Source organism: Schistocerca serialis, chromosome 7 (assembly GCF_023864345.2).
Source record: "Schistocerca serialis cubense isolate TAMUIC-IGC-003099 chromosome 7, iqSchSeri2.2, whole genome shotgun sequence".
NCBI classification, from domain to species: domain Eukaryota; kingdom Metazoa; phylum Arthropoda; class Insecta; order Orthoptera; family Acrididae; genus Schistocerca; species Schistocerca serialis.
Window position 1 is genome coordinate 595,218,021 of NC_064644.1, and position 141,403 is coordinate 595,359,423.

A 141,403-nucleotide genomic window follows, 5' to 3' on the forward strand; every position below is an offset into this window, starting at 1 on the left:
TTAATTGGTTCGTTGGCTAGTTGTTGGAGTTAAAGGGACCAAGCTGCTAGGTCATCAGACCCTTCATACTACAAGTATTGAACCAGGCATAAATCTCAGAAGAAAAGGCAAATCCTGGGAAACCCGACAGTAAGCAAGATACAATAAGACTGAGATAAAATCAAGAAGAAGAAGGAGGAGGAGGCGAGTGAGGGGGGTAAGGTAGGCAAGCTGCTTTGCCCAGAATGCAGTTGGAGGTCCCTGGAGCACAGTATGCAGTGGGAGAGACACCCTCTGCATCTCACCTTAACCTCAAGAAAATGAGCAGCACAGACAAGACCATAAAATTTTTGGAAAGATAAAACATTAAAAATGGCAAATATAATAGATAAGGAGAATAAAAAAGTGGGAAGGGTAGGGCCCAGGCCAGATCACTGAGCAAGAGCCACCATGGGATCCCTGAACCAGAGCAGCTGAGAGGTGCCTCTCCAAACCTACAGGCAGTTAATAAGGCCAAAGTGCCCCAACTCACAGAGATGAGCAGAAACCACCTTCATAGGTGAAATGTAAAACCAGATCAGCCACTTTGGCATTATCTGCTAGCACCAGAGGGAGCATGTCAGGAAGGTTAAAAGATCGCTGCAAAGCAGCCAAATTTGGGCAGTCTAGTACAATGTGGGCCACTGTCAGGCGGGCATTACACCAGCAGTAAGGTGGGTCCTCACACCAGAGAATGTGGCTGTGGATCAGCCAAATGTGGACAATGTGTAGCTGACAAAATACAGTGGATTCCCTGTGAGAAGTGTGAACGGAAGACTGCCACATGGTTATGATCTCCTTTATTGCCCTAAGTTTGTTTGGGGAGTACAGGGTGAACCATTCTGAGTTCCAGACATCCAATGGAGTCAACCAAAGGTCCGGTTCTGGGAGCCCCATTTCCAAAATTGGCATCCTGGTAGCCAACTTTGCCAAGTGGTCAACATTTACATTCCCCATGATCCCAACATGTCCAGGGTCCTAACAAAGATGAATGGCTGTCCAGCTTGATGGAAGTCAGAAGATCCTGGATAGTTGTGACTAATGTGTGACAAGGGTAGCACTGGTCTATAGGCTGCTCAGGGAGTTGCTACAGATTACAAGCATCTTGCCGGAGCAAGAGAATGGCTAAGGGCATTTGATGGTTACCAGTTCAGTGGTGAGGACACAGAATCCATTTGGCAAGAAGCATAGTTCGCTGCACCTTGCATGTGTGTATGCAAACCCAGCTTATCAATTGACCATTGAACTGTCAGCATATACTGCTCCTGAACCTGGAAAAGCATCGTGGACCAGAAACAGGTGGTGAGACACCATGGGGTCAACTGAATCTTGTGGTCTAAAGGATAAATTACAACAGATATGAGGTCAGAGTATACTGCAATTGTGACACAGTTCTAGGTCTGTGTTGCAGGAGGTGGATCTCCCTATTAGGATAAAGGACACAATAGTTTGGATTCTTAGGGTAACTGTGGACATGTATAGCATAACTGAGTAACTGTTGTTGGCACCTGATCTGTAGTTCAGAGACCCCAGCCTCTGCAAAAAGGCTGTTCACAGGGATAGTTCAAAATGCTCCTGTTGCAAGCTGGACCCCTCAGTGGTGCATCAGGTCCAGTGACCACTATGCTGAAGGCAGTGCCAAACCATATTCCAGACTACTGTAATCGATAATCAACATGGGACAGCATCAGAGTTTTGTAAAGGTGCAGAAGGGTAGTGCAGACTGCACCACAGCTGGTGTTACTGAGGCAGTGAAATGTACTAAGGTGCAGCCAGCACCTTTGCTTAAGGTGATGAAGATGGGGAAGCCACATCAGCCAGGCAGCAAAGACAAGCCCCAAATAGCTGTAAGTCTCCGACACATTCAGTAATTGGTCACTGAGGTAAAGTTCCGGTTGTGGATGAACAGTACAATGGTCACAGACATGCATGATGTGAGTCTTGGCAGTGGAAAACTAAAAGCCATGGGTGAGGGCCCATGACTGCATCTTTTGAATGGTGCCCTGCAGTTGGCATTAGGCAACACCCACACTAGATGAACAATAGTAAAAGCAAAAATCTTCCAAATAGGAAGAGGATGACACTGAAGATTCCATAGCTGTTGCTACACTGTTGATGAGCACTAAAAAGATAGGCACTTTTGCAAAAACAGACATAATGTCTGATGGGGTACCGCAATCTCTGGTTATACAATGTTACTTATAATCCATCTTGACTGCAAAAATGTTTATTCACATGACCAGTTTCAGGTCCTCTAGAACCATCTTCAGATCTGAAAAGATAATGATACTAATTTACTATTTCACAAATGCAAAACTTTTTTCATCCTATCCGATCAACATCAAATGTACCAGAACATACCTGTAATTTCGGTTACAGGAGTAACCCATCCACAAACAGCACCTTCACATACTGCATCACATAAAACTGGTAGGCAGAATGCATATCATTTATATTAATTATAAAAAAAATTGAGATGAGTATGTTCACAAAAAATAGACAACTGTGCATATCTTTTTGAATGCTCTTTGTATTTTGACCAATGTTCAGTGATACAAATGTGTATGTCACACCTCCAGTGCTTGTTGTAGTTGGCCGAAGAAATCAGCTGCAGTGTAATCTTGGATATTGTAGGATACAACTTATACATCACCACTTTATTGTCATCTTTCATTCTCTTGCATACTTTACAAATTTGATAACTGTTAAGACTTTCTTACTTATGTTCTTAAAGTAATAGAATTTCACCAAATGCTTTAGTCACTTCCTCATCCCAAAATGTTCGTAACCATTGTGAATAAACTGAATAAGATCTAATTCAACTGCGCGAGTGTACACAACCTTCACTTGATCTTATTTTCTTCACTCTCCAGACTAGTGCCCCTCTCAGAACAGTCCATTTAGATGTGTTACCATCCAAAGCTAATCCCTGTTTGGGTGTTAACCATTTGTCAAGTATGGGTCATCCATTATATCTTGTTTAATACTTTAGAAGAGGTTCTGCAATTTGTTATTGGTTTAGCTCAATGCTAAGAAATTTATATTAAAAGTAGCTCCAGGACCTTTTGTCTGTGCCATATCATTCATTCCTCATGAAAGATGTGATAATGCACCAGGAACCACATTTGCTGAACTTTTTATGTAAATAATCTCAGTATGATACTCCTGCAAGAATTGTGCCCAATGAATCAATCTATGTGCAGCAACCAGCTTTCCATGAGGGATGCTAGTGCCTGTTGATCTGTGTATATGATAATTTTAGATCCCCAGATCTGAGTTTGAAACTTTTGTATACTTGACACTATAGCTAATAACACTCTTTCTGTGGCTGTATAGTTCAATTCGTGTTTGCTTAAAGCTCTACTGGTATAGATAATGTGTTGCACTCCCCTATACCACAGTTCCATTCATTTTGAAATACTCCACAAGCTGTTCCATACCCTGATGAACCATTACTTAGTGTAAATGGTTTATCAATACACACATGTTTTAAATGGGTACACTCACCAATGCTAACTTAATGTTGTTTAAGGCTTCCAATTCTTCCTGTCACTCAATCCATTTTTATTTTTGTTTCAAAAGCTTTCATAGACATGGATCAATCATAGATTGACCACAGACATAGCGGCAGTAGAACCCCATTAACCCTAAAAATGACTTCAATTGCTTTGTATTCTTATGTTCTGGAAAATCTTTAATTGCCTTAATTCATTCTGGATCTGGTATGACCTCATTTATTCCTACCAGTTGTCCTAAATATTTTACCTCCTCTCTACCAATGTATGACACTGAAAGCTTGATTATAATACCTTTTGCATAAAGCCTTTCCATAGATTTTTGTTAATAAGTCACTACGTTCTTCGCAATTTTTGGATACTAAAGTACATTATTACCATAAATGATTAAGTGGGCAACATCTAAAGCTCAACTAAATACAGATGTTCAATCCCAATGGCAACACTTTAAAGTGACATGACTTACTCTCACATAAAAAATTCTGTGAATTTCCATGATGCCTCATCCCATTGCACTTGCCAGTATACGGCAGTCACATCCATTGAGATAAAGTATTAAGTTTGTTCAAACTTAGCTAATACTTCATTTATACAAATAGGTCTGTCTGTCTCACATTCTATGTGCTTATTTAACATGCGAGCATCAAACACTCCCCCCAGAGGGCTCAGAACTCTTTCGTGAGTACATGCTTGGCTTTGACGAGACCCAGCCTTTGCAGCACTGCCCTTTTCCCCTTCTGCCCTTCCACTGAACGGTCTTTTTGGTATAGACTCTACTTAGACCACCAGGACCCTAGTTTTCCATTTCACTTGTAGTGCTGTCTACACCTTCTCATTAACAATTTCATGATCCCAGTTGTTGGGACTTACATGCTATCACTTCTCCAAATTTTTCAGAAGTGCAGATCATGCAGTGAAGGTCACACAGTGTGGTGTCTATTCCTCCTTTGTGCATTTCAATCTTAGCACCTTTCCTTTTCACTAAGGTATTACATTCGAAACCCAGCATGGTGGCCATCCCATTGTGTGGGTATCATCAAGTATCTGCACAACTGTAGCCCCCTGACCATGTGGGGATCGCACAATTTGCGCCTGAGCTGAAACCTCCCCATGTATGCCAAGGAGTATGTGCCCTCTGTGACTGGGGCATGGAGATTCCATGCAGTGGATTACTGACCAGGTAACCATTGCTGACCCCACGAAAAGAGCCCCCTTTTGGGGACAGGTGACACCATGGCAGATGATTTGCATATGAAGCAGATGCAGCTTTCCACTGCTGGTGGTCATACGGCCCCAGAAATTTCTTCAGAAGGAGAGAACTTGTTCAAGACAGAGAAATATGACCCCAAAATGGGAGGAACGTTGGGCTAAGCTACAAGCAGAGAAATACTCCACCAACACCTGGTTTGTACAAGAACAGATGGGGAATCTTTTTTGCACAAAGCCTTTATTCTTTAAAAAGATTCTTTAGAAAGGCTATGGAGAACAAGTGCTGTCTACATCTTCTCATTAATAATTTCATGATCCCTGTTGTCTACAAAATGAAGAGTGTGCAAAACTTTTCAAATGCCCTTTCTATGTGAAACTTTATCCTATTAAGCATGCAAATATGGAAATAGTAAAACAATGTCTAAAAGAATACTCCATAAATATAGGAAAACCTCATAGATTACTCACAGATATTGGGCCACAGTCTATCAGTCAGGTGTTTAATGAATTTTAGCATGGGAAAATATAAAACACATTGAAGTAACACCCTCAACATAACCCGTGTGAAAGTGTAATGAAGGAAACTCCATGTCTTTGTAGAACATCTTGCTCTACAAAACATGCATCTTCGACTCATCTGATTCCATATTCAGGTAGTGATGAATGAACTGCCACACATGACAATACGGTTATCATCAGTGGAGGTAATTGTTAAGCCATTTACAAGAGAATCATTACTGAAAGTGTTTAGTTGGGCTCAAAGCACAGTATTAATGGTAGAAGAACTACAGCAATTAGTAATGAGAAGCATAAAAGATAGTACAAAACAAAGAGGGGAGCAATGCAGTACTCATGCACATGTATCTGAATTTCAGACTGATGACTTAGCTTTAAATCTTGACCATCATGTAAGTTCAAATAATAAAGAAAAGATGAGTAAATTTTTGCTAAAAATGTACGACCATATACAATTAGCGGTATTCCACACCCAAAAGCATTATTCTTGGTAGAACCAACTACCGGAAAGGGAAAAGAACTATATAATGAAGATATGATAAAATGATTTAAATCCAAAGAGTAACCAGAGGAGATAACGAATATAATGTTATCTTAAAGTGCTACTTATTCGAGAAAAATGTTCAATGAAACATCTAGCCAGATTGAAGATACAGCTGGACATGGCATTTGGTCTTATCTCGCATTGTTATGTACTTCTGCAAAGACTAGTTAATAGCATTGTTCTAATCTTCACTTACATGAAATTGATACAATAAATATATTAAGAATTAATTGTGACATGAGAATTTTGTACCTTTTATGAGTAATAAAGAAGTGGTTGGATTTATATATGATTTTATATGGGAGGTTTAGAATAGGGATCAGGGTTCAGTTTACACATACTGAACGAGACACAGGCCTTAACACTAAGTGGTATTAATTACTCTTTATAGTTATGCCATAGCAGAGTGTTGGATTCACTTTTCATGATCACTTCAGCAGAAGTCAGGGCAAGTCCGTTCTGTAGAGCATGCAACCATTCTGAATCCTCCGCATCCTGATGATGCACCTGGTAGGAAGAGTGTCCTGGGATAGGGAGTTGGAAGGGATTCAGTCTTTGGGGTCTATAATTTTTTTCTTCCTTGGGTCCAACTTCTCAGCTTCTGAGGACTGGTTCTAATTCCTTCTTTACAGATACACACATTTATGAGGACAAAACCCTTCCTTTTCTCCGATTCAATAGTTGACTGTAAATTGTCATCACTACTTGACTATAAAGTCTATTTTCATAGGTTATTTGAGTAGGTGAAGGATGTGGTGTGCCTTGTTGGTAGAGAGAAAGGAAGTTTATGTGTAAGTTACTACATAGAAGGGAACTTATACCAGGTTTGAATGGACCTAGAAAAAAATGATTACTCCAACTAGATTTATATTGAGGAAAGAAGGAGGTAAGGATGTACATTGCATCAAAAAGGGAGTAAAAAAAAGGAAAGAGCATTCATCCCTATAAATAAAACAATGGAAAATCCAGGATGGAATGTAACAATATTATGAAAATGTTAGCTGCTACTCAGCATCTCTGGTATATGGTGAGTAGTAACTATCCTTTTCATAATATTGTTACATCTCTAGAAATGCCACCTTCAGAAATACCACCTTCAGAAGGTAGCAGGGGTAAAATACAGGGAGCGAATGGCTATTTACAATTTGTACAGAAACCAGATGGCAGTTATAAGAGTTGAGGGATACGAAAGGGAAGCAGTGGTTGGGAAGGGAGTGAGACAGGGTTGTAGCCTCTCCCCGATGTTATTCAATCTGTATATTGAGCAAGCAGTGAAGGAAACAAAAGAAAAATTCAGAGTAGGTATTAAAATCTGTGGAGAAGAAATAAAAACTCTGAGGTTTGCTGATGACATTGTAATTCTGTCAGAGACAGCAAAGGACTTGGAAGAGCAGTTGAATGGAATGGACAGTGTCTTGAAAGGAGGATATAAGATGAACATCAACAAAAGCATAACGAGGATAATGGAATGTAGTCGAATTAAGTCGGGTGATGCTGAGGGAATTACATTAGGAAATGAGACACTTAAAGTAGTAAAAGAGTTTTGCTATTTGGGGAGGAAAATAACTGATGACGGTCGAAGTAGAGAGGATATAAAATGTAGACTGGCAATGGCAAGGAAAGCATTTCTGAAGAAGAGAAATTTGTTAACATCGAGTATAGATTTAAGTGTCAGGAAGTCGTTTCTGAAAGTATTTGTGTGGAGCGTAGCCACGTATGGAAGTGAAACATGGACGATAAATAATTTGGACAAGAAGAGAATAGAAGCTTTCAAAATGTGGTGCTACAGAAGAATGCTGAAGATTAGATGGGTAGATCACATAACTAATGAGGAGGTATTGAATAGGATTGGGGAGAAGAGAAATTTGTGGCACAACTTGACCAGAAGAAGGGATTGGTTGGTAGGACATGTTCTGAGGCATCAAGGGATCACCAATTTAGTATTGGAGGGCAGCGTGGAGGGTAAAAATCGTATAGGGAGATCAAGAGATGAATACACTAAGCAGATTCAGAAGAATGTAGGTTGCAGTAGTTACTGGGAGATGAAGAAGCTTGCACAGGATAGAGTAGCATGGAGAGCTGCATCAAACCAGTCTCAGGACTGAAGACCACAACAACAACTCTAGAAATATTGAGAATGAATAGTGAAGTTTCCTCCACACCATGTAAAAAACAGAATAATTAGTAATTTTGTGTGACTTATCTGTTTCAAACTTAATGATTAAGTACCTTTGTGTTCTGGAAATTGATCCTTAGGACAAGGTCTTATCTAATAGGGAATATACAAGGATAAATATGACAGCAAAGGCACCTTAGACACAAAGACCTTCCACTGTTGTACGTGCAAAAATGTGAAAGTCTGTAAGTCTAACCATATATTTATGTGAAATGTGGTATTCTCAGAGGTGTTTGAAATGTTTTTGTAGTTAGATCAAGAATTAAGCTCTCTTTAAACGTATTCCTTAAATTTTTGCAGAAGAGGGCCTGATCACAGCACAAAGAAGAAGACAGACTGGAACTGAATAGCAGGGCCAGCTGTGGATTCTGAAATATATATTATAGGCAATTGTATATTCAATAAAGTTGTGTCGGGCAATGATACATGGATTTCAGGGAGTAAAATAACTTTGACAGCCTGATGTGTGAACCGGATACAAATGTATCCAGTCTGCAGACAATCTAAGACGTAAACCAAGTGAAAACAGCGCAGTGTGTTATAATGACTCTAATATATCTTGGTTTTGTTCTTGGAATTTTGAATTCTTTTGGTGTAGTATACAGTTTTTGTTTTTTGAAGAAAAGGTGAGGAATGTTGCAGTATTACTTGTAGTATATCTTTAAATCTTGATTAGAATTATTCTTCTCCATTATGTAAAACTCTCTTGTCCTGGTACAAGCTATCTTGAACCCAAGCAACCATCCTTTTACTCATGTTCCATTATAACTGTCCCTGAGCCACTGTACACAAAAACTGTGTTCATAGAGCTATCATAACATTTTTAGAAAATAATTAAATTTCCCTTCAGCTGTATGCCTTCGGTAATTTTTTCCAGTTTTCCACCCAATGAAAGTCTCTCTAAAATGATGAGTATGCTTTCATTCTGCCATTTGCATCACAGTCCCGGACAATCTCTTTATTATGAGACTTGTATCTATTTAATGCAAGACAGATGAACATAGAAAAAAAATTACCAATTTCTGCTGCACTACATCCTATTTTTGTTGGGAATGTTACAGTGAGACATCAGTAACTGTAGGTATCTTCAATCACTACCATTAAAAATGAAATCAAAATTGAAATTCCCACATGCAATGATTTTCTAGTTATTTCTCTGAGGCTTATTAACACTCTCCCTGATTGTTTAATGAAGGATAAAACATCTCCTGTCAGGGACTTGAAGATTGTCAGAACTGCTGTCTTGTACATTTCCATGTCTGTTGCTGCAGTGCAACAATCAAAGAACTGTTCAATTGAATATTCATTTAGGTTTGTGGCCTGTGATACTATTTAAATTTGTATGTATACAAGTAATATCTTTTCTTATATTTTTCCTAGAGTCATCTGACAGTAACTTGTATCCATTCAGTTTCTGTGATTTTAATGCTATTCTGTAATGAATACCATACCTGTAGAATGGACTGAATTGTGGACCAAAACATAGGTCATTAATCCCTCCCTCCTAGTAGTGTTAAATCAATCAAATCCTTGTAAAAGGAACAACAGAGATGGCCAAAACATGCATCAGTATTTTAATTTGGGATGCAAAAAATACAAGGGGAGGTTAAAACCAGCAATAAATGAAAGAAAGTACCATAAGCTGAAGGGAAGTATGCCTGACAAAAACAGCCATAGGTACTCCGGAGTAAGTCAAACAGCGAGAGAGACCCCTTCATCATCTGACTGGCAGGCTCCCTATCATTTTAAAAGACTGGTTACATACATCAATAAAATGATAGGAATAAATAAGGTAATACCTTTAGATTAAAACAATGAGGAATGAAGAAGAATACTGAATTAAAACATGGGGTGGAACGAATCCACCAGCCAGGGGGCCTTCGGGGCTGAGACTGGAGTGGAAAGAGACCAGCTATCCCAACTTAAGGATGGCAATGCTGTATTGTCTGATGTAAAAGGCCATATACACACATCAAAAAAGTTTTGCTTCACCCCAGTTCCAAGAACTCCTGAAGATAGACATTGACTGTGGATATTGTATCACAGACACAGTCCCTTTGACTGCTCAGAGATGTCACTAAACCTGCCCAAAGATGTAAACAACCATGTACGAGCAGCACCTAACAGACAGAGGGGGTCTGACAGTTGATCAGTTCCAGTCATTCCACCAGTCATTCCAGGCTCGTGTTGATGGTAGTTCAGCCATGCCTATACAGTCAATACTGTGGTTCGATCATGTCCGCATTGTTACTTTGTGCCAGGAAGGGCTCTCAACAACGGAAGTGTACAGGTATCTTGGAGTGAACCAAAGCGATGTTGCTCGACATGGAGCAGATACAGAGAGACAGGAACTGTAGATGATGTGCCTCACTCAGGCCACCCAAGGGCTATAACTGCAGTGGATGACCGCTACCTACACATTATGGTTCGGAGGAACCCTGACAGCAACGCCATCATGTTGAATAATGCTTTTCGTGCAGCCACAGGACGTTGTGTTATGACTCAAACTGTGCACATTAGGCTGCATGTATTCACTGGAGACATCCATGGTGAGATCCATCTTTGCAACTATGATACCATGTGGTGCGGTACAGAAGGCCCAACAACATACCGAATGGACTGCTCAGGATTGGCATCACGTTCTCTCCACCAATGAGTGCTGCATATGCCTTCAACCAGACAATTGTCGGAGACGTGTTTAGAGGCAACCTGGTCAGGCTGAATGCCGTAGACACACTGTCCGGTGAGCACAGCAAGGTGGAGGTTCCCTCTGTTTTGGGGTGGCATTATGTGGTGCCAACATATGCCACTGGTGGACATGGAAGGTGCCGTAACGACTGTGCAATACGTGAATGCCATCCTCCGACCAATAGTGCAACCATAATGGCAGCATATTGGTAAGGCATTCATCTTCATGGATGATAGTTTGTGCCCCCATCGTGCACATCTTGTGAATGACTTCCTTCAGGATAATGAAATCCCTCGACTAGAGTGGCCAGAATGTTCTCCAGGCATGAACACTATCGAACATGCCTGGAATTGAAAAGGGCTGTTTATGGACAACGTGACCCACCAACCACTCTGAGGGATCTACACCAAATCGCCATTGAGGAGTAGGACAATCTGGACCAACAGAGCCTTGATGAACTTGTGGATAGTATGACATGACGCATAAAGGCATGCGTCAATGCAAGAGGATGGGCTACTGGGTATTAGAGGTACTGGTGTGTACAGCAATCTAGACCATCATCTCTGAAGGTCTCACTGTATGGTGGTACAACATGCAATGTGTGGTTTTCATGAGCAATAAAAAGGGTTGAAATGATGTTTATGTTGATCTCTATTCCAATTTTCTGTACAGGTTACGAAACCCTCGGAACCGAGGTGATGCAAAACTTTTTTTGATATGTGTGATAGGATATAGTGTAAAACTAGTTTTGCTGGTTGGGCAGCATTGATGGTACTAAGTGTTGAGTGTTTGCCTTGTTGCAATGAAAGTGGTGCACTCTATTACAGTTTGTGCCATTGATGAAGGAGCACTACTGCTGCAGTAAGGTGGAGTGATTTGTTTAAAAATGATGACTTATTTGGACTCTCAAGACTGATGAATGTTTATCAGAATTTCAGTGTGGATTTTTGGAGGGCCAGTCTACCAGTAACAACTGAATATGCATGGAATCTATCAGCATAATTCTCACGTGCAACCAATATCTCATTGCTGTTATGTCTGACCTACAAAAAGCATCTGGCACCATGTGATGGTTTCATATTTTTATATTCTTCATATTTGCAACACTAGAGGTGGCCTCCTGATTTTTATCTGTAATTTTTTACCTCATCAGTCTTTCTGTGTGCAAGTAGTTGCTTTGCCCCCCCCCCCCCCTCTCTCTCTCTCTCTCTCTCTCTCTCTCTCTCTCTCTCTCTCTAGCAGAGTAGGGGTCGGGGATGTAAAGTGCTGCTGGGAGTGTTCAAGGATTGGGTGAAGACTGCGGCAGCTAGGTGTAGTTGGGAGGTTAGAGGGATGGCTCGGGGAATGGAGGAGGACAGGGCAGTTGTGGAAAAGGAGACAAGTAAAAAGACTGGTTGCATTGGTGGAATAGAGGACTGTTTAGTGCTGTAATGGGAACAGGGAAGGCACCACATGACTAACAAAGGTTGAGGCCAGGAGGGTTATGGGAACGTAGGATATACTGCAGCAAGAGTTCCATCTGCACAGTTCAGAAAACCTGGTGTTGGTGGGAGGGATCCGTATGGCAAACGTTGTGAAGCAGTCACTGAAATGAAGGACATTGTATGGGGTGGTGTGTTCAGCAACAGGATGGTCCACTTGTGTCTTGGCCACAGTTTGTGGGTGGCCATTCATGTAGTCAAACAGTTTGTTGGTTGTCATGCCCACGTAGAATGCAGCCCAATGGTTGCATCTTAGTGTGTAGGTCACATGACTAGTTTCACAGGTAGCTGTGCCTTTGATGGAATAGGTGATGCTTGTGACAAGCTGAGCAGCAAGTCGTATACTCCTAGCTCACTCGTTTGTTACATAGTTTAATTCTTAATTTCTTTGCGTGTTTTTGGTACTTGCATTGTTTAATTCATAAATTTTGGGCGTATTATAGTATTTGAGAGTTGTAGCATCGCGTTTTAGTACCTGAATAGTGTAAATTTGCGTAGTCGTTTGTCTTCTGTTTTTGTTTTGAACGGCCAGTGTCGGTTGGTCACAGTCAGTGTGCTCCCTGCCGCCGTTGGATAAGCAGCTGAGCAGCAAGTCGTATACTCCTAGCTCACTCGTTTGTTACATAGTTTAATTCTTAATTTATTTGCGTATTTTTGGTACTTGCATTGTTTAATTCATAAATTTCGGGCGTATTATAGTATTTGAGAGTTGTAGCATCGCGTTTTAGTACCTGAATAGTGTAAATTCGCGTAGTCGTTTGTCTTCTGTTTTTGTTTTGAACGGCCAGTGTCGGTTGGTCAGTCAGTGTGCTCCCTGCCGCCGTTGGATAAGCAGCTGCAGCAGCAAGTCGTATACTCCTTGCTCACTCATTTGTTACATAGTTTAATTCTTAATTTCTTTGCGTGTTTTTGGTACTTGCATTGTTTAATTCATAAATTTCGGGCGTATTATAGTATTTGAGAGTGTAGCATCGCGTTTTAGTACCTGAATAGTGTAATTTCGCTTAGTCTCCTTCCGCCGCCGAGCAGTGTCAGCAGTGTGCAAGTAGTAGCATTACTGCATTTACTAGGCAATCTTGTATTTTAATAACCGTTTAAATTTTGTCGATTTGTTTGCGCTCTCTGTAGATTAGTTCAGACGTTCTTTGCAAAACAGTTTTTAGCATGGATAGGGACTGCAACTGTTGTGTTCGGATGCAGGCTGAGTTGGCATCCCTTCGCTCCTAGCTTCAGGCTGTGTTGGCTTCGGTCACACAGCTTGAGGCTGTTGCCAATGGGCATCACTGTGGGGGTCCGGATGGGGGTTTGTTGGGGACAGCCAACTCGTCCCGTGCATCCCCTGATCGGACTACGACTGTGGTTGCCCGGGATACTGCCCGCATTGAGGCTGATCCCTCACCTGTGGTAGAGTGGGAGGTTGTTTCAAGGTGTGGCAGGGGGCGAAAGACATTCCAGAGGGCTGAACGGAAAGCCTCTCCAGTTTGTCTGACGAACCAGTTTCAGGCTCTGTCTCAGGCTGATACTGATCTTCGACCTGACATGGCTGCTTGTCCTGTTCCAGAGGTTGCCCCTCAGTCTGCAAGATCCGGGCAGTTGCAGAGGGTGGGCTTACTGGTAGTTGGGAGCTCCAATGTCAGGCGCGTAATGGGGCCCCTTAGGGAAATGGCAGCAAGAGAGGGGAAGAAAACCAATGTGCACTCCGTGTGCATACCGGGGGGAGTCATTCCAGATGTGGAAAGGGTCCTTCCGGATGCCATGAAGGGTACAGGGTGCACCCATCTGCAGGTGGTCGCTCATGTCGGCACCAATGATGTGTGTCGCTATGGATCGGAGGAAATCCTCTCTGGCTTCCGGCGGCTATCTGATTTGGTGAAGACTGCCAGTCTCGCTAGTGGGATGAAAGCAGAGCTCACCATCTGCAGCATCGTCGACAGGACTGACTGCGGACCTTTGGGACAGAGCCGAGTGGAGGGTCTGAATCAGAGGCTGAGACGGTTCTGCGACCGTGTGGGCTGCAGATTCCTCGACTTGCGCCATAGGGTGGTGGGGTTTCGGGTTCCGCTGGATAGGTCAAGAGTCCACTACACGCAACAAGCGGCTACACGGGTAGCAGGGGTTGTGTGGCGTGGGCTGGGCGGTTTTTTAGGTTAGATGGCCTTGGGCAAGTACAGAAAGGGCAACAGCCTCAACGGGTGCGGGGCAAAGTCAGGACATGCGGGGACCAAGCAGCAATCGGTATTGTAATTGTCAACTGTCGAAGCTGCGTTGGTAAAGTACCGGAACTTCAAGCACTGATAGAAAGCACCGAAGCTGAAATCGTTATAGGTACAGAAAGCTGGCTTAAGCCAGAGACAAATTCTGCTGAAATTTTTACAAAGGTACAGATGGTGTTTAGAAAGGATAGATTGCATGCAACCGGTGGTGGAGTGTTCGTCGCTGTTAGTAGTAGTTTATCCTGTAGTGAAGTAGAAGTGGATAGTTCCTGTGAATTATTATGGGTGGAGGTTACACTAAACAACCGAACTAGGTTAATAATTGGCTCCTTTTACCGACCTCCTGACTCAGCAGCATTAGTGGCAGAACAACTGAGAGAAAATTTGGAATACATTTCACATAAATTTTCTCAGCATGTTATAGTCTTAGGTGGAGATTTCAATTTACCAGATATAGACTGGGACACTCAGATGTTTAGGACGGGTGGTAGGGACAGAGCATCGAGTGACATTATACTGAGTGCACTATCTGAAAATTACCTCGAGCAATTAAACAGAGAACCGACTCGTGGAGATAACATCTTGGACCTACTGATAACAAACAGACCCGAACTTTTTGACTCTGTATGTACAGAACAGGGAATCAGTGATCATAAGGCCTTTGCAGCATCCCTGAATATGGAAGTTAATAGGAATATAAAAAAAGGGAGGAAGGTTTATCTGTTTAGCAAGAGTAATAGAAGGCAGATTTCAGACTACCTAACAGATCAAAATGAAAATTTCTGTTCCGACACTGACAATGTTGAGTGTTTATGGAAAAAGTTCAAGGCAATCGTAAAATGCGTTTTAGACAGGTACGTGCCGAGTAAAACTGTGAGGGACGGGAAAAACTCACCGTGGTACAACAACAAAGTTAGGAAACTACTGCGAAAGCAAAGAGAGCTCCACTCAAAGTTTAAACGCAGCCAAAACCTCTCAGACAAACAGAAGCTAAGCGATGTCAACGTTAGCATAAGGAGGGCTATGTGTGAAGCGTTCATTGAATTCTAAAGTAAAATTCTATGTACCGACTTGACAGAAAATCCTAGGAAGTTCTGGTCTTACGTTAAATCAGTAAGTGGCTCGAAACAGCATATCCAGACACTACGGGATGATGATGGCATTGAAACAGAGGATGACACGCTTAAAGCTGAAATACTAAACACCTTTTTCCAAAGCTGTTTCACAGAGGAAGACCGCACTGCAGTTCCTTCTCTAAATCCTCACACAAACGAAAAAATGGCTGACATCGAAATAAGTGTCCAAGGAATAGAAAAGCAACTGGAATCACTCAATAGAGGAAAGTCCACTGGACCTGACGGGATACCAATTCGATTCTACACAGAGTACGCGAAAGAACTTGCCCCCCTTCTAACAGCCGTGTACCGCAAGTCTCTAGAGGAACGGAGGGTTCCAAATGATTGGAAAAGAGCACAGATAGTCCCAGTCTTCAAGAAGGGTCATCGAGCAGATGCGCAAAACTATAGACCTATATCTATGACGTCGATCTCTTGTAGAATTTTAGAACATTTTTTTGGCCGAGTATCATGTCATTTCTGGAAACCCAGAATCTACTATGTAGGAATCATCATGGATTCCGGAAACAGTGATCGTGTGAGACCCAACTCGCTTTATTTGTTCATGAGACCCAGAAAATATTAGATACAGGGTCCCAGGTAGATGCTATTTTTCTTGACTTCCGGAAGGTGTTCGATACAGTTCCGCACTGTCGCCTGATAAACAAAGTAAGAGCCTACGGAATATCAGACCAGCTGTGTGGCTGGATTGAAGAGTTCTTAGCAAACAGAACACAGCATGTTGTTATCAATGGAGAGACGTCTACAGACGTTAAAGTAACCTCTGGCGTGCCACAGGGGAGTGTTATGGGACCATTGCTTTTCACAATATATATAAATGACCTAGTAGATAGTGTCGGAAGTTCCATGCGGCTTTTCGTGGATGATGCTGTAGTATACAGAGAAGTTGCAGCATTAGAAAATTGTAGCGAAATGCAGGAAGATCTGCAGCGGATAGGCACTTGGTGCAGGGAGTGGCAACTGACCCTTAACATAGACAAATGTAATGTATTGCGAATACATAGAAAGAAGGATCCTTTATTGTATGATTATATGATAGCGGAACAAACACTGGTAGCAGTTACTTCTGTAAAATATCTGGGAGTATGCGTGCGGAACGATTTGAAGTGGAATGATCATATAAAATTAATTGTTGGTAAGGCGGGTACCAGGTTGAGATTCATTGGGAGAGTGCTTAGAAAATGCAGTCCATCAACAAAGGAGGTGGCTTACAAAACACTCGTTCGACCTATACTTGAGTATTGCTCATCAGTGTGGGATCCGTACCAGATCGGTCTGACGGAGGAGATAGAGAAGATCCAAAGAAGAGCGGCGCGTTTCGTCACAGGGTTATTTGGTAACCGTGATAGCGTTACGGAGATGTTTAATAAACTCAAGTGGCAGACTCTGCAAGAGAGGCGCTCTGCATCGCGATGTAGCTTGCTTGCCAGGTTTCGAGAGGGTGCGTTTCTGGATGAGGTATCGAATATATTGCTTCCCCCTACTTATACCTCCCGAGGAGATCACGAATGTAAAATTAGAGAGATTAGAGCGCGCACGGAGGCTTTCAGACAGTCGTTCTTCCCGCGAACCATACGCGACTGGAACAGGAAAGGGAGGTAATGACAGTGGCACGTAAAGTGCCCTCCGCCACACACCGTTGGGTGGCTTGCGGAGTATCAATGTAGATGTAGATGTAGATGTAGAGTAGGTGGTGGAGGGAGGATGTATGGGACAGGTCTGGCATTTAGGTGTATTACACAGATATGAGCTATAAGGCAAGGGGCTGGGAGCAGGGGTTGTAGAGGGATGGATGAGGATATTGTGTAGATTCAGTGTGTGGCGGAATACCATTGTTGGAGCAGTGGGAAGGATAGTGGGTAGGACATTTATCATTTCAGGGCACAATGAGAGGTGGTAGAAACACTGGTGGAGAATGTAATTCAGTTGCTCCAGTCCTGGGTGGTACTGAGTCATGAGGGGAATACTCCTCTGGGTTGGACTGGAGCATTGGAAGGTGTTGGGTAACTGGAAAGATAACGCATGGGAGATCTGTTTTGTATAAGGTTGGGAGGGTAATTATGGTCTGTAAAGGCCTCAGTGAGATCCTTGGTATATTTGGAGAGGGACAGCTCGTCACTACAGATGTGATGGCAATGGGTGGCTAAGCTATATGGGAGGGACATCATGGTATGGAATAGGTATCAGCTCTCGAAGTGGAGGTATTGCTGTTGTTTGGTAGGCTTGATATGGACAGAGGTACTGATATAGATATATTTGAGGTGGAGGTCAACATTGAGGAAGGTGGCTTGATGGGTTGTGCAGGAGCAGCTGAAACAAATGGGGGAGAAGGTGTTGAGGTTCTGGAGAAACGTGGATAGGGTGTCCTCAAAGTCGATCCAGGTCATGAAGATGTCATCAACGAATATCAATGAGGTGAGTGGTTTGGGATTCTGGGTGTTGAGGAAAGATTCCTGTAGATGGGATGTTAGTGCAAAGGGAGGTGGTATCAATAGTGATGATAAGGGTACTGTGTGGTAAAGGGACAGGAACTGCGGAGAGCCAGTAGAGGAAATGGCTGGTATCTTTTATATAGAGCAGGTTCTGGGTAATAGGTTGAAGGTGTTGATCTACTAGAACAGAGGTTCTCTCAATGGTGGCACAGTAACCAGCCACAATGGGGCATCCTGGGTGGTTGAGTTGATGGACTTTAGGAAACATTTAGAAGATAGGAAAGCGGGGAGTTCTAGGGGTGAGCAGAGAGATGGACTCCCGGCAGAGTTTCTGGGATGGGCCTAAGGATTTGAGGAGTGACTGGAGATCCTACTGGATTTCTGAAATAGAGTCACTGTGGCAAGGCTTGTAGGTGGAAGTATCTGACAGCTGGCAGAGTCCTTCTGCCAGTTCAAAACAACAATGGTGGAGCCTTTGTCTGCAGGTGCGGAACGATTTGAAGTGGAATGATCATATAAAATTAATTGCTGGTAAGGCGGGTACCAGGTTGAGATTCATTGGGAGAGTCCTTAGAAAATGTAGTCCATCAACAAAGGAGGTGGCTTACAAAACACTCGTTCGACCTATACTTGAGTATTGTTCATCAGTGTGGGATCTGTACCAGATCAGGTTGACAGAGGAGATAGAGAAGATCCAAAGAAGAGCAGCGCGTTTCGTCACAGGGTTATTTGGTAAGCATGATAGCGTTACGGAGATGTTTAGCAAACTCAAGTGGCAGTCTCTGCAAGAGAGGCGCTCTGCATCGCGGTGTAGCTTGCTGTCCAGGTTTCGAAATGGTGCGTTTCTGGATGAGGTATTGAATATACTGCTTCCCCCTACTTATACCTCCCGAAGAGATCACGAATTTAAAATTAGAGAGATTCAAGCGCGCACGGAGGCTTTCCGGCAGTCGTTCTTCCCGCGAACCGTATGTGACTGGAACAGGAAAGGGACGTAATGACAGTGGCACGTAAAGTGCCCTCCGCCACACATTGTTGCGTGGCTTGTGGAGTACAAATGTAGATATAGATGTAGATGTAGGTAGGATTACAAGGTTGGGATCTGTTTTACATGGTGGGTCTTTCTTGAAATGTAAGGTTAGTTTGCATGTTGAGGGATATGGGAAGTGATGGTAAGGCAAGGTTGAAGGTTAAGAAATTCTGAAAAGTTAACAGGTGGTGATTTGGGTGCAGAGTGAGTGGATCATGGTTGGATGGAGGAGCGAACTGAGTTAGGGAAGGGTCAACATTGGTCTTTGATCGAGTCTGATTGGTAGGGCTGGTGGCAAAAAAGTGTTTCCACTACAGGGACCAGGAGAAGGAGAGGTCTTTAACAAGTCCTGCACGATTGAATTTGGGAGTGGGGCAAAAGAAGAGGTCTTTGGAAAGGACTGATATTTCTGTGGGGCTAAGGTTTCTGGAAGGAAGGTTCATGACCGTGTTATGGGTCTGTTTAAGTTCTGGATTCGGTGTGGTGGTGGGAGAGAGTTTTGAAGGGTGTGGTAAAAGTAGTAGGTCTATGAGACAGCACGTGTCATTTGTAAGGGGACATGGGGGAGGTTTGGAGGTCATTGTAGAGATAGTGGACCGAGGTTCTCCAAGGCGGGAGTAGGAAATGAGCAGGGTGAGTTTTTTGAGGTAGTGTTGTGCATGTTGCTCTAGTTCCTGGAGGGCACTTGTTTCAATGTGTGTTATGAGATCCAGGAATTTGGGATTGCATAGCAGCAGAATTTTATGGATGTAAAGAAGTATTGCAAGTTCCTTTTCGGCTAGTAACAGGTTAAGCCGTGCTGGTCGCAGCTTATGTGTTGGTTTAAACCTTGTCTGTTACTTTGTGTTCGGTTTCGCACGGCTATGCCGTGGTTCTTGCTCTTTCTATGTGTGGCAACAGCGGTGTGTATCGATATTCGCACCTTGTACTATCTTTGGCCTGGTGCTTATAGTTTCTGGCTACCAGTTCCTGTTCACATTGTGTCGTTGGTTTTCATGGTTGGCTGTAGGGGGTATTCCCATGAACAACAGCGAGTGTTCGATTTGGCGAAAGCTTGGCCACCATTTGGTGGAGTTTAACTGTATTTTGGTTATTTGAGGTCCAAGTCCACCAGCAGAATTTTCTGCTTTGTAGCCGTTAGCGTTCCGGTTACCTGCCCTGGCTGCTGACGTAAAATTCAAGCAGTGTCCTTTCCTCACCGTGTTGTTGCTGTCCAACATGTGTGTGTAGTTTTGACAGCTTATGCATACTTGGTTGTGGGCGGCTACACCTTTTACATTTTGGCATTGGAGTTCCTTGTGTACTGGTCAGGTGGAAAGCAAGTCGTCTTGTCGGGCAGGGGGGAGGGGGGGGGGGGGCATTGACTGTCTCTTGGTTGGGTTGCAGGCAGATTGGATATAGTTGGGCTGACTACCTGTCTCCCCTTCTTCTTCTTCTTAAGTTGCCAATCCTAAGATTGATTTGCAGCAGCTCTCCATTCAGTGCGATTGTCGGCCAGCCTCTTCAATTCCGTGAAACTTCCGCATCCTAGGTCCTGCATTATCTGGCTTATGTACTTTCTTCTAGGTCTGCCTCTTGCCCTTTTGCCCTCCACAAGGCCTTCCGTTATAGTGTGGAGAAGACTTTCATGTCTCAGAATGTGTCCCATCCATATATCTCTCCTCTTCTTGACCGTCTTCCAAAGAACTGGAACTTCCTCCGCTCTCTGCAGGACTTCTTCATTTGTCATCCTGGCCGTCCATGGAATTTTTAACATCCTTCGCAGACACCACATTTCGAATCCTTCAATCCTTCTTCTTTCGTCCTCTCCAAGTGTCCAGGTTTCGCTGCCGTAGAGAAGCACACTCCCAACAAAGGTCTTTATTAACCGCTTCCTTAACGACAGACGTATCATATTTGATGTGAGGAGTCCTTTCCTTTTATAGAATGCAATCTTTGCCTGATTTATTCTACTTATTACATCTTTCCTACTACGACCATCTGATGTTATTCTGCTTCCCAAGTAGACAAAGTCTTGTATTTCTTTCAGCTTCTCTCCATTCAGCCTTATATTCGTAATTGCTTGATTATTTTGTTTGCTTGCAACTAAGATTTTTGTTTTTGACTTATTAATTTTCATGTTGTACCGTGTAGCAACAGTGTTTTCCATTTCCTCCAACACTACTTGTAATTCTTCCTCATTTTCCGCTAGGACAGCAATGTCATCCGCAAAACGCAGCATATCAACTATTTTTCCCTGGATCCTGATTCCATTAGCTTGTCCTAACTTTTCTCTGACCTCGTCCATTGCTTTCTGTACGTACATATTAAAGAGGACAGGGGAGAGTGCACATCCCTGTCTCACACCCTGTTTAATTTTTGCTTGTTGTTGATGTTCCCCACATCTCACTATTGCCAGCTCTTCTTTGTATATGTTCCATATCGTTCTCCTGTCCTTGTACTTAGCTCCAGTTTCCCTCAATATCTGGAATAGTTTTTTCCATTCAACCTTATCAAAGGCTTTTTCGAGGTCAATAAATGCTACGTAGGTGTCCTTTCCTTTTTCCATTCTTTTTTCTATTCCCCTAAGCACACGTTAATATTTGAAGTGCAGACCGACCTCTGGAAACTTCTGAGTGCCGCTGGCTGTACTGCCTTTTCTTATTGGTGTTTGACTGTGTATTTTAATGGCTCATAGCTGATGGTTTGAATTTGTATGCTTTTAGTTGGATTTTAAATAATAGGCCTTCAGCCATTTTAAAATTGAAAGTTCCTTACTTGTCAAGTCTTGAATTGTTTGGGTCTTCAGCATCATTTAATATTTTTCTTATTTTTATTTTTTTGGATAAAGCTTTGTACCTTCTACCGTTTGAAAATTTATTGCAGCTGTGTTTTTTTTTTTTTTTTTTTTTTTTTTTTTTTTTTTTTTTTTTTTTTTTTTTTTTTTTTTTAAAATCATGGGCCTTCAGCCATCTTAAAATTAAAATTCATTACTTGCTATGTCTTAGATTGTTTGGGCTTCAGCCTCATTATAAAAAAAATTATTTAAGGATATAGTCTTGGGCTTTCTGCCTTGTAAAAATTTATTGTAGTTGTGTTTTAAATAATGAGCCTTCAGCCGTTTTAAAAATTAAAGAGTTTGTGTCGCTAAGCCATAAGATTGTGTGACATTCAGTCGACAGTTAAGCTCAGAAATTTGCGCTGTAATGTTGGGGCAACTAAATAAAGTTACGTGTGTTCAAGTGTAACTGATAGCCGCTCATTTTTGGCCCCTTTCCACAATTCCAACTACCTGTTCTGACCTGCGGATTTAACCAGGCTTTTGACAGGTGCTATAGTTTTGACGCAGTTGATGGATGCACTATTTCAAGATGTAAAGTTTAGAGTTGTTTACTGTTATTTAGGTGACTTAGTAATATACAGTAGCCATACAATGGAAACTCCAGGTAGGAATATCAACAATGTAGGAAAAGATAGATTGCTACTTCCCATAAAGATAGCATGCTAAGCTGCAGACAGGCACAACTAAAAGACAGTTAGATATAAACTTTCGGCCACAGCCTTCATTGGAAAAAGATAAATACACACCATTCATTCATGCAAGCAAGCATACCTCACACACATGACCACCAACTCTGGCAGCTTGGGCCAGAATGCAACTATCATGCGGGATGCAAGCAGCAATCTGGAGGGGGCACGAAGGAAAACGGCCATAGGGTGTATACATGGACAAGGAAAAAAAATTCCCAGATTTCACAGTTAAAAATACACTTTCTCCCGGGTGACAGTATATTTTCCCTATCAATCCTTTGAATGGCTATGGCTTTATACACAGGCGTAAAATTTCCCAGCACTTTAGAAAAAGAAACTTCGATGTGCTTTTGTGAGCCGTTCGTAGCTCACGTCACGTGATCTCGCCAGCCGATAACAGTGGATATTCAGAGCATAGGACACGTGATGTAGTCAGCCAACAGCAACATCACTGTTAAGTAGCATGAACACACAAACAGGGAAAGTTAATAGTTTGAATTAATATACATAGTGTTGCTACAAGAAAAGAAAAGCTTTCACATATAATATTGTTCTCAAGCTGCAAGAGAAGCTAAGCTTTCGCATATACTGTTGATCTTTTTTGTGCATGTTACACTATAAGATATATCACACAAATGAGCCAGTAAAATTTTTAGTAATGACATAAATGTCTGATCTTTAGGGTTCGAAATTCTTCTAAAAGAGTTGATTTTTAAATGAGAGTCAAACACTCTGTGACTTAATAAATTCATGGTACATTCTTACACATAGTTCAACTTACATAAAAGGATATTTACTTTGAAAGTAACGCTTTTCAAACCACTATTCGCAATATTTTCCCGCGACCTGTTAGAAATAGGTTCGTTTCAGCAGTTGCCAGAAAGCGCATATAACAGGCGACACCGCGCTTGGGTAGCTATCATGACGTATGAAGCCCATATGTATGTACGTATAAAACATTGAAAGATCATACATTATGTCATAAAAGAAACAAAACATCAGAGGATACTGCAAAAGTATCGGAATTTCGTGAACCATTTTAAAACGTGCACATTCAAAGTGCATACTTGAAGTGGACATTCATATGTCCTGATTCTCAATGAAGTAGACCTCGAGCTGATATTGAGCTTTTCAATGTTGTTTTGGGGATGTAAATTTTCTTGGAGCACCAGTGCTCTATTATATCATGTTTGTTTCTTTATTATGGCATAATGCCATATGTGATAAAAAATGAAAATGTGCACTTGAAATGCAGCAAACAGTTGAAACTAGCCAGTACTGTGGAATTAAACATTTCGTTTCAAATACATTGACTGCCTCTGCGCATCAGGTTAACAAAATTCAAGTTTCTTTATCAAACAGACAAAAATAACTTCATTGTTCTGCAAGGCGATTAATGCTTGACTGTCAGAAAGGTGGAAATAAAATAAAATCTGAAACTAATGACATATTTTAATCTTCCGTAATTATGCAAATGTTTTTTAATTCACTTGATAGCTCCCGGCCACAGATATCCATTTTGTTTTCATTTGATGTGAGAGTAAACGATGGGGAAACAGCAAAATCACTAAATGTAGACACGGGGCATGTGGAGACTACCCACTAACTCAGACTGCTCTGCGCATCAGCCGTGGATCTACAACATTTGTGAACCGGGTCAATACTAAAAAAAAAAATCGAATTTTCAAAATATGTTCATCTTGTAGCACACATCTTTCTGAAAAGTCTGAAACATAAAACATATGTATTTGAAGAAATGTAAGACATATTATTTGGTCTTAAGTATGCCAAAGTGCAGTGCCATGCCTCTTCATAAAGCATTTTTCTACCGCACTTCCAAACTATATTCAGGAGAGTGGAAATTGAAATGTCCTGTAGTGCCTCTCCTTCTCCCAGTCGGCCAGTTTGACAGCCCGCCCCTCTTTAAAAAAATCTCGCACTTAATAGCGGATGGGATTATTTGTAATCAAGAGAACAAGAACTCTTTAGAAAATTGAACTCTTTATTGCGTATTAGTTAATAACTTGCCATTTTGTGTGGCATAAAATTAAATATAGGATATATAAAACCAATACTGACAAGAGATAAGAAATTACACATTTCTTCAAATCTTAGTTCCTAGCATTTCTTTCTCTCTAATCCCTCTACAGCTTTACATGGCATGCTTTCCTTTCTGCGAAAGAATCTATTATCTCATCAAAGTTCATCAAACGTTTTGCTACATGAAAAATCGAAATGCCGTTATCAAATACTGAAAAAGCTGTTAATACAAATAATACCCAAGACTGATATGGTTTCTCAATCTGATTTCGTCTATTTTGTCACTATCTACTAGATAAAACAAAATGGGCCTTTCTAATATGGTAGCAATTTTGTAACACGCCAAATAAACGAGACTGTTTTGGCACAAATGGCCATTTTTATAATACGACAGAATATAATCCATGAAGTACCAGTAACAAATGCCTATTAGGCCAACTACAAGCAAAAAGCTTTATGTTAGGAAATAGTTTCACATTTCATTCATACGCACCAGCTTCTCAAGCATGAGATCGAAAAGTAGTATTACGAAATTTTTATATAAATTTGGAATCGTCTTATTCTTCTTTGTGTGATGTCCCCGTTTCTTCTCCTTCCTCGTTCTAACAATCTTGTCATCATCACCAATTCTGCAGCTATTGCTGCCATTGTCAAAATTTGTTCGCCTCTTAACTTCACTAAGCCTGCCAGAATCACAGGTTTAGTTATCCCGCGATTATTTTACGGTTAGGCGTTATTACGTGTTCGAGCAACACGTTTTCCGCGTTACTTCCGGAGTAGAAGTTAAGCGGCTGCTAGCCGGGGACTATACTACTGGTCCTTACTAGTGCAGCGATCTGGCCAAAAATTTTCTGTCAAAATTTCATTTTCTTGGATACACCAAGAAGATAATACGTAATCTTTCTCACCTGTTATTCCTGTCAGTCATTTATTTCCACTCTGGTAGTCTGAATCTATGGATTTCACTAGTAATTATAACAATACTGATCATTCGCAAACCCAATCAACCACATAATCAGACAGCAATTGGCATTCATCCGTTCGGCTTTACTCCCTCAGCCCGTCCCCTTTTGTCCTTATTTCTAGATGCGATGAGGATTCTCCTGACAAACATCACGTACACTACTATGCATGCATTCAAAAGTCAACTTATGATTCATTCAGAAATTAACTTAAAATGTGTTCAAAACTGTTCAAAAATCAACAGGGAAGCATTTCAAAATCATATGAATAATCAATAGACAAAATTGTGCTGGATGCTAGGCGCTTTGTGGAACAAGTTTTTTTCCTCAAGAATATGAATTTGGTACCCCCTTTTCCTGGTAGCATCTAGCTGTGACTGCTCGCACAGCCAACAGCCACATTCCTGTAGCCAGAAGTGGGAGAATCCACTACTCAAATGCGACTCAACTGCGAATGTGCACGAGTCCGCTCGTAACTGCTAAAACGAATCTAATATAAAACCTTCTGACACATTTTGATGTAGGCAGACGCTTGCATGAGCACTGTGTGTCGTCGTATATGGCGCGATTCCTTTGCAGTTTAAGTTATTTTAGTTTTTTCTCTCGTTTATGTTTTATTGTTGAAGTATTATTCTGCAGTAGCAGGATACATTAATATCCTTTATTAGAGCATTGGTTCTTACCAGTCAAAATTACAAAAAATTTAACTGAAAACTAAAACAATGAAAAATTCCTGGAATTCTAAAAATATCCCGGGTTTTTCCCGGTTTTCTCCCGGATGAAAAAATTCCCAGGTTTTTCCCGGATTTCCCGGGTCATATACACCCTGAGGGGAAGGGGAGCGGATAGCATTGTACTGGCAGGGGAACTGAGGAGTACTGTCTGGCTGAGTGGTGGTGGTGGTGGTGGTTGTTGGGATGTTTAAGGGGGACTAAACAGCGAAGGTCATCAGTCCCCCGTTCCAAAAACAGGCGAGACATAAATTCGCGAAGCAGGTAAAACCCCAAGGGGAAGGAGACTCCCCCCCAGACACTGAAAGAACACAAATGCGGCAACGAACACTACAGACAAGAAGAGTACAGATGAACACCAGACAGAAAGAAACAAACAGAAACAGAAGAAAAGAAGATGGCCGGAGACTGGTTGACCGACCACGAGAACAAAAAAGGGAAAGAGTCAACCATCTGACTACACACTAAAATCTGCAACCAAATATGAGAGACTCGAGGACAAGAGACACACAAAGGGAAAGAGGCAGGACCTCCCTAAATGGAACCATAAAAAGGACTACCACGGATAAAATTTAAAACGTCATCAGCCATGGAGGCATCGTCACATAAAACCAAAGGCAAAGTGCCCGGGAGATTAAAAGACTGCCGGAGGGTGCGCAGTCGGGGACACTCCAACAAAATGTGGGCGACCGTCAGCCGGGACCCACACCGACACAGGGGGGGATCCTCCTGACGCAAAAGATGGCCGTGCGTCAGGTAGGTATGGCCGATGCGGAGCTGACACAGGATGACAGAGTCCCTGCGAGAAGCCCGCAGGGAGGAGCGCCACACATCGGTCGTTTCCTTGACAGCCCGGAGTTTATTCGGAGATGTCATGCCACGCCACTCAGCAGTCCACATCCCAAGCACGTTACGGCGCAACGCCAGCTGCTGATCGTGAGCCGTGAGGCCGATCTCCAAAGCTGGTGCGTCGATCGCCCCTTTGGCCAGCCTGTCAACACATTCGTTCCCCGGGATGCCAACGTGACCTGGCGTCCAAACAAAGACCACCGAACGACCAGAATGGGTAATGGCAGAAACAGACTCCTGAATAGAGGACACCAGAGGAGAAGAGGTATAGCAGTGGTCGATGGCCTGGAGGCTGCTCAGGGAGTCACAGCAGATGACGTAACTGAGTAGGAACGCATATGCTCAAGAGCGCGCAATATGGACACCAGCTCTGCAGTAAAAATACTGCAGCCAGCCGGCAAGGAGCGCTGTTCAACAGGGGCAGCGTGAGCAAAAGCGTAGGCAGTGCGACCATCAACCAGGGAACCATCAGTGTAGACAGTCTCACAGCCAGAAAATGAGGCGAGGAGCGCAAGAAAACGGCGACGGAGGGCCATTGGCGGAACCGAGACCTTGGGTCCCTGTCACAAGTCCAGACGGACGGACGGCTGGGGCAAACACCAGGGAGGCGTAGGTGCACGGACTCGGAAGGGAGGCAGAAGAGGGAATGACCCCAGTTCTGACAGCAGGGACTGGACGCGGACAGCTATGGAAAGCCCAGACCTAGGTCGCCGTTCGGGCAGATGGAGGACCATGGCAGGGAAAAGCAGGCGACGATTGGGATGGCCCGGCGAGCAATGCACATGGACAGCATAGTCGGCGAGCAGTCGATGGCGGCGAATCCGCAGCGGGGGAGCCCCGGCCTCCACCAGTAGACTATCCACGGGGCTCGTACGAAAAGCGCCAGTTGCAAGCCGAACCCCACAGTGGTGTATGGGGTCTAACAACGTCAATACGGAGGGTGATGCAGACCCATAGGCCAGGCTCCCATAATCAAGCCTGGACTGCACAACGGCTCTGGATAATCGCAACAGCGTGCAGCGATCCGCAACCCAAGATGTGTGGCTCAGGCAGCAGAGGGCGTTGTGGTGCCGCCAGCACTTTTGCTTCAGCTGAGTAATATGAGGAACCCATGTGAGCCAGGCATCAAAGACGAGTCCTAAGAAGCGGCAAGTGTCCACCACTTCAAGCAGGTGGCCGTTGAGGTAAAGTTCAGGATGAGGGTGGACCGTCCGACGCCTGCAGAAGTGCATAACTCGAGTCTTGGCTGCAGAGAACTGAAAACCATGAGTCAGAGCCCATGATGCTGCCTTGCGAATGGCTACTTGCAGCCTGCATTCGGCGACTGCCGTAGTCGTGGAGCTAAATGAGATGCAGAAGTCGTCGGCATACAAAGAAGGAGACACCGACGACCCCACGGCTGCAGCCAGACCATTAATGGCCACTAGAAATAAGGAAACGCTCAACACCGAGCCCTGCAGGACCCCATTTTCCTGTATATAAGATGAACTAGAGGCGGCACCCACTTGCACCCGGAAAGAGCGGCGCAGTAAAAAGGTCTGAAGAAAAGTCGGGAGCTGACCACGAAGACCCCACTCATGCAGCGTAGCAAGGATGTGATGCCTCCATGTGGTGTTATACGCCTTCCGCAGATCAAAAAAGACAGCAACGAGATGCTGACGTCGGGTAAAGGCCGTACGGATAGCAGATTCCAGCCGGACCAAATTGTCCGCTGCAGACCGGCCCCGACGGAAGCCAACCTGGGATGGAGCGAGGAGACTGCGCGACTTAAGGACCCAACACAAACGCCGCTCCACCATACGTTCGAGCAATTTGCACAAAACGTTGGTGAGGGTAATGGGACGATAGCTGTCTACCGCCAGTGGATCCGCACCGGGTTTCAAGATGGGGACAATTAGACCCTCTCGCCATTGCGACGGGAACACGCCCTCGCTCCAAATGCGGTTAAAGATGGTGAGGATGTGTCTCTGGCAGACACTGGAGAGATGCTTCAGCATCTGTGCGTGGATGTAGTCTGGTCCTGGTGCTGTATCAGGGCAATCGACAAGGGCAGCGAGGAATTCCCTCTCGCTGAAAGGAGCATTGTATTTTTCAGAACGACGCGTGTGGAATGATAACGGCGTCTGCTCGGCTCGCTCCTTTAGAGAGCGAAAGGCGGGGGGATAAGTTGCAGTCGCAGAGCTCTTAGCAAAGTGCGCAGCAAGGTGTTCAGCAATGGCGGCAGCGTCCGTGCAGACAGTGCCGTCCAAGGAGATCCCAGGGACACCCATAGGGGTCTGGTATCCGTAAATCCGCCAGATACGGGACCACACGAGCGAGGGGGAGTCACGGGAGCCCAAGGAGGAGACATACCTCTCCCAGCACTCCTGCTTACGCCGTGCAATAAGACGACGGGCCAAGGCACTGAGCCTCTTAAAGGCGATGAGGGTCTCGAGAGACGGGTGCCGCCTATGACGCTGGAGAGCCCGCCGACGGTCGCGAATAGCCTCAGCAATCACCGGCGACCACCAGGGTACAGCCTTCCTCCGAGGGAGTTCAGAAGATCGGGGGATGGCAGCCGCAGCCGCCGAAATGATGGACGTGGTTAAGACACGGACCACTTCGTCAATGTCACCTTGTCACTTAATGGTTGCAGCGGAAGTAAAAGCCGGCTAGTCAGCCCTGTGGAGAGCCCAGCGGGGTAGGCGCCCAGAAGAATGACACTGGGGCAGTGACAAATAGATGGGAAAATGGTCACTACCACACAGGTCAGGATGCACTCTCCAGTGGAGGGATGGGACAAGTCCGGGGCTGCAAAGAGAGAGATCGATGGCCAAGAACGAGCCATGGGCCACACTGAAATGCGTGGGAGCACTGGTGTTCAAGAGGCTAAGGTCGAGCTGCGACAACAAATGCTCCACGGCACGACCGCGGTCATCGACGACAGTCCCACCCCATAGAGGGTTGTGGGCATTGAAATCGCCCAGCAACAAGAAAGGTGGGGACAATTGGGTTATCAGTGCAGCCAGGACAGGCAGCGCGACATCACCATCCGGTGGAAGGTAAAGACTGCAGACGGTAATAACCCGCGGCGTCCACACCCTAACAGCGACAGCCTCTAAAGCTGTTTGTAGAGGGACAGACTCGCTGTGAAGAGAGTTAAGAACATAGATGCAGACGTCACCAGACACCCTTTCATAAGCTGCTCGGTTCTTATAATAACCCCGATAGCCACGGAGGGCGGGGGTTCGCATTGCTGGAAACCAAGTTTCCTGCAGAGCAATGCAAAGGAAAGGATGAAGGCTGATAAGTTGGCGGAGCTCAAGTAGATGGTGGAAGAAACCGCTGCAGTTCCACTGGAGGATGGTATTGGCCATGGATGGGAAAGGTGTGAAGGGACTGGGGAGGCAGATTATGCCTCCGGGGCCCCTGCTGCTACTGAGTCACCACCTGTACAACAGCTATCCATTGCGTCCGAGGGACTGGCGAGATCCAGGTCCTCAGCAGACGCCAGAATCTCCACCTCATCCTCAGACGCAGAGCTTGTAGGAAGCGGTGGGATGGGTGCCACCGCCATGTCGTTTGCCTTGGGGGCTTTCTTCTTCTTCTGCTTCTCTCGCTGTGCCTTCGATGGTTCAGGCTGGGAGGGCGTCACTGGGTTAGTCTCAGGGACAGACGACGACCGTGTGTCCCGACGACCAGGGACCGGCGGTTGTTTGAGCCACTTGCGGCTGTCGGCTTTGGTACCGGTCAGAACTTGCGAAGGGAGGTTCCCAAGGGACCCCTTCCTGGAGAGAGGAGCCAAAGAAGCCTTACGCTTCTCCGGCTGGGAAGGGGGAACTGATGTCCCCGATGGTTGAGGGGGGGGGGGGGGGGGGCATTGCTCCTCAGATAGATGGAGCAGGAACAACAGGGAGTGGAGTGCCCCCCACCATCAAGGGGGCAGGTGTGGGTCTCTGGCTCTGAGAACTAACGGTGTGTGGCGCAGCTACAGGAACTGTAACAGGAGCGACAGTGGCGGCATAAGTGGACGTCATTCGTACTGGATGCAGTCATTCAAACTTACGCTGAGCCTCGGTGTAGGTCAGCCTATCCAGGGTCTTGTATTCCATTATTTTCCGCTCCTTCTGTAGAATCTTACAGTCCGGCGAGCAAGGGGGATGGTGCTCCCCGCAGTTGACACAGATGGGAGGCGGGGCACATGGATTATCAGGATGGGATGGACGACCACAATCACAACAAATGAGGCTGGAAGCATAGCGAGAAGACATATGGCCGAACTTCCAACACTTGAAGCACCGCATCGGGGGAGGGATATAGGGCTTGACATCACAACGGTATACCATCACCTTGACCTTCTCAGGTAATGTGTCACCCTCGAAGGCCAAGATGAAGGCACCGGTGGCAACTTGGTGATCCCTTGGACCCCGGTGGACGCGCCGGACGAAATGGACCCCTCGTCGCTCTAAGTTGGGGCGCAGGTCGTCATCGGACTGTAAAAGGAGATCCCTGTGAAAAATAATTCCCTGGACCATATTTAAGCTTTTATGTGGGGTGATAGTAACAGAAACATCCCCCAGCTTCGTACAAGCGAGCAAGGCTCGTGACTGGGCACAGGATGCTGTTTTTATTAAGACTGACCCTGACCGCATTTTGGACAAGCCCTCCACCTCCCCGAACTTGTCCTCTAGATGTTCGACAAAGAACTGAGGCTTCACAGACACAAACGATTCCCCGTCAGCTCTGGTACGGACGAGATACCGGGGCGAATATCTTTCGCTCTCATTCATAGCCTTTCGTTCCTCCCATGGGGTGGTCAGGGAGGGGAACGATTTGGGGTCATACACATTAGCCTTAAAGTGAGCTTTGGAATGCTTAGAGACTGCTGACGGCTGGCCGCCAGCGAGAGATGATGTACCACGCTTCATTGCGGGTCATCCCCCCTGATGCCACCTACTCCGACCAAGGGCCCTCCCCACGGGCGCCACCCAGCCACAGCAAAGGCCACCTGGCAGGATGGCCATTGCCAGGAGTCCCGATGCCCCAGGGAGATGGACATCTACTCCTTGGCATACGTGGGGAGTTAACGGCGCAGGCATCAGTAGAGCATTCCCTGTGGTGTCAGGGGGCTACAACCAAGAGGGTACATGGCAGCCCCACCACAACGGACTGGCTACCGTGCTGGATTTTAGGTGACACGTCGTCCATGGTTTTCATCTGTGCAGAAACTGGCACTGCTCATCACATGGCGGAAAGTGCAGGCAGGAACGGATCCATGCCCAAGAGATGGAGAGCAGGCAGGACTTCAATGCAAAGACGAATAAGCTGGCGAAAGTTCTCAACGCAACATGGACACAACGCACCAAGTAAGGCGCCCTTCCCCAATCGGCTCGCTCTTTGGAACAATTTAGAATGATGGAGGTCAAACCCAAGATGGGACCATCACATAAGGCCGAAACATTTGAGACCCCTTTTACTCGCCTCTTACGACAGGCAGGAATACCGCGGGCCTATTCTTACCCCCGAACCCGCAGGGGGTACTGGTTGAGTGTGCATGGACTAAAATGCCAACAGGCATAGCATCACGAGGTTGTGAGGCAGGGAGGTGGGGAAAATGGAGAAAAAAAGAAGAGGAGCAGGCAAAGATGAGTGGGTGCGTTGGCAGAGGGTGGCAAAGAAAGAGTGTAGGAGATGAGAATGGGGAGGAGGTAATAGGACAGTACGTTACCATAATTTGAGACCAGGATAGTTATGGGAGCAGAGAATGTGTTGCAAGGATAATTCCCCTTTGCACAGTTCAGAAAAGCTGGGTGTGGAGAGGAGTATCTGGGTGGCTTGTGTAGCGAAGCAGCCACTGAAATCCAGTGTGTTGTGTTCAGCCGCATGTTGTGCCACAGAATGGTCTACTTTGCTCTTGGCCACAGTTTGGTGGTGGCTGTGTATCCTGTTGGACAGCTGGTTGGTAGTCTATCAATACAAAAAGCTGTGCAGGTCACTCGGCCTCTTATGGGGTTGGATAAACGTGTGACAGGCTGGAATAGGAAGTGCTGAGAGAGTGGATTGAACAGGTCTTGCATCTGGGTCTTGTACAGGGATATGGTCCTTGTGGCAAGGGTTGGGTTGTTTTAGGGAAGGAGATCAGACAGCGAGGTCATCGGTCTCATCGAATTAGGGAAGGACGAGGAAGGAAGTCGGCCATGTCCTTTCAAAGGAACCATCCCGGCATTTGCCTGGATGATTTAGGGAAATCACAGAAAACCTAAATCAGGATGGCCGGACGCGGGATTGAACCGTCGTCCTCCCGAATGCGAGTCCAGTGTGCTAGCCACTGCGCCACCTCGCTCGGTCATTGTGGCAACAGGCTGGGACTGGTAGTGGCATAGGGAAGGACTAGGATATTGTGGATGATGGGTGGGTGACTTAACACTACTTTAGGAGAGATGGGAAGGATCTCATGTAGGATGTCCATCATTTCAGTGCAGGATGAGAGAAAATCAAAACACGGGCGAAGTATGTGGTTTGGTTCTATCAGTCCAGGATGGTAAAGCATGACGAAGGGGCCACTCCTTTATGACTTGTTTTTTGTGATTGTGGGGTGATTGAGGGGTGAGTAAAAATAGCACAGGAGATCTGTTTGCAGATTAGGTCTGGGGCATAGTGCCTGTCTGCGAAGGCCTTGGTGAGACCTTCAGTATAATAGGCAAGGGAGTTCCTGTCATTGTTGATACACCCATCTCTGGGTGGCCAGGCTGTATGGGAGAGACTTTTGGTGTGAAAGGGATGACAGCTGTCAAAATGCTGGTACTGTTGGTGATTGGTGGGTTTGATGTGGGCAGAGGTGTGGATGGAGCCATCAGAGAGGTGTTGGTCAATGTCTAGGAAAGTGGCACACTGGGTTGAGGAGGACCACGTGAAGTGGATGGGAGAGACATCATTGAGGTTTTGAAGGAATAAAGATAGTGTGTCTTGGCCCTGAGTCCATATCATGAAGATATCATCAGTGAACATGAACCAGGCTAGGGGTTAGGCATTTTAGGAGACTGGGAAGTTCTCCTCTAGATGGCCCATAAGCAGATTGGCATACATGGGTGCCCATGGCTGTGCCACAGCTTTGTTTGTATACCAGTCTGTGCACATTCTGCCAGACAGCACTCTTCTCTTCCCCCCCCCCCCCTTTACACTGCTATCCCTTCCCATTCCCCACCCCCTACAGAATGCTGCCTCCAACCCACATGATATTTGCATTCTGACCCAAGCTGATGGCGTGGGTGGCCACGCGTGTTGTGTGCGTGAGGTGTGCTTGCTTGTGTGAATGAATGGTGTGTATTTCTCTTTTCCCAATGAAGGCTGTGGCTGAAAACTTATGTGTAAGTGTCTTTTAAATGTGCCTGTCTGCAACTTAGTGTGTTATCTTTACAGTAACTAGCATTATATCTTTTCCTACATTGTTAATATACAGCTGTTCTATTGAAGAACATCTGTTGCACCTTAATGAAGTATTTGAATGGTTACAAAAAGCAGGCCTCACAATAAATTCCCAAAAAGTTGTCCTTGCCTGTACTTCAATTAAATTTTTAGGATATATAGTCTATGGAGAAAGAATCTGCATTGATCTTGATAGAATAGATACTATTAATCAGTTCCCAAGACCACACAATGTTAAACAAGTTTCCAAATTCATAAGCACGGCAAATTATTCAAGAAAATTTATTGAAAGGTTTGCTGAAAACGTGAAATTGCTCAGTCAGTTATGCTGTAAAGGATGTAGATTCAGTTGGGGTCATTCTCAGGAAGTTGTGTTTCATGTACTAAAACAAGCATTGCAGTCAGTGCCGGTGCTAGTCATCCTAATTTAATTTCAATGATGAGTTTATTCTACAAACTGACAGTAGTCCAAGGAATAGTAGTGATTCTATTGAAAGAAAAAGTGGGCAATAGGAAGGCAAGTGACTACGCTTCTAGGGGATTGAATGAGCTGGAGAAGAAATATTCCATTTATGAATTAGAAACTCTTGTTGTATTGTCTATAATGGAAAAGTTCAGATATTATCTCGAACACAGAAGGTTTATTTTAGAAACTGTTGATCAGCTGCCTGTTGGCTAGGCCCTGCAAAACTGGGTGCATTGCTAGACAAGCAACAAGGATTCTGAATTTCAAGTTCGATGTATGTACTATTAACGGCTCTCAAAATGTGCCAGTGAATGTATTAAGCTGCATGTTCAGTATCACTTCCACCCTTTCCCAGATCACTACTTTGTTCCAGGACCTTAGAGAGTTCCAAGACCATCACCAACGCATTTACAAATTAAGCAAACGCTTCAGTAATGCACTTGTTCCATTGTTACTTCATTATTTGATGAAGCCTCCTATGGGAGGCCACTTGGGTGTCTACAAGAGTCATGAAAAAAATCTGACAACTTGTATGGAACAGAATGGATAGTGAAATTTGCAAGAGGGTGGCAAATTGTGGGGTTTGGCAGAATAGCAAACTTGCTCAGAGTAACAGGATATGGTACTTGGCTTTTAAATCTTTCGACAGACCATTCCAATGTATGTATACTGATTTTGTAGGCCCACTGCCAAGACCAAAAGAAGGCAACAAATGTATTGTAGTTCATGTTGATGTGCTTGCTATGTTTGTACAATTGCTGCCCATGTGGGGAGCAACAGCGTAAACAGTAATCCAGAACTTGAGAAGAATTTTTGGGTCCTTTGAACCCTCAGGTCTATAGTGAAGGATAATGGAAGTGCATTACCTGCGAATACCATGAAGGAATTTTGCTTAGGGATGGAAGCACAGCATGTAATAACACCATCATACTACCCCAATCCCTCCTACGTCAAACGGATTAAGCAGAATCTAAGATCATCCCTCATTGCTTGTCACACACAGTGAGGACCAGGATGGCTGGTACTGTTTGCTTTCCTTGTTACCAAGGCTTTTAACATTACTTGCCCTGAGACTCATAAATCGACACTGGCCAAGTTACTTCTCGGGTATCAGGTGGCCACTCCACTTTGCAATTAATGGTCAGTAGAGACATCCTGCCTGAAGACAAGTGGAGATTTGCCAAGAAAAACATTCGAGAGGCTCACAGAAAGGAAGCGATGTTATATAATAAAGTGCGCTAGCCAAGTTCTTACCGAATCGCAGACGAGGTCAACATTAAGAACTTTCAGGGGGTCAGCAGAGCCTCTGAAGAAGTTACTAGAAAATTGCTACCTAGATATAAAGGTGCCCTTCTAATAATAAAATTTCTTACTTCCATTACAGTGCTGTTCACTGACTTACAAACAGATACAGAACTAAGAACTATTTACATAATGAATTAGTTCTGATGCTAAGTTATATAGCTGCCTCATATATTCAAACTGAAACAAGGTCCAGACAAAACATAATGCACTTCACTACCCCAGGAACATTTCCTGTGGCTTCGCCCTTTTGTGAGTTTATAAAGCTCTCACACTGCCTTGGGGTAGGCTCTGACTTCAATACATCACTGTGGGATTCAACATGCAACCAGCATATTCAGATGAGTACCACAGACAGCTTCCTGACAAAGGTGGGGAATTCTCTCCTTACGGATTTATCAGTTCCAACTATTAATTACTCTGTCCATTTACGTAGACTCAAAAACCCTCCAAACCACCATGTTCTCTTCCCAGGTAGGATACGGCCTCCCCCAAAACACGTCTGGTCTCGTGTCCCATTATCAACCTGTCTACAATTCATCCCCTCTGAAGTGCAGGTGACCTTTGTAAACGCTCTGCATTGATCATTCTCGAAAACACTCCCTTGCAGAGTTCCTTGCCCCAGCTTGATGTAGATCTATTTTTTCAAGCCAAGAGATATAACAGACCCATCTATTCTTCAAAGACTGCTTTTTGTTGGTGATCGAATTACAGAATTCAAAAATGATTTATACTGCTGGATCATGGGCTGATGGCCAAATGGTCAATGCCTTCATATGTACAGGTGGCAGTTATCAACACTCCCTGCCACAAGAGTCTATCGTCTTTACTGCAGAACTGGTAGTCATTATGCAAGCTATTAAATACATCCTGCTCACAAGAGTGTTCTGTAATTTCCAGTGAAACACTTAACTATTTACAAGCCTTAACTCGCTACCACCTTTAAACTTTCCCAGCGTATCAGATTTTCAGAGTATCAAATTCATGACTTTTTCCATTGCTTTTTTTAGTTTTATTCACCACCTCTCAAAAATATGCATGGTACAATCAAAAATGTTTTTTTATGAGCCTGAAAGATGGTTGAAATGAAAACTGAATGTAATAATTCTTATATCACATAAAGTATGCCATCATGAATAATCTAACTATGTATGACATGTCGTATATCATTCATCAAATGCTATAAAGACATTACACTCTCACATAGGATGGGGTATAACTCTTTTTAAATATATTTATCATTACATCAACTAAAATACAAATTGTTTCAAAATAGTAATGTAGACAAAAGTTACCATTTTTCTTAAGACAGTGTAATAATTTTAAAGGCAAAAAATTTATGTCACAGTGAAAGATTCAGTGTTTAAGTTTCTTACCTACAACTTGAAATTTTGACATCTAAAACTTCAGTTTCTTCTTTTGTCTCTTCAGTAATCATACTATTTTTTGGAGCTCTTTTATTTTTTGAACTGGTCGTCTTTTAAAATTGGCTATTTAATTTTCATCATATTTCTTCTTTTTGAAGGCTTCTACTCCTTGTGATGAAGCATTCTTCACAGCTGCTAATACCAATTTTGTAACATTCTCATTCAGTTGTTTCCCACAGTTAAGTAAACCGCCTAACGATTGTAATGCACCGTAAACACTTCTTTCAGCAACATTTGCATCTTCTTCTATATTTTCAACTAAAACTTGTTTGTCAGCAGAAAAGCCTCTTTCAACTGCAGTATTTCCATGGAATATGCATAACAGTTTCTGCACAAACTTGATCAAGTCCTGGTTCACACTTTGCTGTAAATTCATCAGAGAAGGATCAAATTTGTCCTCCTTAGGATTGAACTGTTTCATCCTTTTTTTTTCAGAATATTCACAAAATTTAAAGCTGTTGGTCATCATCAGCTGTTGTTGGAGTCATATGCTTTTTTGACACAAATTTTTTTTTAGTGCAAATGTCACTCAAGAATTTCTCAAAGTGGAGCTCTGCATAACATAAACATGAGCCACTTTTGATTGTCTTTAATTACAATGGATTCTTCTCAGCAATTTTTGGATACAGACTCTGCAAAACCCCTATGCATTCAATTCTGAAAATAAGGATATTCTTATCCATGTAATTCTTGCCAGCAGCGGTCCAATATCAACATAACAACTTGTTTTGTAATTATATGCTTTGGTAACACCAATAACAACTAATCTGTTAAAATTTGTCATTTCCATAACAGTTTTCTTTATGGACTGATAAGCAACGCTATAGTTTAAAATGAACAAAAAGAGGCTGAAGAGAGAGTCATTTGACTGATAGTTAAAATTTCATACATTTCAACTGATAACGCTTTATGAAATTCAAGTTTTGCATAAATGAATTTATCTTGTAAGTGATTTAACTTTTTCAAAGTTCCTACTTTCAAGTGGTCTTATGTACTCCAGCAACATACTTCTTCAAATGTGGAATAAGTTCAAGTGCTCTTCTCTTCATGACTTCCAATATTTCCAACCTCTATTGTAGAACAAAATTTGAGAGGAAACGTGAAAAATTCAATATATTTGAGAAGGTTGCCTCAATCCTTCACCTAGTATCAAATCACCCTAAGAAATTCATGACAATCCAAAAATTTTTATTACGACCAGTTTTCAAAGCTCCATTCACTACATGAAGTGAGCAAGTGCCACAATAAAACATTTGTGCTTGCTTGTCTTCTTCATTGATTAGAAATGCTTGCAAATCATCTTTAAGTTCACATTTGGTCCAGCCAATGAAATTTTAATTAAATTCTTAAGTGACAAATTCAAACTATTCAGATCCTCCACAAAACTTTAACGTAAATCAGATGTGGCAAAATTCAAAAACATAGATGTTAGATTTCTTGCAGGTACAGACTGATTTTGTCCATCCAAGAAACGAACTACCAAATCCATCTGTCCCTTTGGGACAACTTTGTTTGAACTCTCAACATATGACAACTTTGCTAGCTAGAAGATATGGAAATGATGGTTAAGTCCATCAGCAGTTATATATGACAACTTATCCTTGCATAACTGAAACTTTGTTTTGCAATCATGCTGTCGGGAAACAATTTGGAATATGTCTGTTGTTTTTCCAGAATTTTTTATTGAAAAATGAGTATCTGTATGGAATGTAGCCATGTACGGAAGTGAAACATGGATGATAAATAGCAAGAGAAAAGAGGCTTTTGAAATGTGGTGCTGTAGAAGAATGTTGAAGATTAGATGGGGAGATCGTGTAACTAATGAGGAGGTATTGAATGGGAATGGGAGAAGAGGAGTTTGTGGCACAACTTTACTAAAAGAAGAGATCGGTTGGTAGGACATGTTCTGAGGCATCAAAGGACCACCAATTTAGTATTGGAGGGCAGTGTGGAGGGTAAAAATCATATAGCGAGACCAAGAGATGAATACACTAAGCAGATTCAGAAGGATGTAGGTTGCAGTAATTACTCGGAGATGATGAAGGTTGCACAGTACACAGTAGCCCAGAAGGCTGCATCAAACCAGTCTCTGGACTGAAGACCACAACAATAAAATCTTTTTTTTCTTTCAGATATTGACGTCTGAAGTGTCAAAGGTGTACACATTTTGAAAAATGGATAAATAAAGCAAGCATGCGGTCATCAAGTACCTGCTGAAAAAGGACATAAGTGCACAGGAGGCTAATAATGACATGATGGAAAGATTACGTGAGGCTTCTCCTTACTATTTTACTATGAAAAAGTGAGTGGTGCAATTCAAGCTGAGCAACTAATCTGTGCAAGAAGCACCATGCAGTGGAAGATGGGTAACATCCAGTACATAGGAAAACATCACTGCAATCCAGAATATCATCAGTGGGCACATCTCACGAATGCATTGGAAACATCGTACGAGGTGTACTTGACATGCACAAGATCTCATATTGATAGGTTCGAAGACTGCTGACAGCAGAAAACAAATGCCAGACACACAAAACGTCAAAACTTAACCCTTCTTCAGGCAGATCCTCTGACATTTCTTAAATGTTTTGCGACAATGGATGAAGCATGGGTTCACCACTTTCAACCTGAATCTAAAGTTCAATCATAACAGTGGAAACACCCCTCCTCACTCACCCCCAAGAAGTTCAAGTCAGTCACACTAGCCGAAAAGATGGTCTCTGTGGATGTCTTGAGGAGTGTTATCCTGATTGAATACATCAAAAAAAGGTGAAACAGTGAACAAAGCATATTATGCTGCTCAGCTAATGCGTTTGAAAGAGGCCACCAAAGTGAGATGCGTCAGATGTTGACAAAATGAGTACTCTTTCATCAGGGCAATGTGACTTTGCACATATCTGCCAATCCGTCATTGCAATGTCTGCTATCACGCCCTGTGGCTTCGAACTGCTTTGGCACACACCTTATTCAATCAGTTTGGTCCCCCCTGACTCATCTCTACCCTGGGCTCGAGAGATAACTAGCTGGAACCAATATTTGATCATATGATAACACCATGGCTGTGGTGGAGGCCTTTTCTGCTATGCAGGAAGAAATTTTCTGCAAGGAGGGTATAATGGGCCTACAGCACCAGTGGAAAAAGTGTGTGGCCCTAACAGGGTACTACATTGATATATAGCCACAAACATTTGGACTACTGACAACTGTATTTGTTAGTTATCTTGTATATTTTTCCTACTTTTCGTTAAAGGGCACGATAAAATATTTCTTGCACCACACTGAGGCTATTTTGGGGTGTTTATTGTGACTGGGATACCTTCAAGTGTCTTATATGAGAGCAAGGCCTGTGATTGGGAGGGAGTGACAGATTGATTAACAATGATCCCTTTCTCATTAATTTATTGAGGTGACTTCGCTATACTTATCTTCATTTTGATCTACACAGAACAATGATTTTGTAATTGTAAATGGAAAGCACATTATCGTGTATGTTCCACAGTATTAATTCATTTCATTGACTGGTTTTTGACTTGCAAGGCCATCTTAAGACTTAACTGACTAGAGTAGTACAATATTTGTGAATAACACTGATGGTAGTTAAAGTCTGATGATGGCCTTTTAAGCTGATAACTAGTTAATTAAATAAATTAATACTGTAGAACCACTCAATATTGTGCTTTAAATTGACAATAACGAAGTTGTTCTATCTTGAAGCAACAAAAGAATCAGTTAACACAAGAATGGTTGTGTATACAAGAAGGATTCATCTGTCCAGGAGCAGACCAGGTATTGGGAAGTATATTTTCTCTCCTTGCTAATTAGATTGATAGGAATAGGAAATTTTCTTGTAAATGGTAATATGAAAAATAATGTGAAAGTGGCGTTTTTAGCAACAGTGCAAAATTGACTATTTTTTACAAAATCTGGCATATTCTCCATTACCATGGAAAATGTTGTAAAAATACTAATATTGGTAAATGATAGTTATTCATGATGAAAGTGGATGTTGACCTTTTTTTCTCAACAATGGGAATTGCGTATAATCTTAAATTGACATTTCATTTCCTGCTTCAAAAACTGTGGTTCGAGATGTGACAAACAAAAATGCTCAACTTCCAATGAACTACATTCCAGTAACAGTTTTCCTTGCAAACACAGCACTCTCAGACATTTTTGCAAAACTTACTATACAAAAAATGACAGGTTCTTGAGAGAGTTTTAAAGTGGTGCATGAATTAACCACCATATTTTTGTAGTATGCAAGTTTGAATACGGAAAACGCCAAATAGAGCACTTTATTTCTGAAAATATGTAAATCAATACGGTGACTAATTACCTTCTGAAATAACCTAGACCATGGTCTATGCAACAGATCATGCTGTCATCACAAACTACATTCACAAAATAGTAAAAATAATATTTAAATAAATATTCTTAGTGTTCTGATTTATCATCTGAGACTTTTATCCATCCTGGACTTTCCACTGTTTGAACAAATAAGTTCTGGAATGTAGAATTATTATTTGTTGCTATCGGCCAGTAACCTTGCTTACAGCATTCTTAAAAATCTTCGAGAAAGTAATGTACTCAAGAGTGGTTAGCCATCTCAATAGTAATGGGATACTTAGTAAATCACAGTTCGGATTTCAAAAATTATGTTCCACTGAGACAGCAATATACAATTTCACTGTCCACATAATAGAGTCTTTAAATAGTAAAATATCACCAACAGGAATTTTCTGTGACTTGTCCAAAGCATTTGATTGTGTGAACCATGACATTATGTTACAGAAATTACAATTCTATGGTATAAATGGAACAGCATATGAGTGGTTTAAGTCATACCTACAGAACAGGAAGCAAAAAGTTTCCTTATATGGGTCAAGTGCCACTTCATCTAACTAGTGTGAAATTACATTAGGTGTTCCACAGGGTTCAATCATGGGTCCCCTTCTGTTCTTGATATATGTAAACGACCTCCCTTCCTATCTGAAACAGGAAGCTGAACTGACAGTTTGCTGATGATACAAGCATCATTATTAATCCAGTAAAAGAAATTCAAATTGAAAATGATACAAATAAGGTCTTTGGAAAAGTCAGTACCATATTTACTCGAATCTAAACCACAATTTTTTTCCGGTTTTTGTACTCCAAAAAACCGCCTGTGGCTTAGAATCGAGTGCAAAGTAAGCGGAAGTTCTGAAAAATGTTGGTAGGTGCCGCCACAACTAACTTCTGCCGTTGACTATATGTTGCGCTACACAGGCATACTTTGCAGGCGCAAAGATAAATACTGGCACCAAAACCTCTGCAAGGTGGAAGATGAGCTTTTTTCTCCGCCCCGAGTTTCGACCACTCCACTTTCATACATTATCCAATGAAGTAAATACAAATTCCGTATTGTTCATCTTTGAATGTAGCTGCATTTCAATGTACTACAAAAATCTGACTGGCAAGACTGTTTGGAATGTTTGTCAATATGACCAACTCTACGTTCTGAATTTTTTCTTAGCAGTGAGAAGAGATGATTGCTAATAGGAACTTTTATGTAATGTGAATCACATGCAGTATTCTCTTCACCATAAGAATAATAAGAGTATAAACATTTTGCCATGTATTGTTTCGTGTTTGCTGCCATCTCATTTAAATCCTGTCTGTCTAATAAACTACAAAACTAGAGTGACAACAGCAAATGCGGAAGAATATACATATGACACGTTTATATTCATATTATTCTTATTCCTAATTGTGATACAGTCAGAAATGAAGCACGGCAATTGACTAGATTTTTAAATCTAAGATGATTAATTTCTGTGCAGAATGTAATGTACTAAAGAGGCTGCTGCAAAGATTTTCAAATTGAGAAAAATTTTTGCTAAACTCTCATTCAGAACATTTCTATCATATGCAGTCTATTATTTGGTTCTTGTTGATCATTATCAAAGAAAGCAGCAGTGTAAGTAACAACAAAAAGCAGTCTCTTGCGATTGTTTCGCTAATGAGACAATTCCTCTCTTGTTTTTTAATTGTAAGCAGCAGTAGCAGGCACAAAAGCAAGCCATGCCATGAGCAGCGACAGGCCGTAAACACTCATTATCAGAATGCGACAAACAGTGCACGACAGAGTACAGTAATGCATTTTCAGCTTAGAGTGACATAAACACCTAAAACAAAGAGAACAGCACTTATCTGATCAAAGAAAAATAAGCAAGCAATTCAAACCAGACAAAGCACGTAAAAAGGTAGTGTACCCATATAAATACGGACGGAGCGCCCAACCCATAGCAATGGCTACCCGGTAAAGCGTAACTGCTAAGCTTACGACTCGAACCTAACTACTGTAGCTGTATCGTCATTCATTCGACCTAAATTGTCTCTCATATTACAATGGACCAACTTTGTTTCGATTTGCAGGTGCGGCCTAAAACTTTTCTCTCCCCTTGAATTTCGAGTCTCAAATTTCAAGTGCGGCTTAGATTCGGGAAATTTTTTTTTCCTTGATTTCGAGTCTCTTTTTTCAGGTGCGGCTTAGATTCGAGTGCGGCTTAGATTTGAGTGAATACGGTAATTGGTTTTCTGCAAATGGGCTTGCTCTAAACTTTGAAAAAACACAGTACATCCAATTTTCTCTGCAAAAAGTACAATTCCTTCAATAAATATAACACATCAACATAAGTCAATAGACTGGGTAGAACACAATAAGTTTTTGGGTGTACATATAGATGAGAATCTTAATTGGAAAATTCATATTTTGGATCCCCTAAAGCAACTAGGTTCAGCAACTTTTGCGATCGGAATAATTGCCAATTTTGAGGATATAGAAATTAGTAAGCTAACATACTTTGCATACTTTCACTCTCTGATGTCATACAGAATAATATTTTGGAGAAACTCAACATTTAGACAAAAAGTATTCACTGCTCAAAAGAAAGTGGTTAGAATAACGTGTGAGGTTCATAGTTGCACATCTTGTAGGCATCTTTTAAAAAGATTGGGAATTCTTACAACAACCTCACAATACATCTACTCACAAATAAAATTTGTTCTCAACAACATGGACCAGTTTAAAAACAACAGTGACATTCATGATTATAATACCATGAAAAAAGAAAGACGTACACTATCCTTTGCTGAACCTATCTTTGGCACAGAAAGGGGTAAAATATGCTGCTATAAAAATTTGCGACAAATTACCAGATGAAATAAGGTGTCTGACAGACTGCAGTAATAGCTTCAAAAATAAACTGAAATCATATCTCCTTGACAACTCCTTCTACACCATAGATGAATTCTTGAATAGGAATAAATAAATCTATAAATATAGTACATGCATTTTGTGCCATTTTAGGGAATGGGGTAAATAATAGAAATATTAATCTTTGACTCTGTATTGTAATATACGTATATATTAAAAAATTTTGTTTCATATGTGCATTTCTTGTGCACTTGACACGTTCCACATCATAACGGCTACTGTACCGTGTGATTGATCAATGGAACATGCAACCAACCAACCAACGGCTGTTCTACGAATTGACTCCTGGAGGTATGTAATGGCCAGGTATTGTTTTATTATTTTATTAGTCTGATGTCACTTACCAATTCCATAATGTAGATATATTTTGAGAGCATGCAGTAACACAATTTTTGAACAAATGCACCATTGTGTCATGCTTTACCAACTAAGGAGCCAGTTCAGTGCGTTTCTTTTGGAGACAGTTCACAACAGATGCCTGACCAAAGGAAGTACTATTAGAAATTTCTAAGTAACATTAATTGTTGCAACTATCTCATCGAACTGTGCTTGAACAATATTGCAGAGCAGTAAATCCCACAATCAGTGATCACTGACTGCCTGCAGTTTAAATGCAACAACCCCCACTTAGGCATACCTTAGACCCTTGTGACTGGATTAAAAAGTATCCTGTAACAGAGATTCAACAGAACTGATCATAGGAATACTATACCACATTGGATGGAATGGAGATGGTTCTTTTGTTATGTACCTCACATGTTGCTGTCGGCTGACAGAAAGCTTCCTCATACAGATACTTAGCTGTTAGGTTTCTGTGCCTAACTCACGGCAATCCCTTTAGCCCATTTGCAACACGTCTTATCATGCATACTTCATCTCTCCCCTAATCTATTTTGCTCCACTTCAGACTTAAGTAAACCCCACATCTACTTTTCTTCCGTACTTTTATTCACACAGAAGGAAACTGCACATGGTCCCACATTTATAATTCACCTCTCACCCTCTGTTCTATTACAGCCTTTCTTTTCTTCCACCATTTTACAATCTTCTTCCTCCCCTCTCCCGCTGCTATATGTTCCTTTTCTTGTCTGATCCCCTTCATCCTGTCTCAGTCTTCAAATGTTGCTTCTTTTGAAGTACTCATTTTTTGTCACTGTGTGATTCTCATCTTAATTATTTACTTGTTCATTGTTTTCCAAATCCTTATTCTTCACTTTCTAGCACTAAATCTGCAATTAAACGTCACATACAGGAAGTAGCCTATTCTCATAAACAAGTCTAGTGTGTCACGAGCCTATGAATGGCTACAACTGAAACGGAAATTAATGTAATTTAGTGGGCAGCTCAGAACCAAGCACTGACCTAACTAAATTTCTACAATAAACGGAAAGGATAGGCTGCTAGTCACTATAAAGATGGCACACTGAGTTGCAGATAGGCACAACAGGAAGACTGTCTCAATTTAGCTTTTGGTCAAAGCCTTCTTCAGAAAACAAAATCAACATTCATTCATATAAGCAAGCACATTTCACCTGCGTATGACCGCTGCAGCTCAGATCAGAGCTGCCGAATATCATGATCATGTGTATGTCAGGTGTGCATGCTTGTGTGTGTGTGTGTGTGTGTGTGTGTGTGTGTGTGTGTGTGAGTGTGTGTGTGTGTGTGTGTGTTAAGGAGGCTTTGGCTAAAAGCTAAATTGAGACAGTCTTTCCATTGTGCCTGTCTGCAACTCAATGTGTCATCCTCATGGTGACTAGCTGTCTACCCTTTTTCTTATATTGTTGATATTCCAACCTGGAGTTTCCACTGTGTAACTAAATTTCTGTAAGACAAATGACAATGCTAGGCAACATAACTATAATGTACTAACATAAAAATAAAACTGTTCAGCATGTTGCAGAGGAATGAAAAGAAGTAACTACAGACATAAACCACCCTAATTCAGTGGAACAGGAGAGCACACTACTGTCAAAAGTGAAGGGTTATTTGTGTCAAACTGACATCATAATAGTTCCAGGTATGCAATATCTTAACAGCTTTTAGTCATTAAGTGGTAGTGCAGCATATTTTCCTTTGTTGTGCCAAGGCAGAATCCTGTAAGAATCTTGTCAACAGAATTCACGCCATACAGATTTCTTTTTTTTTTTTTTTTTTTTTTTAAAAAAAAAAGGGTGTTAATGTATTTTACAATTTTGATAGCATACAATACCTTTACAAAATTATAGCTGCCAGCAGCATTTCACAAACAAAGAAACATGTACATGGTTCACAAATAGTGAATAGTGAATTAGAAAAAGTCTTCTTGGAAGAAACAACACAAAGTTGGTGTGAACATGATTTCACATACAAATAAAAAATAATCTTACAAGAAAAAATTAAATCTTAGTACTATTACAGGGAAGCTAAATGTAAGCTATTAAAAAATACTGTAAGATTTAAAAATATATGAATACAGGTATAAAATGTGACAACAGGTACTAGCAAATAGTGGAAGTACAGCAATGAAATGATATCATTTGTAAAAAAACCTTTGCAGTACTTTGATCAGAATATTCACAAGCTCATGGGAGAAAGTGCAGGTTCATGTGTGAAAGATGCACTCTATGAATTGTATGATTACTAAAATTTTACAACAAATTGAGCACAAAATTGTAATGCATTTCGTTGAAAATGTTTCATGACGATGTTACTAATTACTATTTTAACCTTACAAGATCAATTAAATTTAGTCGCACTGTCCCATTTCCCAGTCTGAATCATCAGATTGAACAGTTTTCATTCTTTTGGGCTCTTGGAATCTCTTTGCTTTCTTTGTTTTAGTTTTAGCTGTCTCTTTGACAGGGCCAAAATCATATCTCGCCTTTAATCGTTCTCTTATAAGAAGACCTTTGATCAATCGTCTCCAGTTTCCATAGATCCGTTTTAATCTCTTCTCCTCATAGCGCCTATCTGCCTCCTCTTCTTCCTTAAAACAACACAAAATAATTATAATACATAAATAAAAAATCAGAAATATTATCTATAAACATTACAGATGTAAAAGGGCAGATGTTTTTCAGCAATGAAGTGAATCAAAATTCTGTACAGGAAATATGTAAAAAAAAATATGCTGTAATTAAAATAAGAATGCTGAAATCTGTAGAAAGCCGGGATACATGGAAAGTGCCTTCATTCTAAACGTGTTAAGAACAGTGGCATCGCGAAACACATTACAAAGGGGGAAAATACACAGCTGAACAACACAAAGTCGAGGCAGGGTAAAGAAAGGATGAGATAAAGGAAAAAGAGGGGGAACAGAATAGAAGTTGAAGAAAAACATTACAGTAGTTATCCTATCACACATTCAGAACATCTATTAAAAGATATATTTCACATTTCATAATATTAGAGGAAATATTTCTGGGTAATAGCAGTAAAAAAACTAAAGTCAGCAAGTAAGGAGTCCCCAGAAATTAATTCACTTTTTATCTGTTGCCATAAGTATACTGGAGTCAAAAGTCAAAGATCCCACTTACAAACATATGTACCGAGTACTTATAATTAAAGTGCAGTTACTCACGAAGATCCAGTGTAGGCTGTAGTTATCGTATGGAGTGAAACTTGGAAGACATGCTAATGCATGACAGATTTACAATGGAAAAAATTAGTTCCAACTTTGGCCACCAGGTGCAAATCTGGTGCTATACCATGTTTGTATAACAGTATGCATCCACACTGTCATTTAACAAGCCGTAACATGAGTGGACTTTATGGCTACTGAGAAGAGAGACTGTGTGCTGTTAGTGAAACTGTTTTATGGGGATATCTGCAATTAAACTGCCGCATTGAGAATGTATAACTAACTGAAGCATCTGAGGAGAGGCCCATGGTATTAAATGTTTTAAAAAAGGTGGTAATGATATTTGAAAACCGAGGTGAGCTTGGTATGGCACCTGGAAATTACTGGCAAGGTTGCTGTTGCCGCAACTAACCATGTGGCACGTGTTCCGGCTAGTACTGATGCTTGTGCAGTATGACAAGGCACTTTTTACACTATAGGGTGCAGTGAATACACAGAACTACCGAATTTGGGGTACTGTTAAACTGCGCGATGTGCACAAAAAGACACTGCACTCATCATATGAGACTGTGTGGTGTGGATTCACAAGCACCTTTACTCTCGGCCCGTTCTTCTTTGAAGAGGATACAGAGCCTGTCAGGTGTACTGTGACGTCTGCATGTTATCGAGATGACCTTTTACAGTATGTGATTCCTGCTTAGGAAGAGCACAACCATGTGGAAACCACTGTTTCCACGCAAGATGGAGCAACGTCTCATGTCGTTTGCCCAATGAGAGAACTGCTTAATTTACCTTCCACGAACATGTTATCCAGAGGTTTTCCAGATGTGTGGCCTGCAATATCACCTGATCTGAATCCACGCGACTTTTTAGTTCTGCCTCTGGGCAGTCTAAAGAACATGTTTAACCAGAGACATGTTCTGTGTCTACCTGATTTGAAGGCCAGTATACAAGAGCACGTTGCTCAGATTCCACCAGAACTGTTGTGAGCAACTGTTGATCACGTCATTTTTATGGATACAGCATCTCTTTGATGTCTCCATTGTTCATATTTAACAGAATGTGTAAAAAGTGGTCCATAATAAAATCAATATTATGCTTTTCTCATTTGAAATTTTCTTCCCGCATCCCATTCCCAATCCATTACACAGGGAAACATTTCTGTACATAGTCAAAATATCCACGGGTGTGCTGCCGGTCTATAGTGTCCAACGGGCACAATATTTCGGCGATCATACATGTCGCCATCATCAGGTGAACTGACGGACTGAGCTCCTGTGAACGTGCCGGCATGGAGATCCGTACGCTATGGCTGCTCAGAGGGAACTGGGTTCGGTCGCCGCGGCGGCCGATTTAAATACCCTCCGCCCGCGGCGCGCTCCCTCCGCCGTCCGCGCCCCGCGCCACGGTCGCGCGGTGGAACGGATTGCGACGGCGTCTGAGATGACGTCGGAGTGATGGCTCTGTCCGCCGTGGTCGTCACAACTATACGTTTGCTCGATTTACTCTTGATTAACCCGATCGCTGGTTCCCAAGCCTTGCTAAGATTATAGCCACAGTCACGGTTTATGAGGTCGTCATTGGTGCGAATTTCGATGGCCTCTCTAACAACGCTGTCCCAGTATCTCGACGTCTGTACCAGAATCCTCGTGCGGTCATATTCCATGGCGTGATTTTCCGACAAACAATGTTCAGCGACCGCCGACTTGCTCGGATACATCAGGCGAGTGTGCCTCTGGTGTTCACGGCATCGATCCTCGACGGTACGCATCGTCTGACCAATATACGACTTGCCACATTGACACGGAATCTGGTACACGCCGGCCTTCCTCAAACCGAGGTCATCTTTGGCGCTCCCCACCAGTGCACGAGTTTTATTTGGAGGACAAAACACAGTTCCGACCCGGTGTTTCTTCAGAATGCGGGCGATTTTCCCCGAGAGTGCGCCTGTGTATGGAATAAATGCAGTGCCTACCTCCTCCCTCGTGACTTCATCCATCTCAAGAGGTTGTGCCGCAGTGGTTGGGCGGAGAGCACGTTGAATCTGCCACTCTGAGTACCCATTTTTCCGAAATACAGTTCTCAGATGTTCCAATTCCTGGGGTAGACTCTCTGCGTCAGAGCGGCAGCTGCCACCACCCTTCACAGAGGAATGGGGTACTTAAAACTCTAGTACATAGGGCGCGCACTATCTCTGACGCAGAGAGTCTACCCCAGGAATTGGAACATCTGAGAACTGTATTTCGGAAAAATGGGTACTCAGAGTGGCAGATTCAACGTGCTCTCCGCCCAACCACTGCGGCACAACCTCTTGAGATGGATGAAGTCACGAGGGAGGAGGTAGGCACTGCATTTATTCCATACACAGGCGCACTCTCGGGGAAAATCGCCCGCATTCTGAAGAAACACCGGGTCGGAACTGTGTTTTGTCCTCCAAATAAAACTCGTGCACTGGTGGGGAGCGCCAAAGATGACCTCGGTTTGAGGAAGGCCGGCGTGTACCAGATTCCGTGTCAATGTGGCAAGTCGTATATTGGTCAGACGATGCGTACCGTCGAGGATCGATGCCGTGAACACCAGAGGCACACTCGCCTGATGTATCCGAGCAAGTCGGCGGTCGCTGAACATTGTTTGTCGGAAAATCACGCCATGGAATATGACCGCACGAGGATTCTGGTACAGACGTCGAGATACTGGGACAGCGTTGTTAGAGAGGCCATCGAAATTCGCACCAATGACGACCTCATAAACCGTGACTGTGGCTATAATCTTAGCAAGGCTTGGGAACCAGCGATCGGGTTAATCAAGAGTAAATCGAGCAAACGTATAGTTGTGACGACCACGGCGGACAGAGCCATCACTCCGACGTCATCTCAGACGCCGTCGCAATCCGTTCCACCGCGCGACCGTGGCGCGGGGCGCGGACGGCGGAGGGAGCGCGCCGCGGGCGGAGGGTATTTAAATCGGCCGCCGCCGCGACCGAACCCAGTTCCCTCTGAGCAGCCATAGCGTACGGATCTCCGTGCCGGCACGTTCACAGGAGCTCAGTCCGTCAGTTCACCTGATGATGGCGACATGTATGATCGCCGAAATATTGTGCCCGTTGGACACTATAGACCGGCAGCACACCCGTGGATATTTTGACTATCAAATACGCCGGGAGAAACTCAAGAATCACATTTCTGTACATCTTTCTACATCTATATCCATGCTCCACAAGCCACCTGACGGTGTGTGGCGGAGGGTACCTTGAGTACCTCTATCGGTTCTCCCTTCTATTCCAGTCCCGTATTGTTCGTGGAAAGAAGGATTGTCGGTATGCTTCTGTGTGGGCTCTAATATCTCTGATTTTATCCTCATGGTCTCTTTGCGAGATATACGTAGGAGGGAGCAATATACTGCTTGACTCTTCGGTGAAGGTATGTTCTCGAAATTTCAACAAAAGGCCGTTCCGAGCTACTGAGTGTCTCTCCTGTAGAGTCTTCCACTGGAGTTTATCTATCATCTCCGTAACGCTTTCGTGATTACTAAATGATACTGTAACAAAGAGCGCTGCTCTCCGTTGGATCGTCTCTATCTCTTCTATCAAGCCTATCTGGTACAGATCCCACACTGCTGAGCAGTATTCAAGCAGTGGGCGAACAAGCGTACTGTAACCTACTTCCTTTGTTTTCAGATTGCATTTCCTTAGGATTCTTCCAATGAATCTCAGTCTGGCATCTGCTTTACCAACGATCAACTTTATATGATCATTCCATTTTAAATCACTCCTAATGCGTACTCCCAGATAATTTATGGAATTAACTGCTTCCAGTTGCTGACCTATTTTGTAGCTACATGATAAGGGATCTATCTTTCTATGTATTCACGGCACATTACACTTGTCTACATTGAGATTCAATTGCCATTCCCTGCACCATGCGTCAATTCGCTGCAGATCCTCCTGCATTTCAGTACAATTTTCCATTGTTACAACCTCTCGATATACCACAGCATCATCCGCAAAAAGCCTCAATGAACTTCCGATGTCATCCACACGGTCATTTATGTATATTGTGAATAGCAACGGTCCTACAACACTCCCCTGCAGCACACCTGAAATCACTCTTACTTCGGAAGACCTCTCTCCATTGAGAATGACATGCTGCATTCTGTTATGTAGGAACTCTTCAATCCAATCACACAATTGGTCTGATAGTCCATATGCTCTTACTTTGTTCATTAAATGACTGTGGGGAACTGTATCGAACGCCTTGTGGAAGTCAAGAAACACGGCATCTACCTGCGAACCCGTGTCTATGGCCCTCTGAGTCTCGTGGACGAATAGCGCAAGCTGGGTTTCACACGATCGTCTTTTTCGAAACCCATGCTGATTCCTACAGAGTAGATTTCTAGTTTCCAGAAAATTCATTATTCTTGAACATAACACGTGTTCCAAAATTCTACAACTGATCGATGTTAGAGATATAGGTCTATAGTTCTGCACATCTGTTCAACGTCCCTTCTTAAAAACGGGGATGACCTGTGCCCTTTTCCAATCCTTTGGAACGCTACGCTCTTCTAGAGATCTACGGTACACTGCTGTAAAAAGGGGGGCAAGTTCCTTCGTGTACTCTGTGTAAAATCGAACTGGTATCCCATCAGGTCCAGTGGCCTTTCCTCTTTTGAGCAATTTTAATTGTTTCTCTATCCCTCTGTCGTCTATTTCAATATCTACCATTTTGTCATATGTGCGACAATCTAGAGAAGGAACTACAGTGCAGTCTTCCTCTGTGAAACAGCTTTGGAAAAAGATATTTAGTATTTCGGCCTTTAGTCTGTCATCCTCTGTTTCAGTACCATTTTGGTCACAGAGTATCTGTACATTTTGTTTTGATCCACCTACCACTTTGACATAAGACCAAAATTTCTTAGGATCTTCTGCCAAGTCAGTACATAGAACTTTACTTTCGAATTCACTGAACGCCTCTCACATAGCCCTTCTCACACTACATTTCGCTTCGCGTAATTTTTGTTTGTCTGCAAGGCTTTGGCTATGTTTATGCTTGCTGTGAAGTTCCGTTTGCTTCCGCAGCAGTTTTCTAACTCGGTTGTTGTACCACAGTGGCTCTTGTCCATCTCTTACGATCTTGCTTGGCACATACTCATCTAATGCATATTGTACGATGGTTTTGAACTTTGTCCACTGATCCTCAACACTATCTGTACTTGAGACAAAACTTTTGTGTTGAGCTGTCTGGTACTCTGTAATCTGCTTTTTGTCACTTTTGCTAAACAGAAAAATCTTCCTACCTTTTTTAACATTTCTATTTACGGCTGAAATCATCGATGCAGTAACCGCTTTATGATCACTGATTCCCTGTTCTGCGTCAACTGTTTCAATTAGTTCGGGTCTGTTTGTCACCAGAAGGTCTAATATGTTATTGCCACGAGTCGGTTCTCTGTTTCACTGCTCAAGACAGTTTCCAGATGCAGCACTTAAAAAAATTTCACTTGATTCTTTGTCCCTGCCACCCGTTATGAATGTTTGAGCCTCCCAGTCTATATCCAGCAAATTAAAATCTCCACCCAGAACTATAACATGGTGGGGAAATCTACTCGAAATATTTTCCAGATTATCCTTCAGGTGCTCAGCCACAACAGCTGCTGAGCCAGGGGGCCTATAGAGACATCCAATTACCATGTCTGAGCCTGCTTTAACCGTGACGTTGTCCCAAATTATTTCACATTTTGGATCTCCATCAATTTCCTTCGATACTATTACACTTCTTTCGCTATAAACACGCCTCCCCCTTCACTGTCCAGCCTGTCTCTGCGGTATACATTCCAATCTGAGTTTAGGATTTCATTACTGTTTACGTCTGGTTTCAGCCAACTTTCTGTCCCTAGTACTATATGGGCATTGTGACCGTTTTCTTGCATTCACAGCACCAGACTTGCCCCTGGTAGCCAAAATCTGAAACCGCCCTTTTTTTCCATGGTATATCATTTCTGCGTTAAAACATTAGAACATCAACAAAGTTTCACTGCCATACAATAATTACAGCCCACACTGGATCTTTGTGAGAGCTGCACTTTAATTATAACCACTTGGTACGACTGACTCTGAAAGCTAGTAAACTTAAATACCTTCATATGCGTGTTCTTGGTGAGAAGATTATTACACTATATTTTCAAAAACTGGTTACTTTTGTTCATACAGCAGGCAATATTATGTCTCAGTCTTTCTGTTCGACATGAGTACGCATCCAGAGTACATCTGCCAATGGCTTATTAAAATGTTCCACAAGCCTGTTCATCAGTGGCTGGTAGGTGTGGTCTTTCTATGCACAATGTTGCAGAATGAAATTGCCTCTGACAACAGTCTTGACTCGAATACATGGTGTCCATAAATTATCTTTACATTTTAAAAACTTTGATAACAAAATACAATTCAATGCTTTTGGACATAGTGCAGAAGGGAACCACATCGGAACCTACTACCTGGGCTTGGCATATGGTATTGCAACGGGAAGTGTTCTCCATAAACATGGGGAGGTCACCTGCCTGTTTCAGATGTCAATATGGACAATGTAAAGCAGGCATTTGTCAGGAGACCGGCAAAATCAATGTGTATAGCAGACAGAGTTGGAAATGCCATGATCAACAGTCCACAAAGTCTTCGACGATACGTTACATCTTTATGTCAACAAGGTGCAGCAGCCAAAGCCGGCTAACACAGCTCAACATGGACAGTTTGCAGTGGGTATAATAGTCAAGTTGTACACAATTATATTTGGAAAAGATATGTTACTTCAATAAATCAGCTTTTCATGTATCCAGAAAACTGCCCATCACGACATCTGCCCCAGTGCAGATGGAACTGAAGGACCTGCAGTGTAATTCTGGTTTAAAATACACATTCTCTTACATTAAAACTGTCCACAAGTTCTATAAAGTTTACCTCTGAAGAATTTTCATGTCTCCATAATGAGGCTGCAAAAGTAATATTAGTGTTTCAATCAACATGTGTGTGAAAGTTTGCTTTCAAATGTTTCGTGGTGATTGAGCGTAAAATGTGATTCATCTGAAAAGGTCACCTGTCACAATTCCAGCCTATGTCATTGATGAACAGCAATCAGCACAGGTACATGAGCCATGCACCTGTTGCGGAGACCCGTATGCATTGACATTCCCTGAATGGGCACTGAAGAAACACTACTGGTAGCCCCCTTGGTTCATTTGGTTGGTCAGTTGATAAACACTTACATGTCATTTCACCCGTACACGACTCTGCAGCTATCACTCACAGGTCATCTATGGCCTGGGTGCACCACAGTTGCCTCGTTGTCGCTTTTATGTAGTACTATTTTTCCATGCACGGTACACTTTAACCATGATGATGCGCAAACAAATTACAAACTTAGCAGTTTTGGAAATACTGCGAGCCTTGGCATGAAAGACAAAGATCGTTTCCTACTGGACATGCGATAAATTGCTCTGTTTCCAGATTATCACACTGACTGTACTGTTTTCCATGTCCCACGGAAACGTTTTATATACCCTCCACTGCTAGTGCTGCCACCTGCCATCGGTTAGTGGTTTTTGCTTGTTGACATCAAACATAGACGGTTGTCACATTACTGTGACTGGACAGTGTACATCTAAGTTTAAAAGTTTTAAGCATTCCATAAGGAACAATGTGGCATGCAGAATACTACTGGTGTAATGCAGTTGCAAACCAGCTTAATGTATTCTTTTGTGCTCTCCACTGGTAACTGTTCATCACGATAAGCTGCACAGAGCTTTAGACTTTCAAATTTTCTACTATAGTACAATATGAAGCCAAGCCACATGAAGCCATTTAATGGTCCCTGTGCGACTGCCCTCAAATGCAGTACATTCGCAGTTTCCTCGTCTTCCCAGACAGTGAGGCTTGGTAGTGGGGGAAGTGTGTAATCTGCCATGAGATCCGCATGCATCTGAGAGCTCTACACATGTGCAGAATTCTTGGCCATTTCCCGTAGACAGGGATCACAGTGTTTTCATGTTACATATGAAATGTAATGAGAGGGAGAGTCCCAAGGGCAATGTGTGATGCGGAGTTGTGCACAACTGCATCAATGATGCAGTCTCTTTCAGTGAATGTACTGTCATCAATAATGTTTACCTGGGCATATCTCAAGAGTTTGCTGTGGCACAGTTGGAGCATACCTGGCTCATATTCCGAAAGGACAGAAAAGGATGGACACCATCTCACTCGTCCCTAAACACTCAACAATTTCTGGACTGAAAAGTTTAGGGGTAGGTGGAGGATGAAGAGGTCTCTCCCACTGCTTGACATGGTCACTTGATCTTACATCAGTAGACTTCTTCCTATGGGATCAGGTGTTCTGAACCAAAGTTGCACACCTACAGGACTTCATGACATGCATTCACAATGCATTTCAACATGCCCAACCTCCATCCCTCCAAGTTCCTGAAAACTGAATAAGGCCTGGATGTTGTATGTGCCACTATGGAGTGCACACATTGATGTGTACGAATGAGGAAACCAAACTTTATGAGTTACCTTGTAACATGTTCAAAATCAGTTATTATCTAGAACAGTATAAAGATATTGAAGTCTAAAGCTGTAAATTTACAGATGCATTTTACTTTTCCATGACGACTTGATGCTCAATTAAAATTATGCCTTCTGAAAGAAACTGTTGCTTTCTGGAACCTCAGCAGTTACACAGTCTTGGTGACAACACAGGATGTGAGATAGTGAGTGCTGCTTTTTATCAATTTTTTCCCAACCATTAACTTGGGAAACCACCCTCAAAGGTCAATTTCAAAATGCTGAAATGGAGCAAATGCAGGACGAATTGGTACCAGATGTCCTGAGAGTTCTGAGTCACATGCTTCTATCACTGTCATTCTGTACATCAGTAGAGATCTGGCCAACAATTCTATCAATGATATTCGCAAATTCCATACGACTTGACAAAAAATTGTTATGACAATACTTCAGTATTACTGGCCACGAATGACCAGGGATAATGAGCAACTATTTCCATGGCATTTGTTCATGATTTTCTCTCCATATATTAATCTGAATTTTGTTTTGGCAACTTCTTCCCTCTCTAACACCTATACAATCTTCTGTAATGCTGTATTTTCTGCTTGTTCAGCTGCAAAGTTCACTAATGCAGTTACGTGTACGATACCACCAGTGCTGTAATATTACAACAACGGATTCTGTTAAGGGCAATCTACATCATTGCATTTGCGTCCAGTTTTTCATATTATGAGGGGTAGCCATAAAGTTTTAGTTATTCCTTTGGGGAAAAAAAATTTAAAAAAAATATGATTAAGCAGCTGAAGAAGTCATCTGGATTAATCTGACACAGCTGCAGTATTTCCTCTGTCGCAGCATTGTTCCCCTCCAAATGAAGATAACTAATTATTACCTGATACTTGACTAAATGAGCTACGTCATTCTAGTTTGGATTCATTAGTGGCATGATACAATACTGTGGCATCGGAATCTCATGTGCACCCAGACTGTGGACAGACAATAAATGTCTGAAGGGATTCAGAGAAGACAGTGTTAATCCTTCCACAGTGTTGTTTTCAATTAAGACACATAATATGTGGGTGAAATTCAAAGACAAGGACACAAATATATCAGGGCAAAACAATTTACACTGCAGGCAGCTCTTTCTAGTGGTATATACAGAACTACTTGGTACCAGCATGCTGCATGCTTGAAAACAGAACAGATTGTGTGATAAGACAAATCTTCACTAAATTTTGGGTTAGCACTTTTCTTCAATCAACCGTTCAATTACACAAATTTATTTTTTGAAGTTATAATTTTATGACTATCTCTCAAACTGTGAAGGCATATTCCTAAGGCCTCAGTACCCATCTTGCCAATCACCCTGATGGTCCCTTCAAACTTGTCAGCCTGCAGTAACAATGACGGTCAAAGAGTGGTTGGTCTGCCATATAAATAGAATTGAAATGTACTGATTGCCCAGACAACTGCAACACACTATTTTTTTCAATCAAAGAGTTATTCTTTTGTGTACTTAAGAGTATTCTGGAGGTGAAAGCAATCACTTTTTCAACACCTTCCTTGATATGTATTTGCAATAAGAGTATTCTGGAGGTGAAAGCAATCACTTTTTCAACACCTTCCTTGATATGTATTTGCAATACACACTAATCCCACAACCACCAGTGTCAATATGTAATTCCGCCTTGGCATTCTCTTCCAAAATTGAAAGCACTAGTGTAAATGTCATCTCCTCATCAAGGCTACAAACAGGCCTTTCTGGCCACTCGCTGTAATAATAATAATAAAAAATTTAAAAAAAACACAAAGAGGTGAATTCTTGCAGTAGTTCCTGCAGAGACGAGCTTTACAAGTGATATCGTTTACAAAATATCTATAGTATGAGCCAATTCCAAAGAAGCTTCTCACATGAGCAATATAGTGAGTGACATTTACTGGGACACATTGACATGTTTACCAGAAGTCAGCTGTAGTTACCTGCAATTTCCTGATGTGTACAGAATGACCCTGTTTGACATATTGTGGTATATATTCATCACATACAATTTTTCCGTCTTTACAGTGGCACACACTGTGCCCAGGACTTAATGCAAAGCTGTCCTCAGTACACCAAATATCCATTTTTCTGGATGGCAATGGAACTGGTTACGGAACTGTTGCATGATAGTTGTGACATAAATCTGGGGATTCTAACTTCACTTCTCAGTGTTGGTATGCCTATTAAGAGATCAGTGACAATGAATAACTAACCTCTTCTAGAATTAGTGATACTATCAGCTCCTGGCTGGGCTCAAAACTGAAAGCTGCTACTTCTGGCTGGCTGTCTTTGACATTAAAATATGGTTTACCCACATTACCGTTGTAAGGTGTTTATGATCTTCCATGAGTACCGTCAGTATGGCATGCAGAAGCTTGTCAAACTCTTTATCATAATGTTTTCTGGTGCAATGACTGTGTGTGCTACCACCAACTGATGAAGACTTCTGTTGTGGTGAGATCCTCCAAACGGAGCACTTGATACTCATCTCCTGCCATACGCCATGTCCTTCATTAGAAACGTTTTCGGCTTCTAGTATAATCATGTTCACCGTGTGATACAGCAACAAAACATACATATACAGATTACTTATCAATGGCTAATCTGTCATTGGCACTGTCTATAGTTGTTTGGTAGTGTGGAGTTGCTGCCAGGTGTCGCCAAACATGGTATTAATTTTTTGCTGAATCTGTTAAGCCATTTTGTCAGATTTTGTCCTGCAACTTTGAACAGATGCATGATAAGCATATGTCACATTAATGTTTTTGTATCGTACATTGACAATCCTATGAGGAATGCACTGTTTGTACTTTGGTTCCTGCCCATTTAAGGGATGGCTTTTGTGTAGCCCCACCGTACTCACAGTGATGTTGTTGTATGAAATACCTGGTGTCACCACCAAATTAACATGGAATCTGGAATCGAGTTCCAGTTATGAGAGCAGAGTTGTCAACAAGCTTTCACACTGGAAGTATGTTTACTGATTGCACACAAAACTGACTTGCCTGCCTCAGTAGAGGCATAACATAACATTCAACGTAAATAAAATATTTTAGCAAATTTCAATAATCCATGAATAATTAAGACCCAGAACCTTCCAAAAATTATAAACGTTGAAAATAATTTCAGGAGGCAGGAATCAAGCTAGTGACATGCACATTACCAACCATCAACTATAATCAGTACATTGTGGCAGGTAATGAATATCACAGTACAATGCTGTGTACTGGGCATGACGAAAACATTTGGGAAATTTGGGCTTGAGGGTGTCACACATGGCCCAGCAACTTACAGAGTGAAGATGTAAATATAGATCCACCCTTCCCCCACCGTAATGACACAGAAGGATTCGACAAACAACAAAACTATTACTGACCTGTCATCACGTAAGATCACTGTTTTAAGGAAGATGAAAGATGGGACTTTCACAGTAATAGATGCAGAGATCACTCTGCAATAACCATGAAGAACATAATAGCACTATTTTATACATTTTGGTCAATCTGATGAAAATTTAAAATATATTCAAAATTAATTACAATACTTTTGAAGATTGACACCTAGATAATAGCAGTCTTTGCAAAAAGTCCATAATAATATTCTGGAAAATAATTTTAATATATTGGACTCACTGCTTGCCATGCTTCAGCCAGCACATCTTTGTACTCTTCGCAGACTACGAATCCGTCATAAACAGGATGACTTGCTCCACAGTGGAAATCAAAACCAATGACTGCTGGAGCACAATCTATCTGCAATTTTCTGGCTACGCGATTCAAACCTGGAACTAAGAGGTTACTTTTGTTAGAGCTCTAGATTTACTAAACAAACTAAAAAAATAAAAACTGCTTTCATAGTGGAACAGATTACACTTTATCACATGTGCACACAAGCTTCAGTGTAACATTCTGTACATGAACTCAATTTAAGTATAAAATATTAGAATTTTGTATGTAACCTTCACTATATAATGGAGTTTTCAATGAAATTAACTTGAGTGAAAAATCAGACCTGTGTGACTGACATGCAGATCTTTGCTGTCCATAATAACACTTTCACAACAGAGACCAGAAAAGGATAAGTAGAGAACAAAGAAGCACGCAGTGTTAATTTGTCAGGAGTGTTTGTGTAAGGTCCTGACGATTTCAGAAAAGGTGAGAAGGCTGTATTCTTTATTATGACTTAAAATACTCTTTATACCTCTCTACTGCAGTGTCTTGCAAGATGTGTAAGAGCGACTGTTCATCAAACTTACTTTTTTCAAGTAAACAAACACAGTTACTACGTTTCTACCTTGTATATTTTACTCTAAAGTCATTCAGACAATGTCTGTTCCACATGACAGCTCCTCTTTTGATCTTCTTCTACACAGATACTCCGCAATGAACTGTACAGTGCATGGCAGAGAGTACAACATACCACTACACGTCATTTCCTTTCCCATTACATTTGCAATTACGAGAGAAAAACAACTGTCTATAAGCCTCTGTATGAGCTCTAATTTCTTATATCTTCGTGGTCCTTACACACAATTATGTTGTAGGCAGTAGAATCGCTCTGCTCTCAGCTTCAAATACTGGCTCGCTAAATTTTCTCAATAGTGCTCCTAAAAAAGAATGCATTCCCACTCGAGTCCCCGAAGCGTGTCCGTAACACTCGTGTGTTGTTTGACTCTACCAGTAACAAATCTGGAAGTCCATCTCTGAATTGCATCGATATCTTCCTTTAATCCGACCTGGTACGGATCCCAAACACTTGAGCACTACCTGAGAATAGATCACACTAGGATCCTGTACGCGGTCTCCTTTACAGACGAACTACACTTTCCTAGGATTCATCCAATAAACCTTCCTACCACAATCCTCACATTCTTTTTCCATTTCACATTGCCTTGCAACATTACTTCCAGATATTTAACCCTAGAACAGTCGGGCTGGGTCTGTGAGACCTGTTAGTTTTTGTTTCACTCAGTTTATATACTTATAGTTGCTAATTTGACTGAAGCGCCCTGCTAGCTTCCTGAAATATCTGCGAGACAGTGTTCATGTCATGAATGACGTTTTGCTTTGTTTAGACACTGTTTGGCAGCTTCTAAACAGCACATGCAGCTGACAGACCCATCCTGACTGTCTACATTACTGTTTTCTGCCAGTGCAACCCCACTTTTATTTTGGTGTGGGCCTATCAATGAGTTACTTCGCAAACTATTTGTTATTTCCTAAAACTGATTTATTATTGTCAATCATTGGCAAATAAAGTGGCAAGAGAAAGTATTTATAGAGTGAAATTTACAGAATATCATAAGATGAGAGTGAAGCAGATGATTCTGACTTCGAAATAAACAGTGATGACAGTAATACTGAAATATGTGGTGGTGAAGATAAAGATGTTCAGCCTTCTGCCAGCACCGATGCCCCTAGTGTTGTTGACTCAAGTACAAGTCCTGTGAACGAATCGTGTACATCACCCATGCACTTTTATAAAGGAAGGAAAGGAGCAACTAAATGGGGAAAAACTTGTTTCCAACAAAGCATTCGAACAAGACGTCACAACATAGTTATTGTGCGTTGGCCTGGAAGTATCCGAGCTGTCACAGGTGCACACTATCCAGACACCTGGCTGAAAATTACTTACAAGTTTGTGGCGCCCTCCATCGGTAATGCTGGAATTCAATATGGTGTTGGCCCACCCTTAGCCTCGATGACAGCTTCCACTCTCGCAGGCATACGTTCAATCGGGTCCTGGAAGGTTTCTTGGGGAATGGCAGCCCATTCTTCACGGAGCACCGATATCGGTCGGTGAGGCCTGGTACAAAGTTGGCATTCCAAAACATCCAAAGGTGTTCTATAGGATTCAGGTCAGGACTCTGCAGGCCAGTCCATTACAGGGATGCTGCTATCATGTAACCAATCCACCACGGGCCGTGCATTATGAACAGGTGCTCAATTGTTTTGAAAGATGCAACTGCCATCCCCGAATTGCTCTTCAACAGTGGGAAGCAAGAACTTGCTCAAAACATCAATGTAGGCCTGTGCCACGCAAAACAACAAGGAGTGTAAGTCCCCTCCATGAAAAACACTACAACACCATACCATCACCACCTCCGAATTTTACTGTTGGCACTACACACGCTGGCATATGACATTCACTGGGCATTCGCCATACCCACACTTAGCCATCGGATCACCACATTGTGTGCCGTGATTGTTCACTCCACACAACCTTTTTCCACTGTTCAATTGTCCAATGTTTATGCTCCTTACACCAAGCGAAGTGTCGTTTGGCATTTACTGGTGTGATGTATGGCTTTTGAGCAGCCGCTTGACCATGAAATCCAAGTTTTCTCACCTACTGCCTAACTGTCATAGTACTTGCAGTAGATCCTGATGCAGTTTGGAATTCCTGTGTGAAGTCTGCCTATTGCACATACGGCCCTCTTCAACTGTCGGCAGTCTCTGTCAGTCGACAGACAATGTCGGCCTGTACACTTTTGTGCTGTACGTGCCCTTCAAGTTTCTACTTCACTATCACATTGGAAACAGTGGACCAACGGATGTTTGGGAGTGTGGAAATCTCATGTACAGACGCATGACACAAGTGACACCCAATCACCTGACCACGTTCGAAGTCTGTGAGTTCCACGGAGCACCCCACTCTGCTCTCTCACAATGTCTAATGACTACTGGGGTCGCTGATATGGAGTACCTGGCAGTAGGTGGCAGCACAATGCACCTAATATGAAAACATATGTTTTTGGTGGTGTCCGAATACTTTTGATCACATAGTGTACATCCACTGTTAGAATAATGGCAGTTATTTTTTAGCAATCCACTGATTGATTTAGTTCTTGAATGAACCAATACCTATACTGATTCAGTTTAAAGCAAATATACCAGTGACCCAAATATGGCTAGGCCTACAATTTTTGATCAACTGAAGGCATATTTTGGCTTGCTTTGCTTAGCTGGAACATTGTATGGCGATAAAAAGAATACTGCAGACTTTTGCAATACAGATGGTACAAGAATAGAAATTTTTACAAGCAATTATGTCTCTGAAAAGGTTCAGAATTTTGTATGATTGTATCAGTTGTGACAACATTCATACATGGGAAGAAACAAAAGCACATAATACTCTTGCTGCCATAAAATCAATTCTTGATATGTTTATCTCAAACGGCAATGCATATTTTGCTCTGTCAGGAAATACTGCTTTGGATGAAATACTCACTCCATACGGAGGCAGGTGCAGGTTCAGAATGTGTATCCCAAATAACCTGTCAAACAGGGGATCAAAGTTTTCATCCTTGCTTGTTCTAAAATGTAATATGTAAAATATTTAGAAGTCTATGCAGGTGCACAACCACAAGAATCGTACAAGGCCAGTAATAAGGCAGACACTCTTGTTTTGCATCTTTTAGACACACAACACCAACAACACAAAGGCCTGCAAGAAATCTGACAACAGACCAGGAGACTCGAATCCTATTTTCACTGACAATGTGGTGAACAGTCTGGTATGTAGCCCCGCAGTCACAGGCTGGATCAGGCAGCTTCTTCCACTTAACGAGAGCATCCCTGCATTGGCCATGGCCGGTACGGATTCTGTTGAGAGTAGTCCAGGTCTTGCGTGGTAGGTCGAATCCACTTGGAAGTTTAGCACCTGAGATGATGTTATGTAGGTGCACATCTGTCACTGCTTCCCACCGACCTTTCCATTCTTCAAGAGGTCTGAAATACTTAGCAGCCATGTCAGCAGCATCGCGCGGAGTTGGATGGTGTGATTTCAGTCGCTTACAAATTAAAAGTGGCAGGTCACTATGTGCAGGTAGGTTAGAATTCCTGGAGATCTTGTGGTATTCTCTCATAAGGGCAGTACATCTACGTAGATTGGGAGGCATCATACCGATTAACAGTGGAAGCCAATAAACTGGAGTAGATCTGACTGCGCCAGATATTATGTGCATTGTCGTATTCAGCTGGGTATCAACAAGACTTGTATGATAGCTGTCCGTCCAAACAGGTGCACAATACTCAGCACTTGAGTACACCAAGCCCAGAGCTGAAGATCTCACGGTGGTTGCTGAAGATCCCCAGGCAGTTCCGCATAGCTTATGGAGGATGTTGTTTCGAGTCCTCAACTTCTGAGCTAAGTTAAGAAGGTATTGTTTGAAGCATAGAGTACAATCCAAGATTAACAAGAAACATTGGACCAACTATCAAACTCCTTCCAACTGAATGTATTTCCAGTTACTTACATTTAGTACTACACAGAAGTAAGTTTTTTAGGATTTGTTTTGACAATTATTGTACAGTTCAAAAAATTAAAATAATGTCACTATAGCACTTAGTACTGCCTGAACAAAATAAAAATTCAACCTTTGATGTAAATATACTGTCTGTCACTTGTTTTAAGTGTTTTATTTATTGGGTCCCACACACCCAGCCCAACCGTTCTTGAAACTATTTTCTGCCTGACCATTCTAGAGTCAAACAATGTGACTGTGCCAAGCAGGACACTACTAATGTTGTATTCAGTTTGTTTTTCCAATTTATCCACATTAACTCACATTTTTCTACATTTAGAGCCATCTGCCATCCATCACACCAACTAGAAATTTTATCCAAGTCATCTTGTATCTCCCTAGAATCACTGCAAACAACCACAGATTGCTGCCCACCCTACCTGTCAAATCATTTCCGTATACAGAGAATAATACCAGTCTTACCACAATTCACTGGAACACTCCTGACAATACCCTTGTCTCTGATGAACACTTGTCGTTGAGGACAAGATACTGGGTTCTATTATTTAAGAAGTCTCCCAACTACTCACATATCTGTGAACCTATTCCATATGCTCATACCTCCTTTAACAGCCTGCAATTGGGTACTATGTCAAACACTCTCTGGAAATCTAGAATTATGGAATCTGCCTGTTGCCTTTCATCCATGGTTCACTTAATTTGATTGATGTTTTGTTATACTATCTGGAGTATGCCCTTTGAAAGGATTTTGTGAATAACAGGCAACAGAAAAATTCCTCTGTGCTGATAACAGTTAGATCCACCTTCCCTGCCACTGAATCAGATGGTAATACCAGCTATACCAGGCAACAAAACTATTGTAAGTTGTTCATGGAGTTCTTATTTCTTGCACAGTACCACCAAGCAATTGGAATTAAATGGCTCCTAGTACTTCATGGGGCATAACACAATGGAAGAAACACATTCACAATTTATTTAATGTCACACTGACCCGTAATAACTGCTGTAGGTTTGTTGTTTCTCTGTTCTCAGACAAAAACACCGTATAAAACATTCAAATATTAAGGTGCATTATTTATATTCATTGGGTTGGTCAATTTTAAAAGGAATATTTTCATTCCCTCTATATCAATCCTTGAAGTAATAAGTTAAGACTTATTTTACACTGCCACAGCAATGGTAAGCATCTTTATTTTTACACTAGCTTTTTACCTTTGACTTTGCCAGTGTGCTCTTGTGCCACATATATCGCACACATATAAGTGATCTTTCCTTTTATCTACCTCCCCTTCTGTTTTTCTCCCTCCTCTTCCATCAGCTTCATTACACGACCCCCATTTCTCAACTTCCCACTACCCCTATCTATCTTCCACCCACCTCCTACTCTCTCTTTTCCTTGTCCATTCATACCTCCCCGTTTTCCTTGTCTATCCCCTGCTCTCCCTTTTCCTGTCAATCCCCTCCTCCCTGTTTCTCCATCTTCACCTTCATCTCTCTCCTCAATAGTCCTACCACTCTGTTCAACTCCTATGTCACTCCATTTTCAACTGCAACCCCACCGCAATAGGAAGCAAGTGGTTCTTACTCCACCGTACTTCTTTCCAGACAGTAAGTGATATGTGTACCAAGTATAGTTGAAATCAATTCAGAGGCTGAAGAAGAGATGTGGAACATACTATAGAAAGCAGCAGGTACCAAATTTGTCATAAAAGTCTGTAAATTACTCAACTGACAGTATTTTCCAGTAAAGGTATTTCATTCATTCCAAGCAACTATCAATTCGTGACGTCATCATCCAGACACCAGTTGACAGTAATCTGAATCCATTTTAGCAGACTATTAGTTTCTTTCATGGGATAAAATTTTATTGATTATGAAAAACAAGTTCTTGAAGTTTATTTAGAATAGAAAATGTTTAGTTAGTAATTGCACGCTGTAATTTATCTGTTTAATATAAAGGTGTTTTGAGTTTTGTAAGCATGTAAAAAGTGTGAATTTATGTGCAGCTTTTACTTTTAGTCGAGTCACCACTTAGAGTGCGAAAAGTGCGCGTTTACAATTTGTTGATCAGTGTGGTGAATTTCATTTTGTGATTTTGAGCCGAATAGACACAAATCCAGTTTTATTTAGACACATCACATTATTACAAAAAGTCATTTAGCCCACCAGGGAAAATTAAAACCTGCGTGCTCGATTTGAAACACGCTAGCGCGTGACTGAGCTTTCATTTAAATCGCATATAATAATTGCAAACGTGCTTGGACTTAATGCACGAAGTTTGAAATCACTTTTCAAGACAAATACTGATTTTTTACAAAAAGAACCGAAAATTTATTCAAAATATTGAGGTTCTGTTTTAATTAGGACACATATCACCTTGTTGATCACGTTGCTTAGCAACACTGTAATGCAAATCAATTCATTCATTAGGACGATTTGCAACATAATAAGTCCCATTACACATACAAACTGTTACAAGGAATTTGCTGATCGAATGAGAGTGTAAGTGCATTCTTTTCCAGAAATGCCAATAAACCAGCGGTTTCAAAGTTAAATTACCAACTGTTGTGTAACTTCATTGATACTGCATTTCAGTGACAAAACCTTTTCTCTTTCCCCCTCTCTGTCAATCCCCCCCACGCCCCATCCATCTGTTCCTCACCCCTCTCTCTGCCCATCGTCTGCTTGTCACATATGTTTTATAGTGGTTTATGTTTATGTCACTGTAGTGTGCATTATGGTTGATATGAGCAATAAATAGCATTTTGCCTACATAATTTTTTCAGTATCGAGTCGGATCAGAAACTGTACTTGTACATTGAGCAATCCCCAGTACTGTCAGTTGCTTAAGAGAGAAAACAATATGATTATGTTGTGTGAGAAATGAGAGAGAAAGAGAGAAAGAGAGAGAGAGAGAGAGAGAGAGAGAGAGAGAGAGAGAGAGAGAGAGAGCACCACAACATATTCCTAGCATTATTCGCCAACCCTGTTGTGTGTACAGTGCTTTAGTACGAGGGTTATTCCAAAAGTAAGGTCCGGTTATAAAAAAAAAATCAAAACTAAAATGTTTTTTCAAAACAATTGTTTTATTTACATTCCTTACATCTTTATCTATTTTTCTACATAACTTCCATACTTATTTAAACATTTGTCACATCGTTCAACAAGCTTTTGAATGCCCATGTTATAGAAATCGGCCGCCTGTGACGATAACCAGTCCTTAACTGCTTCTTTCACTTCATCATCTGTGTCGAAGCGCTTGCCGCCGAGAAACTCCTTTAAGTAACGGAACAGGTGGAAATCACTTGGCGCCAGGTCCGGACTGTAAGGAGGATGGTCCATCTGTTCCCATCCAAATTTCTTGATCAGAGCTTGCGTTTCATTTGCAGTGTGGGGTCTGGCATTGTCATGCAACAACAAGATTCCAGACGACAAAAGACCACGTCGCTTATTCTGGATTGCACGTCGAAGTTTAGTCAGGGTAGCACAGTAGGCGGCTTTATTAATCGTTGTTCCTCTCTCCATAAAGTCGACTAACAATACTCCACGTCTATCCCAGAACACAGTCGCCATAACCTTACGTGTTGAGATTGTCTGCTTTGCCTTGACCTTGACTGGCGATGACGTGTGACGCCATTGCATTGACTGACGTTTAGACTCTGGAGTGATGTGAGAAACCCATGTCTCATCCCCTGTGACAACATTGTCTAAAAGACTGTCACCTTCCTTATGATATCGCTCCAAAAAATCAAGAGCAAAAGCCATTCTTTTCATTCGTTGGGGCTCAGTAAGCAGCCTGGGAACCCAACGGGCACACAATTTGTGAAACTTCAAATGTTCAGACACAATTCTGTACAAAGTTGTTCTACTCACATTCGGAAAATGCATGTCTACGTCTGTAATAGTGAATCGGCGATCTTCACGAATTTTTTTGTCAACCGCATTGACCAAATCGTCTGAAATCACTGATGGTCGGCCACACCGTGGTTCATCGTGCACATTATCCCGTCCTTCATTAAAAGCTCGCACCCACTTGCGCACTTTACTGTCGCTCATTATGTTAGGACCGTACACTTCAGTAATCTGCCGATGGATTTCCGCCGCTGAACTGTTTCTTGCAGACAAAAACCGTATCACTGCCCTTACTTCACAATCGGCGGGCTGATCAATTGTCTTAAACATTGTAAAGTGACACTGTGAACTACACTCAGCAACAGTAACAAAGCGAATGGCGGCGTTTGACGCGCAAGGCTTGCCGGGAGTCGGCGCGCATGCGTGTTTTGTCATTGGCGCCAAATTTCAATAGTTACGGCGAATCGGACCTTACTTTTGGAATAACCCTCGTATAAACAGAATATAACACCAGTATAATGCCCCACATGAATTACTATGTCTGCTAAAATTTGTCTGAATTACTATTAGTGTTAGGCACTAAATATTTCCTGGCAATTTCTGGGTGTGTTTAATTTACTTACTTTGCATGTGGACAGTGCCTCCAGGCAGCATACTTGGTTTGAACAGTTCCACATTGCCATATGCATTCCTTGGAACCTTGCCATCAACCGCAGTTGGTGGGACATAGTCTTCAACTTGCCACGGCCCAAAGATTTCAAGTGGGATATCTTTGACCACTTTACCACTCATCTAATAACAAACAGATGACAATGAAATATTAGAAAAATGATCTTGAACTGTAAAACTACGACTAGAAACAAGTATATCATCAACTATTCCACAGCATTGTAGATTAGTATTACAAGCAACAGACAACTGCTGTGACCACATCAACATGAAATCTAGTACAGACCTCAAATTCTTAAAAAGACATAGACAAAAAATATGATAACACTAATTCAAACTTTCAGAAAATCCGGGACTGGAGCAACTGAATCACATTCCCTGCCAGGGTTCTGACGATTTCTCGTTGTGCTCTGAAATGAGAAATAACCTCCCACCGCACCCACTCCAGTACTCCACCACCTACCCAACCTCCAGAATATTCTCCTATCCCTATTCCTATTTCACCTCTGCTTGCAACAACTTGCCCCATGGCACGGACCCCTCCAATAGACAGACCTATATGCAAGACCTTTTCCATACATCCTTCCATTATCACCTACTCCAGTCCTGACAAAGGCATCTCCTATCCCATAAAATGCAGGACCACCTTTGTGGTCTACCAAATAATCTGCAATACTGTGCAGCCTTCTGTGGGGCAAGACCACTAACAAGCTGTCTGTCCACATGAATGGCTTCTGAGAAGTTGTGGCCAAGACACAGCTGGACCACCTAGTTCCTGAGCATACAACACAACACGGTGCGCACGGCTTGAGCAGCTGCTTCACAGCCTGTGCCAACTGCTTTCTTCTCACCAAAACCAGCTTTTCTGAACTGCATTGGAGGGACCTACTCCTCTCTCTCTCTCTCTCTCTCTCTCTCTCTCTCTCTCTCTCTCTCTCTCACTTACGTAGTCCATTCCCCTTCTCTGGTTATCTCCTTATTCCCCCCCCCCCCCCCCTACACCCAGCATAGCCATCCTACCATCCCACAATACAGCTACACCACACCCCTGCACACTCCCACAGGTGGCACTACCTCATCTTCCCCTTCACCCCTACCCTACCATCCATCTCCTTCTCCACACTACACTCTTCTATAACCCCCCAATACCCACCCCAGTTGAGATCGTTGCTCATTGGAGATGGGTGTTAGTACCTGGAAATGACAGTGGTCACACGCACAAGTACACGTGTGTGTGTGTGTGTGTGTGTGTGTGTGTGTGTGTGTGTGTGTCGGCGCATGCCCTTGCAGTTGCGTTCATTCTATAGCTTTTCTGTCTTAAAACCGTCGCCAGGCTCTCCCCACCTCTCATTTCACACCCCTTTTCTATCTGTATGTCTAAAATGATCTAAGGAACTACTCTAGGGATGGATTATGGTACAATTTTCATTAATAGTCTGACTGATCCACAAGGAAGGGTTGTGGGTACAGGAAACAGCAGTAAGGCTGGCCGATTGCAGTGCCTCTCTGATGTGAAATACCACTACCAGGAGCCTGGTGCAGGTTACCACCCAGTACCTAAACAACCTGTAATGCAGGACATTTCAGATATTAAACTAATAAGAATAGCCTTTTTGGTGCAGAGATTATGTTTATGGGGTGTAAAGGGAAATTTGGGAAAAGGTCACAAAGCTAATGTAGCTCACTCCAGAAAGGTGTTGCAGTAGGGTATCCTGTGTGCAACAGTAGCTCCCTCCAAACACTGTTGCAGTTTGGTGGATGGTGCTATACTGGCACGGCAATCGTGTGGCTACAAGTGGGAATTGTGCACACCAAACTGCTGCCGCAGTATGGTAGGCCGGGTGGCACAATAGTTCACAAATCCTATCATTGTCATGACGTATCAATCATAAAGCCAATTAAACATGGAACAATAACAATCATGTCTCCTGGCAGCTTTCCTGGAGTGTGCTGCTTGAATAATTTAAATTATATGAAAGTGTTGATATTCTATAGCCTAACCTCGGTTTCAGAATTTTAATAACTCTAGGCAGTGGCCTGCAAACAAAATTACTTTTGCACCAGACAAGTCAGCCACCAGTAAATACTTAGTGCTACCAATGTGAAGCCAGGATAGGTTGCCAGTAAGATCTAACAGACTTCTTTCAAAGTGCCTATTTACGTCTCAATAGCGTATGCATCAATCTCTCCTATTTCATATTATTGTTATTCCAACCCAGACTTTCAACTGTTTGAAAAGGGAAATTGACATTAAAGTAAAGGGTTATCTGCAGCAAACAGAAAGGATAAAAGTTATATAATTCTGTTGAATCTTCCACTCATTTTCACAATCTATCATTGACAAAACTCTACCATCTGGAGAGCAAGATGTATGAGACAGGTGAAGTACCCTCAGACATCAAAAAGAATATTATAATTCCAATCCCAAAGAAAGCAGGTGTTGGCAGGTGCAAAAATTACAGAACTATCAGTTTAATAAGTCATGGCTGCAAAATATTATTACAAATTCTTTACAGATGAATGGAAAAACTGATAGAAGCCGACCTTGCGGAGGATCAGTTTGGATTCCGCAGAAATACTGGAACTCGTGAGGCAATTCTCACCCTACAACTTATCTTAGAAGGTAGATTAAGGAAAGGCAAACCTACGTTTCTAGCATTTGTAACGTTTCTAGCATTTGTAGACTTGGAGAAAGCTTTTGACAATGTTCACTAGAATACTTTCTTTAAAATTCTAAAGATGGCAGGCGTAAAATACAGGGAGCGAAAGGCTATTTACAATTTGTACAGAAACCAGACGGCAGTTATAAGAGTCAAGAGGCATGAAAGGGAAGCAGTGGTTGAGAAGGGTGTCAGACAGGGTTGTAGCCTATCCCCGGTATTATTCAATCTATAATATTGATCAAGCTGTAAAGGAAACAAAAGAAAAATTTGTAAGATGAACATCAACAAAAGCAAAATGAGGATAATGGAATGTAGTTGAATTAAATCAGATGATGCTGAGGGAATTAGATTGAGACACTTAAAACAGTAGATGAGTTTTGCTACTTGGGGAGCAAAATAACTGATGATTGTCAAAGTAGAGAGGATATAAAATGTAGACTGGCAATGGCAAGGAAAACGTTTCTTAAGAAGAGAAATTTGTTAACATCAAGTATAGATTTAAGTGTCAGGAAGTTTTTTCTGAAAGTATTAGTATGGAGTGCAGCCATGTATGGAAGTGAAACATAGACAAGAAATAGTGTAGACAAGAAGAGAATAGAGGCTTTCGAAATGTGGTGCTACAGAAGAATGCTGAAGATTAGATGGATAGATCATGTAACTAATGAGGACGTACAGAACAGAATTGGGGAGAAGAGGTGTTTGTGGCACAACTTGACTAGAAGAAGGGATTGGTTGGTAGGGCATGTCCTGAGTTGTCAAGGGATCCCCAATTTAGTTTTGGAGGGCAGCGTGGAGGGCGAAAATCGTAGAGGGAGACTAAGCAGATTCAGAAGGATGTAGGTTGCAATAGGTACTTGGAGATGAAGACGCTTGCACCGGATATGGTAGCATGGAGAGCTGCATCAAACCAGTCTTTGGACTGAAGACCACAACAGCAGCAGCAACAACAACAACAACAACAACAACAACAACATTGACTGTAGCTTTCCATCTACACCTAATGGAATGCTTTAGCCTGAAGGCTGTTTGTTCATCATAATATACATTTTAAAAATGGAAAGTCCTTTGTGGAATACTTGAGGCAAGTTCAGAAAGTAAGTTTACTGTATCCATAATGGTCTGTGTTTTCTTGAGCGTCAGCAACACTGAGAAGTATAGGAAGATGCCCTGACCAGAGTGAGCATTGTAGGAAAACAGTACTATGTAAACTCATGTTGTGGTGTCCAGTTGATCAAGTATGTCAGTAAGAAATACCACCAAGTGTGAACGATGTGCTGTGATCTGCTTCCTACTCATGGAAGGAATACCAACTACCGAAATGTTTTCGCGAATCAAAACTGTTTATGGTGAAGATGTTATTTCCAGAACTCTCTTTTATACGAGATACTCACAGAAACACTGGGATACTGGAAACTGAACACAGGATGGGTCACAGAAAAGCTGACAAAACAGCACAAGAAAAATCTTGTCAGTAGCGCTCCAAATTTCTTGAGCAATTTGAATTGGACGTGAGGATTTTCTGACTTCTACTGTGCCTGGAGATGGAATGTGGATGGCTCATTACACACCCGAGACAAAAAGACACTCCACAGTTGCGTCACATCAATTCCCCATACGCCAAAGAATTCAAAAACCAAAATTTTTAGAAAAAAATTATAGCCTTGATGTTTTGGGATCAAAAAGGCATCATTTTGGTCGAATTTCTGCCTAAGGAGGAGACCATCAATGTATGACAATATTGTGGCATTCAAAACAAAAGGAGGGGAATGGTGATGAGAGGAGTGTTGCTGCACCATCCCCACACAGCCTTAGCCATCCTGGTGCTCTTGGACTCATTTGGTTGAGCTGTTCTGAACCCTCCCTTCCCAACTTGGTGCCTTCAGATTCAACCGACAAGCAGTTGCAGGAAAAGGTTCTGAAGTGAGGGAAGGAGCTGGGGGAGGGGGAAGCTCGAGGAGGACATAAAGGAATATGCACCGAAATGTATGGCAATTATGTGGAAAAATAGGCAACACACACACCAAAAATATCGTATAATTTTTTCAAGTACACTTTTTCCAAAAAAAGTATAAAAATCTAGTACATTTACTTTCTGAACATGCCTCATAACTAATGGAAGGAGTAAAGGTTGAGGCATTGAACTGTTGACAGGCCCATAAGCAAGACAGAGAATGAAGGTAAAAATCTCTTAAATTATTATGTTGTGTCATGTTACTTTCTAACAATCAATGTTTTTAAATGAAACAACAAGTTTACTGTTACCAGTCACTGTTTTATTTATTCCACGGCACGTTTCAAAGGTTTAAACCTCCATCATCGGGTGGATTTACATTAGTTAGTATGACATTTGTGTGTGTGTTGTGTTACGATTTTTTGGAGGAACTTGTGGCACTGCCTAGTGGAGAAACAAGACGCTATTTCAGAACATGGTTTTGGATTTCTTCTGACAAAAAAATTAAACTGATATCTAATAGTAAACATAAAATAACTAGAGTACCTCCAGTGACCACAGGTTCCTTTCGCTGTCTTAACACATCACATGTATACTGTCACATTTGTAAACAAATATGGCGTCTGGAATCTGCTGGGCGCAAGGTTCGTAGCACAAGAGAAGACAGAATCGCAAAATGCAAAGAATATACATTGTAACAACATTATTACAGAATAATTGTTTAAAGCATTTCGAGGTGTTTGTTTTGAGGTGTCGAATATATGTGGGTGTACTTCAGGTGGCATATAAATACAATTTTGACAAGTCAAAACAGCTTAACATTCGTACTCGTTTATACTATCAGGTGAAATGTTAAAATGGCTTAAATTTCATACTTGTTAATAACGATCAGGTGAAATGTTACAGAGTTGAAGTACAATAATCATATTGGCTACAGCAGTAAAATCACACATAGATGACACCATTTGATGTAGTGTAGATGTAGATGATTGAGATTAATAGACAGATATGAGAGGCTGGAGGCAGAAGGAGAGGAAGAGAGAGAGGAAAAGGGGGGGGGGGGGGGGGGAGAGAAAGAAAGAGAGAGTGATTATATGAGAGCAAACATTTACATGGCAAGGGATCTTAAGATTACATGTTACATATATTAGCTGCCTAAAGGTTGGGGTAATACATTGGTTAATGCTATAAAATATGCAGATAGATACAGAATTTGCGCCAGTAGTTGATGTACATACAGTTTCAAGCTGACACGGGGTACAAGCTGTTGGAGTGATGAATTATCTGTAAATGATGTCAATCTCTTGTACTCTTGGCAGCTGTCAATATTTATGGTAAATATTAAGGTGTGTGTGTGTGTGTGTGTGTGTGTGTGTGTGTGTGTGTGTGTGTGTGTGTGTGGGCGCATGCGCGCATTTCAAGACTGTACGCAGTTGCTGAAAACAGAGATGATACTATTGTAAATATTGTCTTTTTGTCATTTAAGATGGATTCCGGTTTTTTCGTTTGGTGTTTGTATATTTGGAGTGTTTTGAGGATTTTGTCAGAAGAAATCCAAAACCATGTTCTGAAATAGTGTCTTGTTTCTCCACAAGTTCCTCCAAAAAATTGTAACACAACACACACACAAATGTCATACTAACTAACGTAAATCCACCCGATGGTGGAGGTTTAAACCTTTGAAACGCATCGTGGAAATAAATAAAACGGTGAATGGTAACAGTAAACTTGTTGTTTCATTTAATGTCATTAACAGTCACGGTGAAGCCTAACCTAAAATATTCACATTTTAAATCAATGTTTTGACCCTTCTGCTGGGGTCTTCTGATGTTGCAGGTTAGTTGAATACTGTCAAAGACCGGTGTTGTGTTCACTTATAAAAGGGATTTTTTCCGCACTTACAAGAGAATGTGACAGCTCTTTGACAGTGTTCAGATAATTGGGAACACCAGAGGATCATGAAGAAGATCCCAGAAAAGGGGTCAAACCACTGAATATTTAGAAGAAATTGAAGAGGAACATGATGTGGCCAAACAACATACAAGATTTTACTTTAAACGACAATGGCCAGAAAAGCCTACAGATTTACATGAAACTAAGAATTTTGCCAGCTTTCAAATGAATCTTCCATCAGAGCAAAGAAGGAATTGTCGACAAGCTAGAACATACCTCATCAAACATAAATTTTCATTTAATAAAAGCTGCTTCTGATGTGTCATAACGTAACTTTCAGCTACAACTTAAAACGAACCACCTCTTTTCATACCAGCAATTTCACTTATACACTAATCATCATTAAAAAATGTACCCAAAGGAACTCGACAGATCCACTGCAAAATGGGTGGTAATGTTGCATATCATCAGCTACACCAATGATTACTTCTGCACGGTCAGCCACCACAGAGGAGCTTGGGCTGATGTGCCCGTCAGTTTACACAAGATGGCCCCAAACTACCTCACCTGTCAGCACAACAGTGGGTAGCATCACCTGAATGAGCACTATGCCAAAGAGATGTGTTTGACAGCGCATTTCCCAGGCAGCAGAGTTCACGAGGAGCCTCACCATGGGGCTGCAGCGGGCTGGGTGGTTCTATCATTGTACTGTGCATCGCACTGGTCTTACATACACCAACACTGCAAGTTGCTGGTGGCAACGGATACAGGAAGACAAGCATGCATGATGTTTGGGATATGGACGTCCGACACACACCACAAGGGACAAGGATCAACAGATTGTCCAACAAACGCAGACAGATCCAACAACAATGATAAGCGCATTCAGTGAGCTGTCCTGCCTTCTAAACAGTATCCTGTAAGTGCTACTACCACAGGCAGGTGGATATCAAACACAGGGCTTGCCATACATCTGGAGAACTGATGCGACATAATCTCTGCACTGACTCATTTACGTGTATTTCGACAGCCCAGCGCCTCTGCTATTTGGTGAGTTATTAACTTTTTCCTTAAAGTTGTTTATATTCCAACAAGAGCTTCCATTGGAAAATAAATATAGTTAAATCTCCCAGTGATAATGAAATTAAATGTATATACCCAGCAATACTCATGCAGAAAACCTGTCAGTCACAGATGCATAAGTAACAATGAAATTTCAATAGCAACACAATAATTTATATACGTTAAACTTGATAGGATCCTTATCATGACTGAACTTGAAATGCAGCTGTTTCTGGAGAGAATCAAATAATTTGAGTGGTCAGTCTTTCAAAAGCAAAATTAGAAGGGAGGTGTACTGATGGAATTGTCTGCTGCACTCAGGTTAACTATAATGAATACAATTTTTGAGAAATCAACATATGTGGGTGATATTTGGGGGAAGGGGATGTGTGCGGAAAACAATATCAGATTTATTATATTATAGTAAAATAAAGATTCACAAATCAAATTAAAGACTGCAAAGGTCTGGTACTGAAACCAATAGTGACTGTAACCTAGTATTAATTAATTGTCAGTTGAAATTCAGTAAGTTAGAGAGAGGAGGGATGCGGTGGAGGGGGGTATGCGGGGGGGGGGGGGGGGGGGGGGGGGGGGGGGGAGAGAGAGAGAGAGAGAGAGAGAGAGAGAGAGAGAGAGAGAGTGTGTGTGTTCGACCACAGACAAGATTAAAGCACAAAAACCTAAAACTACTTTGCAAAAACATGACTCCTCAAAGAGCTATAAATGTGGGAAACATAAAAGAGGTCTATTTAATGCCACATCAAAGGTATTAAGATTATGTTAGGTCAACATCTTTCTTAGTGGACTTCACCATCAATGGGTCGAGTGGCCAACCTATCCCCTTCAAAATTTCAATGTATGGGCTGGAAAAGTGCAGAATATTGACTCGGTTTACCTGTTCCTTTTCTGTAATGATTTCACTTTGCAGTGGCCTCTCGGTTAGCAATTGCATGCAGTTGTAGGTCGTAGTCAATCTGTGAGGCATCAAAACTAGATTGAGCTAGAGACCGCCTATCTAAATTTTTTAAATACTGCAAGCAAAGAGCAAAAATATGCATTATCACTGGTTTTCAGTTAAAATATGCAATAACTGATGAAAAGGAGCCAAATATGCAAATGCATATGCAACACGCAAATGCATATAATCCTGGCTCTAGTCATAACAGAACACAGCCGAGCAAGTACAAATACTGTTTGCTCAAGCCTAGTGGTATTTCTTTGACTGTTGTGTATGCTGAGAACTGCTTCACACCAGTCTTCATCCCTATGTGGGTCACCCAGCCTCATCTGTAACTAGCCTGATGCCACTGGAGCTTAAATGGTTACCCATCCAGATGGGACCTTCTTCAGGCTGCCACAGGTCAACTTCTGGATATCTCCGGGACTTTGTTTCACAATTCATGCCTTGATGCATCACACACAGAGCCCCACTGCAAGCTGTGGGCTGACCATCCCACTCAAATTCTGCTGTGGGTGGGATGCCTTACATACCCAAATGCCTCTCTGGACACTGACGCTGCACTGCTGCTGTAGCCACCTCCCTGCCTGGCACCCTCAACTGGCCACTGTCAAGTGTTCTCCTGAGGCGAGCTCCATCACCCAGGGTCCCGCATGCCACCAAGGCACCATCTCAGCAGCTGTACAAGTTCTCGCTGAATAATATATAATGTTGATACTTCTGCATTTCTAATTCCACGACTTCAAACCATCCTGGAATATTACCCTGCCATTTACGGGGTTGATACCTGTCAGTCCTGGTACCATAGTAATTAAAAGCAGCCTAAAGAGGGCAGCTGTGGATAACAGAAGTGATACCAGGATGAAGAAGAAATCATTTGGCGAAAAAAAAAGAAAGGGAAGCACAAGTTGCTCAGAAATTAAATTAACAGGATATGTAGAAAATCCAAACAACAGTTCAAGGACAAAAGTCATTAAATATACAAAAAATTAAAAAATTGTAACATATATGCAGCACCAAGACAAAACTTTGGGGAGTACAGAACAAGAAAAAAAGAAAATTATACATGAAAAACTCAACAGGTTAATGGGAGCAGAAAGAAAGGACAGAAAAAGGAAACAAATAATTGGAAAAGCGATATAACTGCCCAGAAGAAACTGGGCAGCTTAGAAATGACACAGGGCATGGTGAAGACTAGCGAGTTTACATTCTTATATCTGTATTTCCAGACGCTTGACTACAGAGTACAGTAAATCATATCCAATGGTCTCCCACACCAAAACACTTTTTCAGAGATAAACCCCCCTCATCAAGACCATTAATATTATGATCAGCACACTTCTCACAGCAAACACATCAACAAATCTATAACTATTATTGTATTAAGGAGATGTGACAAAGGGACATTACAACAAGAGATTGTGTCTTAACTCTGTAATATCATACTCTCAATATACAACTATATTTGGACAGAGATCACATGACATTGGATCAGAATGAGCTCCACAAACAGTGAGATAATCTGCTCACCTGCTACACTGCTAGCAATTTCCACAAATTCCCTAGAGCTGTCTTACATCATATTCCCACTGCTCCCAATAATAGACAGAAAGTATAATTGCAGCAACCCAAATAGCAGCTAATTTTCCTGAACAGCAAGCCTATCTCATTTTGTTATACAGTTACTTTCTTTTGTGACAAACACAGTGCTATCAATATATCACCAAATTTTCTTTCTCAGTAACACTGCTTACTCAGGAAAAAAATATAATATCCTCAGCATATTTTTTATACAGCTCCCACCTCTTGTCCCCACTAAGTTTTCATTTTTAAAAGTTTTTTTTTTTTAATATTTTCCTTAACAGGAAAACTCATGTTAGTTTTATTTTTCTTACCAACATAATGAATAAAATCAAGAAATAAGAATACTAGTTATATGACGGTAGTATCTGTTCCCGAAAGAACAGTTACCGTAGATGACCATGAAGCTTTGATAGAAATGAAATGATAATTAAATGGACACTCTAGCTGCAAACAGGCGTTGATGTACTTCATTGGGGACATTTTCAACATGTCCCCAATGCAGTACATCAACACCTGTTTGCAGCTAGGGTGTCCATTTTATTATCGTTTCAAGAATACTAGTCTTTGCTGCAACTTCTGAAAATGTCCCAGACTGAGGCATTTAAACAAAGGATTGGTCATGTAGATCTAATTCCTTCATTTATTCTTTTACTGTTTTGTAAGAAAAACCAAATCTTGCTTTATGACAAAAATATTAATATGATTAAATGTTGAATTATGATAGATAAATTTTAAGTTCTTACACGGTCCCATTTTGGACGTGCTTTTACTATCTTGTATGGTGTTTCTCCTAGCCTGACTACTTTTGCCTCTTTCAGCCATATTTCCCTGGAGTGCAATGTGTGGACACATTCCCGAGCGTAAACAGGGTGACCACGAACAAAGCCAAGTGTAGGTGCATCTGGAGGATATATGGCTTGGAACTTAAGCAGGTCTTTCTTCAAAACATAGAGAGGATGGTTTTTATACCTGGAACAAGAATTTAAAAAATTATTGCTACCAATGAGACCATTAGTTATGTTTTCTCATCACATATATTCCTAACACACACACACACACACACGCACGCACGCACGCACGCACACACACACACACACACACACACACACACACACACACACACACACACACACACTGCAAATGACAATGTTTTCAGTTCAAATTAAAGATTTTTTTTTTTTAGCTAGAAGAGACAAAGTGATCACACCTGTGGAGAATAAAATTACACAATGTTGGAAATGTTTAGAAAGAAAATCTGCCTAATTTGAAGTGTGAATGCTGCGGAAAACTCTTGTACAATGTAAATATTTAGAATTACAGGAGACCACTCACCAATAAGCATTGAATTGCTGATAGGCACACACAAAAGAAGGAAAATTTGCTAGCTTTTAGAGTGTTTCATTGATGTGCTTAAAAAAAACCACCCACACACACACCTGTACATGGTGCCAGTTAGACTGGCAGTGCCAATGATATTTTGTGGCAGATGGACTGGTTGTGGTAGCAGCAATGTTGGGTGGCGTGGATAGATGGAGAGGGTTGTGGAAGGCAGGGAGAGGGACTGTAGGTGAGTGGTTAGCAGCTCGGAGGGAGGCCAGGAGCAAAGGATGTGTTGTAAGGATAATTCCCATCTGCGCAGTTCTGAGAAGCTAGTAGTGGAGAAGGGGATCTAGATGGCTTGTGCTGTGAAGCAGCGATTGAAACTGAGCATGTTGTGCTCAGCTGCATGTTGTACTACCAGGTGTTATTCATCCTTGTGAACAGCTGGTTGGTAGTCATGTCAAAATAAAAGGCTCTGCAATGTCTGCAGCAGAGATGGTATATGACATGGCTGCTTTTACAGAGCTTCTTGTGGGGTACAATAAGCCTGTGACAGAACTAAAGTAAGAGGTGCTGTGTGGGTGGATCGGATAGGTATTGCATCTTGGTCACCACAGAGATCATATCCCTATGGCAAGGGGTTAGGAGTGCAAGTGGCATAGGGATGGGGATGGGCTAGGATTTGTGTAGGTCGGCTGGCTCATTTCAGGACAGGTGAGAGAGAATCAAATTTGTGACGAAGAGTACAGTTCAGTTGTTACCAGTACAGGGAGATACTGGTGACAGGTGGTGGTGTTCCTTTTAGCTGATTCCTGCAGGGTGGTGGGAAGATTGGGGTTGTGTGAGGATGTGGCATGGGAAATCTGTTTGTGGATCGGGTTACCTGTCTGTGAAGACATTTGTCAGGCCTTCTGCATACTGAGCAAGGTAGTTCTCATCACTGTAGATACACTGTACATTGGTGGCTAGGCTGTATGGGAGCAATTTTTTGGTGTGAAATGGATGGCGGCTGTCAAAATACAGTTCCTGTTTGCTACTTAGTTTAATGTGGATGTAGATGTGAGTAGAGCCATCTGTAAGATGAAGGTCAGCATCCAGGAAGGTGGCATGTTGGATGGAGGAGACCAGGTGCAACAGATGGGAGAAAAGGTGTTGAGGTTTTGAATTAATGTGGATAGGGTGTTTAAGCCCTGAGTCCATATCATGAAGATATCATCAACGAGCCTGAACCATACTAGTGGTTGGGAGTTTTGGGAGGCTTCCTCTAGAAGGCCCATGGCACAAGAGGGTGCCATGCAGGTACCCTGGGCTGTGCCACAGATTTATTTGTAAACCTTCCCTTCAAAGGAAAAGTAGTCATGGGTCAAGATATGGTTGGTAAGATGCATAAGGAATGAGGTGGTGGGTTTGGAGTCTGGAGGACGTAGGGAGAGGTAGTGTTTGATAGAACCAAGGCCATGGGCATGAGGGACGTCAGTGTATATGGAGATGGCATCAACAGTAGCAAGTAGAGATCCAAGAGGTAAATGTGCAGATGTGGTAGAAAGTCAGTGAAGGAAGTGCATGCACACTTTGTGTGTGTGTAGCTTATCACAGGGTAACTCCAAAAGTCTTGTGTGTGTGTCTATCGACAAATCAATGCTTCTGCTTTTTGGTGAGTGCTTTCCTTTAATCTTAAAAGTAATTTGAAGTATGACAAGTTATGGAAACTTTCACACTACTGTACTTTCCATGTAAGCTAATACAGGTGACATAAGGTGGTAGTAATTTAATATGTATGTAAAAGAATTTTTCTGAGCTTAAATGATTCTATTTTCATAATAAGATATTGTATATTCCATAAATGTTTTTGTTTTTCCGTTCCGTGTCAAGACCGCGAGCAGCACAGCATGTCAACAGCAGAATCTGTTGCAGTGGGCTAAAATGCTAAGCTACATTTTAGTTAACAGCCAGAGTGTGCAAGAAGACCACCTGTTTATTGTTGCCTGGCTCTGATACTATTATGAATGACAATAGTACACTGTACTTTAAAAAAGGAAATAAAATGTGTACCCGTAATGTAACAGATCATAATCTTCACTTGTGTTTGAATCTTTATGAAGAACACACACAATGAAATTACATGTTGTTATATATAATATTCATACTGGTGATACAAATAAATTATACTGTATGGAGAATTATATCATATGAAAATGAAATTACTTTTACCTACTGAACGCTACAATTGCCAAATTGAGATAATTTTGCATCTAAAATTCGTTCGTAAATGATTAAATGTACAAATTTAAAACACTGTCACATTACACACCTTAAGTCGAAATATGAGTGCTTTGAAATTGTGGCAACTGCGGAGCTTTTTGACTGAAATGTTTGGTTTTGCAAAAACTTCAACAGTTTTTTCCCCTGAAAATATATTTGAGTGTTTTCTTATTTTGGACCTATTTCAGATTTCAATAAATGATTATTTCTGTTGAGATGATGCAGCATTGTATCTCCACAGAACAGAGTGTTTCTTTTATTTAAGATGTTCCTCAACATTACTTTCCTTTTCCTAACCAATCTGATAATTTCAAAATCTGCAGAATAAGATTTCAGCCTATCATGGGCTGTGTGACCCATACCTGACAAAAACTAACTATTCACACACTAGGGAGGAATTTCAGTATGGTCAAAATCTGTTGACAGAGTTCGATTTCTGGTTGCTACAGTGCAGTTTGCAGACATTATAAACTAGCTGTCAGCCACAAGTGTAAAGAATCTAGAATTATGACTGCCAGAGGGGCGAGGTATAGTGTGTGGATACAAGTCCCACCTCTCTCTTGCAAGGCAGCCAGCCAACATCTGTGTTCTGTCTTTCTACCAAAACAGAACTGACACAGGGTCTCAGTGATTACTCGCCCCTTCTGGGAGTGTGAGGCTTGTAATCAAACTCAATGCTGGACCAGGATTAGTATTTTCACTCATTTAAAAATATGAAAATAAAACAAGCAACCCTCTACACAAAGCATTCCGTAATGGCTGCCACCCAATTACATGCCGAGGTTGGCACTGTCATAAACGAGGTAGTTTGCAGACCATTCTACAATCAATTATTAGCATGGAACTGAAAGATCAAACATACTGATACATCGTCGTGTTTGTGTGCTTTTTGTTTTGCAGACATAATCATGCCCGCATTATCTTTCTAATTAGGGCTTTGCCAAATGGTGTGCAATATAAATAACAAAAAATTGGTTACATTTTTTATACTTATAAGCAGAAAATAATGCTCTTTCAATCTATCACTCATAAAATAGTTCATCTGAATACAATTTTCTATGAAATACCATTTGCTAGATAATTTTGCAATTTTTCATTTTGAGGCAGAATTCTCATTTATTGCAAATGTGAATTTTTCAGGTCCTTAACCATAGGGCAATTAAAAAATTTGTGGAGGCAGCTATGATTTACAGGTGAAACAAACCTACAAATAAAAAGAAAACATTTATCTTTATTCAAAAATTAAAGGATTAATATGGCTCACACTAGGGTGGAAAAAGATCATTCCAAGCACAGTCAAATTAGCAAACTAAGTCTTGGGAACCATATCATCAAAGCCCAATTTGTAACAGCAAATGTTGCCAGTAAGCTTGCTTCTCATTTGACTGATACTTTTTTCTCCACATGAGAGAATTCCTGATGTAACAGCTAAAAGCATACCAATAACTTGGGGAATTCAACGTTCTGAAAGTGGCTGACTGTGTGGCCCCATATTCTAAAATTACATGGTAAATGTGTTCTGGTCTTGGATAATTGAACAAGAAACCCAACAGCCTAGAATACTTTTAATTGAAAATCATGAATTTCACACGATTTTATGCTTGCCTCAGTTCTGTTCGGAGGCTGGTACAGAACTCATTGCATTATTCCTTCACTTAACATACATTTATGTATCAAAAGGACCGTAGAATTATTTACAATTCTTTACATCCATGTTGAGCTACCTGTCAGTGACTTGTACATATGAGTGTGAATGACTGGTACACAAGAAAATCTTGCATGTCAAAGACTGTTGCTACTGATCTGGCTTAGAAAATAATTTTTTTTATTTTCTTATTTTAGGCAGTGCAAACAATTTAAGGTGAAAAGTTGCTCAGAGTGTGCAGTAAAACTCTAAGGGAGATATTTTTAAGCACAGGGTTGCAACATTATAGGAAATACACAAGTCTGATCACTATACTGTCAAAGACTGGTGCATCTACCTTAGATCGTTCACAAACATGTAATCAGAATATTACTATTTCTTTCATTATTTAACAAAGTCACCATCTTTTTACATTCTACGACCTGATGTATAAGACTGTTTAAGAAACTCACTCTGCAAGACTGGTAGGCAGGGGCCGATCCTGCAGCTGACGGTCTAAGTCCTCATCCTCTTGGTCATCACGAGCTGTCCTTCGGCCTACAAATGGTTTGAGAGACTCCTTCCACCATTCCTCATCAACACGATGCTTACGTGTCACATTATGCCACTGAGAGCAATATCGGCGAGTCACGTCCCTGATGGTACCGTCATCCTGCCATGCCAGTACGTAATGCACTGGCTGGCTGGCACGAGACTGAAAATAAATTTATCATTAGTTCACTGTGTTGTATTAGGTAGGTGTGCACATGTAACAAGAACAGTAGTTTGCAATCTGAAGGTAATTACCTCCTAGAGGTTAAATTAAATTTTCTGATAAGTAAAAATGGAAAGGGTTTCATTATGATTTTGCTACATCATTTTAAAAAAATAATGCCATTGCAACTATTTTGCTGGATTTAAATATTCATTAGATCAGCACCACCAATTTTAATCATCAGTCTTCTGACATCCACTGTTTAGCAGTCTCCTTCACGCTTTTCTGTGGAATAGTCTGTGATATGCATCCACATCACTCCTGCATATTTTATAATGTGATTTATGTACTTTCTATTACGTCACTATCTCAATCTTGTCATATCTCTTGGAAGGCAACAAAGAACTTTCTTGGTCCACCTACCATCCATTCACCTGGCTAGATGTTCCACCATCCTCCATTTCATTTTCATTGCTCTCGTAATTATATCTCACAGTTCAGTTTGTTTCTGATTCATTTGCTTATTTTCTTGTCTCCTAGTATTTCCCATCAGGCATCTCTTCACTGCTCACCAAGTAACCCTACGAAGTGACTGGTTTCCAATTATAAAGTACATGCCTAGGTCCCATAAGACAATTGATAAAACATGCTCATTGTAAACTTTGTAGTGTTAAATATCACTTTGGTAAAGTTATGCATAACCCTATGTTTACCTACTACACGAATGACAGTGTCGTCTTTTAAGCACTGTAGCAATTTAATAAGTAAAAGTATTTTTGCATATAACAAGTGTACAGAGGGCAATTGCAAGTGTTCTAGGTAGGGCAGTGACCACACGATCTCCATGATATTTAGTAACAGTGTAGTCTTTGTGTGTACTCTATGCATCAACACCCCAGATTGGAGTAATTTGCAAGCCCAAACTAAATGTCCATAGTGTAACACGCAAAACTAAAGAGGAATAGGGACACTGATTACTCATTCATGTAACAAACTGTCAAAGTGACACATACAGATTTATATGATGTTTACTATGTAGTCAAGTAGTGTTTAGAAGAAGTTTTTGTATTTTATGGAATAATATACAGAGTTGATTACAGAAGAAACTATTTGTTTACTTAGATGAGTTCTACATATCTCAAAGTATTTCAATTCCAATGTTGTACAAGACAGCAACACCATCTACAAAGTCCAATAATCCTGCACCCTCATTCATACATAAATTATATTGGAAGTTCAGAAGGCTAACACAACGAGCAATCAATTAAGTAAAATTTGAGGACATACACATTTAAACGGGGAACATCACATTCTGGTGGCCTACTGACAGAACCCTGAACAATAATTGCTAGGAGTTTAACAATAACAAAGAGAAGAAAGGAAGAAATTAAACAACAGAAATTGAAGATTTTAATTCAAGATTGATAATGGTCAATGTTGATAATTAACAACCAAGTAAACAGAACATTATGAGGTGCATGGGGATATACAAACACAAAAGAAAAAGAATTCAAGAAGTAGCTTTGTGATAAATTAAAATTAAACTATCAACAATACATATGGAGCAGAAGATTTTATAAAGTCCATGAGTTGGAAGTATGGTGGCCAACTGCATTCATGTTCCCGTTACAACACAGCAACTAGTTATATCAACATCAGCTGCTCACCAACCTACAGCAACCCTGGTCCACAAAGTGCAATGACCCAGTTTCTCATCAGCATTGTGTGACAGCAAGGTGTGTGTGGCCAACTACAGTGAGCTGTTCTAAAACCACGTTGTTTGTTTCAGGCTTTTTGTTAGTGGTGTTTGTTTTGAACTAGTGGATGTTACTTTTGCATCCTCAAGAAATCTTATTACCATTTCGACTGTGTCGCTAGTAACTAGATTAGAAATATGGAGGAAATGAATTACAAGTTGATTTTACATGTTCTTCATTATGTAAATGCTAGCATAGAACAATTAGTACAAGACACCGCAGATTTGAAAGTGTAGATAAGAAAAAACTATGCAAATGTAAAGTGTGAATGTAATACCATAAATGCAAAAATAGAAGCCCAAGGCGAGGAATTAAAAGTGAGGTAGATGCCTGGAATGTTAGACTGGAAGCAGTTCTTACTGAATTACGAACAATTAGCATGAAAATAAATTGTCAAAACCATTTGCTAGATGCATGTACCAAGGAATCCCATCAGGGAGGCACAGATATAGAATTCCTTCTTGAGCCCAGGTTTATGAATTTAAGATCTCTTCCATGACTGCAGAAAACAGTTTTGGTGAAATGGAGTTGCCTTGTCACACACGCTTTCTTGATCCTGAAGGTTTTTGGTCTCTTTCTGTAATCAAATGGAAGCTCAGACTTCTTGTACGTATTCTTTAACAGACTGATGAAGATGGTTTCTATTCCTCAGTTCAAGTACTGACAATACAGTATACTGCACACAAAGTTGTGCTCAGAGAAATAAGCAACAACTACTCTTCCATATAATCCAATTTGAGACCATGTTTGTTCATCAATTGAGTTTAAATCTTTTTCCAGTGTTGTTGATTTTTCTGCCAGTGCTGTTCCTCAATATTTTCTTAACAGTACATATTTTTCTTTACAAATACTATGAACGTCATTTACAGGCTGTCTTACAGTCTCCCTGTTATTCACGCATCAGCTCGTTTGTTTGTATATTTTTCTCTTTCCATAAGCCACACGGTATGGAAAGTCAGCATGTTTATCATTCAGCTCCAAGAGCACAAACAATATTTGAACTATAGACAGTAACAATACATTGTATTTGTATCGAAGTAGATTTAACTTCTTGGAATAGGTACTGAGAGAACCAAAGTCAGTGCTGGAAAGACTGACCCTGCTGTGAACGCTGATGACCAATCTTTATGCCATTGAGTGTATAACAGAGTAGTGTCCAAAGACCAGAATGTTGATGAACAACTTTTATGCTATTAAGTATACAATGAAGTAATGTCCAAAGACCAATTAAAGCATAACTGTCCTGAACCCAAAGACTGAATTGCATACTTCTTCGCTTGGCATGATACTACAGGACAGCTGCCCTCAGAGCGTGGTGGTGGTGGTGGGGCAGAGAGTAGGAGATGGGAATGCTGGCTTTCATCTAAATATTTGTAATTCATATTCTGTAAGAAAGAGTCTTCCAGTGAACAAATGTTGATAGTTTCAGATTCTCATTTCCATGAACCAAGTTAGGAAGCTGGCCCATCACTAATTTGCTGTCATACTTCACAAGAACTGACCAGCAGATATTGTCAGCTGGAATGGTGAGGAAAGTCATGAATCTCTCAATTATTTCATCACGCAGCCCGTCCCCAATCACCTGCTGGGTTAGCTACTTACCAACCATTTAACAGCCATTAATGACAATAAGCCAACTATGTGACTGCCACTTCCTTGCACCACTAGGTACAAGAATAAGTTGTTAACCATAGCCATTTTGACCGTCCACCCGACTTCAGCCAGGCTTCCAGAGTCAGGTTGAATGTAATGAGTTAGCTACAAGTTGAGTTCTAGTGTATTTCAGTGGTAGTAGTTAACTAGAGTTAAAATAAAGTGATACAAGTTCTGCAATTCCCATGGATAAGTGGCTGATTTGCAGTGGTACCAAGAGATCCCATGGAAGTCATTCCCCAAGTGTGTCTGCTTCTTCGAAATTTAATCAAAGTACACTTTTCTTTCACATCTTCCTCTGTTCCTATCAGCAACATTAGTTCTAAACACAAAATCAAAGTATGTAAATATCTAGGTTTTGAATAATGAGAAATGACCAAATGTTTTCTTTGTCTGGAGATTTTAGCAAACGACAGCTTCAAGCCCATAAAACTAGACGCGCCCACAGACAAAACAGCTAGACCATGTAAGTAAACCCCATCTAATTTTTTAAATGTCACCAGCAACAACTAAAAGGAAGTGTCAGTTCCTAAAAAAGCCCTGAGAGGTCTTCTGTAAAAATCACATAGTACACGATATACTGGGGATATTGGCTTCTATAGTTGTACAACCACAAATCTATTAAGTGCTGAATGATGCAGACAGTGTTGCGAATTTTGTGAAAGCCCAAGCTTTAAACAGTAAGCTACTTTCCATTCTTTGCAGGGAGGTGGGTTCTATTCATGATTAGCTTCTATTGCACATGAAGGTACATTGGTTGTCTTGTGGTAAAGTTTTTCATTGTATTGCGGAGCTGAAGAATAAATGCATTATGGTGCTGAAGGATGAATTTCATGTTTTCCGAATGAACGACAGTCCTATACTTTTGGCTCCTAATATATGCTACCTGGCCTATGTTTTGAGAAACTGAATAATTTTAACATATTTCTTTAAGGCACATAAACTTGGACAGCTAGAAGCATAAGTACAAGATGTTTTCTTATCTGAATGGTTTCAAGGAGGAAAATGAGGTGAATGTAGGTAAAATTAATAAAATTGGCACAGTACATCTCCAAAACCTTTGTCAACAATCTGAGGACAAATTTCCAGAACATTCATTTGGGTATGACTGGATCCACAATCCATTTGATAAGATCATCACACACCACTTTTCAACAGTAGAACAGGTGGTGGTAACTGACCTCTCAAGTGATGGAACACTTTGAAATGAATTTAAATCTAAGTCTATTGGGTGCAGACTCAGAACAAGTATCCCACCTCTGCAAGAACCCTTTGGATCAACTTATAGATGTGAATGAACATTTAAGGCAATGACATTAATCAAGACAAAACACCAATTTTGACTGCAGACAGAAGGGGATCTGTGAGTTGCTATTTCAAAGATCCAACCAGGACTGAATCTGCTTTCTCCATATATTCAGGCACAAACAACACACCACATGTGCAAACATAAAAAAAAATACGACTTTTGAACTGTGTGCATTTTTACTCTTGTTTATTTTCTTTTTAGATGATCAGTTTGAATTCAGCAGTTTTTAGATTGGCATTTAAATGTTAAATATTATCCTAGCGTTATTTGTATGTTATGAACTTTCAAATACTAAAACTTTCTGACTTTATTAATACTGTTACATATGGAAACAAATTATAACTAATGGATTTGTGAACTAATTTGGGGAAAAAAGTAGTGAAATACGCATATTTGCTGAATTCCAATTACTGACTCAGAGTCATGGTTATTGTAGTTGTCATCTTGCACCATCTTTGAATAATACAAATAAAATTTATGATAATTTAAAATAAAAAGTTTACCTCTGATGTGCTTTAACAACAATATTATTATTATTATTATTATTATTATTATTATTATTATTATTGTTGTTGTTGTTGTTGTTGTTGTTGTAATAACTGATCGTTGCAGTGATTAGATGGAAGTAAACAGATACCATGGGCCATTTCTGTGCCAAGTATAAGAAGTGCTGAGGAAGGAAAGCAAAATAATGGAGAGAGGGGGAAGTTTCAGAAGTGGGTGGGAGGGGGCAAAACGGGGAAAAGTTTCAGAATCCCTGCTTATAGTAGACAGAATGCAGCTCCTTTCTCTGACTTTGAACTGACCTATCCAACTAGTTAGAGGGAAAACTATAATTCTAGAACATGATGCAACTTGGCATTTTTCATGTACAAAAAATATTGTGTTCCCTCGTCCTCACTACAGGTGGGTCCTTCTCATTCTGTGATCTAAATGATGTGCCCTTCCTCCTCAACCTTCCCAGACCTGTCCAATTCTCCTCCCTGATGAAAAATCTATTGGTTCTGAAAACAGGGATGGTTTGTCTCTTTTCATTTTGTAGGTGTCTATCAGCAGTACTCCACATATCGTTCAGTGAAGGTAACTACTGCCCAACAATTCTAGGATTGATCGAGGACTGAATCAAGCAACTTTGAATGAACTGGTATTTATCACCCAAATAAAACAAAAGAAAACAAAATAACTATATAAATATACTATTAAGTTTTCCACCACAGCAAAGAAAACACACACACACACACACACACACACACACACACACACACACACAAGTGTGGGGCACGGAGATGGGGAGAATGGAGCAAAAAAGGAGAGGAGCGGGGACAGATAGGTGGGTACATTGGCAGAGCATAGCACGCAATGAGGGTGGGCGACATGGACGGGGAGGAGGTGATAGGATGTAGGGGGTGGAAAATAAAAGAGTGTGGATGAGGGGTTGGAAATTACAGAGTGTAGAGGATGAGGGGACAGTAGGTTACCATAGTTGAAGCGAAGATAATTTTGAGAGCAAAGAATGTGTTGTAAGGGTAACTCCTATGTCCGCAGTTCAGAGAAGCTGGTCGTGGAGGGGAGGATACAGATAACCCTAGTTTTGAAGCAGCCATTGAAATCAAGCATTTTATGTTCAGCTGCATGTTGTGCCACATGGTGGTCAACTTTGTTCTTGGCCACAGTCCAACAGTGGCTGTTCATCCTGGTGGACAGCAGGGCGGTAGTCACACCAATACATAAAGTTCTGCAGTGGTCACAGCAGAGCTGGTATATGACATGGCTGCTTTTCCAAGTGGCCTAGCCTTTGACAGAGTAAGATAAACCTGCAACATGACTGCAATAGGAAGTGCTTGGGGGATGGATTGAGCAGGTCTTGCACCTGGGTCTGCCACAGGGATTGGGAGTGGTTGTGCAACAGGACACTACATTAGGAGAGGTGGTAAGGATCTTGGTAGGATGTCCCTTATTTCAGGGCAGGATGAGAGAGATTCAAAGCCATGATGAAGGTTATGGTTCAGTTGCTCCTGTCCAGGTTGTGGGCGGATTTGGGATGTGTGATGATATTGCATGGGAAATCTGTTTGTGGACTAGGTTGGGGGGTTTTGTCTGTCTGTGAAGGCCTTTGTGAGGCCTTCAGCATTCTGGGAAAGGGAGTTCTTGTCATTGCAAATAGGCCATCCCTGGACGGGCAAGCTGTATGGGAGGGATTTTCTGGATTTTGCAGAAGTTCCTATATTATAAGTATAAGCAAATGTGCAAAGTTTTGTAAAATCTGGGATAGAGGGTTACAAATCCTAGAATTATTGCATGTTTTGATGTGGAATTACCCCGTCATCACTTACGGGTTTTCTACCAGCCATCATCATACTATAAATGTACAAATGCAACACACTGAGTTGTCAGATCTTCATACTAAGTGCTCCCATGTGTCTAGCGAATTCGAACAATGGAGTGGACACAAAGCAAAATAATGGAAATGCGTCAGATGTCACCCGACATCAGAGCCGTAGCGGAAAATTGTAATGTTGGACACAGTCTGACAAGGGGTCAGAAAGGGTTAAGTTAAATAGATCACAACAGGTGTAGGCCATTTCAACACACTGTTAAATCTGAGAAATGAAGGAGGAGCAGACACTGGAAGTGACCACCACATAGTTTTGGCAGAGCTGAGATTGAAGACAGTTGCAAATAGAACCAAGATCAATCACAGAAGAAAAAATGGATGTGGTATGATTAAAAGACAAACAGATCAAATAAATATTTCCCCATAAATTACAAAACAGATTTCAAAAAATGTGAATAGTGAAATGTGTCTAAAAACAAAGATGATGTAACTTACCAAACGAAAGCGTTGGTATGTTGATAGACACACAAACAAACACCAACACACACACAAAATTCGAGCTTTCGCAACCTAAGGTTGCTTCATCAGGAAAGAGGGAAGGAGAGGGAAAGATGAAAGGATGTGGGTTTTAAGGGAGAGGATAAGGAGTCACTCCAATCCCAGGAGCGGAAAGACTTACCTTAGGGGGAGAAAAGGACAGGTATACACTCGCACGCACGCACACATGCACGCACGCACACACATCCATCCGCGCATATACAGACACAAGCAGACATTGTAAAGGCAAAGAGTTTGGGCAGAGATGTCAGTCGAGCGGAAGTAGAGGCAAAGATGTTGTTGAATGACAGGTGAGGTATGAGCGGCGGCAACTTGAAATTAGCGGAGGTTGAGGCCTGAGTCTTCTTCTGGAGTCACAGTGAAGAAAAACTCCAGAATTTCCACTCCAACCTCAACTCCTTTGGTTCCATCAGATTCACCTGGTCCTACTCCAAATCCCATGCTACTTTCCTTGATGTTGACCTCCATCTGTCCAATCGCCAGTTTCACACATCCGTCCACATCAAACCCACGAACAAGCAACAGTACCTCCATTATGACAGCTGCCACCCATTCCATATCAAACGGTCCCTTCCCTACAGCCTAGGTCTTCGTGGCAAACGAAGCTGCTCCAGTCCTGAATCCCTGAACCATTACACCAACAACCTGAAAACAGCTTTCGCATCCTGCAACTACCCCCCGACCTGGTACAGAAGCAAATAACCAGAGCCACTTCCTCATCCCCTCAAACCCAGAACCTCCCACAGAAGAACCCCAAAAGTTCCCCACTTGTGACAGGATACTTTCTGGGAGTGGATCAGACTCTGAATGTGGCTCTCCAGCAGGGATATGACTTCCTCAAATCCTGCCCTGAAATGAGATCCATCCTTCATGAAATCCTCCCCACTCCACCAAGAGTGTCTTTCTGCCATCCCCCTAATCTTTGTAACCTCTTGGTTCATCCCTATGAAATCCCCAAACCACCTTCTCTACCCTCTGGCTCCTACCCTTGTAACTGCAACCGGTGTAAAACCTGTCCCATGCACCCTCCCACCACCACCAACTCCAGTCCTGTAACCCGGAAGGTGTATACAATCAAAGGCAGAGCCACATGTGAAAGCACCCACATTATTTACCAACTAACCTGCCTACACTGTGAAGCTTTCTATGTGGGAATGACCAGCAAAAAACTGTCCATTTGCATGAATGGACACAGGCAGACAGTGTTTGTTGGTAATGAGGATCACCCTGTGGCTAAACATGCCTTGGTGCACGGCCAGCACATCTTGGCACAGTGTTACACCGACCGGGTTATCTGGATACTTCCCACTAACACCAACCTATCAGAACTCCAGAGATGGGAACTTGCCCTTCAATATATCCTCTCTTCCCGTTACCCACCAGGCCTCAACCTCCGCTAATTTCAAGTTGCCGCTGCTCATACCTCACCTGTCATTCAACAACATCTTTGGCTCTGTACTTCCGCCTCGACTGACATCTCTGCCCAAACTCTTTGCCTTTACAATGTCTGCTTGTGTGTGTGTGTGTGTGTGTGTGTGTGTGTGTGTGTGTGTGTATCAACATACCAACGCTTTCGTTTGGTAAGTTACATCGTCTTTGTTTTTAGATATATTTTTCCCACGTGGAATGTTTCCCCTATTATATTCATATGATAGTGAAATGGACTGACAAAATAACAATGAAGAAGCACTTCCAAGAATAACAGAGGAAACAAAACTAGTGGAAATGACAATGATAAGATCTTGGTTAGGGCACAAACTATGAAGAAATTTTCTGCAACAATGAAACTGAACAGATGAGACAGAGATCAGGAAGAATAGTTGGATTTCTGAATGACATTAGAAATAGTTGAAGTCACAAGCAGATTAAAGAAGCAGCCCAGAACATAGGAAAATGAAGAGGATCAAGTTGCCACTTGTCTTCAGATATACCTCAAAGGAGAAGATAACTTCGCTATGCCTGGGACCTCATCATGCAGGAGACGAGGAAGAAGGCGGGGAGGAGTAACAACATCATGGGGAGAAAAAAAAAATCACAGCTCACCTGGGCCAGGTGATAGCACCCTGTGAAGACTCTGTGCTGGGATTGGGATTACAGTGGAGACTTCCACAGCAGCAAAGGAAGAAAGAATGGATCTTGTAATGGCAATATTAGCAGAAGAATCAACATAAAAAAATCCTCAATGTGGCAAAGCAGTCAGTGTCCATTAACCAAAGCTGCTACAGCAAACATATTCCTCAGAGTTTATTTATCTCCACGACGCTTTTCAAAGGTTTAAACCTCCATGACCAGGTGGATTTACATTTGTTAGTATGGTGTGTGTGTGTGTGTGTGTGTGTGTGTGTGTGTGTGTGTGTGTGTGTGTGTGTGAGAGAGAGAGAGAGAGAGAGAGAGAGAGAGAGAGAGAGACACACGATTTTTGGAGGAACTTTCAGCACTGTCTAGTGGGAGAAACAAAACAATCTTTCAGATCATGGTTACGGGTTTCTTTTGACAAGAAACTAAACGTATAGCTAACGGTAAAAATAAAATACGTAAAATAGAATACCTCCAGTTCCTTTCACTACTGTAACATGTTACATGTATACTGTCATATTTTGTAAACAAATATGGCATTGGGAAACTATTAGGTGCAAGGATCCCATAACAGAAGAGAAACATTATCACAAACTACAAAGAATATACATCCAAACAACATTATTACAGAATAAATTTTAAAGGATTTTGATCTTTGTTTTGAGGTGTTGAATACATGTGTTGGAATAAATATTTCAGGTGGTATATAAATCCGATTTTGTCAAGTTCATATAGCTTAAACTTCGTATTTGTTTATATAATAAGGTGAGATGTTGCAATCTTTAAGTGCAATAATTATGTTGGCTACAGTGGTAAAATTATACACAGATACAAGAAGAGCAGCTGAAAGGAATGGACAGTGACTTGAAAGGAGGATATAAGATGAACATCAACAACAGCAAAACGAGGATAATGGAATGTAGTCGAATTAAGTCGGGTGTTGCTGAGGGAATTAGATTAGGAAATAAGAAATAAATAACTGATGATTGTCAAAGTAGAGAGGAAACAAAAATGTAGACTGGCAATGGCAAGGAAAGCGTTTCTGAGGAAGAGAAATCTGTTAACATCGAGTATAGATTTAAGTGTCAGGAAGTCATTCTGAAAGTATTTGTATGGAGTGTAGCCATGTATGGAAGTGAAACATGGAAGATAAATAGTTTGGACAAGAAGAGAATAGAAGCTTCGAAATGTGGTGCTACAGAAGAATGCTGAAGATTAGATGGGCCGATCACATAACTAATGAGGAGGTATTGAATAGAATTGGGGAGAAGAGGAGTTTGTGGCACAACTTGGCAAGAAGAAGGGACCGGTTGATAGGACATGTTCTGAGGCATCAAGGGATCACAAATTTAGCACTGGAGGGCAGCGTAGAGGGTAAAAATCTTAGAGGGAGACCAAGAGATGAATACACTACGCAGATTCTGAGGGATGTAGGCTGCAGTAAGTACTGGGAGATGAAGAAGCTTGCACAGGATAGAGTAGCATGGAGAACTGCATCAAATCAGTCTCAGGACTGAAGACCACCACAACAACAACAACAACAACAACAACAACAATTTTGGTTGGGACTGACAGGTAGAAAAGGAACGCTGGATGCAGAGCGAGAGGAAAAGAAAGTGAAAGGGAGAGAGAGGGTGGAAGGACTGATTGGATGAGAGTAAACTTTCCAAAGGAGGGGTTCTTAGGATTATATCTGTTACATGCAATAACTGCCTAAAAGTTAGGGTAATACATTGGTTAATACTTTAAAATATGCAGATGGATGTTGTTAGTGTCATTAGTTGATGCACATATAGTTTCATGCTGACAGGGGTACAAGTTGTTGGTGTGATGATATATTTGTAAATGAGGTCAATTCCTTTTACATTTGGGGGATGTCATGGTAACATAACTAAATACGTATGGTAAATATTAAGGTGTGTGTGTGTGTGTGTGTGTGTGTGTGTGTTTTTTTTTTTTTGTTTTTTTTGTGGTTTTCGGGCGCACAACTTCAATGGTCATTAGCGCCCTGACTACTCTAAGAATGCACCGCGAGGCACAAGTTGACAACAACAACTAAAAGGGAAAACACAATAAAAGACAGACTGACAGGCATAGGATTAAAAAACATAATCAAATGTCCTTAGCGAGGTGTGTCAAATTGATAAAACAAAGAACACGAGCAGCTGCTCGTGGGTCATCCGCTAAAACGGCATCGAAAGTATTAGGCAGGTTAAGATCGAGGCGCAGTGTGTTAAGATCAGGACAGGACATTAAAATGTGTCTAACCGTCAGCAAGTGCCCACATGGGCAGAACGGCGCCGGCGCAGCCGTCAGCAGATGGCGATGGCTGAACCGGCAGTCTCCAATTCTTAACCTTGCTAAAACGACCTCCTCCCGCCGAGAAGGGCGTGAGGAGGACGTCCAAGCCACGGGAAGAGGTTTTAAGGCCCGAAGCTTGTTGTCGGTAAGTGCAGCCCAATCGGCATGCCACAGCGACACAACGCGCCGACAAATGACCCTGCTAAAATCGGACGAAGGGACACAACAAGAAGCTGTCCGAGGCTGGAGGACCGCAGCCTTGGCCGCGGCATCTGCAGCTTCGTTCCCAGGGATACCGACATGGCCAGGAACCCACATAAAGCTAACCGGCGTACCGACGTCCACCAGCTGCTGAAGAGAGCGTTGGATCCGCTGTACGAAAGGGTGAACCGGGTACGGATCACTGAGGCTCTGGATGGCGCTCAGGGAATCTGAGCAGATGACATAAGCAGAACGTCGGTGGCGGCAGATGTAAAGAACAGCCTGGTAGAGGGCAAAGAGCTCAGCTGTGAAGACCGAACAATGGCCATGGAGCCGGTATTGGAAACTTTGTGCCCCGACAATAAAGGAACACCCGACCCCGTCATTGGTCTTAGAGCCATCTGTATAAATGAAAGTCATGTTGTTGAACTTCGAACGAAGTTCCAAAAAACGGGAGTGGTAGACCGAACCGGGGGTGACCTCTTTTGGGAGCGAGCTGAGGTCGAGGTGAACGCGGACCTGAGCCTGGAGCCAAGGTGGCGTGCGGCTCTCGCCCACTCGAAAGGTTGCAGGGAGTGAAAAATCAAGGTGTTGAAGGAGGCGACGAAAGCGAACTCCAGGGGGTAGCAAGGCAGAGACATACAACCCGTATTGAAGGTCAAGAGAGTCGTCAAAAAAGGAACGATAAGACGGATGGTCGGGCATTGACAGTAGCCGACAGGCATACCGACAAAGCAGTATATCGCGCCGGTAGGTGAGTGGCAATTCGCCAGCGTCAGCATGAAGACTCTCTACGGGACTGGTATAAAATGCTCCGATCGCAAGTCGTAAACCCCGATGTTGTATGGAGTTGAGGCGGCGTAAGATGGATGGCCGTGCAGAGGAGTATACGAAGCTCCCATAATCCAGCTTGGAGCGGACGATCGACCGATATAGACGAAGTAGGACGGTTCGATCCGCTCCCCACGACATACCACTGAGAACACGGAGAACATTTAAAGAACGGGTACAACGGGCGGCCAAATATGACACATGTGGAGACCAGCTAAGTTTCCTGTCAAAGGTAAGGCCTAAAAATTTGATTGTCTCCACGAGTGGGAGAGCAACGGGACCGAGTCGTAAGGACGGTGGGAGAAACTCTTTGTAGCGCCAGAAGTTAATACAGACCGTCTTCTCGGCAGAAAAACGGAAGCCATTGGCGACACTCCAGGAGTAAAGACGGTCAAGAGAACGCTGAAGACAGCGCTCCAGGACACGTGCACACTGCGCGCTGCAATAGATGGTAAAATCGTCCACGAAAAGGGAGCCTGATACATCAGCTGGGAGGCAATCCATTATTGGATTGATCGCGATGGCGAAGAGAGCGACGCTCAAAACTGAGCCCTGTGGCACCCCATTCTCCTGGCGAAAGGTGTCGGACAGGACAGAACCCACACGTACCCGAAACTGTCGATCCATTAAAAAGGAATGAATAAAAAGAGGGAGGCGACCGCGAAAGCCCCATGTATGCATGGTGCGGAGAATGCCCGCCCTCCAACAGGTGTCGTAAGCCTTCTCCAAATCAAAGAACACAGCCGCGGTCGGGCGCTTCCGCAAGAAGTTATTCATAATGAAGGTCGACAAGGTAACCAGATGGTCAACAGCAGAGCGGCGCCTTCGAAATCCACATTGTACATTGGTAAGTAGGCGTCGAGACTCGAGCAGCCAAACCAATCGAGAGTTAACCATTCGCTCCATCACTTTACAGACACAGCTGGTAAGCGAGATAGGTCGATAACTGGAAGGCAAGTGCTTGTCCTTCCCCGGCTTAGGAATCGGGACAACAATAGACTCGCGCCAGCATGCGGGAACATGTCCCTCAATCCAGATGCGATTGTATGTACGAAGAAGAAAACCTTTACCCGCAGGAGAAAGGTTCTTCAGCATCTGAATATGAATAGAATCAGGCCCTGGAGCGGAGGACCGTGATCGGCCAAGTGCGGTTTCGAGTTCCCGCATGGTGAATGGGGCATTATAACTTTCACAATTCGAGGAGCGGAAGTCAGGTGGCCTAGCCTCCTCTGCCTGTTTGCGGGGGAGGAAGGCAGGGTGGTAATGAGCGGAGCTCGAAACCTCGGCGAAAAAGCGGCCGAAGGCATTGGAGACAGCCTCAGGGGCCACAAGGACTTCATTCGCGACCTTCAAGCCAGAAACTGGGGAGTGGACCTTAGTGCCAGATAGCCGGCGCAGGCTACCCCAGACAACAGAAGAAGGAGTAGAACTGTTGAAGGTGCTTGTGAAAGCAGCCCAGCTGGCTTTCTTGCTTTCTTTAATAATACGACGACACTGAGCACGTAATCGTTTATAATTAATACAATTCGCCACTGTAGGGTGGCGCTTAAAGGTGCGTAAAGCACGTCGACGAGCACGTAAAGCGTCTCTACATGCTGCGGTCCACCAGGGGACCGGTACGCGACGTGGAGAAGAAGTAGGGTGAGGGATGGAATATTCAGCAGCAGCGAGAATGACTTCCGTGAGGTATGCGACCTGACGATCGCAGCTTGTGAAGGTTTGATCCTGAAAGGTAGCCCTGGAAGAGAAGAGCTCCCAGTCTGCCTTGGAGATGGTCCAACGAGAGGAGCACGGAGAGGGAGTATGCTGCAGGAGATGGATAACACACGGGAAGTGGTCGCTCGAATATGTATCAGAAAGTGCATACCACTCAAACCGGCGTGCAAGTTGGGGAGTACATATAGAGAGGTCTAAATGGGAATAGGTGTGAGATGTGTCCGAAAGAAAAGTAGGGGCGCCAGTATTGAGGCAGACAAGATCGAGCTGGTTGAAAAGGTCTGCTAACAAGGAGCCCCTCGGGCAGGATGCTGGAGAGCCCCAAAGGGGATGGTGGGCATTGAAGTCTCCAGTTAACAAAAATGGTGCAGGTAGCTGAGCAATAAGTTGCATCACGTCTGCCCTGGTAACGGCAGATGACGATGGAGTGTAAACGGTACAAAAGGAAAACGTAAAAGTGGGGAGAGTAATGCGGATGGCAACTGCCTGCAGGCCGGTGTGCAACGTGATGGGATCGTAGTAAATATCATCCCGGACCAGCAACATAACCCCTCCATGAGCTGGGATACCTACCACAGGGGGTAGGTCAAAACGCACAGAGGTGTAGTGTGCCAAGGCAATTTGATCGCATGGGCGTAGCTTCGTTTCCTGGAGGGCTACGACAAGCGGACGGTGCAAGCGGAGCAGCAACTTCAAGTCCTCTCGGTTGGAGCGAATGCTGCGAATATTCCAGTGAATAAGTGCCATCGTAAGAAAAGAAAGATGAGAGAAGTGGTCACCTCGAAGGCCGCTTAGGGCCTGGCTTCGAGCGAGCACTGCCTCCGCTATCAGTAGGCGGACAGTCATCGTCCATTGGGTCTATAGGGTCATCGGCCATCTCGGGAGGATGGCCGGGAGGGGGAGCTTCCTCCGCCAGTGAACGGCCAGATGTACGGCGACCAGCGGTGCGGCCAGGCGAAACGGATGACGGCCTGGGGCGGCAGCCGCTGGGTGGCGCAAGAGAAGAAATGCGCCGTGGCGGGGAAGGGGAACTGTGCTTCCTATGCGCCTTTTTGGAAGGACGTGTAGTGGAAGTACCGGTCGAAGGCTGTGAGGTCGAGGTACGGAGGAAGTCTGCACGGGATGGTTCCTTCTTGAAGGCCCGTGCATCTGACTTCGGTGTCTTCGTTTTAGCAGAAGCTGAAGAAGGTGCTCGTGTCTGTGGGGTGATGGGAGGAAGAGGAGACGTCGACCGCGCGATCTTAGCACTGGCCGAACGGACGACCGTGGTGCTGAAGGTCAGATCGCATGTCTGGGTTGCTACCTCCCGGGTAGTCCGAGGAGAGGCGAGGACAGTACTGTATTTCCCCGCTGGGAGCAGCGTGGGCTTCCTATTAGCCAATAGCTTGCGAGCAGCCGAGGTGGACACTTTCTCTTTGACCCGAATTTCCTGGATACAGCGTTCGTCCTTATAGACAGGACAGTCACGGGAGGATGCTGCATGGTCACCCTGACAGTTCACACAACGAGGAGACGGAGGTGGACAGTCACCCTCATGGGCATCCCTGCCACAGGTGACACATTTAGCCGCATTGGAACAAGACTGTCGAGTGTGATTGAAACGCTGACACTGGTAGCAGCGCGTAGGTGTCGGGATATAGGGGCGAACAGAAATAACCTCGTAGCCCGCCTTGATGCGCGATGGCAGCTTAACACTATCGAAGGTCAAGAAAATTGTCCGGGTCGGTACAAGGTCATTGTTGACCTTTTTCATGACCCTATGGACAGCCGTCACGCCCTGCTCAGCGAGGAATGATTGAAGCTCCTCGTCAGTCAATCCGTCGAGGGAGCCAGTATAGACCACACCACGAGACGAATTCAAAGTTCGGTGGGCCTCCACCCGGACAGGGAACGTGTACAGGAGGGTGGCCCGAAGCAGTTTTTGTGCCTGAAAGGCATTCTCAGATTCCAGTAATAAGGTGCCGTTACGCAACCTGGTACAGGATTTGACAGATCCGGCTATGGCATCTACGCCCTTCTGAATAACGAAAGGGTTGACAGAGGAAAAATCCTTTCCGTCCTCAGTTCGAGAAACTACGAGGAACTGTGGGGCAGGCGGTAGTACTTTTGTCACTGTTGGCTGGTCACGTTTCCGTTTTTGGGTCGAAGTCGAAAGAGATGGAGTAGAATCCATTGCGGAGGAATCCCCCATGATTGCCAGCGTCTCCGATGGCGCGCTCCTTCCTTGTGGGGACCCTCTCAGAGGGCACTCCCGCCTTAGGTGAATGTTTACACCTCAGGTCACACCTCCCGAGAAACAGACGGAGGGACCAATCGGCATGGTCAGAAGGTATCAGCTCAGGCAATCACCCCTCCCCGGGCCCGGCCTTTACCAGGGGGTACGCGCGTGCCTTACATGTCTACCCAGGGCGGGGACTTACGCGTTACCCCGTCACCGGCTACGCGTGCGAACGCGTGGGTCGGCCTTCAGGCACGCACAGGGAGGAAGGAAGAAGAGGAAAAAGAAGAGAGAGAGGGAGAAAGAGGACAGACTGTCTCAAACGCCGAGGCGGAGACCAGAGAAGGCAAGGAGAAGAAGGCAATGAGAAAGCAAGGGGAAGAAGGCAATAAGAAGGCAAGGAGAAGAAGGCAAGGAGAAGGCAAGGAGAAAAAGGCAATGAGAAGGCAAGGAGAAAAAGGCAATGAGAAGGCAAGGAGAAAAAGGCAATGAGAAGGCTAGGAGAAAAAGGCAATGAGAAGGCTAGGAGAAAAAGGCAATGAGAAGGCAAGGAGAAGGCAAGGGAAAGAGTAAGGAAGACAGTGATGTGGAGAAGAGCAAAGAAAGGAACCAACAAAAGGAAGGAAGAAACGAGAAGTGAAAAAACCAAAAGGACCACGATGATAGGTCGTGGAACCGTCCGTCTCCGGACGCAGGCGCGAACTACCCCCGTGAGGGGGATGGACTCCTTTTAGTCGCCTCTTACGACAGGCAGGAATACCGCGGGCCTATTCTAATCCCCGGACCCGCAGGGTGTGTGTGTGTGTGTGTGTGTGTGTGTGTGTGTGTGTGTGTGTGTGTGTGTGTGTGTGTGTGCGCGCGCGCGCGCGCGCGCGCGCGCGCGCGCATGCACACATATACTCGTAAGATTTGGAGAGTTTGCTCTCATCCACTCTCTCTCTCTCTCTCTCTCTCTCTCTCTCTCTCTCTCTCTCTCACACTTTCTCTCTCTCTTCCTCTAGCTTTGCTTCCAGCCTTTCTTTTCTATCTGTCATTCCCAACCAAAGTTGTTATCTGTGCATAATTTTACCACTGTAGTGAACATAATTATTGTACTTAAAGGTTGCAACATGTCACTTCATTATATAAAAGAATATGAAGTTTAAGCTATATTAACTTGACAAAACTGGATTAATATACCATCTGAAATATTTATTCCAACACATGTATTCACCACATCAAACCAAAGATCTCCAAATTCCTTTAAAATTTATTCTGTAACAATGTTGTTACAATGTATGTTTCTCTTCTGTTATACATTCCTTGCAACTAACAGTTTCCTGACACCATACTTGTTTACAAAATATGACAGTATACATGTGATGTGTTACTGCAGTGAAAGGAATCTGTGACCACTGAAGGTACTCTACTTTACTTATTTTATTTTTACCATTAAATAAATGTTTGGCTTTTTGTAAAAAGAAACCCATAACCATGTTCTGAAGTAGTGTCTTGTTTCTCCCACTAGACAGTGTCACAAATTTCTCCAAAAAATCTTAACACACACACACACACACACACACACACACACACAGAGAGAGAGAGAGAGAGAGAGAGAGAGAGAGAGAGAGAGAGAGAGAGAGAGAGAGGGGTCATATTAACAAATGTAAATGTATCTGACGATGGGGGTTTAAACCTTTCAAACACACCGTGGAGATAAACAGTGACTGGTAATTACAAACTTGTTGTTTCATTTAATGTCAACAGCAGTCACGGTAAAGCCTAACCTAAAATGTTCACATTGAAAGACATTCCTCAGAGCTAACAACCCTGTGTAGTATCTTCACGGAACTTGTTCCCGAAACTCATCAAACAGTCAGCACTGGAGATGCACTCCGTATGAAATTTTACTCCGCAGAATACCAAATCACCCATTTATAAGGAAATGGAAAGTAGCCATTCGGATTCAGGGGGTCTGTAGGATGTAAACAACCTCGTGCAAGGAATGAGTTTGAGCATTCAGAAATCTATTTTAAAAAAGACACAAATTACCCAGCCACTTTTAATGTAAATTCGCCCTTAATAACAGAGAAACTTAAAATTTTAATAAACTTCTTAGATGAAAAAAAATAATGAAAACAGCACTGCAAGAAACAAGATTTACTAATGAAGATCTACATCTACATGGATACTCTGCAAATCACATTTAAGTGCCTGGCAGAGGGTTCATCGAACCGCCTTCAGAATTCCCTATTATGCCAATCTCGTATAGCGTGCGGAAAGAATGAACACCTATATCTTTCCGTAAGAGCTCTGATTTCCCTTATTTTATTGTAGTGATCGTTCCTCCATATGTAGGTCGGTGTCAACAAAATATTTTCGCATTCGGAGGAGAAAGTTGGTGATTAGAATTTGGTGAGAAGATTTCATCACAACGAAAAACGCCTTTCTTTTAATGATGTCCAGCCCAAATCCTGTATCATTTCTGTGACACTCTCTCCCATATTTCCCGATAATACAAAACATGCTCCCTTTCTTTGGACTTTTTCAATGTACTCCGTCAGTCCTATCTGGTAAAGATCCCACATCGTGCAGAAGTATTCTAAAAGAGGACGGACAAGCGTAGTGTAGGCAGTCTCCTTAGTAGGTCTGTTACATTTTCAAAGTGTCCTGCCAATAAAACGCAGTCTTTGGTTAGCCTTCCCCACAACATTCTCTGTGTGTTCCTTCCAATTTAAGTTGTTCGTAATTGTAATACCTAAGTATTTAGTTGAATTTATGGCTTTTAGATTAGACTGATTTATCATGTAACCGAAGTTTAACGAGTTTCTTTCAGCACTCATATGGATGACCTCACACTTTTCGTTATTTAGGGTCAACAGCCACTTTTCGCACCATTCAGATATCTTTTCTAAATTGTTCCACAGTCTGTTTTGATCTTCTGTTGACTTCATTAGTCGATAAGCGACAGCGTCATCTGCAAACAACCGAAGTCGGCTGCTCAGATTGTCTCCAAAATCGTTAATATAGATAAGGAAGAGTAAAAGGGCCTATAACTCTACCTTGGGGAACACCAGAAATCACTTCTGTTTTACTTGATGACTTTCCATCAATTACTACGAACTGTGACCTCTCTGACAGGAAATCACAAATCCAGTCACATAACCGAGACGATATTCTATAAGCACGCAATTTCACTACGAGCCGCTTGTGTGGTACAGTGTCAAAAGCCTTCTGGAAATCCAGAATCAATCTGAAATCCCTTGTCAATAGCACTCACTACTTCATGTGAATAAAGAGCTAGTTGTGTTTCACAGAAACGATATTTTCTAAACCCATGTTGACTGTGTGTCAAGAGACCATTTTCTTTGAGGTAATTCATAAAGTTCGAGCACAATATATGTTCTAAAACCCTACTGCATATCGACGTTAATGATATGGGCCTGTAATTTAGTGGATTACTCCTACTACCTTTCTTGAATATTGGTGTGACCCATGCAACTTTCCAGTCTTTGGGTACGGATCTTTCGTCAAGTGAACGGTTGTATATGATTGTTAAGTACGGGGCTAATACATCAGCATACTCAGAAAGGAACCTAATTGGTATACAGTCTGGACCAGAAGACTTGCTTTTATTATGTGATTTAAGTTGCTTCACTACTCCGAGGATACTTCTACGTTACCCATGTTTGCAGCTGTTCTTGATTCGAATTCTGGAATATTTACTTCGTCGTCTTTTGTGAAGGCATTTCGGAAGGCTGTGTTTAGTAACTCTGCTTTGGCAACACTGTCTTTGATAGTATCTCCATTGCTAACGTGCAGAGAAGGCATTGATTGTTTCTTGCTGCAAACATACTTCACATACGACCAGAATCTCTTCGGATTTTCTGCCAGGTTTCAAGACAAAGTTTCATTGTGGAAACTGTTATAGGCATTTTGCATTGAAGTCCGTGCTAAATTTTGAGCTTCTGTAAAAGATAGCATGCTTTTGATTCAGGAGAATTCAGGATATTTAAGGTAAAATTAGGAAAATGAGTTATGAAGAATGTACCCCAAATTGGAAAAGTTTCATTGGGGAGGGGGGATGCAAAATTCAGATCAATTAATGGAAGACTTCCCATACCAACATTTAAATCATCAAAGTTTACACTGTTTTAAATACATACGCACCAACAAACAAGAAAAACAGAACACAGAAACACAAATTTTTTGGTAAACTCGGTCAAACACCTTAGATCACATTCCATTGAAAAACACAGTACTACTACTTGGAGACATTAAGGCACCAATTGGCAAGGAACATCAGCACATCTATAGTTATAAAATTTGTTGCACATAAATGAACCAATAAAAACAGCAAGTCTACACTACAAATCAGTAAACTGTCACATTTTGCATATTTTCATTGAATAATGTAACATGGAATGATGTTCTGGGATACCTCATATATAAGACAGGAAGTCTTCATTGTGCAAAATTGTTCTGCAAGAATAATACGTGGTGCTCAGCGATGATTATCTTGTACACATCTGTTTAAGGAGTTGGGCATTTTGATTATTAGTTCACAGTATATTTATTCCCTCATGAAGTTAAATAATCAACTACAGTTCAAAAGCATTAATGATGCATATAATTACAATACCAGAAGGGTAAATGACGTTCATCATTCCATATTAAGGTCATCTTCAGTGCAAAAAGGGGTGCACAATGCTGCAACAAGAAGTTCTGATCACTTACCCAGAGACATAAAATGTCTGACAGACAGCAAAGTAAAATTTGAGAACAAACTGGAAATGTTTTTCCTTGACAACTTTTTCAATTTTCAATTCCGCAGAAGAATTTCTATTACTGTAATGTGTAAAAGGTGGTGGGTAGGAATTCTAACTCACATCTGTCTGTGTGTGTGTGTGTGTGTGTGTGTGTGTGTGTGTGTGTGTGTGTGTGTATTTCATATATATAAACCTGACAAATGCTCAGAATATAATTGTACGTACAAATTAATTTGTGCTGTGATTGTAAAATGACTCATTAAGATCTATCATGCAAAATGATCCATGGAACATGTAACTTAACTAACTTCCTACAAAAAAACTTGGGTGCAACCAAATCCAATTTGTGGTCAAAACAGCTCTATCATGTTGGTGTAAGTAGATACTCTGCAATGGAAGTCCTCAACAAAATAGTTGCCAAATGCATCGTCTTATTTTAAAACAACTACTTATCTTTCATTAAATTCAAGATTAGACCAATATTCAGAAGAAAGAACTAATACCAACCCAAGAAGTTTCACATATCTATAGAAGTTACCTAGACAAAATGATCACAAAATGCAGTTGGAAAAAAGAATAGCCACATATGCACACTGCAAAAGAAACTATTCCTCTTAAAAAGAAATGGAAACATGCCTGGTACAATGGTGTTTTTGGTGGGTTAATTATAAAGATATAATGAGCTTGGAGTATCTGGAGAACAAATAAAAATCATAAGAAAAGTAAAAATCTTGCAGGAGCAAGGAAACATGCATCAAAAAATCTCAAAAATCAAAATACAACATATAGGAGATCAGCTAATGTCAACCAAGTCACACTTTAACCAATACAAGGAACTTTTATAAAACATTCAAAAAAAGTTTAAAGAAATACACATCACCAAGGTTACAGTTTACAGATCCAAAAACACAGAAGACTGCATATAATAACACCCAGAACTGCTGAATACTTGTGGACTACCTCAAAGAACTACACAATTGCTATCCACTACCTCAAAGAACTGCACAATTGCTATCCACCACAAGAAAAATTTCATTTTCGTAATGTAATCTAAATACAGCCAGATTCAAAGCCACCAACAACAGTGGAAACCAGAAAAATCATAAAACAATTTGAAAAGAAACCATTAATGAAATTCGGACAACAAACAGCTTGACTTCAGGAAGGAAATTGGCATTAATAGACTCACTACATAAAAACAGAAGGCAAACTGATCCTCACAATTACAGAGGGATCTCCCTCTTACCAGTGACATATCAGATCTTGTCGGTGGTACTTTTAAAGAGAGATGAAGGAATACTTGACCCACAACTGAGAGAGTATCAAGCACAATTTAGGAAGGGAAGGTCTTGAGCAGAACAAATACTAAAACTATAGAACATAATGGGAATGAGGAAAATCAGATACCTGAGGGAATGGAGAAACTCCATCAATACTAACAAAGAGAGGTCCCCAGCAATGGGATCAACTTTTTTTAAATCATCCATGTTGTGATGTAGGTTAAGGTCCCAGGTATCACACCCTGCAGCCATTCATTCTGGCGGGCTCTCTTTTGCAAGTAATAGATAAAAATTATTTTGGAATTTTTCATGATGCTCTACAGTTTTAAGAAAGGGTGGTTTAGCAGACTAGTTCCTCAGCATAATCGTTAATGTATAGGCTACACATGATACAGATTGTAGGTTTGAACCTCATAGGGTGCTTTGAAAATTTTTATTTATTTTTTTATTTTTTATCTTTATCAAAATGACTGTGGCTGTTATTGTAACTCAATTGATGGTTTAAGAGAAATACTTCTTATTTCTATCACTTTGTCATATCATTTTAATAAACCTATTAGTTTCAATTTAAATTCTTCCATTTTATCATTCTTTTACTGCCCCCCCCCCCCACCCCCTCCCCCTAATGTGATTGCATTTATTACCTCCATTCCCTATTTTGCTTGAATTTCATTTTATTTGTAATCCCTTCTTTCTTACAAATCTTCATCTGCTTTACTTTATCCACATTGAAATAAGAATTTATGTTTTAAATGTTTGCCAGTGACCATAAAGAAGACACATTAAGCTGCGCACAGATACAATTAAAAGACATTTACATAGAGCTTTCGGCTACAGCCTTCATCAGCACAAGAGAAACACACACCATTCATACACACAAGCAAGCGCACCTCATGCACAAATGACTGCCACCTCCAGCATCTCAGGATAGAATCCTACCCGGAGTTTCCACTGTTTGTTTTACAAGTTTTTATGATGATTACCAGCCAAAAAAATTACTTCTTGTATTTAAAAATACATTTTGACACCACGGCACAGTCAACGGTAAACAGATTGCTTCCTCTTCTTCTGTTCTTAACTGATACACTGGCATTTTTAAATGTTTAAATATTATGACTAATAAATAAAAAGAATTAATTCACATGCACAAAGATTCAAAGTGAAAAAAGAATGAAGAAAAACAGAGAGCAACTGAAAAAGTTAAAACAGTTACCAAAATGGTATGAAAAAGGAACAGACGTAGAAAAGTTACATTTAAGTAATTAACTGAATAAAATTAATGACTAAAGTCATTTCAATAAAGATTTAAAAATAAGCAATGTCAAAGTACCTGACACGATATAAACCAACAACCTTTTGCGCATGAGACCTGCGCCTTTACAGTTATGCTGCAGAACCAGTCTGTTGAATATCCCTTATTTAAAAGTTGTTGAGGGATACGCGAAATTTTGAAATTTTTTTTATGAGAGCCCACCAGGTAGAATGGCTGCAAGGTGTGATACCTGGGACCTTAACTTACATCACCACATGAGATTATTTCAAAAAGTTGATCCCACCACTGGAGACCTCTCCTTGTAAGTGTGTTCAACTAGGAAGAAACACAAATTAAGTCACCACAGATTGTCTAGTTTTTGCAGATGACATGGCATTAATGACTGACTTAATGGATAGTGCCACAGAACAAATCACAGAATTACTTAAAGAAGCAGACAAAACAGGACTAAAACTTCATTTGAAAAAACAACTTCATGATAATTATTATCAATGAACCCCTCAAAATCTTAGAATTCATAACAGTACAATACCTAAGACAAACTGTTTTAAGTACCTAGGAGAATGGCTAATAAACAATGCGAAAGAAAAGATAGCCATAGAAACTAGAGTACATAAAATGGAAAGAGCATTCCAGATGATGATGATGAACATAGGCCTACCTAACAAACGAACTTTGTCCTGTGAAACTAAATTGACGCTATCAACAGGCCTGAAACACTGTATGCAGCAGAAACACAAACTTACAAGATTCGGGAATCTTAAAAAACTAGAAAAAGTTGAAAGAAGTATTTCAAGGAAAATACTAGGACCCATAAGTAATAGTAATGTTGAATACAAATTAAGATCGGACATGGAGCTCTATTTGAAAATGGAAAAGCTAACTGATGTAATGAGAAAAAGATGACTAAAATTCATGGACACACATACAGAATGGATAACAACAGACTAACCAAGGAGATCTTCAACTTGCACTTGAAAGAATTATACAGAATGGATAACAACAGACTAACCATGCCGGTCTTCAACTTACACTCGGACTTTTTTCTGCCAAGCAGGGTGAAGGGGCTTCCAAGGTGAGCAACTCATCAAATCTTGGGGTCAACCCCTTAGCTGTGGTGTATCAAACTGTGTGAGCTGGAAGTCCTTTTAAATTGTAATCTTAACAAGGTTTCTGTATTGTGTATTAGTGAGCACTGGTTATGAGAAATCCAGATTTGTGTAGCAAAAGTCACAGACTTTGACCAGATAAGAAGCTCTAGCAGGGAACTTATAAATGTAGAGCTGTATGCTTATATGTTAGGAGTGGTGTTAAATCTATTGAGGTAAAACTTAGAAAAGTGAAATGTGCAGAAAGTTTCTTTTTTAATATTTTATATGTGAACTGACAGGCTGTCAAATTATCACTGTATGCATCCACAGGTTCCACTTAGGTGATTTTACCTTATTCTTACATTACATTGATGATCTTTTAACTGAACCGAGAAGTAGGTCAAAATAGTGCTTGGTGACTATCATTAATTTTAACAGAAGTACCTGGAAAACAGTGCAATTATTAAATCTGTTTAGCTCATACAACAAGCAGTCACCTGTGAGGAAAACTACCAGGTATTGGGTCGGTCCAAAACAACACTTGATGAGATATTTACTAACAAACAGGACTGTGACTATAATATTAAAGTAACATACATCAGCTTCTCTGATCATATGGCTTTAAAATCATAAGGAATGGGAACAATAAGAAATCTACACTCACTGAAAAATATGTACACAGAAGACTTGTTAATAACAACATAATGATTTTCAATAGTATGCTAAAAATGGTGCACTGGGTCAGAGAACAAACTGATGATGTAGACAAGAAGTATGAAACATTTTGCACCGATTATAAATATTATTATGATATGGCATTGCCATTAACAAGAATTCAAGTCAAAAAACTCAAATACATTTGTACCACAAGATATTAAGAAATCAGCAATCACCCCTAGAAGTCTTAGCAGACACAAGAATAAAACCATACTATACAAAATATTGAAGGTTCTACAGGAAAGTATTACACACAGCAAAAAGGCTAAGCATTGTATTATATATCAGCCATGGAAGCAATAAATCAAAACTGATGGGGAATGTTATAAAAACTAGCGTTGGGGAATGGAAAACTAAAACACAGTTTTCAAAATCAAAAGTGAGGGTAAAGTGATAGAAGACTTTCAACACATACATAGCACCAAACGTAATTAGAAGTATGTGCAATTCAAGAAATAAAAGCACCAACTTGTGAAAAGACAATACTTCTGTAACCAGTAACAGAAGCTGAGGAGAGAAATGTTATTAATAAATTTAAAAAATGTCCAGTGGTATTGAGAGAGTTTTAGACAAGGTAATCAAACATGGTTCCATCAGTATATATTCTTAGCTAAGTGACATCATTAATACTTCTTTCAGGACTGGGGTGTTTCCATCACAATTAAAGTTATCCATAATAAAGCCACTTTAAAAAAGATAGTACACTGACATAAATAATTATAGACCACTGTCAGGCTTTTTTTTTTTTAAGTAACTGAAGGAGTAATGTATGAAAGGCTAGCTGAATTCCTAAATAAAAATACTGACTAATGCTCAAAAATAGGTTTAGAAAGAACAAACTGACAGAAGCAGCAATCTCAATTCATGAAAATGGTCCTAAATGCCTTTGATAGGAATGAATTAAGCTGCGGAATATTCTTAGATTTATCCACAGCATCTGGTCTAATCTGCAATGATTTACTGCCTATTACATTAGATTGTTATGGGGTCTGGGACGATGATGCTGATGATGTTTGGTTTGTGGGGCACTCAACTGCATGGTTATCAGCGCCCATACAAATCCTCAACCTTCGCTCAGTCCAGTCTCGCCACATTCATGAATGATGATGAAATGATGAGGACAACACAAACACCCATTCATCTCGAGGCAGGTGAAAATCCCTGACCCCACCAGGAATCGAACCCGGGACCCAGTGCTCGGGAAGCGTCAACGCGACTGAGATCACAAGCTGGGGACAGGGGTCTGGGAACTGGCCTTCAAATGTTTCAAATCTTATCTCTCTGATAAGCGGCCCCTAGACAGTCAGCAATATTGCACAATATTTCCTGAAGCATAATGACACTGAACATACAGGTGTGAGAAAGTGGACAGTAATACTGAGAACATCAAAAACTTCATTTTGCACTGACCAGAAATATTGCGCCACCTGTGGGCAGTATTGCACAACATCCTTGACAGTCTCTAGCATGCTACAGACACTGGATATCTTTGTCTTCACTGTTCATTGCTATTATGATGTTGAAAATGAGTTCAAAAGTAGAAGGAAGTGCATTATGATTGACTGCATTGAAATGTATAAATTGCCAGCATTGAAAATGTCAGGGCAGATGAGTACAAAAACACAAATGTTATGAATGAATTGTATGACTTGTCCCTTACAAAATACAAGGAAAAGACACAAATGACAATTTAAAAAAATAATTAATGTAAAAATTATAAATAAAGTACGTGTGTGTGTGTGTGTGTGTGTGTGTGTGTGTGTGTGTGTGTGTGTGTCTCCATTGCCTACCCACAAATAATCGTTTAGTGCACATTTACTGATACATTTCTATAACAATGTATTAAATACTTTTAAGATGACACTGAACATGTAAATTTAAAGTATTCCAAAGAATTCCCAGTGGCAAGATGGTGTAGCATAATAGGTGTACGCTGACTAGGTGGAATTATGACTTTCATTAGAGTATTTTGGTTTTTGATCATGGCTATCTGAGTGTCTGCAGAAATTTAACAGGGGTGGGGGAGTGCACGACTCAAATTTATAGTTTTGATGAAAACGATTTGGTCAGTTTTGACACAAAAACATATTACCTCAGGGAACTGATGGTTATACTCTCAGTATTTGTTATATGAAAATTACTTCAATGTCATATTTAGAATAAGAAACGAATGATTATAGAGCAATTGCTAAAGCCATAGCACTGTCTCACTGAGATTAGCCATGTAGCGCCACATTTAGCTAAATGAAAGGTTTAGCAGAATCACAGGAAATCACTTCTAAAAGTGTACAAGTATTTTATGATGAATAAAAACACTGTGCATCAGATTCCAAGATAACAAATTAGAGAATTATCATGGCAACAGCATCTTTAATAGTAGTCTGAAATATTAATGCACAGTATTATTGACCAGTGTAGGGAGAACATCAATAATATTGCACAATATTATTGTGCAGTAGTACTGATCATCTAGGAGCTGCTATAGTGGCTATGGAGTGTCCCAGGCTTCTGTAACAGGTGCTCTGTTATTCATGATACACACATATAAATGATTTGACACACCATCTAAGAGCCATAAGCACAGTGATGTTTGCACACAAGCATTTTTATAAGAGGATGTGCAGAGGACGACCTATAACAATAAGTGAGGCGGGAAAATGGTTTAGAGATAGCACTTTGGTCATAAACAAAAAACGATACGGATGAATTACAGTAATAATATAAGTATAGCTAGAAGCAGCATAGTAGTTGAGTTAGGTAATAATGCTACTGCACCAGCTCCATCGAAAAAAAAATTTAGCATGTAGGCAGATGAGCACTTGAGATGGGGGAAGTATCTAGCATTTTTGGATAAAAACAAAGTAAATGCCGTTATGTGCTAATAATGCCTTGAGACTGTTGCAGCACTGAATTATTGCTATGTACCTATTATACTTATATGAACAGCTTACACAGATATGGGGTTATCTTCTGGGGAAACACTTGTGGCTGAACAAACTTCAAAAAAAGGGCTGTTAGAAAAATGAAAGTAGTTTCCTGTAGAGAGATATTAAGGGAAATACTTGAAGAATTTAAAATACTGATGCTCCCTGACTTGAATGTTAATGTATGTACATATTTACTTTCTGAAAACTCAGCGGGAATTTTCAACACTGAACAACATTGAATAACTACAAAACAAGAAACAGATGATTTTCGCACAGACAAAAAAAAAACCTTAAACAACAAGGCATACATTATCAACCCAGCCTCTCTTTTAGTCCATTGCCAGATACTAGAAAGAAAATTACAGAACTTCATAAATTCAAAGTAGAGCTAAAACAAATCTGTGTCAACAGAAGTGCTCGATTCCTCCTGTCTGCTTTGCCTCATGATGTAAGAGTGGTGGTGTGTGAGACGTCATTACAGTGCGGCGCTTATGAGTTGGTTGGTTGTAGATGTCACCTTGTTGTGTTTGATGGTGCCCTCTGGTGGTGATGTGTGTATGTGCTGAATTTAATATTTTGTATTAGGTTCATCTGAGCTTTTGTGTTGTATGTGTGAAGTCGTTGGCAGCATTTGTAGTTGAGAATTTAAGGATTGGAAGTTTTTTCAGCAAGTTATCAATTACTTTTTGCTGTTTAAGTGTTTGGCATTTTCATTATGTGTTATTGGTTCACTGTTTGTGGTGTGGCAAGACGTTTAATTTATTGTGTGGCTTCTGTTGTTAGGTATGAATATGATGATGAAAAACAGTACTATGTTGTGGTCGGTTATGGGGGAGGACATGTTGCCCGTTATTAAATTCCTCCAGTTATTTGGACTGATTGGTGAGGTTGTGAAGTGTAGTATTTGCCACGAGAACATGAGGTTGACCAGAGTTCTTGCGTCTTGGATTAGGGACGTGTACATGTGGCGGTGTAGGCATGGTAATATCTCGTGCTCCATTAGACATGCTATCTGGTCCAGGAAATCTAGGTTGGCCATGAGAGAGATTGTTTTGCTGACATACTATTTCTGTTATAGGTCCTCGATTAGTTTTTGTGCACATTAGACTGATTATGTTGTAGAGGACCTTTTTTGTTGCAGTTGTTGATTTGTAGGCTGTTTTTTTCGAGAAGCCGATCTAGTCTGCAGCGTCGGACTTTGTTAGTGGTAAGTAATTATTTTTTAGGGTCTATTCTTCTCGAGTGGTGACTTTTTGTATATTTATGGTGTTCTGATTGTGTTTTAATTTATGTATACATGTTCAATTTTTGGGTTTTTGAAGTGTTGTGGTTTTGGTTCTATATTTTGTAGTTATAGGTGATGGCTTTTTGCATCAATAGTTGTGGTTGACCTATATAGGTGAGGAGAGACGTTCGATTCTATTTTTTATACTTGATGGTGTTTGCATTTTAGTATCAACAGCTGTAGTTGACCTATGTAGGTCAAGGCAAATGTCCAATTCCAATTGTTTTAGTTTTAGGTGTTGTTTTTGTGGTATCGACAGTTGTGGTTGACCTATATAGGTCAAGAGAAGTGTCAGCTTCCTGTGGATTTTGTAGGTGTAGCAGAATGTTTTAATTCTTTTTGTGCATCGTTTTGTGTGTTTTGGGATCATAGCTTGTTTTTTTTTTCACTGTTATATTTAGCTTGGCCACACCCTAAAACCCCCAATTTCCCGCAGTTGTCCTGTTAGTTTGATTGTATTTCTGGAGGGCGATGTTACTGTCTTATGTATATGTACTTTTGAGTTTGCTGGCGTATGTATATAGACATCATAGGTGCCATATTGGAGATGCTGAGAATAGTGTTTTCTGCCATACTGATGATGGGTGGAATCAGACATTTCTGTAATCCCACAATTTTTTAATAATGCCTAGCTTTTATAGCTTTTACAACATATCTGAATATGACAGAGTAAAATTATTTACATTTATTGATGCAAGGTGATTGCCTTCTTGTATCTGTAAATAAACAGAAGAAATTTTACTGTAACTTGCCATGGTTATGGATTGACTACATCCATACAACATATATTGTTAATGATAAATAAAGGCATTGAACTGCATTGACTAAACAGTTACAAATTCAAACCTACACGGTTTGCCTAAACTGACACAGATATGAAAAACCATGGACTTGAATGGAGATAATACATAACAGGGAGGATATCAGGAAAGAAGGTGGTCTGCATGAAATCTACGAGCCATGAAATTCAACACAAAGAAGGAAAACCAAAGGTGATTTACTGAACCCACCATAGGAGTTATTTGAATAAATAAACAGAGAACATGCTACTTTTCAACGAACTAAATACAGTACAAATACCAAGCACAAACTCCAGTCAATAATCCCTTATACAAGAATGCTATATTGAAAATAACTATCTTTTTCCACATTTCCTTATTTATTTCCATCATTTTAGTCTATTTCATGTGGTTTCCAAGTTTCTCAATGAGAAATATTTTCAATTCATTTGTGAATACCTTTAAATTTCAATGTCATACTGGAAATACGGAAGCGTCCGATCCTGCCCGTCTGCTTTGACCCATGATGTCACAAATACGGCGGAAACAAAAACAAACACACACACTTTCCACAAGAAGTCTAATAACACTAACGGGACAAGCGCGGGAAATGGGGTGTTTTGGGTGGGGGGCAAACTAAACATAAACAAATTTAGACGCCTTGCGTAGCTACAACGTGTAAGTGAAGACAGCCATACACGAATACCCACCCACTTCCCCAGGGGTCGTAACCCCTGCAACCCATACAAGATAAAGATGCTTCAGTAGCTGATTAGTGTTTTTTGTCTTTTTTTAAAAAAAAAAAAAAATCTCACAGGATAGAACGAACAGATCAGAAAGAGAAATATAATAATCTAAAACAGAAATTGGAGGAAACAGATAATTAAAATAAGTAATAAGTATTTTTAAATTTAAAAAAAATCTCACGAGATAGAACGAACAGATCAGAAAAGTAAATAAAATAAGATAAAACAGAACTGGAGACAGCCACACTCAAACCAAACTCCGCACCGTCATGACGTCACACACGACAACACCCTTACGTCACGGGTCAAAGCGGACGCGTGGGATCGGACGCTTCTGTCGACCCGTCATACTTTTTATCATCTGTCACTTGTTAAATATTTTCATCAGAGGGCTCACAAAATAATCATATATTTTGTGGAAATTATGTTTGTTTATTGTATGATACTTCGCAGATTTCCTAAGTATGTTGTATGTACTGCACAGATCAACATCAGTCTCCAAACAGTAGGCCTGTCTATTGACACCAAGCGAAGTGTCACAGTGGTTAACACACTGACTCGCTTTTGGGAGGATGACAATTCGAACCAGTGTCTGGCCAACCCGATTTAGGTTCTCCGTGATTTCCCTAAATTGCTTCAGAAAAATGTCAGCATGGTTCTTTTGAAAGGGCATGGCAGACTTCCTTCCTGATCCAGGTTTCCTAATCCGATCATACGAATGACCTTGCTGTTTGGTCCCTTCCCCAGAATCAGCCAACCTATCTACTGACAGCTGCTAAGGATATGAGCCAAACCTAAAAAATGGGGGGGGGGGGGGATATAATAAAACAAGAAAATGACATGTTGACAAACGAAACAATAAATAAATAAAACTTTTACCATAGGAATAACCATAAACCATTCATTAAATAGTTTATAATAACATCCAACCTTTCACTTGTGCATATACATTGAGAGGTAAAAGAAAACAAGAAGCAAAACATTTGAAAAATACGACCACACAAGAAATTCCAAGCCATCAGAGACTACAAGAGATGATGCTAAGACACTGTCCAGCTGAAGAATAGTAAGCCACTGGAAAAATAATATTATATAACACTTTTATAATACATTCTGACATAAATCTCTTTTTCTTTCTCTTTTCTCATCAAAATGAGTTGCTGTGTTAAAAGTCTGTATTTACAACAGCAGAAACAGAAGTTTTCATATGGGCTACAACTGCTTATAGGAGAAATGAGTTACTTACCGAAAGTTCTTGCACACAGTGAATCTGTCGGTGATATACATCCACGCAGATCCATTTCTCTTCAGATTCCAAAAACACCTCTAACCATACGTCACATCGGTCTTTCTTCTTCTTGGTGTCCGCCCTACATGCTCCATCAGATACTGAATCAGAAGATAATACCCTACGGTCAGTTCTACCTTTCCTAGTTTTCTTCTCTTTAAATTCTGCAGTATAATCACTTTCACTTCCAGAAGAATGTGTTACTGTACAAGTGGTGCTTGCTTTATCCCTCTTTGTATTTTTCACAGTTAGTTTTTCAGTATTGGTACTGACCTTTTTCTTGGAACCTGAGGAATTTGTATTAACTGGTTTTTTTTTCTTGTCACTTTCTTGATCACACTGAACTTTTTCATCATCGTCTGTGGTGTCACGATCATCTACATACTTCTTCACAGATTTTCTGTCTCTCAAAGATCGACATAAATCACTTGTGGATTGAGACTTTATATTTTTTTTACTGCCTACAGGACTTTCATTGCTTTTTTTCTGATCTGACTTCCCTGTTTGTTCAACTTTCTTTGCAGCTGCTTCTTTAATTCGCTTCACAGCTTCTTCCTTAGTCATGACATCTCGTCTTTTCCGTACAACATCTTTTGAAGTATCCGATGCACCCTTTTTTCTCCCAGATTGTGCCTTCTTTTGCTGCTCCATCTTTATTTTCTTTCCTTTCGAAGTTGGTGGTTTCTTTGAAGTTAAGTTACTTATTTCTGAGAGTGGTGGCTTTAATGGCAGGGGCTGCAGTGATATTATAAGCCTTGTGTTGATTCCCAAAGAGCGCAACACACACACAAACATTAGTACCATGTCCCTTCTTGATTTTGCAACCTTCTTTTGAAACTGAACCTGCAGTGAACTTAACAGCTCTTCTTTGTCATCAACATTCTCTTGAACTTCCACAGTTTTTGAAAACCACTGAACAATTTGTTGCAAATAGGCAAGATCTGTATGTTTGTCAGGATAACAGTGCTTGGAAGGTATCAAGGATAATGACAATCCCATAAGAATTTCTGAATTCAGAATTTTATTCACATAATTTCCATGAGCAATCCAACACAACAAATGCGCCTTATGCATAAGGACTTGAATATCTCGCCGCACCCTATTCATTCTACGTTTTACATATGCTGCCATATCAAAACCTTTCTTCTTCTTCTTCTGGTGAATGTTGGGAACTTGCACAGTAACAGCAATACCTTCTTTAGGAATGTTGTGTTTGATATGCTGTTCATCAAAATTACCAGTATCTACTTCTTCCCAATCACTAATTCCTTCCTCTTCACTCTCCACGTTCTTCTTCGAGAAATTTTTTCTTTTTGTTTTAGCGACAGCTTTAGGTTTATGGTTAGGATCCTGACCTTCTCCCAAAGCTAGCAGTTGTGACACATCCAATTTACTTACATCAGGGGTAAAGGCTTCCACTTTGACTTTTTGAAGCTGCTTCCTGCCAGTTTCCTGTGTTTTAACCTTTTGTATACTGCCATCGTTTTCCGCTTTGTTATGACTGGACTTCACCAACGTCTTACCTTGCTGGCTTTGCTTTTGTTTGCCATTCTTATCAGAAAACTTTCGCTGCTTTGCATTACGCGTCTTCTTTCCAGTTTGAACTAAACTTGGTTTAATGTCACTAACATCTTCCACCTTTATGTTTACTGGTCCTGCAGAGCAATGTTCTGGCTTGATCGTCTTATTTTCTTTTTCCAGTCCTGGGTTGCACGTTATTCTCTCTATTTCGATGGGTTTCGAATCTTGCACATCATCTGAGTCTTCAGATTCACTTAACCTGTTTACGTCAGCAAAAATACTATTTTCTATTGCTGTGAAATCGGAAACTGGTTTTTTTTCAATCTTGAAGAAATCTGAGTTTAAGTCAAGTGACTGTGTCGGCACTAGAAAGTCATCGGAACTACTGTCTGATGATTCATCAGCCGCGTCTTCACTCTTGCGTTTTTTGCCGGACAGAACTCCAGAATCTGAGGCTTTTGTTGCTTCCCTTCTTTGCCAGTCAGTATCATCTTCGCACGAACTACCACCGTAACCTTTGTCTGAGAACCTTATACTGTCATTTTTAATTGATTTTGCCTTTTCTCCAACACCTTTCTGTATTGTTGACACTCTTTTTATCTTCTCCGGCGATTCGTCGCTCTCAGGAGTATGTGCACGCAATGAAGTTCTTTTACTAGAATTCCTTGTCCTCATATTTGAAACTAATTTCGTATAAATGAAGGTGGAATGTGTGCTGTCCTGAGTTCCTCTACAGCTCAACTAGGATAAAGCACATAAAAGGTAACGAAATCCACAAACATAACAAGATTAAATGGAAAGTGCCCTTTCTTTTTCTATCCCAATTCCCTGATTGTAATGCTTAGTAATGAAACTAGAAATGAGAAACTTTGAAAGATAGTCAGATAATAATTGAACGTGCAGTAGCTGGCATCTACTAATAATATATGCACTATTTGATCGTCTCGTTTAACTCCGGCACACAACAAAGAACTATATACCGATCTTACATAACACAATATAATTACATCAGACGACACACTCTCTTCTGTATTCCGCCTCAGTTTACAGTAGATATTTAAAACACAACGCTGTCAGAACTGTTAATTACGGATTTCAAGCTGTCAAACACAAAACTTTCTCTATATTACGCTCGTCTAGAATTACCGCCATTTCACAAACATCTTCGTAAGGCAGACATTTCATTGGCAAGTATATTTTAAATCAATGTATCATTGAATCGATATGAACTCACACACACAGGTTTTTCTTATAATTACTGCAATTTTGTACATTAGCTCTAATCTTTATTGTGCGGCATTTAACAGAAAGGGAACCCTCAATTGATGAGAATCATTTCTGCCCAGGGATTATAACCTGGTTTTCCTTTAGATACTTTAAAATCAGGTGAAAGCTCTGGTGAACTATTTTATTTATAACATATATCTCATTTCAGTTTATGTGGCATTCAGTTTACTAAAAACCGCTTTGTTGACTAAAAGTAACAGGAATTTGGTTACATATACACTACTACGCATGCAAGGTTGCAAAAACTGATACCGAGAAAGCTCAACTAATGACTGTTGTGATAACGCCACTTATCGTAAGCTTCAGAGAATTTTTAATTTACTTCTGTATGCCTCTTGATCTGAATGTGATGACCAAATAACTAACAACCACTGAAAGCAACCACTGCAGTTCTTTGTGTTGTCCCAAGGAAATCAGAAGGAGCTTCAGACTCACAAAGAAAACAAATAATGAAATTCAATATGTAGGAAATCGATGGGATCGAGTATCCACAATAACACCCGTCAATGAGGGAATGAAGTTGTGATACTTGATTATAAATAGTGCAGACAGTCGTACAGATACGGTAGCATAAAGCCGTCCTTAGATGGAGCGAGACAGCTAACGTTGACGGGGATCCAGATGGGATAATCAGTCTCATGAGACACAGCACCTACGTCACATGGGATGTGCTAGTTAACGTGATTTGCGAGTGTAGCACTCTCTAGTATTCAGTGGCATCTGTCGGTTTTATCTGGCACAATGTTTTTACAAAAACTGAGGCGTATAAAACTCCTATGTTAGCACTATTAAAATGCAATTTCCTCCCTTGTCCATAAGCTAGTCACATTGTTCTATTTGTAGCTAGGGAAATAGAAAATTTATAGCGATCCTGCTTAGTTTTATTCCATTTACAGACAAAATGATAAGCTTCCGGAAGCTATAATTAATTAGTTTTGTCATTGCAATACAAAATTCAAGATAAAGCGGCAAACACTATGAACAAAGGAATAAGCGAACTCTCAAAGAACAATGGAACTGCTGCTTCATGAGTTCCAAGGAATAAACTGGCAACGTGTGCTGTGTGCACTTTCCTCGCTTGACACCGACTCCACAGTAGAGCAAAGCTCTGCGGACGCATGGGAATTTGTAGGTTATTCTTTGGCCCGCCCTGGAATACCTCGTTGGAGTCGGTGTCTTCTCCCTCTAGCTGGCCTCTCGTGCTAGACTTGGTGGGCTATCATTTTGTGTCGTCACCTCATCTTATCTTTGTTGCTGAACGGGGGCCATCTCATTTTGTTGTTCGTGCTCTTTGTCGTCTTCTGGAAAAAGCATGCGTACCGGTTTCACTCTGTCTTGTGAGACACTTGCTGTTTTCCATTGGTATTGTATGTTTGCCTCTTGTCAATACTTCATGCAGACCAGAGTATGGTCGTTGCAATGGCAGTCATACTGCATCTGCCTGCAAGAGGAAGAACCTAGTTCTTTGTGTATGAACGGTTTGCCTATGCCATGCTGAAAACTCTGTACTGGGCGGAGCTTAGCCTTATGTTCATGCATCTGGTGTAGGATGTATGGCATGTCGCTCAGTGGTACAGTGAAAAACACTGCCAGCACTCGTAGCGCTTCTCCATAAATTAACTCTGCCGTGGAAGCTTTTAACTCTAGTTTACAAGCAGTCCTGAGGCCAGCGATGCTGAAGTTCAGTTCTCATCATGGCACTTAGTGCAGCCTTTAAAGTCCTATGCCACTTCTGAATAATACCGTTACTCGCCGGGTGGTAGGCAGTCATGCAGTGATGTCTGAATCTGTGCAGTTTTGGCCTTGGTCAGTGGTCACATGCAACCAACACTCGAACTGTGCAATACTCATGCCTCTGTTTCAGCCAATATATATTCCAGTGGCACTGCTTCTACCCATCTAATATAACGGTCTACAGCCGTCAATAAATAATGATACCCCTCTGACGGCGTCAATGGTCCTACGATGTCCAAGTGGACGGGTGTGAATTGTCCTGTAGTCTGCATGAAGTCTCCTAGTGGTCTGTGAATGTGCTAAGCAACCTTACATTTCTGGCATGCCAAGCATGCCTTTGCACAACCTCTTAATCTTTGGCCACACAAAGCAGTCCGTTATAAGTTCCATGGTGGGATTTGTACTTGGGTGAGCTAGTCCATGAACACTATCAAAGTCAGTCTTCTGTAATTCCTCAGGAACGAAAGGGCTATGTTTGCCTAGTGATACATCATACCATGTGCTGATTTTTGGCCCTGCCGACCATACCTGCCGAATCTGCAGTGCAGCAGTGTTGTCCTGCCTGAACTGTTGTAATTGTTGGCCTGTGGCCTGTGCTGTTGCCAGTTCTTCATAATCGGTAGTGTGGGAAATCGTTTCTACTCTGGATTCAAAATCGACACGACGTTTCCAGCCCCTTTGATATGGTGAAAGTCTGTTTTAAATTGGCTATAAAATTCAACTTTTGGAAGTGCCATGGGAAACAGTTGTCCTTAAGTTTACCGAACGCGAACGTTATCGGTTTGTGGTTGGTTTAAATTGTAAAAGTCCTAGTTTCTATGTAAGGATGAAAATATTTCATAGTCTCATAAATTGCTAGGAACTACCTGTCATATGCACTCCACTTTCCTGCTGTGAGTTTACATGAATTAAAAAACCCAAAGGTTGCCACTGCTAATTCGCATATTGATGGAGTGCTGCCCCTAATGCTCATTGGCTAGCGTCGACCACTGTAGACAATGGTGTGTGTGGTACTGTGTGTGCCAACATGCTAACAGAACTGCCATTTGTGAATCTGTCTTCACCTGATCGAATGCTTTCTGTATTTCTGTGGTCCACTGTAGGTGCAGTTGGCTGCTCATGTTCTTTCCAGTGCTGCTGATGACAGTGCTTGGATATCAGCTGCTCTTGGCTGGTGTTGGCGGTAGAAATTTACCATCCCAAAAAATCTTCTAAGCTGTCGATAACCCTTTGGCTGTGGTAGTTCAGCTTCGGTCCCAGAAATGTCACTTACTGTTGTTGGAACATGCATTTCACCACATTGATCACTATGACAAAATTTATTAATTCGCTCGAAAACGGCCTTGAGGTGCTCTTCATGCAGCTCCTTTGAGTCAAAGAACACCAAGATGTCATCCAAGTAAGCAAAACAATACTCCCACTCTCTTAGTACCTCATTTATAAACTTCTGTTATGTCTGTACCTCATTCTTGAGGCAAAATGTCATCCAGATGTATTCAACTAACCAAAATGTTGTTATGATAACTGTCTTTGGTACACCTCCTTCTGTGAGTGGTATCTTGTGGTATGGCTTTTGCAGCAATGCCACTAAATACTGTGTCAACAGCTAGCTTATTTGGGAAATCTCTGATATTGGGTACTGGGTAACGATCTGGGACTTTGGGTATTTAGCATCCAATAGTTACCACAAGCGGTCTATGTATCATCTTTATTTTTCACCAAGTGCAACAGAGATTCCCCTGGTCTGTTAGATCGGCTTTAAGCAGATCCTCAAATTCAGCCTTGACTGCTAAAAAACGACAGCCGGCCGCGCTGGCCGAGCGGTTCTAGGCGCTTCAGTCCGGAACCGCGCTGCTGCTACCGTTGCAGGTTCGAATCCTGCCTCAGGCTTGGATTTGTGTGATGTCCTTAGGTTGGTTAAGTTTAAGTAGTTCTAAGTTCTAGGGGACTCATGACCTCAGATGTTATCCCATAGTGCTCAAAGCCATTTGAACCATTTTTGAAAATATGACCTGTGGTTAATCTCTGAGATAATTGCGATACCGACTGACTGGGCATAGTATGAATGTGGTGCACTGTGTTGTGCAAAACATTTGGCGTAAGTACCGCTGTGTTGCCTTTTTTTGCCCTGTGTCACACCATTGTACATGAGGTCCATGCTGGAATATGTGTTTTGTCCAAGTGTACCTATAACTACTTCACAGTCTTTTTTAACTTGTGCCTTGCTAATATTTACTTCAATCTTCATGTGGCACAAGAAATCCATACCTAACATAGCCCCTGATATCTCTGCCAGCACAAAATTCCACTTGAAACTATTTTGGGACCCCATACCTACCTCCAAATTATCAATAAGTATTTCTTGGTGACTTATTTGCTGCTATTGGATGCGTTCACAGACATGCAGCTGCGGTCTCACAGCCCCTGAAAGGCAGTGCACTAATGTCTCATTCTGTGTCGATTAACTAGTAGTGGCCTGATCTCACGTACTTGACGTACAATCTCTGTGATGGAATAAGTAAACTGTTCAAATTACTTAATGTACTGTGTCTCTCTGTGATCTTACATCCTAACTAAAGGCGCTCTTCTCGTGTATTGCAGCCTGCTGCGCTTACTGCCACCTGTTGCTACCATTTGAGTATGCACATGGTGCATATACATTTCGTTGCTCTACCACAGAACTGCCAGTGATATCAACACATCCATTCTTATTGGCTAACTTCGGTTATATCATTTTTTCTTGGCTTTTGTCCAAATACACTCCTGGAAATTGAAATAAGAACACCGTGAATTCATTGTCCCAGGAAGGGGAAACTTTATTGACACATTCCTGGGGTCAGATACATCACATGATCACACTGACAGAACCACAGGCACATAGACACAGGCAACAGAGCATGCACAATGTCGGCACTAGTACAGTGTATATCCACCTTTCGCAGCAATGCAGGCTGCTATTCTCCCATGGAGACGATCTTAGAGATGCTGGATGTAGTCCTGTGGAACGGCTTGCCATGCCATTTCCACCTGGCGCCTCAGTTGGACCAGCGTTCGTGCTGGACGTGCAGACCGCGTGAGACGACGCTTCATCCAGTCCCAAACATGTTCAATGGGGGACAGATCCGGAGATCTTGCTGGCCAGGGTAGTTGACTTACACCTTCTAGAGCACGTTGGGTGGCACGGGATACATGCAGACGTGCATTGTCCTGTTGGAACAGCAAGTTCCCTTGCCAGTCTAGGAATGGTAGAACGATGGGTTCGATGACGGTTTGGATGTACCCTGCACTATTCAGTGTCCCCTCGACGATCACCAGTGGTGTACGGCCAGTGTAGGGGATCGCTCCCCACACCATGATGCCGGGTGTTGGCCCTGTGTGCCTCGGTCGTATGCAGTCCTGATTGTGGCGCTCACCTGCATGGCGCCAAACACGCATACGACCATCATTGGCATCAAGGCAGAAGCGACTCTCATCACTGAAGACGACACGTCTCCATTCGTCCCTCCATTCATGCCTGTCGCGACACCACTGGAGGCGGGCTGCACGATGTTGGGGCGTGAGCGGAAGACGGCCTAACGGTGTGCGGGACCGTAGCCCAGCTTCATGGAGACGGTTGCGAATGGTCCTCGCCGATACCCCAGGAGCAACAGTGTCCCTAATTTGCTGGGAAGTGGCGGTGCGGTCCCCTACGGCACTGCGTAGGATCCTACGGTCTTGGCGTGCATCCGTGCGTCGCTGCGGTCCGGTCCCAGGTCGACGGGCACGTGCACCTTCCGCCGACCACTGGCGACAACATCGATGTACTGTGGAGACCTCACGCCCCACGTGTTGAGCAATTTGGCGGCACGTCCACCCGGCCTCCCGCATGCCCACTATATGCCCTCGCTCAAAGTCCGTCAACTGCACATACGGTTCACGTCCACGCTGTCGCGGCATGCTACCAGTGTTAAAGACTGCAATGGAGCTCCGTATGCCACGGCAAACTGGCTGACACTGACGGCGGCGGTGCACAAATGCTGCGCAGCTAGTGCCATTCGACGGCCAACACCGCGGTTCCTGGTGTGTCCGCTGTGCCGTGCGTGTGATCATTGCTTGTACAGCCCTCTCGCAGTGTCCGGAGCAAGTATGGTGGGTCTGACACACTGGTGTCAATGTGTTCTTTTTTCCATTTCCAGGAGTGTAATTTCCTCTTGCTCTCCCATAATTGCAACACATGCCTTCGCAATGTAGTAAGTTGCCCCATAATCTCTTGCAGTTGTTTTGTCAAATCTACCTGTTGTCCTTTCTGTACTGATGCTGTTTCTTATTGCACGTGATCATCCACTACCGTCGGTACACATGCTGCTCGCGTATTGTCTAGTATTGCGTAAACTATGTCAGCCATTGTTATTAACACTTGGACATCCTGTTCTTTGACAGTCACCAGATGCTGTCGGACAGGCGGATGATTAAAGAATAGAAAAAAAACACCAGTGTGCATTCTTATAGAGGACAAAATACAGATGATAATGATACACTGATCTCATTATTCTGGGCATACATACTCGCTGACTTGCAGCGCAGTTCATAGACTCAGCGGTTAAATTATATCTTTAAACCTTAATATTCTGATAGAAAAAGAAAATAGTATGTTATTATGTTGCAGGCAGGGCACAATATTATATCGCCCCATGGACAGGAATTTAAAAACTATTAACAATATTTTTGAAATTATCATTCATTTTTGTAATAGTAGATTCTATGGTTAGTCATAGACAGATATCGGTTATTCGAATTGATCTTAGGGTTTAATTCCCTTTACAATGGCTTTCTATCACTGATATGTGTATTATCACATTTTGACTACAGTTTTATTAAATTTCGACAGGCTCGCCAATTCAGCAGTGGAGGGTCCAGGGAAAACAAAACCGTTTAAAACAAAATCGACCCCATGAGCCGAGGGTTGTGCATGTCTACTAGTGATACTACAATCAGGTGTTCATGATGTTTAAAATAGTAGTTAGACACTGCATAATTATTGATGGTTTCAATAAAATTCCATTTACACTGGTATTCACTAACTTTTAGTTTGCACTATTTGGAAGTTATGCTTTTGTGGAATATTACCAGATAGTAAATATTTAAAGTCAAGTCATTCAACTAGTGTTCTACCATGTTGATATCTTATGAATTCTTAAATATTTAACTAAAATCTCAATTAATTACATTATCATAGTACAATGAATATACTTTTTGTTATTAACGTCATATTAGTACAGAAAAGGATATTCCTCTGGATTATGATTAACAATACATCATAAATTGAAAAAAGGAAAAATCTTAAATATTTCACAATGCATTTGCATAAAAATTTGTGTTACTGTGAATTAACCAGGTTTCAATAATACTTTACTGTGTCTGAGTAGTGTATTATTGTGGATATTTTATTTTTCATGATATCTTTCTATTTAAATCTTCATGTGGTGTAATGATGAATGACTTGATTGAAACGTTGGTTGAGGTGACGAAAAATCCGAAAAAAAAATTGTGTCGCATTGGAATGGCGGCCGGTGGGGACTGTCAGGTACAGTTCTCGCCCCCTGTCTGTAGGTATTAGGTCCAGATGGACCTGCTGCGATTCACTGATGGCTGCTGGCTGCGATTTTCATTCTTCCTTCTTCTTGGGCAGGGGCACTTGCATTTCTCTGGATCGCTGCCTGTTATGGATGGATGGCAGCTCGGTGTAGGTGGTATTGAAAAAACAAAGTACATGTTATAATAGCTGTATTTGTAGATGTTAGCTTATCGCCCTGTAAGGTAAGTTGTTTTATTAGGCAGGTGCCGATTCCTGAATCTGCCATTCTTTCATAATATTTCACTGAATGTGGACTGGCCGGAGTGGCCAAGTGGTTCTAGGCGCTTCAGTCTGGAAGTGCGCGTCCACTACAGTCGCAGGTTCGAATCCTGCCTCGGGCATGGATGTGTATGATGTCCTTAGGTTAGTTAGGTTTAAGTAGTTATAAGTTCTAGGGGACTGATGACCTCAGATGTTAAGTCCCATAGTGCTCAGAGCCATTTTGATCTGAACACGAAGTGCACTTAATAGCCGTTGCGTCCGAAGTCTCTCTACAGGCAGTTCAGCAAACATTCGCTGGCTTCGCATGGCGCTGCATAAACTTTTTCAACGATGGTTCAGACGATGCTAGCGGCGGCTGGCGATGAAACGTTCATGCCAATGTAAGAACGTTGACACAATGTTCCGACGACACATACGAATCATTGTCTTTAACAAATTGATAAGGTTCTCAGTTCCTGGGCGGATTCTGTCCTATTGATCACACTTGTTTTTCGTTTTGGTTGCAGCACAAAATGCGGAGATCACTTTCTGTCTGATCGCAGTTCATGGTCACTGAATGAAACACTTCACACAGTTTATATGCATTGATGTACCTGACATGGTATCACTGTTCTTCAAATAAGATTATTTTACACACAGTATGTTGTGACAACCTTCAGTTTTTATATATACTACTGGCCCTTAAAATTGCTACTCCAAGAAGAAATGCAGATGATAAACGGGTAATCATTGGACAAATATATTATACTAGAACTGACATTTTCACGCAATTTGGGTGAATAGATTCTGAGAAATCAATACACAGAACAACCACCTCTGGCCGTAATAATGGCCTTGATATGCCTGGGCATTGAGTCAAACAAAGTTTGGATGGCATGTACAGGTACAGTTGCCCATGCAGCTTCAACACGATACCACAGTTCATCAAGAATAGTGACAGGCGTATTGTCACAAGCCAGTTGCTCGGCTACCATTGACCAGACGTTTTCAATTAGTGAGAGCTCTGGAGAATGTGCTGGCCAGGGCAGCAGTCGAACATTTTCTGTATCCAGAATGGCCCGTACAGGACCTGTAACATGTGGTTGTGCATTATTTTGCTGAAATGTAGGGTTTCCCAGGGATCGAATGAAGGGTAGAGCCATGGGTCGTAACGCATTGGGATCCAGCACAGCGTTCCGTATTACCCTCCTGAACCCACCGATTCCATATTTTGCTAACAGTCATTGGATCTCGACCAATGCGAGCAGCAATGTCGCGAGACGATAAACCGCAATCGCGATAGGCTGTGATCCGACATTTATCAAAGTCGGAAACGTGATGGTACGCATTTCTCCTCCTTACATGAGGCATCACAACAACGTTTCATCAGGCAACATCGGTCAACAGCTGTTTGTGTATAAGAAATCGCTTGGAAACTTTCCTCATGTCACCACACTGTAGTTGTCGCCACCGGCGCCAACCTTGTGTGAATGCTCTGAAAATCTTATCATTTGCATATCACAGCATCTTCTTCCTGTTGGTTAAATTTTGCGTCTGTAGAATGACATCTTCATGGTGTAGCAATTTTAATGGCCAGTAGTGTATGTTCCAGTAAATGACAACACTGTTCAGTGAAAAATATGATGACGCTTTATTTTAAAAGTCTCAATCAACGTATTCACCATGAACAAGTTTTATAGTTCCAATATCTAAGCATTCTTTGAAACACAATTCTGTGAAAGTTCATTGCTGTCTGTGTACATTTATTTATACTCGCATTTACACTCACGTTGGAGGTCCATATACTGAATTTCACAGTAATGGTCACTGACCAGGAGATCATCATTACTGTTCATAAAGAATTACAATGAAATTAGAAGTATAAACTACTCGTAATTCAGTTACTTGTAACCATTTACATATTCACAGGAAAGAAAACATAACTTCCTTTCTCATTCAAATGATACTCGTTGCTTGGCCAAGTAGAGAAAATCTCGTGATTCCGCGTCCTACTTACGATTTTAAAATTGCACGAAATTTATCCAAAAGGCTACCACATATGCATCAGAAGGATGTATAATCTAATGGTTTAAGCAAGGTAACACCTTTGATTCTCTAGAGACCGTCTATATTAGGGTTTTATATACATACATTGCAAATAACACCTTAGCACAAAAATCTAAATTATTTGATAAGTAATTGGAAAAATGGAATTTACTATTCGTCAAGCAATTCAAAGTTTGAGTTTACTCATTGACTTCGTAAAGAAAGTTCAAATGATTTTTTCAACTTTATTTATGACATCACTAGTTATTCATCATATCCATTGAAGCAATAAATAATGTTTGAAAAAGTTCTGTTCGAAAAATTATCCTTGATTATTGAATGAAGATATCTGCTTAACTAACTCAGAAAGGAAAACGTATAAGCTAAACACTGAAAGAAAAAAATTCACATTTGTTATACATAAATCATGAAATCTATGTACAGGTCACATACTTGGTAAGGTTGCTCACATACAAATACTTACACTCCTTAAATAAGGGTCATTACTTCAAGTGGGTAAGTAGTACTTTGTCTACTAATGTATAATCATTCATAATAGTTTTTAAATATATCTCGTTGTATAGTCCCTTGACTTTGTCACTGAATGATATTTTCAATAAATAGATTCCTTCATGAGGAATTTCTGCTATTACGAAATGTGCAATGTATAATCTCTCACATTTTTTATTCAGTTTCTTAAGGAGTGGTGATTTACCACTTAACTAGAACTTTCTCACCAATTTGGAATTTGATAACATTGTGCACACACGAATCATGATATTTCTAATGTTGTATGGAATGTTTTTGTAAGTTTTTCAAAGCTTCACTAATTTTATCTTCATGAGATACCCTTGGACGGTGAATTAGTGATTTTATCCAGTTCTCGTCTGGAGGTTCAGTAAGCATCAATTCATGTGGCATAAAATGTGTCGATGAGTGTGGTATGTGATTATATATTTGCTCAAAGGGTTTTATGTAATCTATCCATTTGATAGATGTTGATGTGGGATGTAGGTTCTTATATATTTGTTAAATTCTCGTAAAATTCGTTCCACCAGATTGGATTGTGGGTGGTAAAAAGATATAAGGGTATGGTTATTTCCGTTTTCCTGTAAGGAATTTTTCCAGTAGAACGACATAAAATACGTGACATTATCAGAAACTATGGTGTTGGATTTGCTAGCATTGGGAAGGTAATCATTTGCTATTTTTGTGCTGATCGTCTTCGAGGTTGAAGTTCGAACAGGATACAGTTTTAAATATTTCGAAAAAATATCATATAAAACAGGATACAGTTTTAAATATTTCGAAAAAATATGATATAAAGCAATAAGATATTTAACACCTCCCCTACCAGTAGGTAGAGGGCATGTAACATCCAGTGAGACGGTTTGTAACGGTTTAGAAGGTATGATAAGTTGCAGTAACATCTGATTGCTTATGTTGCTTGGTTTGCACTTTTGACATGTTGCACATTTTTTCAAAACGTCCAAGGCAACACGATGTAAATTTGGGTAATAACAATAAATTTGGAGCTTTCTGGCATACTTTTTGGCTCTGTAATGTCCCCAGATGCTGTGAGTATACCAAATTTGATCTACTATATGACTGTCAGGTATATGCCAGTCATTAGGATTTTCATCATTGCAGTGATAAAGGAAGTCAATTCATATAGAGAAGTGGTTATTAAAACCATTATTTGGAGTTTTTTGAAAAGTTTGCAGTTTCTCTCTGCACTGGGGTTTTGAATCCTGTAATGTTCTTATATTTTTACAGAGGTGGAGAAACTGGTTGTGATAATGTTTCACATCTATTTTTAAGATTCTAAATTCCTCAGCTGTTTCAATCCTATTGGAAAGTTCATTAAGGCCTTGTGAAAATTTTGACAAAGCATCCGCAGTCACGTTTTTGTTACCTTTAACATGCATTATTTCCAGGCGATACTCTTGTAAAACTAGCGCCCACCAGGTGGGTCGTGCATGTAACAATCTACATGACAGCAGAAAGCTAAGGGCCTGATGGTCGCAATGTATTCGTATATGTTTCCCGTGTACTCAATAGTGAAACTTCTTTAAGCCTCATACAACAGCAAGAGTCTCAAGTTCAGTTACCGTGTATGCCCTTTCGCATGCTGACAAACTTCTGCTCGCAAATGCAATTATTTTTATATTGGTCTTTTCTTTGGTTTTAGTGATTTGGAACAGACACGTCCTCAAACCGCAAAAAGAAGCGTCAGTTGCAATGCAAAAATCCTGAAGCATGTCCGGATGATACAATAACTTCACATTTACAAATGCTGCTTTTATCTTGTCGAATGCAGTTTGTCATTGATCATTCCAGATCCAAGCAAAGGTTTTCATCGTTCAATAATTGATTCTGTATGAACCATAGGAAAAACGAAACGGCTTCGAGAATAGATTTTGGCTGTTTTTTGGTTGTTGGTACAGCGAGGTGTTCAATAGTATCTAATTTTCCTGGCTCAGGTATGATTCCTTCAGGCAAGATATTGTGCCTGAGAAATTTTATCTCCAACCTCGCAAATTTGGATTTGGCAAGGTTGGCAGTTATTCCTGCTTTGTTGAATTTTCGAAAAATTGTCTGCAGTATATCAACATGTTCACCTCACGAGCAGTGGCTATTAACAAATCGTCTACATATGCTGTGACTTTGTCGAGTAGTGTTGGGCCCAGAACCTTGTGTAATGCTGCAATGAAAACTCCTACGCTGACGTTCAAGCCTACGGGCAGAACACGGAATTGATAACTGAGTCCAGCAAAAATGAATACTGTGTATTTTCTTGACTTTTCACTCAATAGGAATTGCCAGTACGATGATCAGAGGTCAAGGCTTGAGAGGACATAAGAGCGATGAAAATGTTGCAAAAGTTCTTCTAAATTTTCCGGTCCGGTTTGGACTGGTATGATAATTTTGTTTATGTTCTGGGCATCAAGCACTAACCTTATCTTGCCCCCAGTTTGGATACTGCTAAAAGAGGACTAGAATATGGGGAGTTTGATGGTTCGATTATTCCCCAGTCTAACATCTTACGTATTTCCGTCTTTACAGCTTCCTTTTTTACTCCACGGCATGTCATATGACTGCCTACAAAAAGTTTCGTGTGGGGCAACCTCCATATTATACACAAAATCCTTTATGATGCCAGGTTTATTAGCAAATATTGGCATATAATTTTCAATCAGAGTTGCCAGTCCTACCTTCTGTGTTTGGTTTGGATAGGTAGACTCTGATACTTTTGCTGCAATTGATGCTGAATTGTTCAGTACTGCTGCATTATTATCTTCCAAGTGCAGAAATTCTGACATCTCGGAATCCTTAGAAATGTGGAGTGTTCTTGGGACTACCAATTTAACATTACAACAGTATCTTAATTAACAGTAGTGCATTTCTTTTGCCTTTGTTTGTAACCATACATTTTCCCACAGATAGTTCAGTCTTTGCATTTCTACCACGAGAATCCCATCCCAGGATGCAAGGAAGTGATAAATTTTTAATTAGTAAGAAGTGGCACATAAGTTTCTCGTTTTCTACATAGAGATCGGCCTGCACCTGTTGCTGAACTATCTGTGCGGCAGCGCCTAATGCACCAGAAACTTGGCAATTTTGCATGGGCAATAAAGGTAATCTCTTTATGTGATTAATTTGGTTGAATAAGGTCTGATTTATGACACTTGTAGAGGCATCAGTATCAATGATTGCTTCCACACTAACACCATTAATAGTGACCATAAATACAGTTTGCACCATGTACTCATCGTCATGTTTACAGACATTAGCTTCTTCTAATAATTCGTCCCTGATGTCGGCAACATAGTGCATTGAGTTTGATTGTGGGGTTGCCTCCACTTATAGATCCGACTGTGCTCGGGAGGCTGTTCAATTGTTCTCCGACTTCACATACTCGCTCCGCAGTAGAAAGACTAATGTCAATATGATTTTGATTGTTCGTGTTTGGAATGATGGGCAAAGCTTGCATTATATTCGGCGTCTGGTTACCGAACCATAAAATTGGTTATTGGTTTGACCATTGATTGCTGTTATTACTACTCGGATATTGGTTCTTGTTCAGTTCATTTGTGTTTGACTGATTTGGAGGATTGTTGTTGTTACTCCATTGATTTCCATTCCGCCTTTTCCACTGTGCCTTTTAATCATGGTTAGCGTCATGGTAATTATTTCCATCTCCAACTTGTCTGGTTACCGAACCATAAAATTGGTTATTGGTTTGACCATTGATTGCTGTTATTACTACTCGGATATTGGTTCTTGTTCAGTTCATTTGTGTTTGACTGATTTGGAGGATTGTTGTTGTTACTCCATTGATTTCCATTCCGCCTTTTCCACTGTGCCTTTTAATCATGGTTAGCGTCATGGTAATTATTTCCATCTCCAACTTGTGCTTAGGATTCGTAGTGTTTCCAGAGTTACTGTCGCCATTGTTCTATTTACTGGCTACATAACCAGTATTCGCGTCATTCCAAGCATGGTTTGGATTATTATTGTAACCAGACACATTCGTTTTGTCGTATTGACCTTTTCTGTGCTGATTTCGTTTACTCTGTCCATTACCACTCGGATTATCAACACTGTGACAATTGTTGCTGCTATTCGTGAATGCTTGGTAGGATTTTGCGTCATCTTGGCTTAGGTCTAAGGAGTCGATCACCGAAAGGAAATGCTCCAAATCTTCATCTGGTACATTTATTAACTTCTCCCTAAGTTTGATCGGTAATTTTGTCTTTAATATACGTAGTATTTCTTTGTGTGAGATAGGCTCAGACTAGTATCTCGTTTTCGCAATGCATCGTTCAAAATACTTACGCAAGCACCCTTTTTTCGGATTGCACAGTTCCGGGGTATAAACTTCTTTCCGCAAACGTTCTTAGATTCCTGTGGACCATTATTTTCCAAGGAAAGCTTTCTCGAATTTAGCGAGCGTATTACATAGTTCGGAGGTTTCGCTGGCCCATATAGCCGCATCACCATTGATGTGTGACATTATGAACTGAATTTTTTGACATTCAGACCAGTATCTGGGTAAGACATTCCTGAATGAAAGTATAAATACAATTGGATGAATGGACTTCTTGTCCTCCGCAAATGTTTGAAAACGGCGATGCTTGAGTAGACTTTGCTCGATTTTCGCTAATTCATTAGACGCTCGTCTTCATAATTACATTATGCTGGCGACAAGTCGGGCGTTTGGAAAATGCTTTCATTCACAAATGTCGTCTTTCGTGCATTGTCGTCGTTATGTGGATGCGTAGGAAAATTCGTTTCCTTTCTGCTGTCCATCGAAAGGGCTTTCTCCAAATTTCGGATGCGAGCGTTCATTTCCCGCCTCCGCATTGTGCACGGCGCCTGAATTCGCTTGTATGGCAGAACATATTTCTTCTCGCACGCAACGTTGTCGACGGTAACATTAATTTTTGCAGCCAGTCCCATCACTTCAGTGATTATTCAATTGGGTATTCCAATATTTATTTGCCTCTTGTGAGATTCTAGCTGTTCATCCAAAATCTCTCCGTTATTTATTTTGAGATTCGTAACTGCTGTTGTTTAAGTCTTCCACATCCGACTTTACTGTGGAATGCGAAGTTTTTAGGTTTTCAGTATCACTGTCCAGTTTATTGACTTGGCTCAAAATTGGTAGATGCGTTTGCTTCATATTCATTAGCTCGGACCTGCTGTTGTCTAATTCCGTTTTTATTTCATTTTTTAATTCTTTCTCTCTTTTTTCCTGTTTCTTTCCCCAGTGATCACGTTTGTTATCGAGTAATGTTTCCCTCTCTTTTTCGCGATGATCGCGTTCGCGATCGCGTAATTCCAAAATTTTCAGAAAAGCAGTAAGTGGGTCAAGCGCAATACTGTCTTCCGTGGTCCCGTTAAATTGATCGGTACCCGCTGCAGACTTATTAATTGCAGTGGACGGACGACCATTTTCGTTATATTGTGCGATCTCCGAATTTGCGGTGGACATGTTCAAGCCCGGAGTTTGATTTCCTAACTTATTTGCAGTCAAATCTATGAGTGATTCATTTATATTTACCGCTTCATTTTCTCTATCTTCACACGCAAAACAATGTTACATCGATTTTTGCAAAATTAGATTTTTCATAATACACCCTTTCAAAATCACTGAGCCAAACTACAACTAACAACGTTTTTACATTTGGTAGAGAATCAAAGGAAAAAAATGCTATAGAAGAAAGTTACGATACTGACAGAGCAAAAAATTTCGTTTGAATGAGTTTTTACCATAGAGATGTACAATTTGTCGTGAACAGGATTGGTTGACCTTTATCCACATCGTGGTATAGTACATCGGATGGATAGATGAAATAGAAATACAAATCTTATATTAGAAATTGGAATTAAATTTTTTTTATATACACTTATTCTTACGTTGCGGCCACTCGTTTTGAGCGCCAAATATAATGAATCTTTTTGACTACGCCCATGAACCATGGACCTTGCTGTTGGTGGGGAGGCTTCCGTGCCTCAGCGATACAGATGGCCGTACCGTAGGTGCAACCACAATGGAGGGGTATCTGTTGAGAGGCCAGACAAACGTGTGGTTCCTGAAGAGGGGCAGCAGCCTTTTCAGTAGTTGCAGGGGCAACAGTCTGGACAATTGACTGATCTGGCCTTGTAACACTAACCAAAACGGCCTTGCTGTACTGGTACTGTGAATGGCTGAAAGCATGGGGAAACTACAGCCGTAATTTTTCCCGAGGGCATGCAGCTTTACTGTATGATTAAATGATGATGGCATCCACTTGGGTAAAATATTCGGGAGGTAAAATAGTCCCCCCATTCGGATCTCTGGGCGGGGACTACTCAAGAGGACTTCGTTATCAGGAAAAAGAAAACTGGCGTTCTATGGGTCGGAACGTGGAATGTCAGATCCCTTAATCGGCCAGGTAGGTTAGAAAATTTAAAAAGGGAAATGGATAGGTTAAAGTTAGATATAGTGGGAATTAGTGAAGTTCGGTAGCAGGAGGAACAAGACTTTTGGTCAGGTGAATTCAGGGTTATCAATACAATATCAAATATGGGTAATGCAGGAGTAGGTGTACTAATGAATAAAAAAATAGGAGTGCGGGTAACCTACTACAAACACCATAGTGAACGCATTATTGTGGCCAAGATAGACACGAAGCCCATGCCTACTACAGTAGTACAAATTTATATGCAAACTAGCTCTGAAGATGATGAAGAAATCGATGAAATGTATGATGAGATAAAATATATTATTCAGGTAGTGAAGGGAGACGAAAATTTAATAGTCATGGATGACTGGAATTCGAGAGTAGGAAAAGGGAGAGAAGGAAACATAGTAGGTCAATATGGATTGGGGGTAAGAAATGAAAGAGGAAGCCGTCTGGTAGAATTTTGCTCAGAGCATAACTGAATCATAGCTAACACTTGGTTCAAGAATCATAAAAGAAGGCTGATAACATGGAAGAATCCTGGAGATACTAAAAGGTATCAGATAGATTATATAATAGTAAGACAGAGATTTAGGAACCAAGTTTTAAATTGTAAGACATTTCCAGGGGCAGATGTGGACTCTGACCACAATCCATTGGTTATGAAGTGTACATTAAAACTGAAGAAACTGCAAAAAGGTGGTAATTTAAGGAGATGGGACCTTGATAAACTAACTAAACCAAAGGTTGTAGAGAGTTTCTGGGAGAGCATAAGGGAACAATTGACAGGAATGGGGGAAAGATATACAGTAGAAGAAGAATGGGTAGCTCTGAGGGATGAAGTAGTGAAGACAGCAGAGGATCAATTAGGTGAAAAGACGAGGGCTAGTAGAAATCCTTGGGTAACAGAAGAAATATTGAATTTAATTGATGAAAGGAGAAAATATAAAAATGCATTAAATGAAGAAGGCAAAAAGGGAATACAAATGCCTCAAAAATGAGATCGACAGGAAGTGCAAAATGACTAAGCAGGGATGGCTAGAGGACAACTGTAAGGAGGTAGAGGCTTATCACACTAGGGGTACGGTAGATACTGCTTACAGGAAAGTTAAAGAGACCTTTGGAGAAAAGAGAGCCACTTGTATGAATATCAAGAGCACAGGTGGAAACCCAGTTGTAAGAAAAGAAGGGAAAGCAGAAAGGTGGAAGGAGTATATAGAGGGTCTATACAAGGGCGATGTACTTGAGGACAATATTATGGAAATGGAAGAGGATGTAGATGAAGATGAAATGGGAGATATGATACTGTGTGAAGAGTTTGACAGAGCACTGAAAGACGTGAGTAGAAATAAGGCCCTGGGAGTAGACAATATTCCATTAGAACTACTGACGGCCTTCGGAGGGCCAGTCCTGACAAAACTCTACCATCTGGTGAGCAAGAGGTATGAGACAGACGAAACACCCTCAGACTTCAAGAATAATATAATAATTCCAATCCCAAAGAAAGTAGGTGTTGACAGATGTGAAAATTACCGAACTATCAGTTTAATAAGTCACAGCTGCAAAATACTAACGCGAATTCTTTACAGACGAATGTAAAAACTGATAGAAGCCGACCTTGGGGAAGATCAGGTTGGATTCCGTAGAAATGTAGGAACACTTGAGCCAATACTGACCTTACAACTTATCTTAGAAGAAAGATTAAGGAATGGCAAACCTACGTTTCTAGCATTTGTAGACTTAGAGAAAGCTTTTGACAATGTTGACTGGAACACTCTCTTTCAAATTCTAAAGGTGGCAGGGGTAAGATACAGGGAGTGAAAGGCTATTTACAATTTGTACAGAAACCCCATGGCAGTTATAAGAGTCGAGGGGCATGAAAGGGAAGCAATGGTTGGGAAGGGAGTGAGACAGGGTTGTAGCCTCTCCCCGATATTATTCAATCTGTATATTGAGCAAGCAGTAAAGGAAACAAAAGAAAAATTCGGAGGAGGTATTAAAATCCATGGAGAAGAAATAAAGACTTTGGGTTCGCCGATGACATTGTAATTCTGTCAGAGACAGCAAAGGACTTGGAAAAGCAGTTGAACGGAACGGACAGTGTTTTAAAAGGAGGATATAAAATGAACATCAACAAAAGCAAAACGAGGATAATGGAATGTAGTCGAATTAAGTCGGGTGTTGCTGAGGGAATTAGATTAGGAAATGAGACACTTAAAATAGTAAAGGAGTTTTGCAATTTGGGGACCAAAATAACTGATGATGGTCGAAGTAGAGAGGATATAAAATGTAGACTGGCTATGGCAAGGAAAGCGTTACTGAAGAAGAGAAATTTGTTAACATCGAGTATAGATTTAAGTGTCAGGAAGTCGTTCTGAAAGTATTTGTATGGAAGTGATACATGGACAATAAATAGTTTGGACAAGAAGAGAATAGAAGCTTTCGAAATGTGGTGCTACAGAAGAATGCTGAAGATTAGATGGGTAGATCACATAACTAATGAGGAGGTATTGAATAGAATTGGGGAGAAGAGGAGTTTGTGGCACAACTTGGCAAGAAGAAGGGACCGGTTGGTAGGACATGTTCTGAGGCATCCAGGGATCACAAATATAGCATTGGAGGGCAGCATGGAGGGTAAAAATCGTAGAGGGTGACCAAGAGATGAATACACTAAGCAGATTCAGGAGGATGTAGGTTGCAGTAAGTACTGGGTGATGAAGAAGCTTGCACAGGATAAAGTAGCATGGAGACCTGCATCAAACCAGTCTCTGGACTGAAGACCACAACAACAACAACATATTTTATAAATATTGATGAATGTTATTATGGAATTGGTACAAATGGGGCTGGATCAGTTCACCAATGTGTGAATGTAATCAAGAAGAGCAGACAATTGAACGTTTAGTCCAACGCTGCGCACTTCATTCATAACCTGGAATTCCTGATGACTTGTTCACTCTCACACCCAGCTTAATTAACTGGTTGAAAAACATGGACTTTAAGGTCTAAGCTTGTCTTATATCATATGCATCTTGTATAAAATCATTTGCCTTATATCCAGTAACTGAATAACTGTTAAGCAAAATTTCTTCAGAT

General features: G+C 41.4%; 1 protein-coding gene across 1 annotated transcript; it reads right to left on the bottom strand.

Annotated features, from left to right (window-relative positions):
- Window positions 1–47,089: 47,089 nt before the first annotated feature.
- Window positions 47,090–121,634, bottom strand: LOC126412229 (DNA repair protein complementing XP-C cells homolog). The gene is made up of 6 exons (XM_050081720.1): window positions 118,913–121,634; window positions 85,624–85,865; window positions 80,688–80,913; window positions 69,788–69,956; window positions 60,679–60,833; window positions 47,090–47,870 (listed from the first exon to the last, which is right to left on the bottom strand). The coding sequence occupies exons 1-6, from the start codon at window positions 121,148–121,150 to the stop codon at window positions 47,631–47,633; spliced, it is 3,270 nt and encodes a 1,089-aa protein (XP_049937677.1). The 5' UTR covers window positions 121,151–121,634; the 3' UTR covers window positions 47,090–47,630.
- Between the last annotated feature and the right edge of the window lie 19,769 nt (window positions 121,635–141,403).

Coding starts and splice junctions, on each gene's coding strand:
- LOC126412229 (XM_050081720.1), bottom strand. CDS start 121,150: ATGAGGACAAGGAATTCTAGTAAAAGAACTTCATTGCGTGCACATACT. Junction 69,957..80,687: donor CACGTCCAAAATGGGACCGT/GTAAGAACTTAA, acceptor GTTTGTTATTAG/ATGAGTGGTAAAGTGGTCAA. Junction 60,834..69,787: donor AGGCACTGTCCACATGCAAA/GTAAGTAAATTA, acceptor GTAACCTCTTAG/TTCCAGGTTTGAATCGCGTA.